The 144179-nt window shown below is 44.4% G+C and overlaps 2 protein-coding genes across 3 annotated transcripts; both read left to right on the top strand.

The window, feature by feature from the left end:
* Positions 1 to 40773: 40773 nt before the first annotated feature.
* ASNS (asparagine synthetase (glutamine-hydrolyzing)) lies at positions 40774 to 85768 on the top strand. Its single transcript, XM_077268142.1, has 13 exons — positions 40774 to 40935; positions 42747 to 42834; positions 46632 to 46896; positions 50707 to 50944; positions 51141 to 51326; positions 51768 to 51869; positions 56021 to 56148; positions 61072 to 61198; positions 68736 to 68842; positions 69136 to 69236; positions 69727 to 69808; positions 69895 to 70050; positions 85440 to 85768. Exons 3-13 carry the CDS (start codon positions 46648 to 46650, stop codon positions 85641 to 85643), a joined length of 1680 nt encoding a protein of 559 aa, XP_077124257.1. The 5' UTR covers positions 40774 to 40935; positions 42747 to 42834; positions 46632 to 46647; the 3' UTR covers positions 85644 to 85768.
* Positions 85769 to 106978: 21210 nt separating this feature from the next.
* Positions 106979 to 142269, top strand: LOC143781501 (tachykinin-like peptide). Of its 2 annotated transcripts, XM_077268139.1 has the most exons (6): positions 106979 to 107128; positions 107212 to 107400; positions 126843 to 126936; positions 129252 to 129275; positions 134004 to 134057; positions 141290 to 142269. In XM_077268139.1, exons 1-6 carry the CDS (start codon positions 107042 to 107044, stop codon positions 141337 to 141339), a joined length of 498 nt encoding a protein of 165 aa, XP_077124254.1. In that variant the 5' UTR covers positions 106979 to 107041; the 3' UTR covers positions 141340 to 142269. The 2 variants fall into 2 exon arrangements, with proteins under 2 accessions (XP_077124254.1, XP_077124255.1); XM_077268140.1 differs by lacking the exon at positions 134004 to 134057 and having other exon boundaries at positions 106981 to 107128.
* Positions 142270 to 144179: the final 1910 nt, after the last annotated feature.

Raw genomic sequence — 144179 nt, 5'->3', positions numbered from 1 at the left:
TAATATATCTGGATGATATTCTGATTTTTTCTGATGACTGGGACTCTCATGTCCAGCAGGTCAGGAGAGTTTTTCAGGTTCTGCGGTCTAATTCTTTATGTGTGAAGGGGTCTAAGTGCGTTTTTGGGGTCCAGAAAATTTCCTTTTTGGGGTATATTTTTTCTCCCTCTTCCATTGAGATGGATCCCGTCAAGGTGCAAGCTATTTGTGACTGGACTCAGCCCTCCTCTCTTAAGGGTCTTCAGAGATTTTTGGGCTTTGCCAACTTTTACCGCCGATTTATTGCTGGTTTTTCGGATGTCGTTAAACCACTGACTGATTTGACCAGACATGGCGCTGATGTTGCTAATTGGTCCCCTCATGCTGTAGAGGCCTTTCAGGAGCTTAAGCACCGTTTTGCCTCTGCCCCTGTGTTACGTCAGCCTGATGTGAATCTGCCTTTTCAGGTTGAGGTTGACGCTTCGGAGATCGGAGCTGGGGCAGTGTTGTCGCAGAAAGGTTCCGACTGCTCCGTCATTAGGCCTTGTGCCTTCTTTTCTCGCAAATTTTCGCCCGCAGAGCGGAATTATGATGTTGGGAATAGGGAGCTTTTGGCCATGAAGTGGGCGTTTGAGGAGTGGCGCCATTGGCTAGAGGGGGCTAAGCATCAGGTGGTGGTATTGACTGACCACAAAAATTTGATTTATCTTGAGACTGCCAGGCGCCTGAATCCTAGACAGGCGCGCTGGTCTTTATTTTTTTCTCGCTTTAATTTTGTGGTGTCATACCTACCGGGTTCTAAGAATGTTAAGGCAGATGCCCTTTCTAGGAGTTTTGACCCGGACTCTCCTGGTAATGCTGAACCCACAGGTATCCTTAGGGAGGGAGTAATTTTGTCGGCCGTTTCTCCTGATCTGCGGCGGTCCTTGCAAGAGTTTCAGGCGGATAGACCGGATCGTTGTCCGCCTGATAGACTGTTTGTTCCGGATGATTGGACCAGTAGAGTCATCTCTGAGGTACATTCTTCTGCATTGGCAGGTCATCCCGGAATTTTTGGTACCAGGGATTTGGTGGCAAGATCCTTCTGGTGGCCTTCCCTGTCACGAGATGTGCGAGTCTTTGTGCAGTCATGTGACATTTGTGCTCGGGCCAAGTCTTGTAGTTCTCGGGCTAGCGGACTGCTGTTGCCCTTGCCTATTCCTAAGAGACCTTGGACACACATCTCGATGGATTTTATTTCAGATCTACCTGTTTCCCAGAAGATGTCTGTCATCTGGGTGGTCTGTGACCGTTTCTCTAAAATGGTCCATTTGGTTCCTCTGCCCAAGTTGCCTTCTTCTTCTGAGTTGGTTCCTCTGTTTTTTCAGAATGTTGTCCGATTGCACGGTATTCCTGAGAATATTGTTTCTGACAGAGGTACCCAATTTGTGTCTAGATTTTGGCGGGCATTCTGTGCTAGGATGGGCATAGATTTGTCTTTTTCATCTGCTTTTCACCCTCAGACTAATGGCCAGACCGAGCGGACTAATCAGACCCTGGAGACATATCTGAGGTGTTTTGTCTCTGCTGACCAGGATGATTGGGTTGCTTTTTTGCCATTGGCAGAGTTCGCCCTCAATAATCGGGCCAGCTCTTCCACCTTGGTGTCCCCGTTTTTCTGTAATTCGGGGTTTCACCCTCGATTTTCCTCCGGTCAGGTGGAATCCTCGGATTGTCCTGGAGTGGATGCGGTGGTGGAGAGATTGCATCACATCTGGGGGCAGGTTATGGACAATTTGAAGTTGTCCCAGGAGAAGACTCAGCGTTTTGCCAACCGTCATCGTCGTGTTGGTTCTCGGCTTTGTGTTGGAGATTTGGTGTGGTTGTCTTCTCGTTTTGTCCCTATGAGGGTCTCTTCTCCTAAGTTTAAACCTCGGTTCATCGGCCCTTATAGAATATTGGAGATTCTTAATCCTGTTTCTTTCCGTTTGGACCTCCCTGCGTCCTTTTCCATTCATAACGTTTTTCATCGGTCGTTATTGCGCAGGTATGAGGTACCTGTTGTACCTTCAGTTGAGCCTCCTGCTCCGGTGTTGGTTGAGGGTGAGTTGGAGTACGTTGTGGAGAAAATTTTGGACTCTCGTGTTTCCAGACGGAGACTCCAGTATCTGGTCAACTGGAAGGGTTACGGCCAGGAGGATAATTCTTGGGTCAATGCATCTGATGTTCATGCTTCTGATCTTGTTCGTGCCTTCCATAGGGCTCATCCTGGTCGCCCTGGTGGATCTGGTGAGGGTTCGGTGCCCCCTCCTTGAGGGGGGGGTACTGTTGTGAATTTGGATTCTGGGCTCCCCCGGTGGCCGCTTGTGGAATTGGACTTGTCATCCTCTTTCCTGTTTCACCTGGTTCCATCAGTAGTGGGTGTCGCTATTTAAGCTCATTTCTCTGGTGGTTTCTTGCCGGTCAACAATGTTATCTGATGCCTCTCAGTGCTTGTTCCTGCTTCTGACAACTACTAGATAAGTTGGACTTTTGTCCATGTTTCGTTTTGCCTATTTGTTCCAGTTCACAGCTGAAGTTTTGTTACTGTGTCTGGAAAGCTCTCGTTGATCAGGGATTGCTACTCTGGCGTTATGAGTTAATGCCAGAGTTTAAGGTAATCTCTGGATGGTGTTTTGTTAGTGTTTTTCTGCTGACCATGAAAGTATACTATCTGTCTTCTGCTATCTAGTAAGCGGACCTCAAATTTGCTAAGACTATTTTCCTGCTGCGTTTGTTGTTTCATCTGAACTCACCGTCATTATATGTGGGGGGCTACTGTCTTCTTTGGAATATTTCTCTAGAGGTGAGCCAGGTCTTATATTTCCCTCTGCTAGCTTTTTAGGTCTTAGGCCAGAGCTGGGCATCTAGCAATAAATAGGAAATGCTACCTGGCTATTTCTAGTTGCGCGGCAGGCTTAGTTCATGGTCAGTATAGTTCCATCTTCCGAGAGCTTGTCCCTCTATAGGCTTGCTATGATCTCTGCCTGCAGAGATCATGACACATTTCATTGCCAACTTCTCCAGTGTGGTTAAACCCCTGACCGATTTGACGAAGAAAGGCGCTGATGTGACGAATTGGTGCTCTGCAGCTGTTTCTGCCTTTCAGGAGCTTAAACGCCGATTTACTTCTGCCCCTGTGTTGCGTCAGCCGGATGTTTCTCTTCCTTTTCAGGTTGAGGTTGACGCTTCTGAGATTGGGGCAGGGGCCGTTTTGTCTCAGAGGAATTCTGATGGTTCCTTGATGAAACCGTGTGCCTTCTTTTCTCGAAAGTTTTCGCCTGCGGAACGCAATTATGATGTCGGCAATCGTGAGTTGTTGGCTATGAAGTGGGCATTTGAGGAGTGGCGACATTGGCTTGAGGGGGCCAAGCACCGTATTGTGGTCTTGACCGATCATAAGAATCTGATTTACCTCGAGTCTGCCAAACGGCTGAATCCTAGACAGGCTCGATGGTCCCTGTTTTTCTCCCGTTTTGATTTTGTGGTCTCGTATCTTCCGGGTTCTAAGAATGGCTGATGCCCTCTCTAGGAGCTTTTTGCCTGATTCTCCTGGGGTCCTTGAGCCGGTCGGTATTCTGAAGGAAGGGGTGATTCTTTCTGCCATCTCCCCTGATTTACGATGGGTTCTTCAGAAATTTCAGGCTGATAAACCTGACCGCTGTCCAGTGGGGAAATTGTTTGTTCCTGAAAGATGGACTAGTAAAGTGATTTCGGAGGTTCATTGTTCTGTGTTAGCTGGTCATCCTGGGATTTTTGGTACCAGAGATTTGGTTGGTAGGTCCTTTTGGTGGCCTTCTTTGTCACGGGATGTGCGTTCTTTTGTGCAGTCCTGTGGGACTTGTACGCGGGCCAAGCCTTGCTGTTCCTACGCTAGTGGGTTGCTTTTGCCTGTCCCGGAGAGGCCTTGGACGCATATTTCTATGGATTTTATTTCGGATCTTCCGGTTTCCCAGAGGATGTCAGTTATCTGGGTGGTTTGTGACCGGTTTTCTAAGATGGTTCATTTGGTACCTTTGCCTAAGTTGCCTTCCTCTTCTGATTTGGTTCCGTTGTTTTTTCAGCATGTGGTTCGTTTGCATGGCATTCCGGAGAACATTGTGTCCGATAGAGGTTCCCAGTTTATTTCTAGGTTTTGGCGGGCCTTTTGTGTTAGGCTGGGCATTGATTTGTCTTTTTCTTCCGCATTTCATCCTCAGACAAATGGCCAAACCGAGCGAACTAATCAGACTTTGGAAACTTATTTGAGATGCTTTGTGTCTGCTGATCAGGATGATTGGGTAGCTTTCTTGCCATTGGCGAGTTTGCCCCTAATAATCGGGCTAGTTCTGCTACCTTGGTTTCACCCTTCTTTTGTAACTCAGGTTTTCATCCTCGTTTTTCTTCAGGGCAGGTTGAGCCTTCTGATTGTCCTGGGGTGGACTCTGTGGTTGACAGGTTGCAGCAAATTTGGGCTCATGTTGTTGACAATTTGGTGTTGTCTCAGGAGGGGGCTCAGCGTTTTGCTAACTGTCGTCGGTGTGTTGGTTCCCGGCTTCGGGTTGGGGATCTGGTTTGGTTGTCTTCCTGTCATGTCCCTATGAAGGTTTCTTCCCCTAAGTTTAAGCCTCGGTTTATTGGCCCTTATAGGATTTCTGAGATTATCAATCCGGTGTCTTTTCGTTTGGCCCTTCCAGCCTCTTTTTCCATCCATAATGTTTTTCATAGATCTTTGTTGCGGAAATATGTGGTGCCCGTTGTTCCCTCTGTTGATCCTCCTGCCCCGGTGTTGATTGATGGGGAGTTGGAGTATGTGGTTGAGAAGATTTTGGATTCTCGTTTTTCGAGGCGGAGGCTTCAGTATCTTGTCAAATGGAAGGGTTATGGCCAGGAGGATAATTCTTGGGTTGTTGCCTCCGATGTTCATGCTGATGATTTGGTTCGTGCTTTTCATTTGGCTTGTCCGGATTGGCCTGGGGGCTCTGGTGAGGGTTCGGTGACCCCTCCTCAAGGGGGGGGTACTGTTGTGAATTCTGCTCTTGGGCTCCCTCTGGTTGTTGTAAGTGGTAGCGCTGCTGTCTCTGAATCACAGCATTTATCAGGTGTGTTCACTTCTTGCAATTTTGACTGAGCTATTTAATCTTGCTTCACCCTTTAGTCAGTGCCAGTTGTCCATTGTTCCGGGAGGATTCACATCTCTGCCTGGTCTCTCCTGCTTTGCAGTTCTTTTCAACAAAGATAAGTTCTGGCCTTGATTTTTTGCTGTCCACATGCTGTGGCCTTATTGTTCAGTTTTTTTCCATGTTTTTGTCTTGTCCAGCTTGGTCTGTATAAGGATTTGTTTAGCCAAGCTGGTATCTCTGGAGATGCAGATATACCCTCCATATCTTTAGTTAGCTGTGGAGTTTTTGTATTTTCTGTGGTGGATATTTTCTAGTGTTTTAATACTGACCGGATAGTACTCTGTCCTATACTTTCTATTTAGCTAGAAGTGGCCTCCTTTGCTAAATTCTGATTTCCGTCTGTGTATGTTTTTTCCCTCTCCTCTCACAGTCAATATTTGTGGGGGGCTGCCTATCCTTTGGGAATTTTCTCTGAGGCAAGATAGTCTTCCCTTTTCTATCTCTAGGGGTAATTAGTCCTCCGGCTGTGTCGAGATGTCCAGGGAGTGCTAGGTACATTCCACGGCTTCTTCTAGTTGCGGTGTTAAGTTCAGGGTCTGCGGTCAGTACAGGTACCACCTTCTCCAGAGTACGTCTCATACTGCTCTTAGGCCACCAGATCATAACAGGTCCAGGTCAGTGAACAAGCTAGTGAAGTCCCCGATGGTCAAGGTCAATGAACATGTTAGTGAAGTTCCCATAGTCCAGGTCCATGAACATGTTAGTGAAGTTCCTGGTGGTCCAGGTCCGTGAACATGTTAGTGAAGTTCCAGGTGGTCCAGGTCAGAGAACATGTTAGTGAAGTTCCCGGTGGTCCAGGTCCGTGAACATGTTAGTGAAGTTTCCAGTGGTCCAGGTCAGTAAACATGTTAGTGAAGTTTCCAGTGGTCCAGGTCAGTAAACATGCTAGTGAAGTTCCTGGTGGTCCAGGTCAGTGAACATGTTAGTGAAGTCCACGGTGGTCCAGGTCAGTGAACATGTTAGTGAAGTTCCCAGTGGTTCAGGTCAGTGAACATGTTAGTGAAGTCTACGGTGGTCCAGGTCAGTGAACATGTTAGTGAAGTCCACGGTGGTCCAGGTCAGTGAACATGTTAATGAAGTTCCCAGCGGTCCAGGTTAGTGAACATGTTAGTGAAGTTCCCGGTGCTCCAGGTCCGTGAACATGTTAGTGAAGTTCCAGGTGGTCCAGGTCAGAGAATATGTTAGTAAAGTTCCTGGTGGTCCAGGTCAGTAAACATGCTAGTGAAGTCCCCGATGGTCAAGGTCAATGAACATGTTAGTGATGTTCCCGGCGGTCCAGGTTAGTGAACAAGTTAGTGAAGTTCCCGGTGCTCCAGGTCAGTGAACATGTTAGTGAAGTTCCCGGTGGTTCAGGTCAGTGAACATGTTAGTGAAGTCCACGGTGGTCCAGGTCAGTGAACATGTTAGTGAAGTTCCCGGTGGTTCAGGTCAGTGAACATGTTAGTGAAGTTCCCGGTGGTTCAGGTCAGTGAACATGTTAGTGAAGTCCACGGTGGTCCAGGTCAGTGAACATGTTCGTGAAGTCCACGGTGGTCCAGGTCAGTGAACATGTTAGTGAAGTTCCCAGTGCTCCAGGTCAGTGAACATGTTAGTGAAGTTCCTGGCGGTCCAGGTCAGTGAACATGTTAGTGAAGTTCCCGGTGGTCCAGGTCAGTGAACATGTTAGTGAAGTTTCCGGTGGTTCAGGTTAGTGAACATGTTAGTGAAGTTCCCGGTGCTCCAGGTCAGTGAACATGTTAGTGAAGTTCCCGGTGGTCCTGGTCAGTGAACATGTTAGTGAAGTTCCCGGTGGTCCAGGTTAGTGAATATGTTAGTGAAGTTCCCGGAGGTCCAGGTTAGCGAACATGTTAGTGAAGTTCTCGGTGGTCCAGGTTTGTGAACATCCTAGTGAAGTTCCTGGTGGTCCAGGTCAGTGAACATGTTAGTGAAGTTCCCTTTGGTCCAGGTTAGTGAACATGTTAGTGAAGTTCCCGGTGCTCCAGGTCAGTGAACATGTTAGTGAAGTTCCCGGTGGTCCAGGTCAGTGAACATGTTAGTGAAGTTCCCGGTGGTCCAGGTCAGTGAACATGTTAGTGAAGTTCCCGGTGGTCCAGGTTAGTGAATATGTTAGTGAAGTTCCTGGAGGTCCAGGTTAGTGAACATGTTAGTGAAGTTCTCGGTGGTCCAGGTTTGTGAACATCCTAGTGAAGTTCCTGGTGGTCCAGGTCAGTGAACATGTTAGTGAAGTTCCCGGTGGTCCAGGTTAGTGAACATGTTAGTGAAGTTCTCGGTGGTCCAGGTCAGTGAACATCCTAGTGAAGTTCCTGGTGGTCCAGGTCAGTGAACATGTTAGTGAAGTTCCCGGTGGTCCAGGTTAGTGAACATGTTAGTGAAGTTCCCGGTGCTCCAGGTCAGTGAACATGTTAGTGAAGTTCCCGGTGGTCCAGGTCAGTGAACATGTTAGTGAAGTTCCCGGTGGTCCAGGTCAGTGAACATGTTAGTGAAGTTCCCGGTGGTCCAGGTTAGTGAATATGTTAGTGAAGTTCCTGGAGGTCCAGGTTAGTGAACATGTTAGTGAAGTTCTCGGTGGTCCAGGTTTGTGAACATCCTAGTGAAGTTCCTGGTGGTCCAGGTCAGTGAACATGTTAGTGAAGTTCCCGGTGGTCCAGGTTAGTGAACATGTTAGTGAAGTTCTCGGTGGTCCAGGTCAGTGAACATCCTAGTGAAGTTCCTGGTGGTCCAGGTCAGTGAACATGTTAGTTAAGTCTCTGGTGGTCCAGGGCAGAGATTGTCTAGTTAGCATCCCTGGTGGTCTAGGGGAGTGAAAGATTACAAGGTCCCCTTTCAGATTGCTCTGACGGAGGGTTCTTGGGCAGCTGCTCTCTCTGTCAGCCCCTGATCCTGATTCTTGGATCTAATCCTATCATCTCTATAGCATTAGGAATCTGGGGCCATTACCAATTGCCTCTGGCTCCAGAAGGCTGGTGTCTTGGCTTTGAATAATACCAGAACTGGACATTGATGAGTGGAGGAGATACGGTACGTGAGATTATGAGAGTCTCCAGGATGTCACTTAATAAGGGAGGGCATTACGGCACAAAGATAATCCCTACGTACACATCATTCACTGTCTACAGTGCGGGTCATCCTCTGCTATCATCCGGGACACATTGCAATGAGTCGGATCCGCTCTGCCGCCCAGACACACACTGGTTACACCCAAACCCAGGGTTCCTGCACATGGCAGAACCTGGTCAGCTCTTTAAGTATGAAGATGCATCTCTATGGAGGTCCTAAGTGTGCAATATACAGGGAATATAAAAAGTCTACACACCCCTGTTACAGTGCCAGGTTTTGTCATGTATGAAGAATCCTACAAAGAAGAATCATTTCAGAACTTTTTCCACCTTTAATGTCACCAATAATCTGCACAAATCCATTGAGAAATAAACTGAAATCTTTTCTGGTGGAAAAAGGAAAACACAGACCTTAAAATATTGTGGTAGCATAAATCTGCACACCCTTATACTAATACTTTCTTGAAGTCCCCATTAAATTTATGACGGCATTCAGTCCTTTTAGGCCGGAGTTTATCAGCTCGGCACATCTAGAATTGGAGATCTTTGCCTACGGTTCCTCGCAGTAGCTCCGAATCTATCAGATTGCGGGGGAGGGGGGGAGATCTCCTGTGTACAGCGCCCTCTTCAGGTTACCCACAGATTTTCAGTATTATCCAGGTCTGAGCTTTGACTGGTCCACTCCAAGAGCTATCTTCTGGAGTTTCTTCTAGTGATTTGGAAGTTAGTGTCTTTATCGCACTGAAAGGTGAAATTCCTCTTCAGCTTTTTAGCAGAAACCTGAAGGTTTTGTTCAAAATTGACTGATATTTGACTGATATCCCTCCACTTTGAATGAACCCCCAGTTCTAGCTGTGAAAAAAAAGAGCCCCAAAGCACAATGCTACCTCCGCCATGCCTCACTGTGGGTATGGTGTTATTTTAGTGATGTGCAGTGTTGGGTTTGCACCTGTTGGAATAATGGCCAAAAAGTCCCACCTTGGTCTCATCAGACATAACACATTTTCCCACATGGCTTTTGGCAAACTTCATGAAGGTTTTGGCAAAATATACCCGGACTTGGATGTTTTATGTGCAAGAAAAGGCTTCCGTCTTGCCACCCTACTCTAAAGGCCGTATATATGAATAATACAGGAGATTGCTGTCACGTGCAGTACACAACCAGTACCTGCCTGAAATTACTGCAGCTCCTTTAATGTTGCTGTTGGCCTCTTGGCAGCTTCCAGGACCAGCTCTATTTACCCTCTAGGCATAATGATTTGGACCAATTTTAACAATAACACTGGTCAACAGCATTTTTGGTGCCAAAGATATTTCATCGAATTTAGGGTATTTTTGGGGTGCTGATTCTGAATATGCTATCAGTTTTGCCAGATTGGCTCAAGTTTTTGAGATTTTTGGTATCTTATTTATAGCACTTGTTGGTAAATGCGACGCATCATCTCATTAATTTCTTTGGATTAGTACTTGAACTGAGCAGTTCTCAATATAGTTTTGTGTTAATTAGTGTTCTAAAAGTTTGTTCATAGCTTGATTTTTGCACTAACTTTATGTTGTTGTCTGTTTTCCAGTGAAAAGCATGAACTCATCAAGAAGAAGTTGTCTTAACGATCCAGACTCATTCTGTTACATTTGTGGTGAATACACACTGCCAAAACATAGAAGAAACATAACAGACTTCGTAAAAAAAGTGTATTTTGCCTATTTTGGGGTTATGCTTGGGGACTATTTTGGGGTTATGCTTGGGGACCAAGACATGTTTTGGGCACCACACATAGTGTGCAAAGCATGTATCGAATTATTACGAAAATGGAGCAAAGGACAAAGAAAAAGCTTCAAATTTGGTGTTCCAATGGTGTGGAGAGAGCCAAAAAATCATCATGATGACTGTTATTTATGGTAAACACAGGTACAGGCACATCTTCACAATGAGGGACAGGCCTTCTTGCAGATTCCATGTTACTCCCATTTTCGTTTCTTATGCTTATTGAATCCTTGCACTTGCACTGCACAGAAATAACAGTCATCATGATGATTTTTTGGCTCTCTCCACACCATTGGAACACCAAATTTGAAGCTTTTTCTTTGTCCTTTGCTCCATTTTCGTAATAATTCGATACATGCTTTGCACACTATGTGTGGTGCCCAAAACTTGTCTTGGTCCCCAAGCATAAGCCCAAAATAGGCAAAATACACTTTTTTTACGAAGTCTGTTATGTTTCTTCTATGTTTTGGCAGTGTGTATTCACCACAAATGTAACAGCATGAGTCTGGATCGTTAAGACAACTTCTTCTTGATGAGTTCATGCTTTTCACTAGAAAACAGACAACAACATAAAGTTAGTGCAAAAATCAAGCTATGAACAAACTTTTAGAACACTAATTAACACAAAACTATATTGAGAACTGCTCAGTTCAAGTACTAATCCAAAGAAATTAATGAGATGATGCGTCGCATTTACCAACAAGTGCTATAAATAAGATACCAAAAATCTCAAAAACTTGAGCCAATCTGGCAAAACTGATGACATATTCAGAATCAGCACCCCAAAAATACCCCAAATTCATTAAAATATTTTGGACACCAGAAAAAAAAAATTTTGTTGTTGACCTGTGTAATTATTTGGTGACATGTTAACTTTGTAGTTCCTGCAGACAAATTAGTCTATTGTCCCTGGTGGGCTAGTGGTTTTTGTATCCCTAGCGGTTGAGTGTCTTTGGCTTTTCAGTGGCCTGCTTGGCATCCACTGATTTTGATTCAGCCCTATTAGTAATACTTGCTCCTACTGTAAATTGCTGCCCATCCACGAATGCACATTGTTTTCTGATCTGGTTAGACAGTTTCCCTGTGGATATACACTGTGTGCAGAATTATTAGGCAAGTTGTATTTTGATCACATGATACTTTTTATACATGTTGTCCTACTCCAAGCTGTTCAGGCTTGGGAGCCAACTACCAATTAAGTAAATCAGGTGATGTGCATCTCTGTAATGAGGAGGGGTGTTGTCTAATTACATAAAAATCCTATATAAGGTGTGTGTAATTATTAGGCAACTTCCTTTCCTTTGGCAAAATGGGTCAGAAGAGAGATGTGACGAGCTCTGAAAAGTCCAAAATTATGAGATGTCTTGCAGAGGGATGCAGCAGTCTTGAAATTGCCAAACTTTTGAAGCGCGATCACCGAACAATCAAGTGTTTCATGGCAAATAGCCAACAGGGGTGCAAGACGCATGTTGGGCAAAAAAGGCGCAAAATAACTGCCCATGAATTGAGGAAAATCAAGTGTGAAGCTGCCAAGATGCCACTTGCCACCAGTTTTGCCATATTTCAGAGCTGCAACGTTACTGGAGTATCAAAAAGCACAAGGTGTGCGATACTCAGGGACATGGCCAAGGTAAGGAAGGCTGAAAAACGACCACCTTTGTACAAGAAACATAAGATAAAACGTCAAGACTGGGCCAAGAAATATCTTAAGACTGACTCTTCAAAGGTTTTATGGACTGATGAAATGAAAGTGACTCGTGATGGGCCAGATGGATGGGCCAGAGGTTGGACCAGTAAAGGGCAGAGAGCTCCACTCAGACACCAGCAAGGTGGAGGTGGGGTACTGGTATGGGCTGGGATCATCAAAGATGAACTTGTGGGACCTTTTCAGGTTGAGAATGGAGTGAAGCTCAACTCCCAGACCTACTGCCAGTTTCTGGAAGACAACTTCTTCAAGCAGTGGTACAGGAAGAAGTTGGTATCGTTCAAGAAAAACATGATTTTCATGCAGGACAATGCTCCATCACATGCCTCCAACTATTCCACAGCGTGGCTGGCCAGTAAAGGTCTCAGAGAAGAAAAAATAATGACATGGCCCCCTTGTTCACCTGATCTGAACCCCATAGAGAACCCGTGGTCCCTCATAAAATGTGAGATCTACTGGGAGGGAAAACAGTACACCTCTCGGAACAGTGTCTGGAAGCTGTGGTGGCTGCTGCACGTAATGTTGGTCGTAAACAGATCAAGCAACTGACAGAATCTAGGGATGGAGGCTGCTGAGTGTCATCATAAAGAAAGGGGGCTATATTGTCACTCATTATTGGGGGGTTTTGTTTTTGCATGTCAGAAATGTTTATTTCCAATTTTTGTGCAGTTATATTGGTTTACCTGGTGAAAATAAACAAGTGAGATGGGAATATATTTGGTTTTATTAAGTTGCCTAATAATTCTGCACAGTAATAGTTACCTGCACAAACAGATATCCTCCTAAGATAGCCAAATCTAAAAAAAAAAACTTACTCCAACTTCCAAAAATATTAAGCTTTGATATTTATGAGTCTTTTGGGTTAATTGAGAACATAGTTGGGCTGTTGAGTGGTTTGTTTGGCATCCACCAGCCTTAATGTGACCCTGTGTATTTGCAATGGTCTTTACTTTGGGACTTATTATTTTCAGACCTTCCGGGACGGACCTGCACTCGGCACTGTTACCTTCCGGTGGCATTTGCTGTGCGGCCTCTTGTAGGTGACGTGTTAGTGAAGCACACGGTAGAGCGGCCAGGTGGACTTTGCTCATCCATATCAGCTCCAGATTGCAGTCACTAACATAAACCCTGGCAGTGACGGTTTATATACACGTCTGTCGGGGTATGGCCAGGATCTGGCTGCAGCCGACTTGTATCCTGCTCACTAATTATGTGTACAAAGTCATTGTTCTTTGTGTGTGAATGTGTGACTTGGTCATCATCCAGTATTTAATGGACGGCAATGAAATCTTTATACTGAACCTGGGTGGAGTACAGACTTCTGGTCCTCGTATTTCTACCATGGGGGTAGGTGCGGTGACCCCATTGCTGGACTTTCTCTCAACTCAGAGAGCTGGTGCAAGCCCCAAGTATTGTTTCAGTTTGCTAATGTCTTCAGATCAGTAAGGGCACAAGTCCCTAACACCCAATAAACCCACCCAACCTAACCATCGGGGGCAACACTTCATAAAGGTGGCCATGCAGTCTAAGGGCAGTTCTGGTCCAGGTAAAAACTGGAAAGAATTATGGAGGCAAACCTTCAATTGGTCATATTAAAGGGAACCTGTCACCCCGTTTTTTCCGTATGAGATAAAAATACTGTTAAATAGGGCCTGAGCTGTGCTTTACAACAGTGTATTTTGTGGACCCCGATTCCCCACCTATGCTGCCGAAATACGTTACCAAAGTAGCCGTTTTCGCCTGTCAATCAGGCTGGTCTGGTCAGATGGGCGTGGTGACATCGCTGTTTCTTCCCCCAGATCTTGCTTATTTTTCCGTTGGTGGTGTAGTGGTTTGCGCATGCCCAAGTGCCGAATCCACTGCATAGGTGAGGAAAAAGAGCGCGATCTGCGCTATTCCCCTGTTAATCGGTGGGGCGGCCATCTTCCTGTGGCCGCGCGTGCGCAGATGGAGCGCTCTGCTGCCCGGGGCTACAGGAAAATGGCCGCGGGATGCCGCGCGTGCGCAGATGGAGATCGCGGCGGACATTTTCCTGAAGCCGAGATGCGAACTCTGCTTCAGGAAAATGGCCGCCGCGATCTCCATCTGCGCACGCGCGGCATCCCGCGACTATTTTCCTGAAGCCCCGGGCAGCAGAGCGCTCCACCTGCGCACGCGCGGCCACAGGAAGATGGCCGCCTGTTGTGAATTCCGTTCTCGGGCCCCCTCCTGTGGTCGTGAATGGTACTTTGGTGAGTTCTGTCCTTGGACACCCTCTGGTGGCTTTGAGTGGAACTGCTGATCTTTAAGGTTGGCTTTCTCAGCTGCCCTCGCTTATTGCTTCTGCTGGCTTCCCTATTTAACTCTGCCGAGGTCGTTAGTTCATGCCAGCTGTCAATGTCTCAGTACTGGTTCAGATCTCTCTTGGATTTCTCAGATGACCTGTCTACTCCAGCAGAAGCTAAGTCCCTGCTAGTTCATTTGCTGTTCATTGGTTTTTGAATATATTTCTCAGTACATGCTATGTTTCTAGTCCAGCTTGCTATTATGATATTTCCTTGCTAGCTGGAAGCTCTGGGGGTGCAGAGCTGCACCTCCACACCGTGAGTAGGTGTGGAGGTCTTTTTGCACACTCTGCGTGGTTTTTGTAGTTTTTAATACTGACCGCACAGTTCCCTTTCCTATCCTCTGTCTATCTAGAGAAGATTCGGCCTCCTTTGCTAAAATCTGTTTCATTCCTGTGTTTGTTACTTCCCTCTTAACTCACAGTCAATATTTGTGGGGGGCTACCTTTACTTTGGGGAATTTCTCTGAGGCAAGGTAGGCTGCTATTTCTATCTTTAGGGGTAGTTAGCTCTTAGGCTGTGAAGAGGCGTCTAGGGAGAGTTAGGTATGCTCCACGGCTATTTCTAGTGTGTGTGATAGGATTAGGGATTGCGGTCAGTAGAGTTATCACCTCCTCAGAGCTTGTCCCAGGTTCTCTGTTTTAACCATCAGGTCATTTCGGGTGCTCCTAACCACCAGGTCCATAACAGTACAGCTGGCCAACAAAGTGTTAATGCATCTCAAAAGAGGGATAAGAGAAGTTCTGAGTCAATTTTTTTTTCTTTGCAGCTTGTTTTGTCTTTCTTTTCCCCTTAACATCTGGGTGGTTCAGGACTCAGGTGTAGATAATAATATAATAATAATAATTTTTATTTATATAGCGCCAACATATTCCGCAGCGCTTTACAACTTTTAGAGGGGACTTGTACAGACAATAGACATTACAGCATAACAGAAATCACAGTTCAAAATAGATACCAGGAGGAATGAGGGCCCTGCTCGCAAGCTTACAAACTATGAGGAAAAGGGGAGACACGAGAGGTGGATGGTAACAATTGCTTTAGTTATTTGGACTAGCCATAGTGTAAGGCTCGGGTGTTCATGTAAAGCTGCATGAACCAGTTAACTGCCTAAGTATGTAGCAGTACAGACACAGAGGGCTATTAACTGCATAAAGTGTATGAGAACACGATGCAAGGAACCTGATTATGTGTTTTGTTTTTGTTTTTTCTATTTTTAATAGGCCACACAGGGATAGTTAGGTTAATGCGTTGAGGCGGTAGGCCAGTCTGAACAAATGCGTTTTTAGGGCACGCTTAAAACTGTGGGGATTGGGGATTAATCGTATTAACCTAGGTAGTGCATTCCAAAGAATCGGCGCAGCACGTGTAAAGTCTTGGAGACGGGAGTGGGAGGTTCTGATTATTGAGGATGCTAACCTGAGGTCATTAGCGGAGCGGAGGGCACGGGTAGGGTGGTAGACTGAGACCAGAGAGGAGATGTAGGGTGGTGCTGAGCCATGGAGTGCTTTGTGGATGAGGGTAGTAGTTTTGTACTGGATTCTGGAGTGGATGGGTAGCCAGTGTAATGACTGGCACAAGGTAGAGGCATCGGTGTAACGGTTGGTGAGGAATATGATCCTGGCAGCAGCATTCAGGACAGATTGGAGCGGGGAGAGTTTGGTAAGAGGGAGGCCGATTAGTAGATATGGATATTCAAGGTTTGTCCTCTTGTGTGGATCAACTCACTGCAAGGGTACAAAGTATTCAAGATTATGTAGTTCAGAATCCGATGTTAGAGCCTAGAATTCCAATTCCTGATTTGTTTTCTGGGGATAGATCTAAATTTTTGAATTTCAAAAATAATTGCAGACTGTTTCTTGCTCTGAAACCCCGCTCCTCTGGTGACCCCATTCAGCAAGTAAAGATTATTATTTCTTTGTTGCGTGGCGACCCGCAAGACTGGGCATTCTCCCTTGAGCTAGGAAATCCTGCATTGCTTAATGTAGATGCATTTTTTCTAGCGCTTGGATTGCTTTATGACGAACCAAATTCTGTGGATCAGGCAGAAAAGATCTTGCTGACTCTATGTCAGGGTCAGGATGAAGCAGAAGTATATTGCCAGAAGTTTAGAAAGTGGTCTGTGCTTACACAATGGAATGAGCGTGCCCTGGCAGCAATTTTCAGAAAGGGTCTTTCTGAAGCCCTTAAAGATGTTATGGTGGGGTTCCCCACGCCTGCTGGTCTGAATGAATCAATGTCTTTGGCCATTCAGATTGATCGGCGTTTGCGCGAGCGCAAAGTTGTGCACCATTTGGCGGTGTCCTCTGAGCGGAGGCCTGAGCCTATGCAATGTAATAGGACTTTGACCAGAGCTGAACGGCAAGAACACAGACGTCAGAATAGGCTGTGTTTTTACTGTGGTGACTCCTCTCATGCTATCTCTGATTGTCCTAAGCGCACTAAGCGGTTCGCTAGGTCTGTCACCATTGGTACTATACAGCCTAAATTTCTTTTGTCCGTTACTCTGATTTGCTCATTGTCGTCCTACTCTGTTATGGCATTTGTGGATTCGGGCGCTGCCCTGAACTTGATGGACTTGGAGTTTGCCAGGCGCTGTGGTTTTTTCTTGGAGCCTTTGCAGAGTTCTATTCCCTTAAGGGGGATTGATGCTACGCCATTGGCCAAGAATAAACCTCAGTACTGGACTCAGCTGACCATGTACATGGCTCCCGCACATCAGGAAAATATTCGCTTTTTGGTGTTGCATAATTTGCATGATGTTGTCGTGTTGGGTTTGCCATGGTTACAGGTTCATAATCCAGTACTGGATTGGAAATCAATGTCTGTGTCTAGTTGGGGTTGTCAAGGGATACATGGTGATGTTCCTTTGATGTCAATTTCTTCTTCCACTCCTTCTGAAGTCCCTGAGTTTTTGTCGGATTACCAGGATGTATTTGATGAGCCCAAGTCCAGTGCCCTACCTCCTCATAGGGACTGTGATTGCGCTATTAATTTGATTCCTGGTAGTAAGTTCCCTAAGGGCCGACTGTTCAATTTATCTGTGCCAGAACATGCCGCTATGTGGAGTTCTGTAAAGGAGTCCTTGGAGAAAGGGCATATTCGCCCGTCTTCGTCACCGTTGGGAGCAGGGTTCTTTTTTGTGGCCAAGAAGGATGGCTCTCTGAGATCCTGTATAGATTACCGCCTTCTCAATAAAATCACGGTCAATTTCAGTACCCTTTGCCTCTGTTGTCTGATTTGTTTGCTCGGATTAAGGGGGCTAGTTGGTTTACCAAGATTGACCTTCGAGGGGCGTATAATCTTGTGCGTATAAAGGTACCTTCACACGAAGCGACGCTGCAGCGATAGCGACAACGATGTCGATCGCTGCAGCGTCGCTGTTTGGTCGCTGGAGAGCTGTCACACAGACCGCTCTCCAGCGATCAACTATGCCGAGGTCCCCTGGTAACCAGGGTAAACATCGGGTAACTAAGCGCAGGGCCGCGCTTAGTAACCCGATGTTTACCCTGGTTACCAGCGTAAAATCTAAAAAAAACAAACAGCACATACTTACATTCACGTCCCCCTGCGTCCACTTCCTGACTGACTGAGCGCCGTACAGTGAGAGCAGAGCGGTGACGTCACCGCTGTGCTGCTTTCACTTTCACTTTGCGGCGCTGAGTCAGAGGAGGAAGCAGACTGCAGGGGACGCAATGTGAGTATGTGCTGTTTGTTTTTTTTACATTTTACGCTAGTAACCAGGGTAAACATCGGGTAACTAAGCGCGGCCCTGCGCTTAGTAACCCGATGTTTACCCTGGTTACCAGTGTAAAATATCGCTGGTATCGTTGCTTTTGCTTTCAAACACAACGATACACAGCGATCGGACGACCAAATAAAGTTCTGGACTTTATTCAGCGACCAGCGACATCACAGCAGGATCCTGATCGCTGCTGCGTGTCAAACGAAACGATATCGCTAGCGAGGACGCTGCAACGTCACGGATTGCTAGCGATATCGTTATAATGTCGTTTCGTGTGAAGGTACCTTTAAACAGGGCGATGAATGGAAAACCGCATTTAATACGCCCGAGGGCCATTCTGAGTACCTGGTGATGCCATTCGGGCTTTCTAATGCTCCATCTGTGTTTCAGTCCTTTATGCACGACATCTTCCGGAAGTATCTGGATAGGTTCATGATTGTATATTTGGATGATATTTTGGTCTTTTCGGATGATTGGGAGTCTCATGTGAGGCAGGTCAGGATGGTGTTCCAGGTCCTTCGTGCTAATGCGTTGTTTGTGAAGGGGTCTAAATGCCTCTTTGGAGTTCAGAAGGTTTCCTTTTTGGGCTTCATTTTTTCCCCTTCTACTATCGAGATGGACCCTGTTAAAGTTCAGGCCATTTATGATTGGACTCAACCTACATCTGTGAAGAGTCTTCAGAAGTTCCTGGGCTTTGCTAATTTTTACCGTCGCTTCATCGCTAATTTTTCTAGTGTGGTTAAGCCTTTGACTGATTTGACGAAGAAAGGCGCTGATGTGGTGAATTGGTCCCCTGCAGCCGTTGAGGCTTTTCAGGAGCTTAAACGTCGTTTTACTTTGGCCCCTGTGTTGCGTCAGCCAGATGTTTTGCTCCCTTTTCAGGTCGAGGTTGATGCTTCTGAGATTGGGGCAGGGGCTGTTTTGTCTCAGAGAAGTTCTGATGGCTCTTTGATGAAGCCATGTGCTTTCTTTTCTAGAAAGTTTTCGCCTGCTGAGCGTAATTATGATGTCGGCAATCGGGAGTTGTTGGCTATGAAGTGGGCATTCGAGGAGTGGCGACATTGGCTTGAGGGAGCCAAACATCGCGTGGTGGTCCTGACTGATCACAAGAATCTGATTTACCTCGAGTCCACCAAGCGGTTGAATCCTAGACAGGCTCGATGGTCACTGTTTTTCTCCCGTTTCGATTTTGTGGTCTCATACCTTCCGGGATCTAAGAATGTGAAGGCTGATGCCCTTTCTAGGAGTTTTTTGCCTGATTTTCCGGGAGTCCCTGAGCCGGCTGGTATTCTCAAAGAGGGGGTGATTCTGTCTGCCATCTCCCCTGATTTGCGGCGGGTGCTGCAGGAGTTTCAGGCTGATAGACCTGACCGCTGTCCAGTGGAGAAACTGTTTGTCCCTGATAGATGGACTAGTAGGGTTATTTCTGAGATTCATTGTTCAGTATTGGCTGGTCATCCAGGGATTTTTGGTACCAGAGATTTGGTTGCTAGGTCCTTTTGGTGGCCTTCCTTGTCACGGGATGTGCGTTCTTTTGTGCAGTCCTGTGGGACTTGTGCTCGGGCCAAACCTTGCTGTTCTCGTGCCAGTGGGTTGCTTTTGCCTTTACCTGTCCCGAAGAGGCCCTGGACGCATATTTCCATGGATTTTATTTCTGATCTTCCTGTCTCTCAAAGGATGTCTGTCATCTGGGTGGTTTGTGATCGGTTTTCTAAGATGGTCCATTTGGTACCCTTGCCTAAATTGCCTTCCTCCTCTGATTTGGTTCCATTATTTTTTCAGCATGTGGTTCGTTTGCATGGCATTCCGGAGAACATTGTGTCGGATAGAGGTTCCCAGTTTGTTTCTAGGTTTTGGCGGTCCTTTTGTGCTAAGATGGGCATTGATTTGTCTTTTTCTTCAGCGTTCCATCCTCAGACAAATGGCCAAACCGAACGAACCAATCAGACCTTGGAAACCTATCTGAGATGCTTTGTTTCTGCTGATCAGGATGATTGGGTGACCTTCTTGCCATTGGCCGAGTTCGCCCTTAATAATCAGGCTAGTTCTGCTACTTTGGTTTCGCCTTTTTTTTGTAATTCTGGTTTTCATCCTCGTTTTTCTTCAGGGCAGGTTGAGCCTTCTGACTGTCCTGGTGTGGATTCTGTGGTGGACAGGTTGCAGCAAATTTGGACTCATGTGGTGGACAATTTGACGTTGTCTCAGGAGAAGGCGCAACGTTTTGCTAACCGCCGTCGCTGTGTTGGTCCCCGACTTCGTGTTGGGGATTTGGTTTGGTTGTCTTCTCGTTATGTTCCTATGAAGGTTTCTTCTCCTAAGTTCAAGCCTCGTTTCATTGGTCCTTATAAGATTTCTGAAATTATCAATCCTGTGTCGTTTCGTTTGGCCCTTCCAGCTTCTTTTGCCATCCATAATGTGTTCCATAGGTCGTTGTTGCGGAGATATGTGGCGCCTATGTTTCCTTCCGTTGATCCTCCTGCTCCGGTGTTGGTTGAGGGGGAGTTGGAGTATGTGGTGGAGAAGATTTTGGATTCTCGTATTTCGAGACGGAAGCTTCAGTACCTGGTTAAATGGAAGGGCTATGGTCAGGAGGATAATTCCTGGGTTGTTGCCTCCGATGTCCATGCTGCCGATTTGGTTTGTGCCTTTCATTTGGCTCGTCCTGATCGGCCTGGGGGCTCTGGTGAGGGTTCGGTGACCCCTCCTCAAGGGGGGGGTACTGTTGTGAATTGTGTTCTCGGGCTCCCTCCTGTGGTCGTGAATGGTACTTTGGTGAGTTCTGTCCTTGGACACCCTCTGGTGGCTTTAAGTGGAACTGCTGATCTTTGAGGTTGGCTTTCTCAGCTGCCCTCGCTTATTGCTTCTGCTGGCTTCCCTATTTAACTCTGCCCAGATCGTTAGTTCATGCCAGCTGTCAATGTCTCAGTACTGGTTCAGATCTCTCTTGGATTTCTCAGATGACCTGTCTACTCCAGCAGAAGCTAAGTCCCTGCTAGTTCATTTGCTGTTCATTGGTTTTTGAATATATTTCTCAGTACATGCTATGTTTCTAGTCCAGCTTGCTATTATGATATTTCCTTGCTAGCTGGAAGCTCTGGGGGTGCAGAGCTGCACCTCCACACCGTGAGTCGGTGTGGAGGTCTTTTTGCACACTCTGCGTGGTTTTTGTAGTTTTTAATACTGACCGCACAGTTCCCTTTCCTATCCTCTGTCTATCTAGAGAAGATTCGGCCTCCTTTGCTAAAATCTGTTTCATTCCTGTGTTTGTTACTTCCCTCTTAACTCACAGTCAATATTTGTGGGGGGCTACCTTTACTTTGGGGAATTTCTCTGAGGCAAGGTAGGCTGCTATTTCTATCTTTAGGGGTAGTTAGCTCTTAGGCTGTGAAGAGGCGTCTAGGGAGAGTTAGGTATGCTCCACGGCTATTTCTAGTGTGTGTGATAGGATTAGGGATTGCGGTCAGTAGAGTTATCACCTCCTCAGAGCTTGTCCCAGGTTCTCTGTTTTAACCATCAGGTCATTTCGGGTGCTCCTAACCACCAGGTCCATAACAGTACAGCTGGCCAACAAAGTGTTAATGCATCTCAAAAGAGGGATAAGAGAAGTTCTGAGTCAATTTTTTTTTCTTTGCAGCTTGTTTTGTCTTTCTTTTCCCCTTAACATCTGGGTGGTTCAGGACTCAGGTGTAGATAATAATATAATAATAATAATTTTTATTTATATAGCGCCAACATATTCCGCAGCGCTTTACAACTTTTAGAGGGGACTTGTACAGACAATAGACATTACAGCATAACAGAAATCACAGTTCAAAATAGATACCAGGAGGAATGAGGGCCCTGCTCGCAAGCTTACAAACTATGAGGAAAAGGGGAGACACGAGAGGTGGATGGTAACAATTGCTTTAGTTATTTGGACTAGCCATAGTGTAAGGCTCGGGTGTTCATGTAAAGCTGCATGAACCAGTTAACTGCCTAAGTATGTAGCAGTACAGACACAGAGGGCTATTAACTGCATAAAGTGTATGAGAACACGATGCAAGGAACCTGATTATGTGTTTTGTTTTTGTTTTTTCTATTTTTAATAGGCCACACAGGGATAGTTAGGTTAATGCGTTGAGGCGGTAGGCCAGTCTGAACAAATGCGTTTTTAGGGCACGCTTAAAACTGTGGGGATTGGGGATTAATCGTATTAACCTAGGTAGTGCATTCCAAAGAATCGGCGCAGCACGTGTAAAGTCTTGGAGACGGGAGTGGGAGGTTCTGATTATTGAGGATGCTAACCTGAGGTCATTAGCGGAGCGGAGGGCACGGGTAGGGTGGTAGACTGAGACCAGAGAGGAGATGTAGGGTGGTGCTGAGCCATGGAGTGCTTTGTGGATGAGGGTAGTAGTTTTGTACTGGATTCTGGAGTGGATGGGTAGCCAGTGTAATGACTGGCACAAGGTAGAGGCATCGGTGTAACGGTTGGTGAGGAATATGATCCTGGCAGCAGCATTCAGGACAGATTGGAGCGGGGAGAGTTTGGTAAGAGGGAGGCCGATTAGTAGATATGGATATTCAAGGTTTGTCCTCTTGTGTGGATCAACTCACTGCAAGGGTACAAAGTATTCAAGATTATGTAGTTCAGAATCCGATGTTAGAGCCTAGAATTCCAATTCCTGATTTGTTTTCTGGGGATAGATCTAAATTTTTGAATTTCAAAAATAATTGCAGACTGTTTCTTGCTCTGAAACCCCGCTCCTCTGGTGACCCCATTCAGCAAGTAAAGATTATTATTTCTTTGTTGCGTGGCGACCCGCAAGACTGGGCATTCTCCCTTGAGCTAGGAAATCCTGCATTGCTTAATGTAGATGCATTTTTTCTAGCGCTTGGATTGCTTTATGACGAACCAAATTCTGTGGATCAGGCAGAAAAGATCTTGCTGACTCTATGTCAGGGTCAGGATGAAGCAGAAGTATATTGCCAGAAGTTTAGAAAGTGGTCTGTGCTTACACAATGGAATGAGCGTGCCCTGGCAGCAATTTTCAGAAAGGGTCTTTCTGAAGCCCTTAAAGATGTTATGGTGGGGTTCCCCACGCCTGCTGGTCTGAATGAATCAATGTCTTTGGCCATTCAGATTGATCGGCGTTTGCGCGAGCGCAAAGTTGTGCACCATTTGGCGGTGTCCTCTGAGCGGAGGCCTGAGCCTATGCAATGTAATAGGACTTTGACCAGAGCTGAACGGCAAGAACACAGACGTCAGAATAGGCTGTGTTTTTACTGTGGTGACTCCTCTCATGCTATCTCTGATTGTCCTAAGCGCACTAAGCGGTTCGCTAGGTCTGTCACCATTGGTACTATACAGCCTAAATTTCTTTTGTCCGTTACTCTGATTTGCTCATTGTCGTCCTACTCTGTTATGGCATTTGTGGATTCGGGCGCTGCCCTGAACTTGATGGACTTGGAGTTTGCCAGGCGCTGTGGTTTTTTCTTGGAGCCTTTGCAGAGTTCTATTCCCTTAAGGGGGATTGATGCTACGCCATTGGCCAAGAATAAACCTCAGTACTGGACTCAGCTGACCATGTACATGGCTCCCGCACATCAGGAAAATATTCGCTTTTTGGTGTTGCATAATTTGCATGATGTTGTCGTGTTGGGTTTGCCATGGTTACAGGTTCATAATCCAGTACTGGATTGGAAATCAATGTCTGTGTCTAGTTGGGGTTGTCAAGGGATACATGGTGATGTTCCTTTGATGTCAATTTCTTCTTCCACTCCTTCTGAAGTCCCTGAGTTTTTGTCGGATTACCAGGATGTATTTGATGAGCCCAAGTCCAGTGCCCTACCTCCTCATAGGGACTGTGATTGCGCTATTAATTTGATTCCTGGTAGTAAGTTCCCTAAGGGCCGACTGTTCAATTTATCTGTGCCAGAACATGCCGCTATGTGGAGTTCTGTAAAGGAGTCCTTGGAGAAAGGGCATATTCGCCCGTCTTCGTCACCGTTGGGAGCAGGGTTCTTTTTTGTGGCCAAGAAGGATGGCTCTCTGAGATCCTGTATAGATTACCGCCTTCTCAATAAAATCACGGTCAATTTCAGTACCCTTTGCCTCTGTTGTCTGATTTGTTTGCTCGGATTAAGGGGGCTAGTTGGTTTACCAAGATTGACCTTCGAGGGGCGTATAATCTTGTGCGTATTAAACAGGGCGATGAATGGAAAACCGCATTTAATACGCCCGAGGGCCATTCTGAGTACCTGGTGATGCCATTCGGGCTTTCTAATGCTCCATCTGTGTTTCAGTCCTTTATGCACGACATCTTCCGGAAGTATCTGGATAGGTTCATGATTGTATATTTGGATGATATTTTGGTCTTTTCGGATGATTGGGAGTCTCATGTGAGGCAGGTCAGGATGGTGTTCCAGGTCCTTCGTGCTAATGCGTTGTTTGTGAAGGGGTCTAAATGCCTCTTTGGAGTTCAGAAGGTTTCCTTTTTGGGCTTCATTTTTTCCCCTTCTACTATCGAGATGGACCCTGTTAAAGTTCAGGCCATTTATGATTGGACTCAACCTACATCTGTGAAGAGTCTTCAGAAGTTCCTGGGCTTTGCTAATTTTTACCGTCGCTTCATCGCTAATTTTTCTAGTGTGGTTAAGCCTTTGACTGATTTGACGAAGAAAGGCGCTGATGTGGTGAATTGGTCCCCTGCAGCCGTTGAGGCTTTTCAGGAGCTTAAACGTCGTTTTACTTTGGCCCCTGTGTTGCGTCAGCCAGATGTTTTGCTCCCTTTTCAGGTCGAGGTTGATGCTTCTGAGATTGGGGCAGGGGCTGTTTTGTCTCAGAGAAGTTCTGATGGCTCTTTGATGAAGCCATGTGCTTTCTTTTCTAGAAAGTTTTCGCCTGCTGAGCGTAATTATGATGTCGGCAATCGGGAGTTGTTGGCTATGAAGTGGGCATTCGAGGAGTGGCGACATTGGCTTGAGGGAGCCAAACATCGCGTGGTGGTCCTGACTGATCACAAGAATCTGATTTACCTCGAGTCCACCAAGCGGTTGAATCCTAGACAGGCTCGATGGTCACTGTTTTTCTCCCGTTTCGATTTTGTGGTCTCATACCTTCCGGGATCTAAGAATGTGAAGGCTGATGCCCTTTCTAGGAGTTTTTTGCCTGATTTTCCGGGAGTCCCTGAGCCGGCTGGTATTCTCAAAGAGGGGGTGATTCTGTCTGCCATCTCCCCTGATTTGCGGCGGGTGCTGCAGGAGTTTCAGGCTGATAGACCTGACCGCTGTCCAGTGGAGAAACTGTTTGTCCCTGATAGATGGACTAGTAGGGTTATTTCTGAGATTCATTGTTCAGTATTGGCTGGTCATCCAGGGATTTTTGGTACCAGAGATTTGGTTGCTAGGTCCTTTTGGTGGCCTTCCTTGTCACGGGATGTGCGTTCTTTTGTGCAGTCCTGTGGGACTTGTGCTCGGGCCAAACCTTGCTGTTCTCGTGCCAGTGGGTTGCTTTTGCCTTTACCTGTCCCGAAGAGGCCCTGGACGCATATTTCCATGGATTTTATTTCTGATCTTCCTGTCTCTCAAAGGATGTCTGTCATCTGGGTGGTTTGTGATCGGTTTTCTAAGATGGTCCATTTGGTACCCTTGCCTAAATTGCCTTCCTCCTCTGATTTGGTTCCATTATTTTTTCAGCATGTGGTTCGTTTGCATGGCATTCCGGAGAACATTGTGTCGGATAGAGGTTCCCAGTTTGTTTCTAGGTTTTGGCGGTCCTTTTGTGCTAAGATGGGCATTGATTTGTCTTTTTCTTCAGCGTTCCATCCTCAGACAAATGGCCAAACCGAACGAACCAATCAGACCTTGGAAACCTATCTGAGATGCTTTGTTTCTGCTGATCAGGATGATTGGGTGACCTTCTTGCCATTGGCCGAGTTCGCCCTTAATAATCAGGCTAGTTCTGCTACTTTGGTTTCGCCTTTTTTTTGTAATTCTGGTTTTCATCCTCGTTTTTCTTCAGGGCAGGTTGAGCCTTCTGACTGTCCTGGTGTGGATTCTGTGGTGGACAGGTTGCAGCAAATTTGGACTCATGTGGTGGACAATTTGACGTTGTCTCAGGAGAAGGCGCAACGTTTTGCTAACCGCCGTCGCTGTGTTGGTCCCCGACTTCGTGTTGGGGATTTGGTTTGGTTGTCTTCTCGTTATGTTCCTATGAAGGTTTCTTCTCCTAAGTTCAAGCCTCGTTTCATTGGTCCTTATAAGATTTCTGAAATTATCAATCCTGTGTCGTTTCGTTTGGCCCTTCCAGCTTCTTTTGCCATCCATAATGTGTTCCATAGGTCGTTGTTGCGGAGATATGTGGCGCCTATGTTTCCTTCCGTTGATCCTCCTGCTCCGGTGTTGGTTGAGGGGGAGTTGGAGTATGTGGTGGAGAAGATTTTGGATTCTCGTATTTCGAGACGGAAGCTTCAGTACCTGGTTAAATGGAAGGGCTATGGTCAGGAGGATAATTCCTGGGTTGTTGCCTCCGATGTCCATGCTGCCGATTTGGTTTGTGCCTTTCATTTGGCTCGTCCTGATCGGCCTGGGGGCTCTGGTGAGGGTTCGGTGACCCCTCCTCAAGGGGGGGGTACTGTTGTGAATTGTGTTCTCGGGCTCCCTCCTGTGGTCGTGAATGGTACTTTGGTGAGTTCTGTCCTTGGACACCCTCTGGTGGCTTTAAGTGGAACTGCTGATCTTTGAGGTTGGCTTTCTCAGCTGCCCTCGCTTATTGCTTCTGCTGGCTTCCCTATTTAACTCTGCCCAGATCGTTAGTTCATGCCAGCTGTCAATGTCTCAGTACTGGTTCAGATCTCTCTTGGATTTCTCAGATGACCTGTCTACTCCAGCAGAAGCTAAGTCCCTGCTAGTTCATTTGCTGTTCATTGGTTTTTGAATATATTTCTCAGTACATGCTATGTTTCTAGTCCAGCTTGCTATTATGATATTTCCTTGCTAGCTGGAAGCTCTGGGGGTGCAGAGCTGCACCTCCACACCGTGAGTCGGTGTGGAGGTCTTTTTGCTTACTCTGCGTGGTTTTTGTAGTTTTTAATACTGACCGCACAGTTCCCTTTCCTATCCTCTGTCTATCTAGAGAAGATTCGGCCTCCTTTGCTAAAATCTGTTTCATTCCTGTGTTTGTTACTTCCCTCTTAACTCACAGTCAATATTTGTGGGGGGCTACCTTTACTTTGGGGAATTTCTCTGAGGCAAGGTAGACTGCTATTTCTATCTTTAGGGGTAGTTAGCTCTTAGGCTGTGAAGAGGCGTCTAGGGAGAGTTAGGCACGCTCCACGGCTATTTCTAGTGTGTGATAGGATTAGGGATTGCGGTCAGTAGAGTTACCACCTCCTCAGATCTTGTCCCAGGTTTTCTGTTTTAACCATCAGGTCATTTCGGGTGCTCCTAACCACCAGGTCCATAACAGCCGCCCCCAACGATCACCAGGGGAATAGCGCAGATCGCGCTCTTTTTCCTCACCTATGCAGTGGATTCGGCACTTGGGCATGCGCAAACCACTACGCCACCAACGGAAAAATAAGCAATATCTGGGGGAAGAAACAGCGATGTCACCACGCCCATCCGACCAGACCAGCGTGAGTGACAACCCAAAACAGCTACTTTGGTAACGTATTTAGGCAGCATAGGTGGGGAATCGGGGTCCACAAAATACACTATTGTAATGCACAGCTCAAGCCCTATTTAACGGTATTTTTATCTCATACGGAAAAAACGGGGTGACAGGTTCACTTTAACTTTAAAGTAGAGTCCCTGGTGGTCTAGGGTTTTGAAGGGGTTTGCAGTAAAGTCTAAGGCAGTGAAAAGTTGTATAGTAGAATCCCTGGTTGCCAGCGGCAGTGAAGATTTTTGTAGTTGAGTCCATGTTAAGGAGTTTGTATCCCCTGGTGGTCTAGGGTAGTGAAGGTTTATTCGTTTCACTCCCATCTTGATTCTGGGACTCCAATATTTTGGGTCCAATTAGAAATTTCTATAATGAAGGGGTTTATAGTAGAGTCAGTGAAGTGATTTGCAGTAGGGCAGTAAAGGGTTATATTCTTCTTTCCCAAGGTGCCAATCTTTCAAGGCCACCTAGGAAATTTGGTTCAGTTCCTCACTGTTCAAAAAAAGCCCAATCCTGAATGAGGTATTCCTATCTCAGACATTCATCATTTCATGTGCAGTGGCCAGAGGTGATAAGTAGAGGCCCTGGTGTTATAGGACAGACAAGAGGTTTTTGTAGTTGAGTCCCGGGTGGTTCAGGGCAGTGAAGGGGATTATAGTAGAGTCCCTGGTGGTCCAAGGCTGTATTGGTTTATATGCTGCACTCACAGGTTATTTCTTGGGTTACAATATTTTGGGGCCACTTAGGATTATTGGGCCAGTTTGTGACCACCTAAAATTAGCCCTGTTCTGAAAGGGGGCATGCTCATCGGAGCCATTCATGCCAGTCTATATGATTCCAAAACCAACTGATTGGACTATGTAGTGTTGTTTCTGCAACTCCTATAGGAGTAAATGGCGTTACAGCTGGTTTGCACATCTGTTTTTCGTAATCTCGGCCACCGCATATAGACAGATACTCCCCAGGGGAGAATATAGGTTTTCAATTCAAATTCTGAATTGTAAAGTGCTGTGAAATATGGTGGCACTATATAAAGGAAAACATATCATTACCAGAATACCATCAGTACATGATTACATCACCAGAACCATCACCAGTACATGAATACATCACCAGAAACATCATCAGTACATGAATACATCACCACAACCACCATCAGTACATCAATACATCACCACAACCTCCAATAGTACATGAATATTTCATCAGAACCAACATCACTAAATTGATATATCACCAGAACACCATCAGTACATGAATACATCACCAAAACTACCATCAGTACATGAATATATCACATTAACAGCATCAGTACTTAAATACATCACCAGAACCATCATTTATGCTTGAATACATCACCAGAACCACCATCAGTACATGAATATATCACATTATCAGCATCAGTACATGAATACATCACCAGAACCATCATCAGTACATGAATACATCACCACAACCACCATCAGTTAATTAATACATCACCACAACCTCCAATAGTGCATGAATATTTCACCAGAACCAACATCACTAAATTAATATATCACCAGAGCACCATCAGTACATGAATACATCATCAGAACACCATCAGTACATGAATATATCACATTAACAGCATCAGTAGTTAAGTACAATCACCAGAACCATTATTTTTGCTTGAATATATCACCGGAACCACCATCAGTACATGACTACAGCACCAAGTTTAGTTCAGCCATCAATTGCAGCATTAGGTCAGCCTCATATACAAATGTATCGCATGAACATACCACTCCAAGTATGTCCTTACCAATGGTAAGGAGATGCTGGGAGTTATTGTTACCAATAAGTAGTAGTAGTGAGTGCAGCTCTGAAGTATAATGCAGGGTGTAACTCAGGATCAGTAATGTAATGCATGTACACAGTGACTGCACCAGCAGAATAGTGAGTGCAGCTCTGAAGTGTAATACAGGGTGTAACTCAGGATCAGTAATGTAATGTATGTACACAGTGACTGCACCAGCAGAATAGTGAGTGCAGCTCTGGGTTATAATACAGAATGTAACTCAGGATCAGTAATGTAATGTATGTACACAGTGACTGCACCATAGTGAGTGCAGCTCTGGAGTATAATACAGGAGGTAACTCAGGATCAGTAATGTATGTACACAGTGATCGCACCAGCAGAATAGTGAGTGCAGCTCTGGAGTATAATATAGGCTGTAACTCGGGATCAGTAATGTAATGTATTTGCACAGTGACTGCAGCAGCAGAATAGGGAGTGCAGCTCTGGAGTATAATACAGGATGTAACTCAGGATCAGTAATAATAATCTTTATTTTTATATAGCGCTAACATATTACGCAGCGCTTTACAGTTTGCACATATTATCATCGCTGTCCCCGATGGGGCTCACAATCTAAATTCCTTATCATTATGTCTTTGGAATGTGGGAGGAAACCCACGCAAACACGGAGAGAACATACAAACTCTTTGCAGATGTTGTCCAAGGTGAGATTAGAACCCAGGACTCCAGCACTGCAAGGCTGCTGTGCTAACCACTGCGCCACCGTGCTGCCCATACACAGTGACTGCACCAGCAGAATAGTGAGTGCAGCTCTGGAGTATAATACAGGATGTAACTCAGGATCAGTAATGTAATGTATGTACACAGTGACTACACCAGCAGAATAGTGAGTGCAGCTCTGGAGTATAATACAGGATGTAACTCAGGATCAGTAATGTAATGTATGTACACAGTGACTGCACCAGCAGAATAGTGAGTGCAGCTCTGGAGTATAATACAGGATCTAACTCAGGATCAGTAATGTAATGTATGTACACAGTGACTGCAGCAGCAGAATAGTGAGTGCAGCTCTGGAGTATAATACAGGATCTAACTCAGGATCAGTAATGTAATGTATGTACACAGTGACTGCAGCAGCAGAATAGTGAGTGCAGCTCTGGAGTATAATACAGGATGTAACTCAGGATCAGTAATGTAATGTATGTACACAGTGACTGCACCAGCAGAATAGTGAGTGCAGCTCTGGAGTATAATACAGGATGTAACTCAGGATCAGTAATGTAATGTATGTACACAGTGACTGCACCAGCAGAATAGTGAGTGCAGCTCTGGAGTATAATACAGGATGTAACTCAGGATCAGTAATGTAATGTATGTACACAGTGACTGCAGCAGCAGAATAGTGAGTGCAGCTCTGGGGTATAATACAGGATGTAACTGAGGATCAGTAATGTAATGTATGTACATAGTGACTGCACCAGCAGAATAGTGAGTGCAGCTCTGGGGTGTAATACAGGATGTAACTCAGGATCAGTAATGTAATGTATGTACACAGTGACTGCACCAGCAGAATAGTGAGTGCAGCTCTGGAGTATAATACAGGATGTAACTCAGGATCAGTAATGTAATGTATGTACACAGTGACTGCAGCAGCAGAATAGTGAGTGCAGCTCTGGGGTATAATACAGGATGTAACTGAGGATCAGTAATGTAATGTATGTACATAGTGACTGCACCAGCAGAATAGTGAGTGCAGCTCTGGGGTATAATACAGGATGTAACTCAGGATCAGTAATGTAATGTATGTACTCAGTGACTGCACCAGCAGAATAGTGAGTGCAGCTCTGGGGTGTAATACAGGAGGTAACTCAGGACCAGTAATGTAATGTATGTACACAGTGACTGCACCAGCAGAATAGTGAGTGCAGCTCTGGGGTATAATACAGGATGTAACTCAGGATCAGTAATGTAATGTATGTACTCAGTGACTGCACCAACAGAATAGTGAGTGCAGCTCTGGAGTATAATACAGGATGTAACTCAGGATCAGTAATGTAATGTATGTACACAGTGAGTGCACCAGCAGAATAGTGAGTGCAGCTCTGGAGTATAATACAGGATGTAACTCAGGATCAGTAATGTAATGTATGTACACAGTGAGTGCACCAGCAGAATAGTGAGTGCAGCTCTGGAGTATAATACAGGATGTAACTCAGGATCAGTAATGTAATGTATGTACACAGTGAGTGCACCAGCAGAATAGTGAGTGCAGCTCTGGAGTATAATACAGGATGTAACTCAGGATCAGTAATGTAATGTATGTCACTTATACTCCCAGAAAATGTATATTACTGAGTGCGCGGAGAAAGCAGCCACACCCGGCCACAGGACTCATGAGAATAATGTACGGATTGTTTCAGACTTTGCATTAGGGCCTTGGGACATTAGGTATATACAGATATATACGCACTAAAATAAAAATAGATTAAAAGAAAAAAAAAATTGAGCTATGTACAAAAGAACAGCGTCATAGACTTCATACAGTGCAAAGATAAAAGGTGCCGCCATATAATGAGGTTACTGCAGTATAGTTCATTCATTCATTCATAGGGGAATAAGCGCCACCTGGTGTTTACTACATGAATAGCACAGAGATCACAAAGTATAAAGTGTTCCCTCCTGCAGGGTGCGTGTCCTCGGGGCGACTACACAGCGAAACCCACCTAACACGGAGAGAACATACAGACTCCTTGCAGATGTTGTCCTTGGTGGGATTTGAACCCAGGACTCCAGCGCTATCCACTGAGCCACCCTACAGTGCTAACCACTGAGCCACCATGCTGCCCAGTATGACTTTTCTTACAAGGATGGTCTGTAGCTGAGACCCCCTGTAAATGCCGCCATTAACTGCTTTTCCAAAGGTCATATATTCACTTTATTGTATGTTTCCCACCATTGGTCCATCGTCTGCTGTTACAGTCCCTTTCAAAAAATGGAAAATGACATAAGAAGGATTTATTTATGTGGGACAGGATAGCCCATGATGACTTTTGTAAAAAAAATGTTGGACGCGACAGACAATAATGGAGACAGGGAGCTGCAGTGGAGACGCAGCACTGAACCTGGGATGGGGGAGTAAAGCACTTGTTTCTTTAAAACAAACTGCAGCCAGGGGAATCCGGAACCCCCTTTATTTCTGGTGGGCTGTTCGGCAGATGAAGTATAGGGGGGTGCACTTCTCCCTGTTGGGCTATCTCATCAGTGACACATGCTTTGGTGCGGATATCTTTGCAATGGAGAGGAAGAATAAAAATAACTAATAAAAAAACCAACGCGTTTTATTCCACTCTCCAGTCACAATTACATGGAGTGTCCAGTCCAATACGGGCAGCTCAGTGGTTAGCACTGTATGATGGCTCAGTGGTTAGCACTGTAGGGGGGCTCAGTGGTTAGCACTGTGTGGGGGCTCAGTGGTTAGCACTGTGTGGGGGCTCAGTGGTTAGCACTGTAGGGGGCTCAGTGGTTAGCACTGTAGGGGGGCTCAGTGGTTAGCACTGTATGATGGCTCAGTGTTTAGCACACTAGGGGGCTCAGTGGTTAGCACTGCATGGTGGCTCAGTGGTTAGCACTGCATGGTGGCTCAGTGGTTAGCACTGCATGGTGGCTCAGTGGTTAGCACTGCACGATGGCTCAGTTGTTAGCACTGCATGGTGGCTCAGTTGTTAGCACTGCATGGTGGCTCAGTGGTTAGCACTGCATGGTGGCTCAGTGGTTAGCACTGTTGCTTTGCAGTGCTGATGTCCTGTAAGGAATTTCTATGTTCTTGCCTCTGGTTTCCTCCCACACTCCTAAGTCATACTGATAGGGAAAGTAGATTCTGAGCCCCACTGGAGACCGTGATGATGATGTCTGTAAAATGCTGTGGAATATGATGGTGCTAATTAAGTAACAAATAAATATTTGGTGAAAGTTTCCTTCATCCTATCTTCATGCTGCCTTGGTGGACTGTAGTAATCACACATACAGGGGTTGGACAAAATAATGGAAACACCTTGAAACATCAACAAAAGTTAGTTTAATCTGGTGTAGGTCCACCTTTTGCGGCGATTATAGCCTCAATTCTCCGAGGTATGGTTCATACAAGGTGTGAATTGTTTCCAAAGGAATTTTAGCCCATTCTGCAGTTAAAACCCCATCCAGTTCTTTGAGCGACGATGGTGGTGGAAATCGACGTCTAACGTGAATCTCTAAAATCGACCATAAATGCTCAATAATGTTGAGGTGTGGGGATTGTGGGGGCCAGATGAGATGCTCGACTTCATTAGAATGTTCCTTGTGCCATGCTTTAACAATTCTAGCTGTATGAATTGGTGCATTATCATCCTTAAAGATGGCGTTCCCCTCATATCCATGAAGGGATATCATTAGCCCGGCGGATCTCCATGAAATAGCACCCCAGATCATCACAGAACCTCTGCCATGATTTACGGTTGGGAGAAGGCAGTCTGGATGGAATGCTTCTTTCGGCTGTCTCCAAACGCACACGAGGTCGGAAATAGGGTAAACGATGATTCGTCTGAGAATATCACATGTTTCCACTGCTCGAGGGACCAATTCTGGAGGTTTCTACACCACTCTAAAAGCTTGGAAACATTTGTCATTGAGAGCATAGGTTTTCTAATTGCAGCTCTTCCGTGGAATCCAGATTTGTGCAGCTCCCGACTAACCGTTTTCGTGGAAACTGGGTTCTGTAGGTGTTCATTGAGCTCAGCAGTGATTTTCGGAGCCGTGGTCTTGCGATCCTCTCTCACAATTCGCTTTAGAGTCCGACGGTCTCTCTCAGTCAACTTTGACTTTCGGCCGGACCTGTACTTTGCTGCGGACGTTTTTCCTTCTCTTTCAAACGCAGTCATTACTTTGGAGACAGTACCTCTTGACACACCAAGCATTCAGGCACTTTCTGTTACACTAGCGCCGGTCATACGAGCACCAACAATTTGGCCTCTTTGAAAATCCAAGAGGTCTGCCATTGGTATCCGGTTCTCATCAATGTTCTTACAATTATGCAAAACAAACAGTTAATTTACATACACATAACACATATAATCAACTACAAAACATTACCATATGTCACGGTTTGCATATTTATCACGTGTTCGAAGATTATGATGCCAAAACGTTAGGTGTTTCCATTATTTTGTCCAACCCCTGTATGTCCCCCTTTAAAGACTATAATGCCTCACGTGCCCCATTATAAAGGAATAAAAATCCCCTTATAGAATAATACCCCAAATGCCCCCTTGTAAAGTACTAGTGCCCCCTTAGTAATAAAGCCCGAGTGCCCCCTTTATTTACCATTATTGTCCTGACTACCCTGTAAAAATGTTCTCTAAATGATCCCCGTTATAGTGACCCCTGCAATGATGAAGGCCAGCTGAGCCTCTTTACCATTACTGCCCCATGAGTACCCCCAAGAGTATAATATGTATGACCCCTATATATATATACAGCACAGACCAAAAGTTTGGACTCACCTTCTCATTTAAGGATTTTTCGTATTTTCATGACTATGAAAATTGTACATTCACACTGAAGGCATCAAATCTATGAATTAACACATGTGGAATTATATACTTAGCAAAAAAGTGTGAAACAACTGAAATTATGTCTTATATTCTAGGTTCTTCAAAGTAGCCACCTTTTGCTTTGATGACTGCTTTGCACACTCTTGGCATTCTCTTGATGAGCTTCAAGAGGTAGTCACCGGGAATGGTCTTCCAACAATCTTGAAGGAGTTCCCAGAGAAGCTTAGCACTTGTTGGCCCTTTTGCCTTCACTCTGCGGTCCAGCTCACCCCAAACCATCTCGATTGGGTTCAGGTCTGGTGACTGTGGAGGCCAGGTCATCTGGCGTAGCACCCCATCACTCTCCTTCTTGGTTAAATAGCCCTTACAGAGCCTGGAGGTGTGTTTGGGGTCATTGTCCTGTTGAAAAATAAATGATGGTCCAACTAAACGCAAACGGTTGGAATAGCATGCCGCTGCAAGATGCTGTGGTAGCCATGCTGGTTCAGTATGCCTTCAATTTTGAATAAATCCCCAACAGTGTCACCAGCAAAGCACCCCCACACCATCACACCTCCTCCTCCATGCTTCACGGTGGGAACCAGGCATGTAGAGTCCATCCGTTCACCTTTTCTGCGTCTCACAAAGACACGGTGGTTGGAACCAAAGATCTCAAATTTGGACTCATCAGACCAAAGCACAGATTTCCACCGGTCTAATGTCCATTCCTTGTGTTCTTTAGCCCAAGCAAGTCTCTTCTGCTTGTTGCCTGTCCTTAGCAGTGGTTTCCTAGCAGCTATTTTACCATGAAGGCCTGCTGCACAAAGTCTCCTCTTAACAGTTGTTGTAGAGATGTGTCTGCTGCTAGAACTCTGTGTAGCATTGACCTGGCCTCTAATCTGAGCTGCTGTTAACCTACGATTTCTGAGGCTGGTGACTTGGATAAACTTATCCTCAGAAGCAGAGGTGACTCTTGGTCTTCCTTTCCTGGGGCGGTCCTCATGTGAGCCAGTTTCTTTGTAGCGCTTGATGGTTTTTGTCACTACACTTGGGGACACTTTCAAAGTTTTCCCAATTTTTCAGACCGACTGACCTTCATTTCTTAAAGTAATGATGGCCACTCGTTTTTCTTTATTTAGCTGCTTTTTTCTTGCCATAATACAAATTCTAACAGTCTATTCAGTAGGACTATAAGCAGTGTATCCACCAGACTTCTGCTCAACACAACTGATGGTCCCAACCCCATTTATAAGGCAAGAAATCCCACTTATTAAACCTGACAGGGCACATCTGTGAAGTGAAAACCATTCCCTGTGACCACCTCTTGAAGCTCATCAATAGAATGCCAAGAGTGTGCAAAGCAGTCATCAAAGCAAAAGGTGGCTACTTTGAAGAACCTAGAATATAAGACATACCGGTAATTTCAGTTTTCACACTTTTTTGTTAAGTATATAATTCCACATGTGTTAATTCATAGTTTTGATGCCTTCAATGTGAATGTACAATTTTCATAGTCATGAAAATACAGAAAAATCTTTAAATGAGGTGTGTCCAAACTTTTGGTCTGTACTGTATATATATATATCACCGCAAGTCACAATCAAGTCCAATGACCGAGTGTTTTCCGTCTCCAGGCTGAGTGGTGCAGTGAGCGGATTACGGTGCAGCCTCAGGTGTGAATGGCCACATGGCAGCCACATACAGATGGCCCACCAGTGTTATAAATGGCACAGGGCAGGGGGCGTCTGCTGGACATTGGGGGCCCCGGAGCCTCAGGTTACAGCTCTGCCTCAAGAAGAAGATTCATGGGGGCTGATGACACTAACCCGGCTGTTGCATCATCTCCAGCCTTACAGAGGATTCCTGCGCCTATTAAAGGGGAAGATCTGGGTTGTTTTCACTTTAAAAGGTATCAGTGTAGGAAAGAGGGAGAGATATAGAGGAGAGAGAAAGAAATAAGAGGCAAGAAAGAATAGAGACAGAAAGAGACAAAAGAAAAGGACCCAAAGGCAGAAGACAGATAATAGAGATGAGCAATTCAATGCAAATAATGTTTGTCACATTTTTAGGAATAGTCTGGATCTGAAAAATCAGGATGGACTATCATAACCTGTATAAAAGCTGAGGCGGGAATGCAGCAGCCAATTTATAGTGAATCCTGGATAGTGAGAGAACGTCACAGCTCAGCCATCAAGAAAGTCATAAAACAGTGATCAAATCCTACAGTTAGTGTGCGTTGTGGTTTTTGATCGCATCTTGGATCACACTTTAACCACACAAGTCTATGGGTCGTCAGCTTCCTATTAACCCTTTTCTGACATTAGACGTACTATCCCCCGTATGACCACCGACGGGATAGTACGTCATATACGATCGGCCGCGCTCACGGGGGGAGCGCTGCCGATCGCGGCCAGGTGTCAGCTGACTATCGCAGCTGACATCCAGCACTATGTGCCAGGAGCTGTCACGGACCGCTCCTGGCACATTAACCCCCGGAACACTGCGATCAAACATGATCGCAGCGTTTCGGCGGCATAGGGAAGCATCGCGCAGGGAGGGGGCTCCCTGCATGCTTCCCTGAGACCCTCGGAGCAACGTTATGTGATCACGTTCCTCCGAGGGTCTCCTATCTCCTCCTCCCTGCAGGCCCTGGCTCCAAAATGGCCGCGGGACTGCTTCCGGGTCCTGCAGGGAGGTGGCTTACAAGCACCTGCTCAGAGCAGGCGCCAGAAAGCCTCCCTGCAGTGCCTGTCAGATCGTTGATCTGACACTATAGTATGATGTCCCACCCTGGGGTAATGTAAAAAAATAAATAAATATTTACATGTGTAAACAAAAAATAAAAAAAATAATTCCTAAATAAAGAAAAAACAAAACAAAAATATTGTTCCAATAAATACATTTCTTTATCTAAATAAAAAAAAATAAAAGTACACATTTATTATCGCCGCGTCCGTAACGACCCGACCTATAAAACCGTCCCACTAGTTAACCCCTTCAGTGAACACCGTCACAAAAAAAACGAGGCAAAAAACAACGCTTTATTATCATACCGCCGAACAAAAAGTGGAATAACACGCGATAAAAAAAAAGGGATATAAATAACCATGGTATCGCTGAAAACGACATCTTGTCCCGCAAAAAACGAGCTGCCATACAGCATCATGCGCGATAAAATTAAAAAGTTATAGTCCTCAGAATAAAGAGATGCAAAAATAATTATTTTTATATAAAATAGTTTTTATCGTATAAAAGCGCCAAAACATGAAAAAAATGATATAAATGAGATATCGCTGTAATCGTACTGACCCGAAGAATAAAACTGCTTTATCAATTTTACCAAACGTGGAACGGTATAAACGCCCCCCCCCCCAAAAAAAAAAAAAAAAAATTCATGAATAGCTGGTTTTTGGTCATTCTGTCTCACAAAAATCAGAATAAAAAGCGATCAAAAATTGTCACGTGCTCGACCTCACGTGACTCTATGGACCAAAATATGGAAAAATTATAGCTCTCAAAATGTGGAGACGCAAAAACTATTTTTTGCAATAAAAGGCGTCTTTTAGTGTGTGACGGCTGCCAAACATAAAAATCCGCTAAAAAAACGCTATAAAAGTAAATCAAACCTCCCTTCATCACCCCCTTAGTTAGGGAAAAATAATAAACTTTTAAAAATTGATTTATTTCCATTTTCCCATTAGGGCTAGGGTTAAAGTTAGGGCTAAGGTTAAAGTTAGGGTTGGGGCTAAAGTTAGGGTTTGGATTAGGGTTACCGTTGGGATTAGGGGTGTGGTTGGGGTTAGGGCGTACCGTTGGGATTAGGGTTATGGGTGTGTTTGGGTTAGGGTTTCAGTTATAATTGGGGGTTTCCACTGTTCAGGCACATCAGGGGCTCTCCAAACGCGACATGGCGTCCGATCTCCATTCCAGGCAACTCTGCGTTGAAAAAGTCAAACAGTGCTCCTTCCCTTCCGAGCTCTCCCGTGCGCCCAAACAGTAGTTTACCCCCACATATGGGGTATCAGCGTACTCAGGACAAATTGCACAACAACGTTTGAGGTCCAATTTCTTCTGTTACCCTTGGGAAAATAAAAAATTAGGGGGGAAAAGATCATTTTTGTGAAAAAATATGATTTTTTATTTTTACGGCTCTGCATTATAAACTTCTGTGAAGCACTTAATGGGTCAAAGTGCTCACCACACATCTAGATAAGTTCCTTAGGGGGTCTACTTTCCAAAATGATGTCACTTCTGGGGGGTTTCAATGTTTACGCACATCAGGGGCTCTCCAAACGTGACATGGCGTCCTATCTCAATTCCAGTCAATTTTGCATTGAAAAGTCAAACGGCGCTCCTTCCCTTCCGAGCTCTGCCATGCGCCCAAACAGTGGTTTACCCCCGCATATGGGGTATCGGCTTATTCAAGAGAAATTGTACAACAACTTTTGGGGTCCAATTTCTCCTGTTACCCTTGGGAAAATAAAACAAATTAAATTTTTTTGTGAAAAAAAATGAAATGTTCATTTCTTTTTTTAAACATTCCAAAAATTCCTGTGAAACACCTGAAGGGTTAATAAACTTCTTGAATGTGGTTTTGAGCACCTTGAGCGGTGCAGTTTTTAGAATGGTGTCACACTTGGTTATTTTCTATCATATAGTGACTTGAAATGTGATGTGGTCCCTAAAAAAAATGGTGTTGTAAAAATGAGAAATTGCTGGTCAACTTTTAACCCTTATAACTCCCTAACGAAAAAAAAAATGTTTGGTTCCAAAATTGTGCTGATGTAAAGTAGACATGTGGGAAATGTTATTTATTAAGTATTTTGTGTGACAGATCTCTCTGATTTCAGGGCATAAAAATTCAAAGTTGGAAAATTGCAAAATTTTCAAAATTTTCACCAAATTTCTGTTTTTTTCCACAAATAAACGCAGGTAATATCAAAGAAATTTTACCACTATCATGAAGTACAATATGTCACGAGAAAACAGTGTCAGAATCACCAGGATCCGTTGAAGCGTTCCACAGATATAACCTCATAAAGAGACAGTGGTCAGAATTGTAAAAATTGGCCTGGTCATTAATGTGCAAACCACCCTTGGGGGTTAAGGGGTTAAATACATGAAAATGTACAAAAAAAAAAGTTACTCAAAAATTATATATATATATATATATATATATATATATATATATATAAAAAGTTCAAATCACTCCCATTTCCCCTATTAAAAATAGAGAAAAAAGCGACACATATTTGCTATCACTGCGTCCAGAAAAGTCCAATCTATTAAAAGTAAATTAATCAAATAGGAAAAACGGCGTAATGAGAAAAAAAAATAAAAATAAACAGAATTAAGTTTTTTTTTTCGCAGCTGCAACACTGGAATAAGAGGATGAATAAAAAAAAAAAAGTTATGGCTCTGGGAAGAAAAAAAACAAAGATGAAAAAATTGGAATTTGGCCATGGTGGGAAGGAGTTAGGAATGTCTTTGGTGTTGGTGAGCCCTTGTGCGGCCATTACATGGGCTCTGGTTTGGTCTCAGGATCACCCGGAATAATTTGGGAACTGAAGCCTCCCGGATTTTCTAGAATTAGGTCTAGATTCTCGGCGACATGGTTTTTTTGCTCTGGTGTCAACATTCAGGAACATTGTGCGGCTTTCGCAGTGGTTTACATCAGCTCCTCAATAGGAATCTGCAGGTGTAAAACCGCAGGTGGAATCCGCACAAGATCCGCAGGAATTCCACGGTAAATCCACAGGTAAAATGCAGTGCGTTTTTACCTGCGGATTTTGCAAAAACGGTGCGGAAAAATCCACACACGAATCCGCAACATGTGCACCTAGCCTTATATGATCCAATAATCCGCAATCTCTGGTAATCCGGCACCTGTCTCCTTACTGGAGATTAAGGTAAAAGCAAATCTACGGCCACCAGCGGTAAAGGGGCAACAGCACCTGAAACGCGTGAGCGCCGGCGACGGAAACGCGATACAGCTGCGCTCGTTACGACGCTGATTGCTGCTGGACTCTGCATCAGTAAAGGGTTAACAGCAGACGTGAGGAAATAACCGCCGGAAGCGGCACAAGGAGGAGGCGGCGGGGACATCGCGCGTCCGTCATCAACACAGACACGTCCTGCCGCCCGGACTGATGATGAAACACCCGGCAGCGATGTCGTGAGACGGGGACTCCCATGTAAGGACGGCGGCCATTGGACTGTGTCATAGGAGACTGCTGGGAGGAGCCTTAGTGTCCTGCCCTCCATAGTTACTGTTACCATGGGCGGGAACGCACTGACTGTACCACACCTGACATACTGATACACCGGCTGAGCAGCACTGTACCACACCTGACAGGCTTAGATACACCAGCCTAGCCGCACTGTACCACACCTGACAGGCTTAGATACACCAGCCTAGCCGCACTGTACCACACCTGACAGGCTTAGATACACCAGCCCAGCAGCACTGTACCACACCTGACAGGCTTAGATACACCAGCCTAGCCGCACTGTACCACACCTGACAGGCTTAGATACACCAGCCCAGCAGCTCTGTACCACACCTGACAGACTTAGATACACCAGCCCAGCAGCTCTGTACCACACATGACATGCTTAGATACACCAGCCCAGCAGCTCTGTACCACACCTGACAGACTTAGATATACCAGCTGAACAGTACTGTACCACACCTGACAGACTTAGATACACCAGCCTAGCCGCACTGTACCACACCTGACATGCTTAGATACACCAGCCCAGCAGCTCTGTACCACACCTGACAGACTTAGATATACCAGCTGAACAGTACTGTACCACACCTGACAGACTTAGATACACCAGCCCAGCAGCACTGTACCACACCTGACAGACTTAGATACACCAGCTGAGCAGTACTGTACCACACCTGACAGGCTTAGATACACCGCCTCAGCAGCACTGTACCACACCTGACAGGCTTAGATACACCAGCTCAGCAGCACTGTACCACACCTGACAGGCTTAGATACACCAGCTCAGCAGCACTGTATCACACACTATGAGCTTAGATACTCCGGCTTAGCAGCACAGTACCACACACTCGATGAGCTTAGATACACCGGCTTCAATAGCACAGTATCACACACACGATGAGCTTAGATAACCGGCTCAGCAGCACAGTATCACACACGATGAGCTTAGATACACCGGCTCAGCAGCACAGTATTACACACACGATGAGCTTAGATACACCGGCTCAGCAGCACAGTATCACACACGATGAGCTTAGATACTCTGGCTCAGCAGCACAGTATCACACATGATGAGCTTAGATACACTGGCTCAGCAGAACAGTATCACACACACGATGAGCTTAGATACTCCGGCTCAGCAGAACAGTCTCACACACACTATGAGCTTAGATACTCCGGCTCAGCAGAACAGTATCACACACACACGATGAGCTTAGATACTCCGGCTCAGCAGAACAGTATCACACACACGATGAGCTTAGATACTCCGGCTCAGCAGAACAGTATCACACACACTATGAGCTTAGATACTCCGGCTCAGCAGAACAGTATCACACACACGATGAGCTTAGATACTCCGGCTCAGCAGCACAGTATCACACACGATAAGCTTAGATACTCCGGCTCAGCAGCACAGTATCTCACACACGATGAGCTTAGATACTCCGGCTCAGCAGCACAGTATCTCACACACGATGAGCTTAGATACTCCGGCTCAGCAGCACAGTATCTCACACACGATGAGCTTAGATACTCCGGCTCAGCAGCACAGTATCTCACACACGATGAGCTTAGATACCCCGGCTCAGCAGCACAGTATCACACACACGATGAGCTTAGATACCCCGGCTCAGCAGCACAGTATCACACAGTTGGAATGTATATAGGGTGTGAGGCTGCACCAATGAGGCCGGGAGGCTGCCTCCACCAATCAGAGCGCTCCGACCTGCAGGCATTGGCAGCCATTCTTACATTGTCATTTGCATTTCCAGCGTGAGCCGGTGTGGAGGACAGCGTGCAGCTGCCGGGGTCGCCCCTGATCTGCGAGTACAGCAATCCCACCGACTGTCCCCGGAGAAGGTGATGTTCATTATAAGCTTATAATCGTCCCCTGGTCCCGGTGATCTCAGGACTAGAGGCGCCGTATGTCACTGAATAGATAACACACATAGAAGACTCTTCTACACTTTATTATCTGTATCTCAGGATACATATATACGTATGTCTGTGCCAGACGGGATTATATTCACTTTTCCAACCACAGTGAGACTTGTAGTCCTACAGCTGTCAGTGGAATCTGCTGAATACAGCACCCAGAGGAGTCCTGTAGGATAGAGAGATAGCTGTGCTCTATGCAGCTGTCTCATTGCCTGTCTCTAATCCCAGCTGTGACTTTGACAGGTGACATAAGGCATACAGTGCCCAGAGAATGCCATACTGCACCCATATACTGCATACAGTGCCCAGAGAATGCCATACTGCACCCATATACTGCATACAGTGCCCAGAGAATGCCATACTGCACCCATATACTGCATACAGTGCCCAGAGAATGCCATACTGCACCCATATACTGCATACAGTGCCCAGAGAATGCCATACTGCACCCATATACTGCATACAGTGCCCAGAGAATGCCATACTGCACCCATATACTGCATACAGTGCCCAGAGAATGCCATGCTGCACCCATATACTGCATACAGTGCCCAGAGAATGCCATACTGCACCCATATACTGCATACAGTGCCCAGAGAATGCCATACTGCACCCATATACTGCATACAGTGCCCAGAGAATGCCATACTGCACCCATATACTGCATACAGTGCCCAGAGAATGCCATACTGCACCCATATACTGCATACAGTGCCCAGAGAGTGCCATACTGCACCCATATACTGCATACAGTGCCCAGAGAATGCCATACTGCACCCATATACTGCATACAGTGCCCAGAGCGTGCCATACTGCACCCATATACTGCATACAGTGCCCAGAGCGTGCCATACTGCACCCATATACTGCATACAGTGCCCAGAGAGTGCCATACTGCACCCATATACTGCATACAGTGCCCAGAGAATGCCATACTGCACCCATATAATGCATTCAGTGCCCAGAGAATGCCATACTGCACCCATATACTGCATACAGTGCCCAGAAAGTGCCATACTGCACCCATATACTGCATACAGTGCCCAGAGAATGCCATACTGCACCCATATACTGCATACAGTGCCCAGAGCGTGCCATACTGCACCCATATACTGCATACAGTGCCCAGAGAGTGCCATACTGCACCCATATACTGCATACAGTGCCCAGAGAGTGCCATACTGCACCCATATACTGCATACAGTGCCCAGAGAATGCCATACTGCACCCATATACTGCATACAGTGCCCAGAGGGTGTCATACTGCACCCATATACTGCATACAGTGCCCAGAGAGTGCCATACTGCACCCATATACTGCATACAGTGCCCAGAGAATGCCATACTGCACCTATATACTGCATACAGTGCCCAGAGGGTGCCATACTGTACCGTGCTTGTATATTGTTGTAAAGTGCCATATATAGTTATACTGTGTCAATTTACTACAGTGCAATACACTGTCGAACAGTGCCATATATAGTGTACTGTCCTACACAGGCCTATGTACATAGAGAGCCCATATAGTGCAAATAGTGGTCTCTTCTGATGATAAACATGGATGAGCAGCTGTGGGGTGAGTGATTTTCCCGCTTTGCTCTCCTCTCCAGCCTCATGCCATATCTTTACCTCTGACATAGATCCCTGTCCCCCGATCTAGGAAAGTTCCCGGAGATCCATTGATACAAAGTCCTGTCCGGAGGCCATCACAAAGCAAATATTTCAAAAGACTACACTACTGTTCAAAAACATACAGCACAATAGTGCCATACCTTACCCATCTACTGCACACACTGCACAGTTAGTGAGGGTCGGGTGACCCAGGACCAGGGGCTCAGTCCTGTCCCTAAAACTAGGGGGCACCCTAGCTAGCCCTGCTCCCCGGGATGCTTCTGAAGGTGAAGATGCCGGAGCCTCCACCCTTGCCTTATCTCCTGAGTTAGCCCTCCGTCTGTTCTCTTCCCCTACCCAGGGAGAGGGGCGCTACCATGCACCGTAGTACACCAACCCGATAAACAAGGCAACACAAACAAGGGTTTAAGAGGAGACTTCAGGCATACAAAATATTCACTCACATAACAGACGAATGTAGCGGAGCATAGAGGTAGGGGAATAAACCAAAATAGAGAAGGAAAGGGAATTACTACACATACAAACCAAGCAACAGTCACTGATAACTCCTCCAACTCTCCTTCTTATATGAACTCCTCTCCCTCCGTTAGCTATGCAGCAAATGCTAGCTCTGACAAGGATTTGTAACAGAGCTCAGATTATAAAGGGGAAAGGAGTGGCTAACCGAGCTCAGCTGTGAGCACAGGGATTTCCAACATGACCGATTAAGGAATAAACACATTTAAAATGGAGAAGTGCTTCTTGAGTGCCGGAGTAGGTGCAATCAGACGCTGCGGTCTTCTGGCTCCACACTATCGTGGGAACCCTGTCTGGCTACAAAAAGCGTTTAGAAAAGGGGGTGCTACTAGGTACTAACCATGCAAGTGCCCACATTTTTGCATAGGCCCATTTTCCTTTTTGTAATGTTTAAAACTTAAAAAATGACAATATATACAGTGCCTATAATTTTAAGGGTAGGTTAATTTTAACAATGAGAGATAGAATATCAAAAATAAAATCCAGAAAATCACATTGTGTAAATTATATAAATTTATTTGCATTTGTCAGTGAGAAATAAGTATCTGATCCCCTACCTAAGAGTTCTGGCTCCTACAGACCAGTTAGACGCTCCTAATCAACTCATTACCTGCATTATAGACAGCTGTCTTAGGCTACGTTCACACGATCCTTTTTTCACTGCGGATTTTTCAGGTCCTTTTTCGGGAAAATCCGCAGTGAAAAACGGCGGTGCTTCTCTCTGCGGTTTTGTGTCCTTTTTCTACTGCGGATTCCACTGCGGGTTTCCAACTGCAGTTTCCTATTGGTGCTGTTGGAAACCCGCAGCGGAATCCGCAGAAAGAATTGACATGGTACTTCTTTTTTCTGCAGGCAAATCCGCGCGGATTTGCCTGCGAAAAAAAGGATCGTCGGCACAGCGGTTTTTGTTTTCCATAGGGTAACATTGTACTGTACCCTGCATGGAAAACTGCTGCGGATCCGCAGCTGCAATTCCGCTGCGGATCCGCAGCAAAAACCGCATCGTGTGAACATAGCCTAACATAGTCACCTTTATAATAGACTCCTGTCCACAGACTCAATTAATCAGTCAGACTCTAACCTCTACAACATGGGCAAGACCAAAGAGCTTTATAAGGATGTCAGGGATCAAATAATTATTTCCTTATCTATCTATCTATCTATCTATCTATCTATCTATCTATCTATCTATCTATCTATCTATCTATCTATCTATCTATCTATCTATCTATCGTAGTTTTTTTTGCCTAAAATACAAAGGAAATGTGTCCTCTTTAACATTAGGCCTTTTAGAGATCATTCCATCTTCAACTTCCTTAACTGTTCACAATAACAATTATTTTGACCAGGGGTGCCCAAACTCAGACATGCCACTGTATTACCAAATAATGTCAAAACAGGCATCCAAAGCCCATTAAAGATGTTGACCAAAATTGGCCGATAACTTGCAGCGTTTGGACATTCCCTTATAGGATAGGTGATCAATATTAGAGTCCAGGACAACCCCTTTAAGGTGGAGGTAAATGATAATCTATAAATTAATGGCCTGTGTGTTTCCCTTTGATCTGCAGATTCTGAGCCCCCAGGATGTGTGGTATATGGGCACTGTTTGGCAGTGATGAATGCCTTTCGGTGCAGTGTCTCAGCGCCATGAAAATCGCACATCGGGGTCCTGACGCGTTTCGGTTCGAGAATGTGAACGGATTCACCAACTGCTGCTTTGGTTTCCACCGCCTGGCGATTGTGGACCAGTTATATGGCATGCAGCCTCTGCGGGTGAAGAAGTTCCCGTACCTATGGCTCTGTTACAACGGGGAGATTTACAATTACAAGCAGGTGAGAGCAAAGCTAAAGAGACAAATATCCGCTGCCGTGATGCTGCCAAACTGGGCCGACTGCCACTGCAGCAGAGACACATGATGGTGGCCTTCTGGATATCATCATTACTCTGACTGCCTGCACATACATAGCACAAAACATTAGCAAATAGATGCAGTGTAAAGCATGGGGGAGAAAGTGTGCAAAATCTGTTTAGCTACAGTCATGGCTGAAAGTGTTGGCAGCCTTGAAATCGTTCAAAAAAATGAAGTATTGATAACAAAATACAGTAAGGCTCTGTGCACACGTATTCTTGGCCACTGCGGATTTTTCTGCAGCAGATTTGATAAATCTGCAGGGCAAAAATGCTGCGTTTTTGCTGCAGATTTATTGCGGATTTACTGCGTTTTTTCTGCGGTTTTCACTGCGGGTTTACAACTGCGGTTTTCCATAGGGGCAGCTATAAAACTGCTGCGGAATCCGCAGAAAGAAGTGACATGCTGCGGAATGTAAACCGCTGCGTTTCCACGTGTTTTTTTCCGCAGCATGGGCACAGCGTTTTTGGTTTCCCATAGGTTTACATTGAACTGTAAACTCATGGGAAACTGCTGCGGACCTGCAGCAGATCCGCGGCATAATGCGCATCGTGTGCACATACCCTAATAAGTCAAGGGAAGTTAGGAACATTTGAGAAACATTGGCCTATCCTTCTTATGGAGGAGGATATAAAGGACAATGTCTCAGTGACACCTCATAGAACCTACAGGAAGGGAAAAGCCCCCCGGAAGAAGCAGGAGGCGAAACGCGCGTCGGGGTGAGGGGACGCCATCAGCACGAGGTAACACCATCTCTTTATTATCCTATGGATTCAGCGGTCTGTTAGTTTGCCCCCATATGTGCATCGTATGTATGTATCAGATAATGTAACCACTGTGTGCATTGTTACTGAGATTGTCCTTTGGGAGGTAGATTAGATTAATTGATACCGTTATTTACATTGGATATACTAAGCCACTGAGCTAATTATTTGGGGTTGTGTTCAGCCACTGTTGTTATCCTTATTTTCATGAGTATGATCTGTTTATTTATTGCCTTGTCTCTTGCTGTCCCCTATGGTATTTATGCTTTTTTATTCTGTTCATTTTTAAACAAATATCAATAAACATGTGGTTTTAATTATGGGATCTCTTCGTTTCTTCCCACTTTGATTGTGTGGGATTAGTTGAGTATAAAATTACCCACATTCAAGGGGCGGTGATCGGGACAAAAGTCTGTTACAAAAAGAGACCCAGTGGATATTTCGGTTAAAAACTGTTTATCCTACCGGTCTGAATGAACAACTTTCTCTTTCTCCTTTTCTCTGATAGGGGTGCATTAGGGAATCTAGTGGGGACAGCCTCCGTCGAGTGGGGGCGCCAGTGCACTGGATATGTAGGGTACCAATCTCCACGCTATGTAGGGATAAATATAGTCTAGGGTAAATGTAGGGATATAATACATCCCCGACCTTTTTCTTCGTGTGTGCCCAAAAGGGAGCAGCGTGGGAACAACTAAACACCCCCCTTATACCCTTATACCCGGTCAATTACTGTCTGGATTCCCATACTAGGTATAAGAGTGGTTGATATGAGGAGTGTAGCACATGAATGTGCGGCTGTTTCCTCATTGGTTTTTCACGTTGGAGATGCATAGTTGGCATTGAGCATTGAGTGTGTGAGCATCAAATATCGGCCTGTTAACTTCCATAGGGAAACCACTGGTAAATATATCAATCCATATGTGTATGTAGAGAGGTAAGATCACTGGAATGTATTCATTCAACAACAAGAATGTAACTCTACTGTAATTGGGTAAGTCGACCCTCACACTTTTTTGGAGAAGAAAGTTGCGTCCATTTACTTACACCAGTGGTCCCCAACCTTTCTGACCTTGAGAGCCACATTCAGCTCCTGTTCCCCCTCACAGTTGTGGCAACCACAGCCCCCATTACGGGTATAATAATAACCAAAGCTTTTCCATACAAATCACCCCGAAGCAATATACCAAGATCCAGGGGTTCCCACCACACCCCACCACATTCAGCATTCTCCCATCACGCACTTACAACAAAGTCACATCCAGCTTCAAGTACCTCCTCTGACCGGTAGTATCATCCTGTCTCCAGTGTACCATACATACAGGAAATTACCTCTAAACTCCCAAGACCAAAAGAAGTGTACCCAAATCTGCTCTTCTGTGCAGGGCTACTCACAATGTTCACCATTTTGAGACGTGCTCTTCATACCAGTTTACTAATCTGGAGCTAATGCACCTAGCTGGCAGACAGCCGCGAGCCACAATTCATGGTACCGCGAGCCACATGTGGCTCCCGAGCTACAGGTTGGGGACCCCTGACTTACACATTACTGGCACATGAGCACTTTTTATTAGTTTTACTGATAACCTTTTTCATCTGCATAACTAAATAAAAGTTATATTTGACCTCTTTGCTGTTCTTTGACTCTCACACCACCAAACTTCTTACACCTCTCAACTGGAATTTTGGATTCTTCTCTTGCAAACTGCTCCAGGTCTCTTATATTTGAAGGCGCCTTCTCCTGACAGCAATTCTTCAGAACTCTACATCACTTTCTTTCCATACATTTCTGGGTTCTTCTTGAAGTATGTTTGGGGTCATTGTCCTGCTGGAAGACCCATGACCTAGGACACAAACTCAGCTTTCTGATAATGGGCACTACATTGCGACCCCAAATCCTTTGGTAATCTTCATATTTCATGATGCCTTGCACACAGTTAAGGCACCCAGTGCCAGAAGCAGCAAAACACCCCCAAAACATCTCCAAACCTCCACCATATTTGACTGTAGGTACTGTGTTCTTTTCTTTTGTAGGCCTCATTCCATTTTTGGTAAACCGTAGAATTTTGTGTTAAACAAAAAGCTCTGTCTTGGTCTCATCTGCCCACAAGATGCTTTCCCAGAAGGATTTTGGCTTGTGTACATTTTGGCAAACTACAGCCTAGCTATTTTATGTCTCTGTGTCAGCAGCGGGGTCCTCCTGGGTCTCCTGCCATAGCGTTTCATTTCATGCAAATGTAGACGGATAATTCACGCTGACACTGATGTACCCTGAGCCTGCAGGACAGTTTGAAGTTCTTTGAAACTTGATTGGGACTGCTTATCCTCCATCCAGACTAGCCTGCATTGCAACTTTTCATAAATTTTTCTCTGCCGTCCATGTCCAGAGAGATTAGCTATAGTTCCATGGGTTGTAAACTTCTTGATTATATTGCGCACTGTGGACAAAGGAACATCAAGATGTCTGGAGATGGACTTGTAACCATGAGATTGTTGATATTGCTCAACAATTTTGGTTCTCAAGTCCTCAGACAGTTCTCTTCTCCTCTCTCTGTTCTCCATGCTTATTTTGGCACATACAGACCCACAATGCAAAGTTCAGTCAACTTCTCCCGTTTTTATCTGGTGTGATTTTCATATTTCTCACACCTGTTACTTGCCACAGGTGAGATTGAACGAGCATCACATGCTCGAAACAAAGTTGTTTAACCACAATTTTGGAAAGGTGCCAACAATTTTGTCTGGACCATGTTTGGGGTTTTGTGTGAAATTATGCACAATTTGCCTTTTTTTCTCATTTTTTTTTGTGTTGTTCCAATACAAACAAAGGAAATAACCATGTGTTTAACAAATCATGTGTAATTCCAATCATTTTCTGGGAGAAATACTCAATTTTCTGAAACAATTTCAAGAGTGCCAACACTTTTGGGTCATGAATCTGTCTATCTAATCTATCGCTTGGTTTCTCCCAGCTAGAGAAGCATCTGGGCTTCGAGTACCAGACGATGGTGGACGGTGAGGTGATTCTCCATCTCTACAGTAAATACGGCATTGAACAGACGGCGGCGCTACTGGACGGTGTTTTCGCTTTCATCCTTTTGGACACGGCCAATAAGAAAGTCTTTATCGGAAGAGACTCTTATGGAGTCCGGCCGCTGTTTAAGCTGCTCACCGACGATGGCTTTTTGGCAGTTTGCTCAGAAGCTAAAGGTATTGTATGAGCGACCCATGAAGCTTAAAGGGATTGTCCACTTTTTTTTTGTTTAAATTTGAAAGTGTTCAATTTCACTGCAGCACTCCCGCAGGAAAAATGATGCATTACACCTAATATTGCATTGTTTTTTTCCGGGAGTGCTCCTTTAATGGACTGATAATTGTTTATAATTATCACGTCGTTTTTCTACAGGCCTTATTGACCTAAAACATTCAATGACCTCAAGTCCGAAGATTGATCCGTTCCCTCCTGGTCACTGTGAAGTTTTCGATCTCAAACTGAGTGGAAAAGTGGCGTCGGTGGAATTGATAAAGTTCCGCAATTTCAAGGATGAACCTCAGCACGCGGAGTACGACTCTCTAGGAAAACTGCAAGCAGGTAACGCGAGTGCACGATCAGACTACGCAGAGATTGTTTGTAGTCTGTTACCATGGAGACACATAGTTGTGCACAGGAGCTGTGTACATAACCGTAGGAGTTTGTCCAATCAAAACAATTTGTAAAGTTTCTTCATTTGTGATGCAGAATTGGTTGCAACAGTTTACATACCCTTAAAGTGCTTATGTAATAAAAATCTGTCCGCTTTCTTCCAGAATCAGCGCCACTCCTGACAACAGGTTGTATCTGGTATTGCAGCTCGACTTCATTGAAGTGAATGAGACTGACCTGCACCTGTGGACAACTGTGGCACTCTTTTTGAAAGAATGTATGGTAGTCATATTTTTCTACATTTGGACAACACCTTTAAGGATAATTTTGCATCCAGGTCACCGAAAGACAAAGTGAATCTGATTTCATTTTTTCCCCTTTTTCTCTCAGGCATGGATCGTGAAACGATTAAAAGAAACATCTGCCTCCTGTTTGAGAACGCGGTCAGGAAGCGGTTAATGGCGCATAGGAGGATCGGCTGCCTGCTGTCAGGTATGGGGGTCTAGGGCAATATATTTTCAGCTGCCCCCTTCTTCTGATGTGTGGGGAGGAGATCTCAGGTCCTCATACACATTTATCTCATGTACTCAACGGTTCTGGATCAGGCAGGAGATCGTTCATTATATGTCTCCTAATTCTTTGTGCCGGCGACTGACACATGGTGACCAGGAAAGGACGGGCGCAATTTTGTCCTAGGATAGTAACAGACAGATGTGAAATACTATGTGCCCCCTTCTACAGCTGACGTTTATCTGAGCAATTTCAAGAGAATGTGACAAAAATAGAACGTTTTCTGATTGGTCGTAGGCTAGATACTTCCTGTAAGGCAGTCTTATAATCATCATAGACAGTGTGTAAATGGGTTATAACACCTCTATATACAGTAGAGAACACAGGATCCCCCATTCACAAAAGGTGATGTCAAAGCTCACCTCCTCCTCCTGTACAATGACTGATAACACCCTCTATATACAGTAGATAACACAGGATCCACCATTCACAAGAGGTGATATCACAGCTCACCTCCTCCCCCTGTACAATGTCTGATAACACCTCTATATACAGTAGATAACACAGGATCCACCATTCACAATAGGCGATGTCACAGCTCACCTCCTCCTCCTGTACAATGACTGATAACACCTCTATATACAGTAGATAACACAGGATCCACCATTCACAATAGGTGACATCACAGCTCACCTCCTCCTCCTGTACAATGACTGATAACACCTCTATATACAGTAGATAACACAGGATCCACCATTCACAATAGGTGACATCACAGCTCACCTCCTCCTCCTGTACAATGACTGATAACACCTCTATATACAGTAGATAACACAGGATCCACCATTCACAATAGGCGATGTCACAGCTCACCTCCTCCTCCTGTACAATGACTGATAACACCTCTATATACAGTAGATAACACAGGATCCACCATTCACAATAGGTGATGTCACAGCTCACCTCCTCCTCCTGTACAATGACTGATAACACCTCTATATACAGTAGATAGCACAGGATCCACCATTCACAATAGGTGACATCACAGCTCACCTCCTCCTCCTGTACAATGACTGATAACACCTCTATATACAGTAGATAACACAGGATCCACCATTCACAATAGGCGATGTCACAGCTCACCTCCTCCTCCTGTACAATGACTGATAACACCTCTATATACAGTAGATAACACAGAATCCACCATTCACAATAGGCGATGTCACAGCTCACCTCCTCCTCCTGTACAATGACTGATAACACCTATATATTCCGTAGATAACACAGGTTATGACTTGATGCTGTGGCCAGTAGCTCCCAGTTCTGCAATCAGTGTAAAGTATTATGGAAGGTAATTGCTGGTCTGCGATGTGTAATGGTGCCCGGGGCGGTAACCATGGGTGAGGGCTTCGGTTTCTGCTCCCAACACGCTATTGTTGTTACCGTGGACGACACTTCCCAGCTCCTCTGGTCCATTGCACTTAGCGTGACCATGATTCCCTGCTAACCCTCATATGGGAAACCACAACAGTCCATAAAAAACCCTCACCTTTACTAGTAGTTGTAAAAACACACAGCAAATAGCAACAATTGTTGACATCGTTCTTTAGCTGACAAAACAGTGACATGTCTCCAGCCCTCGTCTTCAGTGACACAGTTGGTGAATTTTGAAAAACAGAGTTAAGGAATTACAATTTTCCTAGCTAAAATGACACGTTAGCCGAGCCTTTCTGTGATCACTCTCTTCAGCCAACTTTTCAGGACCCAAGAGAATGTAGTTCCCGTGACTACCTCCTTTACTGTCTGTGCCCCCAGCCTCGCTGACTCGTCTCTTCTCGGACGTGCAGCTCTCAAGACTTGGTCAGCACTTTCCCGCTCCCGGTGGCCCTTAAGGACTTCAACAAAGTTGCTGCCCATATGTTTTCTTTCCCAACTCGCCTTCTAAGAGTTTTCCGCTGGCACAAATGGAGTTCTTAGGTGTTCCCTTTCCTGCTTTCACTGCTGTCTTCTCCACATGCACGCACGCACTCCGTTAAAGTTCGCCAGTTCTGATGAACCCGAGTGTCCTAACTTCCTTGCCAAAACTAGATTTTCAACTGAACTTCCTATTCCTGTCACTAACCAGAGATTTCCAATCCTCCTCCCCAATATGGGCCAGCCCTACAGTCAACCCTGTCTTCCCAAGTAACAGGAACTGCAACCACAGAAAGATAACTTTTGAATACTTTACAGTAAAATACATGTGTAAATACATTTAAACCACAGGAATGTTAGAGGAGTGGAACACCATCTTCACCTCCCTCACAGATGCACTGAGTAATTGAAATATCAAGTTGATCTGAAGGTAAAATAAAAGTTTCAGAAACTTTTTTCACTGTATATCAGTGACAGGACAAATATGTAAATCTATAAATCTGTAAAGGAGTGGCGCAATTTTTGCAAGATGGTGATTTTTGCAAGATAGGTGACCTACAGTTCTGGCAAAAATTAAGAGACCACTACAAAATTTTCAGTTTGTCTGATTTTTCTCTTTATAGATATATTTTTGAGTAAAATGTAAATTGTTCTTTTATTTTATAAACTTCTGACATGTCTCCGAAGTTCCAAGCAATACATTTTGTATTTATTTTCAGAAAATGAGAAATGGTCAAAATAACAAAAAATGCTGTGCTTGCAGACCTTAAATAATGCAAAGAAAACCAGTTCATAATCATTTAGAAACATCAATACTAATGTTTAATCTCAGGAAGAGTTCAGAAATCAATATTTTGTGGAATAACCATGATTTTTAATCCCAGCTTTCATGCATCTTGGCATGCTTTCCACCAGTCTTTCACACTGATTTTGAGTGACCTTATGCCACTCCTGGTACAATAATGTAAGCAGTTCTTCTTTGTTTGATGGCTTGTGACTATCCATCATCCTCTTGATAACATTCCAGAGGTTTTCAAAGGGGTTCAGGACTGGAGATTGGGCTGGCTATGACAGGGATTTGATGTGGTGGTCCTTCATCCACACCTTGATTGACCTGGCTGTGTGGCATGGTGCATTGTCCTGCTGGAAAATCCAGTCCTCAGAGTTGGGGAACATTGCTTGAGCAGAAGGAATCAACTGTTTTTCCAGGATAACCTTGTATGCGGCTTGATTCATACGTCCTTCGCAAAGATTAACCTGCCCAATTCCAGCCTTGCTGAAGCATCTCCAAATCATCACCGATCCTCCACCAAATTTCACAGTGGGTACAAGACACTGTGGCTTGTCCGCCTCTTCAGGTCTCCGTCTAACCATTAGACGACCAGGTGTTGGGCAAAGCTGAAAATTAGACTCCTCAGAGAAGATTACCTTACTCCAGTCCTCTATGGTCCAAACCTTATGGTCTTTGGCAAACTTCAGCCTGGTTCTCCTTTGCTTCTCGGATGAAAGGCTTTTTTATAGCTTTCCATGACTTGAGTCCTGCCTCTAGGAGCCTCTTACCAATTGTTCTTGCCGTGCACTTCCCCCCAGCTGCCATTTGCCATTCCTTTTGTAGGTCACTTGATGTCATCCTGCAGTTGCTGAGTTACATTTGAATACGATGACGGTCATCCCGGTCAGTGAAGAGTCGTTTTCGCCTTCTGCCGCTCTGTAGCTTTGTTGTCCCCAATGTCTGCTGCTTGACCTTGTTGTAATGAACTGCCGTCTTAGTAATTTTAAGGATGGAGGCAACATGACGCTCATTGTGTCCCTCTGCTAGTAAAGCCTGAATTGAGCCCTTCTTTTCCTCACTCAAGACTTTTCTTTTCAATTCATTTCAAAAGTTATTTTTTCATTCCTATTACTTGTGGGATATTCCTAGCACTTGTTTTGCCATCCAGCTTGTCCTATTGCAAGAGGATTGTGAACACCACAGCAGGGTTTTTTATACTTTCCTGTGTTAAATAGGATTTGGTTCAGGTGATCACTTAATCAGAAGCACATTAAGTAGAATGACGTGTCCTCTGGGTGGAATTCAACTGACACTGGAATGGAAAGGCTGTCAGACATGTAGAGAAGCTGGTTTGTATAAAACTGTGCAGTGGTCTCTTAATTTTTGCCAGTACGACAAAGTTGGCACCACAAGTCAGCATGGTACTGATCATTTATTGTGTTCCCAGGTGGCCTGGACTCCAGTTTGGTCGCTGCCACTCTACTCAAACTGATGAGAGAATGTAACTTACCGTACCCCCTGCAGACATTTGCAATTGGAATGGACGATAGCCCTGATTTACTGGCTGCAAGAAAGGTAACAACTATACTACCAGGATACTATTATCATAAACGCCATAAATAATACCGTCATTTGGTTAATAGGTAACACTGCAATTAATTTCCTAAATAATATTGCCATATGGTGGACAGGTAATACTGCAATTAATTTCCATGATTATACCTCCACATGATGCACAAGTAAAACAGCAATTAATTTCCTAATCAATAACGTTGCCATATGGTGCACAAGTAATGCTGCAATTAATTTAATAAATAATAATACGGCTATATGGTGCACAAGGCTGCGGTCACAAGTTCAGCATTTTTCAATGGAATCTGCACCTGTTCACATGTTGCAGAATAAAATGAAAAAGAAAGCACGCTCATTCTTGGACGGACTTTCGTTGTTGATTTCACTCCGTACAATGCTCTGTATTGGAGTAGGGTGAAATCTGCAGTAAAATCCATAGCGAAAACTGCAAGTAACACGTGGATTCTGCACGCAGATTCATTGTGGATTTGTAACCAGCTCTGCAGCCGAACTGTCCTGCAACGTGTGAACATGGCATTATTCTCAAATTATATGCCTAAACAACACCACCCTTCATTGCTGGGTGGTTTTATTTTGCTTCTCAGTGGCCCTAGGCAGATGCCTGGTTCACCGACCCCCTAAAACCTAACCCTTTTTGGGTTCCAATGACGCATGTGGTCACTAGACAGCTACAGTAATACTGTATACTTACCTGGAAAACATCACTAAGAGAGGACTACACAGAAGGGCTGTCATTTACTTGGTACTGTGTGGCAGCACAGTAGCTGGCGCTGTGTGCGAACACAATGTGGCACTTTATGAGGGTATATTGAGTGGCACTGTGTGAGGACACACTGTGGACACACTAGTTAGTGCTATATGGGGGCACATGGTTGTTTGCACTGTATAAGGGTACTTGGCTAGAACTATGTGGGAGATATAATGGTTGACACTTTATGGTGAATCCTACTGGCTGATATACTGTAAGGACACACTGATAGTATTTTATAATATATTGTGGGCACTCTATGGGGGTCCTTTAGCTGATACTATATGGGGTTACATTAGCTGATACTGTATGGGGGTACATTAGCAGACACTGTATGTGGGTACATTAGCTGATACTGTATGGGGGTACATTAGCAGACACTGTATGGAGGTACATTAGTGAGCACTGTATGGGGGTACATTAGCTGATACTTTATGGGAGTACATTAGCTGATACTATATGGGGGTACATTAGCTGATACTTTATGGGGGTGCATAAATGGGCACTGTATGGGGGTACATTAGCTGATACTGTATGGGGGTACATTAGCTGATACTGTATGGGGATACATTAGCTGATACTGTATGGGGGTACATTAGTGGGCACTGTTTGGGGGTACATTAGCTGATACTGTATAGGGGTACATTAGCTGATACTGTATTGGGGTACATTAGCTGATACTTTATGGGGGTACATTAGCTGATATTTTATGGGGGTACATTAGTGGGCACTGTTTGGGGATACATTAGCTGATACTGTATGGGGGTACATTAGCTGATACTGTATTGGGGTACTTTAGCTGATACTTTATGGGGGTACATTAGAGGGCACTGTTTGGGGGTACATTAGCTGATACTTTATGGGGGTGCATAATTGGGCACTGTATGGGGGTACATTAGCTGATACTGTATAGGGGTACATTAGCTGATACTGTATAGGGGTACATTAGCTGATACTGTATTGGGGTACATTAGCTGATACTTTATGGGGGTACATTAGCTGATATTTTATGGGGGTACATTAGTGGGCACTGTTTGGGGATACATTAGCTGATACTGTATGGGGGTACATTAGCTGATACTGTATTGGGGTACTTTAGCTGATACTTTATGGGGGTACATTAGAGGGCACTGTTTGGGGGTACATTAGCTGATACTTTATGGGGGTGCATAATTGGGCACTGTATGGGGGTACATTAGCTGATACTGTATGGGGGTACATTAGCTGATACTGTATGGGGATACATTAGCTGATACTGTATGGGGGTACATTAGTGGGCACTGTTTGGGGGTACATTAGCTGATACTGTATAGGGGTACATTAGCTGATACTGTATTGGGGTACATTAGCTGATACTTTATGGGGGTACATTAGCTGATATTTTATGGGGGTACATTAGTGGGCACTGTTTGGGGGTACATTAGCTGATACTTTATGGGAGTACATTAGCTGATACTATATGGGGGTACATTAGCCGATACTTTATGGGGGTGCATAAATGGGCACTGTTTGGGGGTACATTAGCTGATACTGTATTGGGGTACGTTAGCTGATACTTTATGGGGGTACATTAGTGGGCACTGTTTGGGGGTACATTAGCTGATACTGTATGGGGGTACTTGAGTGGGCACTGTTTGGGGGTACATTAGCTGATACTGTATGGGGGTACATTAGCTGATACTTTGTGAGGCTACATTAGTGGGCACTGTTTGGGGATACATTAGCTGATACTTTATGGGGGTACATTAGTGGGCACTATTTGGGGGTACATTAGCTGATACTTTATGGGGGTACCTTAGCTGATACTGTATGGAGATACATTAGTGGGCACTGTTTAGGGATACATTAGCGGACACTGTATGGGGGTACACTAGCTGATACTATGTAGGGGTACATTAGCTGATATTTTATGAGGGTACATTAGCGGACATTGTATCGGGTACATTGGTGGACACTGTATGGGGGTACATTAGCTGATATTGTTTCGTGGTACGTTACTGGACATTCTATGGGGATTTATTAGCGGACACTGTATGAGGGTACATTAGCGGATACTGTGTTTTTATACCATAAGCGGACACTGTATGGGGATATGTAAAGGATACATAGCCGGGGATCACACAGATCCCACCACTACCACCAGTTGTCAGGGGAACGCAACTCCGCTCCCTCCAATCACCAGGGCAATTACGCAATGAACTGATGAGGGATGGACGCGGCCGTGGCTGCTTCCACTACTATGACGGTTATTGGGGAACTCACAACGAACCATGTCTTTCCAACTGAACAAAGACAGACACCCAAACTTTTATTTTTATTAACTCAAGGCTACACCCACACACTTCCCCTTGATGAGCTCACATGGGGCTGGATGTGAGATGTGCTTTTAGAATTCCACGAGATCCCCAGCTTACAGTATATCTTTGTCTCTGGAGGTTCTAGTTGATAAATATTGTCATCATGTTTCTTATCACGATTTTATCTATCTATAGAGATGAAATATGGCATGGATAGCACTATCTATCGGAACGTTATTAAGTTAGAGAGTTTAGAATGGCCTTGTAGGGATGTGAGTCAATGTGTTATGTACGTCCCTTCGCTATGATGCCACAAATATATCTCCTGTAAATATGGGATCAATGCAAACCCCAATATTCATCACTAACCACTAGTTCCAAAACGTCTGAGAAGATTCTTTGATCAGAGGAAGCCCTAACCCTGGGAAAGGTACTTTTCAACCTCTATGTAAATAGATCTCAGACTTGTTGTCTTCTTCCCAGCAAATCTTCCTGCTGTAATTATCTTGTTACTGCAGGAGGGCCCTGCTTCAATGGAGATGGAAGTGTCAGCTCTCTTTCTCTTACCTGGTTATAATTAGTTTTATCTCATCACAGCTATAATTAATCCCATATGTTCAATATGGAGTTCTACTTCAATGGAGGTTGAAGTGTTAGTTCTGTCACTTCCCATATGTTCAATGTGAGGGGGACATGTCCGCCCCATGGAGAGGTCTGTATTGACGTTCATTTTTGTCTACATCAGGGTACATTAGTGGACACGTGAGCTTAGTGCTGACATAGGTGAAATTATACCGAGATTATGTTCAGTGGGTGCATACAGAGACCCCGCACACGGAAGCAGTGCCTTGTGTTGACAGCATTAATAAACCAAGAACATAGTGAACGTTTCTGTGAGTTACATACACAATTGGGATCTGACGCCCCTCAGGGGTACACCTCCTGTGAGGAACAGATCTCAGGTGGATACATGAACACCGTGCTTAGAAAAACAAGACACCTGTGCAGATAGAGAGAAGACATACGGTCCTACATCTCAGCATCACCTGCAGGGTATCCGGAGGGGCTCTGATTCAGAAAATTGGGGTGCTGACACTAGAAGGGCATTGTGGCTGGCAGTGTATAGGATCTGGTACATGGCAGTGTATAGTGCACACTGTGTCTGGTACATGGCAGTGTATAGTGCGCACTGTGTCTGGTATATAGCAGTGTATAGTGCACACTGTGTCTGGTACATGGCAGTGTATAGTGCACACTGTGTCTGGTATATGGCAGTGTATAGTGCACGCTGTGTCTGGTATATGGCAGTGTATAGTGCACACTGTGTCTGGTATATGGCAGTGTATAGTGCACACTGTGTCTGGTATATAGCAGTGTATAGTGCACGCTGTGTCTGGTACGTGGCAGTGTATAGTGCACGCTGTGTCTGGGACATGGCAGTGTATAGTGCACGCTGTGTCTGGTATATGGCAGTGTATAGTGCATGCTGTGTCTGGTACATGGCAGTGTATAGGGCACACTGTGTCTGGTACATGGCACACTGTGACTGACGCTGTGTGTGTGCACCCACTGCCATACATAAACAATACAATACTGATATCTCCCAGGTTGGAAAGTTCTTGGGGCACGTGCCATAATCATTAACACTAACCACATATTGACGTCACCCAATACCATGCGTCTGTGCCAACGAGAGTCTTAATTCCCGAAATGGAAGATCACTCCCATCATTAGAAATGTTTGCGGTTGTATGCGATGTTGGATTGGTGATTAGTTATGGCGATCGATGCAGATCTATCAAATTCATATCTATGAGATAAACGTCATACGATACTGATCCCATCTCTATCGTCCTCCCAGGTCGCCAATCATATTGGTAGTGAACATCATGAAATAATTTTTAGTGCTGAGGAGGGAATACAGGCGGTGGATGAGGTCATCTTCACTCTGGAGACCTATGACATCACAACTGTGAGAGCGTCTGTAGGTAAGACATAGTCTCCATTGTTTATGGTCAGCCATACACGCACCATGTCTGTTATGGACCTGGTGGTTCGGAGCACCCGAAATGACCTGATGGTTAAAATGGAAAAACCTGGGACAAGCTCTGAGGAAGTGGTAACTCTACTGACCGCAATCCCTAATCCTATCACACACACTAGAAATAGCCGTGGAGCGTACCTAACTCTCCCTAGATGCCTCTTCACAGCCTAAGAGCTAACTACCCCTAAAGATAGAAATAGCAGCCTACCTTGCCTCAGAGAAATTCCCCAAAGTAAGGTAGCCCCCTACAAATATTGACTGTGAGTTAAGAGGAAGTAACAAACACAGGAATGAAACAGATTTTAGCAAAGGAGGCCGAATCTTCTCTAGACAGACAGAGGATAGGAAAAGGAACTATGCAGTCAGTAATAAAAACTACAAAAACCACGCAGAGTGTGCAAAAAGACCTCCACACCGACTAACGGTGTGGAGGTGCAGCTCTGCACCCCCAGAGCTTCCAGCTAGCAAGGAAATATCATAATAGCAGGCTGGACTGAAACATAGCATGTACTGAGAAATATATTCAAAAACCAATGAACAGCAAATGAACTAGCGAGGACTTAGCTTCTGCTGGAGTAGACAGGTCATCGGAGAAATCCAAGAGAGATCTGAACCAGTACTGAGACATTGACAGCTGGCATGGACTAACGACCTGGGCAGAGTTAAATAGGGAAGCCAGCAGAAGCAATAAACGAGAGCAGCTGAGAAAGCCAACCTCAAAGATCAGCAGTTCCACTCAAAGCCACCAGAGGGTGTCCAAGGACAGAACTCACCAAAGTACCATTCACGACCACAGGAGGGAGCCCAAGAACAGAATTCACAACAGTACCCCCCCCTTGAGGAGGGGTCACCGAACCCTCACCAGAGCCCCCAGGCCGATCAGGACGAGCCAAATGAAAGGCACGAACCAAATCGGCAGCATGGACATCGGAGGCAACAACCCAGGAATTATCCTCCTGACCATAGCCCTTCCATTTAACCAGGTACTGAAGCTTCCGTCTCGAAATACGAGAATCTAAAATCTTCTCCACCACATACTCCAACTCCCCCTCAACCAACACCGGAGCAGGAGGATCAACGGAAGGAACCATAGGCGCCACATATCTCCGCAACAACGACCTATGGAACACATTATGGATGGCAAAAGAAGCTGGAAGGGCCAAACGAAACGACACAGGATTGATAATTTCAGAAATCTTATAAGGACCAATGAAACGAGGCTTGAACTTAGGAGAAGAAACCTTCATAGGAACAAAACGAGAAGACAACCAAACCAAATCCCCAACACGAAGTCGGGGACCAACACAGCGACGGCGGTTAGCAAAACGTTGCGCCTTCTCCTGAGACAACGTCAAATTGTCCACCACGTGAGTCCAAATTTGCTGCAACCTGTCCACTACAAAATCCACACCAGGACAGTCAGAAGGCTCAACCTGCCCTGAAGAAAAACGAGGATGAAAACCAGAATTACAAAAAAAAGGCGAAACCAAAGTAGCAGAACTAGCCCGATTATTAAGGGCGAACTCGGCCAATGGCAAGAAGGTCACCCAATCATCCTGATCAGCAGAGACAAAGCATCTCAGATAGGTCTCCAAAGTCTGATTAGTTCGTTCGGTTTGGCCATTTGTCTGAGGATGGAACGCTGAAGAAAAAGACAAATCAATGCCCATCTTAGCACAAAAGGACCGCCAAAACCTAGAAACAAACTGGGAACCTCTGTCCGACACAATGTTCCCCGGAATGCCATGCAAACGAACCACATGCTGAAAAAATTATGGAACCAAATCAGAGGAGGAAAGCAATTTAGGCAAGGGTACCAAATGGACCATCTTAGATCACAAACCACCCAGATGACAGACATCCTTTGAGAGACAGGAAGATCAGAAATGAAATCCATGGAAATATGCGTCCAGGGCCTCTTCGGGACAGGCAAAGGCAAAAGCAACCCACTGGCACGAGAACAGCAAGGTTTGGCCCGAGCACAAGTCCCACAGGACTGCACAAAAGAACGCACATCCCGTGACAAGGAAGGCCACCAAAAGGACCTAGCAACCAAATCTCTGGTACCAAAAATCCCAGGATGACCAGCCAATACTGAACAATGAACCTCAGAAATAACCCTACTAGTCCATCTATCAGGGACAAACAGTTTCTCCACTGGACAGCGGTCAGGTCTATCAGCCTGAAACTCCTGCAGCACCCGCCGCAAATCAGGGGAGATGGCAGACAAAATCACCCCCTCTTTGAGAATACCAGCCGGCTCAGAGACTCCCGGAGAATCAGGCAAAAAACTCCTAGAAAGGGCATCAGCCTTCACATTCTTAGATCCCGGAAGGTATGAGACCACAAAATCGAAACGGGAGAAAAACAGTGACCATCGAGCCTGTCTAGGATTCAACCTCTTGGCGGACTCGAGGTAAGTCACATTCTTGTGATCAGTCAAGACCACCACGCGATGTTTGGCTCCCTCAAGCCAATGTCGCCACTCCTCGAATGCCCATTTCATAGCCAACAACTCCCGATTGCCGACATCATAATTACGCTCAGCAGGCGAAAACTTTCTAGAAAAGAAAGCACACGGCTTCATCAAAGAGCCATCAGAACTTCTCTGAGACAAAACAGCCCCTGCCCCAATCTCAGAAGCATCAACCTCGACCTGAAAAGGGAGCAAAACATCTGGCTGACGCAACACAGGGGCCGAAGTAAAACGACGTTTAAGCTCCTGAAAAGCCTCAACGGCCGCAGGGGACCAATTCACCACATCAGCACCTTTCTTCGTCAAATCAGTCAAAGGCTTAACCACACTAGAAAAATTAGCGATGATGCGACGGTAAAAATTAGCAAAGCCCAGGAACTTCTGAAGACTCTTCACAGATGTAGGTTGAGTCCAATCATAAATGGCCTGAACTTTAACAGGGTCCATCTCGATAGTAGAATGGGAAAAAATGAAGCCCAAAAAGGAAACCTTCTGAACTCCAAAGAGGCATTTAGACCCCTTCACAAACAACGCATTAGCACGAAGGACCTGGAACACCATCCTGACCTGCCTTACATGAGACTCCCAGTCATCCGAAAAGACCAAAATATCATCCAAATATACAATCATGAACCTATCCAGATACTTCCGGAAGATGTCGTGCATAAAGGACTGAAACACAGATGGGGCATTAGAAAGCCCGAATGGCATCACCAGGTACTCAAAATGGCCCTCGGGCGTATTAAATGCTGTTTTCCATTCATCGCCCTGTTTAATACGCACAAGATTATACACCCCTCGAAGGTCAATCTTGGTAAACCAACTAGCCCCCTTAATCCGAGCAAACAAATCAGACAACAGAGGCAAAGGGTACTGAAATTTGACCGTGATTTTATTGAGAAGGCGATAATCTATACAGGGTCTCAGAGAGCCATCCTTCTTGGCCACAAAAAAGAACCCTGCTCCCAACGGCGACGAAGACGGGCGAATATGTCCTTTCTCCAAGGACTCCTTTACATAACTCCGTATAGCGGCATGTTCTGGCACAGATAAATTAAACAGTCGGCCCTTAGGGAACTTACTACCAGGAATCAAATTAATAGCGCAATCACAGTCCCTATGAGGAGGTAGGGCATTGGACTTGGGCTCATCAAATACATCCTGGTAATCCGACAAAAACTCAGGAATTTCAGAAGGAGTGGAAGAAGAAATTGATATCAAAGGAACATCAGTATGTATCCCTTGACAACCCCAACTAGACACAGACATTGATTTCCAATCCAGTACTGGTTTATGAACCTGTAACCATGGCAAACCCAACACGACAACATCATGCAAATTATGCAACACCAAAAAGTGAATACTTTCCTGATGTGCGGGAGCCATGCACATGGTCAGCTGAGTCCAGTACTGGGGTTTATTCTTGGCCAATGGCGTAGCATCAATCCCCCTTAAGGGAATAGGAATCTGCAAAGGCTCCAAGAAAAAACCACAGCGCCTGGCAAACTCCAAGCCCATCAAGTTCAGGGCAGCGCCTGAATCCACAAATGCCATAACAGAGTAGGACGACAGTGAGCAAATCAGAGTAACAGATAAGAGAAATTTAGGCTGCACAGTACTAATGGTGACAGACCTAGCGAACCTCTTAGTGCGCTTAGGACAATCAGAGATAGCATGAGAAGAGTCACCACAGTAAAAACACAGCCCATTCTGACGTCTGTGTTCTTGCCGTTCAGCTCTGGTCAAAGTCCTATCACATTGCATAGGCTCAGGCCTTTGCTCAGAGGACACCGCCAAATGGTGCACAACTTTGCGCTCACGCAAACGCCGATCAATCTGAATGGCCAAAGACATTGATTCATTCAGACCAGCAGGCGTGGGGAACCCCACCATAACATCCTTAAGGGCTTCAGAAAGACCCTTTCTGAAAATTGCTGCCAGGGCACACTCATTCCATTGTGTAAGCACAGACCACTTTCTAAACTTCTGGCAATATACCTCCGCTTCATCCTGACCCTGACATAGAGTCAGCAAGATCTTTTCTGCCTGATCCACAGAATTAGGTTCATCATAAAGCAATCCAAGCGCTAGAAAAAGTGCATCCACATTAAGCAATGCAGGATTTCCTGGCTCAAGGGAGAATGCCCAGTCTTGCGGGTCACCACGCAACAAAGAAATAACAATCTTTACTTGCTGAATGGGGTCACCAGAAGAGCGGGGTTTCAGAGCAAGAAACAGTCTGCAATTATTTTTGAAATTCAAAAATTTAGATCTATCCCCAGAAAACAAATCAGGAATTGGAATTCTAGGCTCTAACATCGGATTCTGAACTACATAATCTTGAATACTCTATACCCTAACAGCGAGTTGATCCACACAAGAGGACAAACCCTGAATATCCATATCTACACCTGAGTCCTGAACCACCCAGAGGTTAAGGGGAAAAGAAAGACAAAACAAGCAGCAAAGAAAAAAAAATGGACTCAATGCATCTCAAAAGAGGGAAAAGAGAAGTTCTAACACTTTGTGGCCAGCTGTACTGTTATGGACCTGGTGGTTAGGAGCACCCGAAATGACCTGATGGTTAAAATGGAAAAACCTGGGACAAGCTCTGAGGAAGTGGTAACTCTACTGACCGCAATCCCTAATCCTATCACACACACTAGAAATAGCCGTGGAGCGTACCTAACTCTCCCTAGATGCCTCTTCACAGCCTAAGAGCTAACTACCCCTAAAGATAGAAATAGCAGCCTACCTTGCCTCAAAGAAATTTCCCAAAGTAAAGGTAGCCCCCCCACAAATATTGACTGTGAGTTAAGAGGAAGTAACAAACACAGGAATGAAACAGATTTTAGCAAAGGAGGCCGAATCTTCTCTAGACAGACAGAGGATAGGAAAGGGAACTATGCGGTCAGTAATAAAAACTACAAAAACCACGCAGAGTGTGCAAAAAGACCTCCACACCGACTAACGGTGTGGAGGTGCAGCTCTGCACCCCCAGAGCTTCCAGCTAGCAAGGAAATATCATAATAGCAGGCTGGACTGAAACATAGCATGTACTGAGAAATATATTAAAAAACCAATGAACAGCAAATGAACTAGCGAGGACTTAGCTTCTGCTGGAGTAGACAGGTCATCCGAGAAATCCAAGAGAGATCTGAACCAGTACTGAGACATTGACAGCTGGCATGGACTAACGACCTGGGCAGAGTTAAATAGGGAAGCCAGCAGAATCAATAAACGAGAGCAGCTGAGAAAGCCAACCTCAAAGATCAGCAGTTCCACTCAAAGCCACCAGAGGGTGTCCAAGGACAGAACTCACCAAAGTACCATTCACGACCACAGGAGGGAGCCCAAGAACAGAATTCACAACACATGTCTACCTGCAACCACCACTAGAGGGAGCTCACAAGATTACTGTATACAGTTTTATCATTGAGTTCAATAGGAGCTCCCTCTAGTGGTGGCTGAAGGCAGCAAAGGTTGTGTCAACAAAACTATGTCCATACAAAGGGTTTCATTACAATTTTAATTGGAAAAAAAGGACATTGTCCAGCACTAAAACTTTGGTAAAGACAGATCTTTTTCCTGCTACAAAAAAAGCCGTTTCCCTTTCACCCTCCATTAAAAACCGACCTCTTACCCTTAGGTTCATGCCCGTCATCTGCTTTCTTTGATCTATAAATATAAACATTTTTTTCTTCTATTGAGCAAAACCAAATTTTGTAACCTTTCGCTACCAAACACTTTTTTTTATTTCAAGCTTAAAAAATAAAAATATAGTTTTTCATTTTATTCTGTATGACATTCCTATCAGAGTGACGTGGTTCATAAAAACCTCCCTTCTTAATTTTTAATAAGCAGACAAAGGACCAAGGACCACAGATCTTTACATTTCTCCTAGTTCTTTTCTCGGTCGTAAATCTACATCTTCACATCCCTGGTGCAGAGCCTCACATCTGTTAGCCATTAGGAATTTCCTTAAGTTATCTGTTGTGGAGACAATTTGAAAATTGCAAGCTCTGTTTGCTCATCTCTCCAAGGATTTTAATTCTCTGTATGACAAACTACCGTACATGAAATAAAAAGGAAAAACAAAAAAGAAAACTACTGAACCTGGTTACAGAAATGGCTCAGAGCTTAGTGAAGAGGAAGCACTCCGATTAGGAAAATGGACCACTCACACAGCAAACTATATTCAGTCTGCCTTTTATTAGCTTTAAGTTACGCCCACACACCTCCCCTTGATGACGTCCTGTGAGGGCTGTTTGTGGGATGTGCTCGGCCTTTCAGAATTTTAGGTGGTAGATATCGTCATCATATTTCTTAACGTGATTTTACCTTTACATTCTGATCAAACATGACATGGATAGCGTCATCTATCAGTCCGTTATTAAGTTGAAGGGATTCTAGTGAACGTACAGTGATGTGAATAAATGCGTTCTGTTCGTCCCACTGCTATGATGCCAAAAATCTATATCCCATAAATATTGGATCAATACAAACCCCAATATTCATATCTAGCCACTAGCGGTGAACCATCTAACTGCAGATTCTATCATGAGAGGAAGCCCCCTCGTTGGAACAAAGGAGGCCTCTGAGATTTGTTTACTCGTAGGCGGAGAAGTGCAATCTGGCTGTCTTTTTTTCCTAGCAAATATCCTGTTTTAATCACCTGTCCACAGCAGGAGGTCTCTGCATCAAGTGAGATGACATGCCAGATCTTTTCCCTCTTTTTAATTTAGTTTTCGACCTTCCCGTGCTACAATTAATCCCAGATGTTCATTGTAAGGGGGGGCAATATGTCCCCTTTCTGGAGATGTCTGTAGGGATTTTAGTTCTTCTCTATGACAGGCCATTGCACAAATTGGGGTGTAACCAGAATTATACCATTCAGCAAGCTGAAGAACCACAACTGTCGGCATGCAACAATAGCTCATTTGCACAAAAATATTACCGAGCGTATATATATTATTAATATAATTTTTTTAAATATAATTTTTAGGAATGTATTTGATTTCCAAGTACATAAGAAAAAAGACGAACAGCGTGGTGATATTTTCGGGGGAAGGCTCCGACGAGCTCACCCAGGGCTACATCTACTTCCATAAGGTTAGTAATCCACCTATTTGGGTGGGAATAATGTTGTTACATCTAGAGAATTTTTTTAGAATTTTTCATCACAACAATTTTTTTTTTGCATATTGCCGTCAGAGATAAGAGTTGAGCCCGCATGGCGAAACATTGATTAGCTTGGGGCAGAGAATTGCTGGCGGGTACATAGGGCGACGCACTGGGGGTATTGAGAGATATCCAGCACAATCCATGTCGAGACCCGCAGACACTTCATATCTCCAGGCCCGGACTTCGCTGCTGATTGTGCTTTGTGTGGAATCTTTTCACAGGCCCCTTCTGAGGAAGAGGCGGCAGAAGACAGCGAGCGCTTACTGCGAGAGCTGTACATGTTCGACGCGCTTCGCGCTGACAGGACGACGGCCGCACATGGGTGAGCAGCACATTTTTGGAAGCTATTTTTTTTTCTTTTGCTTAAAAGCATGTATTTTGGGTCAGAAATTATTTTTTGTATTTGGGCTTCATTTACATGTTGCATTGTTGGGTTTTTGCATGAGTTACCTGAAAATCCATCATTGAGCTTATTTTAATAGAGAGTTTTTAATTCTGATCTCGTCTCAACTGATTACACAAAGCGAATTGCAAATAGCTTAATCACTAGTAAGGAAACTTCTGTGTCCGCAGCACAATGTTATTATGCAGCACATTGCTATTATGCAGCACATTGCTATTATGCAGCACATTGCTATCATGCAGCACATTGCTATCATGCAGCACATTGCTATCATGCAGCACATTGCTATTATGCAGCACATTGCTATTATGCAGCACATTGCTATTATGCAGCACGTTGCTATTATGCAGCACATTACTATTATGCAGCACATTTTGCATGCACATTATTTGTAATTTTCTCATGACAGCCTTGAACTTCGCGTGCCTTTCCTGGATCACCGCCTCACTGCATACTACCTGTCTCTGCCCCCCGAGCTGCGGGTACCTAAGGTGCGCTATTGTGCTTTATTCTGCACCTTGTGCTCGTCTCTCTCGGATAGCGCCACACTCTGACTCTAGTTTACTATTCTGCACAGAATGGCGTCGAAAAATACCTCCTGAGAGAAGCCTTCGAGAGCTCCGACCTCATCCCCAAAGACATTCTGTGGAGACCCAAGGAAGCGTTCAGCGATGGACTGAGCTCCACGAAGAAGTCCTGGTTTTCCATTTTGCAGGACCATATAGAACAGCAGGTACAGGGGTCTGAGATAAATTAGGAAGTTAGGAAGCTGCGGGGGGAGCATGCATATATGTGAGTCTGCCGGACCTCCCCTGTGTATATGTAGGAAGGGGGAGGCCAAGACAGGCAGCAGTGTTACTGGGAAGGGGGAGGCCAAGACAGGCAGCAGTGTTACTGGGAAGGGGGAGGCCAAGACAGGCAGCAGTGTTACTGGGAAGGGGGAGGCCAAGACAGGCAGCAGTGTTACTGGGAAGGGGGAGACCAAGACAGGCAGCAGTGTTACTGGGAAGGGGGAGGCCAAGACAGGCAGCAGTGTTACTAGGAAAGGGGGAGGCCAAGACAGGCAGCAGTGTTACTAGGAAAGGGGGAGGCCAAGACAGGCAGCAGTGTTACTAGGAAAGGGGGAGGCCAAGACAGGCAGCAGTGTTACTAGGAAAGGGGGAGGCCAAGACAGGCAGCAGAGTTACTACATCTAGGTTATACCTGCTGTTTCTTCAGTGCTGGCTGGTTTGATGAGTGACTCCAGCTGAGGTGCGGGCTGCTGCACTTTCCTGCCATGTGACTTTAATATTTATGGTCTATCCCTAATCTATGCCATCAGTATTCAATCAGAGGGGGTCTGACTCCTGGCGCCTCTCACACCAACTGTCATAGCGCAGTGTATAGTCTCTGAAGTTGAATGTATGAGGTTTTGAGGCGCATGTCTCCATTCATCCACCAGGGGGAGGTGTTGCACTGTTTCTTCACTAGTTTTCTTAGGTTTGTGTTTAATATTATAACCACTATTATTTCTGCATCATTTATACAGTGACTCAGATGTGACTGTCCCTTCTGACAAAAGCACCTGAAATAATCTCTCTCTAAAAAAAATCTTTGGTTAAATGTGCAATAAAAAATGATATTGTGTCATTGTGTCAGCAAGAAAAATCGATGTAAATACTTTTATGCTAAAAATTTGAAAAGTATTCTAGGAGTGATACCTTTATAGCATAATTGCAAGCTTTTAGAGCACATAGGCGTCTTTTTCAAACTTGAAAAAAAGCCTCTGTGCTCTGACATCTTTCAAATATAATTTTTCTGGTTAACTAATAAAGGTATCACTCCTAAAATACTTTTATAATTTTTGCTATAAAATTATGTTACATTGTTACATGGAAAAACACTTTGGGAAGCTTTGGGGTAATAATGTTCTTTATTGTTCCATATCACACGATAAGTCTTACCAATACTTCTCTCCACCAGTAAGTTTTTTTTGTAGGAACAGAGAATTTTAATAATTGGTTGTATAATAAGATACTACATGATCTCTGCAATATAAAGATACCTTCGTCATAGATATCTTTATGTGAGATTAAACAGTGTACTCTAAGTTACACATAACTTCTATAATACTGCCCATATATACACTACAAGAATATAACTACTATAATACTCCCCCTATGTACAAGAATATAACTACTATAATACTGCCCCTATGTACAAGAATATAACTACTATAATACTGCCCCTATGTACAAGAATATAACTACTATAATACTCCCCCTATGTACAATAATATAACTACTATAATACTGCTCCTATGTACAAGAATATAACTACTATAATACTGCTCCCTATGTACAAGAATATAACTGCTATAATACTGCTCCTATTTACAAGAATATAACTACTATAATACTGCTCCTATTTACAAGAATATAACTACTATAATACTGCTCCTATATACAAGAATATAACTACTATAATACTGCCCCTATGTACAAGAATATAACTACTATAATACTGCTCCTATATACAAGAATATAACTACTATAATACTGCTCCTATTTACAAGAATATAACTACTATAATACTGCTCCTATATACAAGAATATAACTACTATAATACTGCTCCTATGTACAAGAATGTAACTACTATAATACTGCCCGCTATGTACAAGAATATAACTACTATAATACTGCTCCTATGTACAAGAATATAACTACTATAATACTGCCCCTATGTACAAGAATATAACTACGATAATACTGCCCCCTATATACAAGAATATAACTACTATAATACTGCTCCTATATACAAGATTATAACTACTATAATACCGCTCCTATGTACAAGAATATAACTACTGTAATACTGCTCCTATGTACAAGAATATAACTACTATAATACCGCTCCTATGTACAAGAATATAACTACTGTAATACTGCTCCTATGTACAAGAATATAACTACTATAATACTGCCCCCTATGTACAAGAATATAACTACTATAATACTGCCTCCTATGTACAAGAATATAACTACTATAATACTGCTCCTATGTACAAGAATATAACTACTATAATACTGCTCCTATGTACAAGAATATAACTACTATAATACTGCTCCTATGTACAAGAATATAACTACTATAATACTGCTCCTATGTACAAGAATATAACTACTATAATACTGCTCCTATGTACAAGAATATAACTACTATAATACTGCTCCTATGTACAAGAATATAACTACGATAATACTGCCCCTATGTACAAAAATATAACTACTATAATACTGCTCCTATGTACAAGAATATAACTACTATAATACTGCTCCTATGTACAAGAATATAACTACTATAATACTGCTCCTATGTACAAGAATATAACTACTATAATACTGCTCCTATGTACAAGAATATAACTACGATAATACTGCTCCTATGTACAAGAATATAACTACTATAATACTGCTCCTATGTACAAGAATATAACTACTATAATACTGCTCCTATGTACAAGAATATAACTACTATAATACTGCTCCTATGTACAAGAATATAACTACGATAATACTGCCCCTATATACAAGAATATAACTACTATAATACTGCCCCTATGTACAAGAATATAACTACTATAATACTGCTCCTATGTACAAGAATATAACTACTATAATACTGCCCCTATGTACAAAAATATAACTACTATAATACTGCTCCTATGCACAATAATATAATTACTATAATACTGCTCCTATATACAATATAACTACTATAATACTGCTCCTATGTATATGAATTTAACTACAATAATACTGCTCCTATGTGCAAGAATATAACTACTATAATACTGAAAATTCCTAAAAAAAAAAAAAAAAAAACCCCACATATGCACATACAGCACACATACTCACCAAACAACTAATCCCCGACGCCCTCAATCGCCTGCAAAAAAAAGTAAAATAATAAACCAACCCAATACTCCCTGTTCCGATGTAATCTATTTAATAACGAGTGTCTCACGACGATGTCTCACGGTGATACAGTGACAGGAGGTATCCTCCCACAGTGGATCACTCCGCCTCCTAGAGGTGTTAATACTGTCACTTGCTGCACCACTGCATGAGAAAATTCTCACGCAGCTGTAGTGCCGTAAAGTGAGAGCACGAACTCCGATGAACTACACTGTGGGAATATTATCTCCGGCCAGTGTGTTATCGGCGGCCTATGTAGAGTGGTCACATCTCCCGATGTGACAGCTCTACAAGGGAGATCATCATGGGACACTCGTTATTAAATGAACTACATCGGAACAGGGAGTATACTGTTGGTTTATTTTTTATTTTTTTTCAGGAGATCGAGGACGTTGCAGGAATTAGGCGTATAATAAATATAGGAAACTGTGTGGTGTTTTATTTCATTAAAATACTTTATTCTGTCTTTATTTAACATGTAACAACTATAGGATTAGTAATGGATAGGTGTCTTATTTACACCTCTCCATTACTAAGCAGTCGGCTTGATGTCACCTTACAATGCAAAGGTGACATCAACCCCACAACTATTACCCCACTTGCCACCGATACAGGGCAAGTGGAAAGATAGAGACTAAGTGCAGGAATTGGCTCATGTTACAGATGCGCCATTTCTGGGGTGGCTGAGAGCTGGTGTTTGTAGCCAGGGGGAGGGCAATATCCATCGCCCTTTCCTAGGCTATGAATATCAGCCCGCAGCTGTCTGCATAGCCTTTTCTGGTTATTAATTATAGGGGGACCCCATGTCATTTTTTTTTTTGGGGGGGGGGTCCTCTATTTTAATAGCCAGTAAAGGCTAAATATACAACTGTGAGCTGATATTAATAGCCTGGGAAGCTCCATGGGTATTACCCCTTCCCAGGTTATAAACATCTTCCCTCAGTCACTGGTATTTCCTACTCTGGTTTTGAGAATTGCGCAGGAGCCCACGCCATTTTTTTCCCCTTTTAAAAAAAAAAATAAAAATTAAACAGCTATTGCATTTAAGGCCGGGGTCAAACTTGCGGGAAACTCGCATGAGTCTCGCACCTCAATACCTGACACTGCCGCTGGCACTCGGGACCGGAGTTTGCGGTTGCATGTATTGTTATGCATCTCAATGCTATGGTCCGAGTGTCGGCGGCAGTTCTGGGTACTGAGGTGCAAGACTCGTGTGAGTTTCTCACAAGTGTGACCCCGGCCTAACGCAGATTGTGTGTGTGTGTGTGTGTGTGTGTGTGTGTGTGTGTCTTTATTTAACTCTTTATGTACCATTTTATTATGTTCATTACTAAACCTCGGGCTTGGTATTATCTATCTATCTATCTATCTATCTATAGATAGATTGATCTATAGATAGTTATTCACTTATTTGTTTTGTGTGTGTAAACATTATATTTGAACATGGTATGTGATGATATTATGGTATTCAATGGAGTATGTAAAAGGGGTTGGACAAAGAAATGACATCACAATTCTTTTTTTTTGGTAAATAATATATCATTATTTAGCTTCCAAAAACGCACTGAAAAAAATGCACGAAAATCCGCATCAAGTCTGCACAAAAACACGTGGATTTTCAACTGTGTTTTCTATGTACAAGAATATAACTACTATAATACTGCTCCTACAGTTGTGCTCAAAAGTTTACATACCCTGGCAGAATTTTTGCTTTCTTGGCCTTTTTTCAGAGAATATGAATGATAACATCAAAACTTTTTCTCCACTCATGGTTAGTGGTTGGGTGAAGCCGTTTATTGTCAGACTACTGTGTTTTCTCTTTTTAAATCATAATGACAACCCAAAACATCCAAATGACCCCGATCAAAAGTTCACATACCTTGGTGATTTTGGCCTGGGGTTGTGTGAGCTACAAAGGCACAGGAAACTTGGTCAAAGTTGAAGGAAAGATGAATGCAGCACATTATCAGCAAATACTGGAGGCAAATTTGATCTCATCGGCCCGGAAGCTGCACATGGGACGTACTTGGATGTTCCAACATGACAACGAAAACACAAGGCCAAGTAGACCTGTTATTGGCTACAGCAGAACAAAGTGAAGATCCTGGAGTGGCCACCTCAGTCTCCTGACCTCGATATCATTGAGCCACTCTGGGGGGATCTCAAGCGCGCAATTCATGCTAGACAACCCAGGAATTTACAGGAACTGGAGGCTTTTTGCCAAGAAGAATCGGCAGCTTTACCATCTGAGATAATAAAGAACCACATCCACAACTACCACAAAAGACTTCAAGCTGTCATTGATGTTAGAGGGGGCAATACACGGTATTAAGAAATGGGGTGTGTGAACTTTTAAAATTTGCAGCAAAAGCAAAAAATACATTTTTACCACTAGAAGATCATATTTCCACATCTCAATGTTATAAAATACTGGGAGGCACCTGTGGGTTAAAAACACTCGCTAGACCCCTTGTTAAATTCCTTAAGGGGTCTAGTTTCCAAAATGGTCAAATGGGTTTCTGCTGTTTTCGCATGTTAGGAGCTCTTCAAATGCGACAAGACATTCACAATCTATCCCAGCTAAATAGTGCTCTTTCCTTTTCTAGTCCTGCCATGTGCCCAAGCAGAAGATATGGGGTATAGTCATGTTCAGGACAAATTGCTCAAAAATTATGGGATCCATTTTCTTCTATTATCCATTGTGAAAATTATAAATTTGGGGCTAAAACAACATTTTCATGAAAAATATGAAAATATTCAATATGACGACCTAATGTTATCAAATTCTGTGCCGTACCTGTGGGTTCAAAATGCTAACTATACCCCTGGATAAAATCCTTGAGGGGTGTAGTTTCCAAAATGGGGTAACTGTGGGGGGGTTTCACTGTTTAGGCACATCAGGGCTTCTCCAAACGTGACACGATGCCTGCAGACCATTCCATTAAAGTCAGCATTTCAAATAGTCACTCCTTCCATTCTGAGCCTCGCCGTGCACCCAAACAGTAGTTTTCCTCCACATATGAGGTATCGGCATACTCAGAAGAAAATGGACCCCAAAAATTTGTTGTCCAATTTTTCTTGGTACCCTTGGGGGTCACTTGTGGGGGGTTTCTACTGTTTAGTCACATTATGGAGCTCTCCAAACGCGATATAGCATCCACTCTCGATTGCAGCCCTTTTTGCCTTCAAAAAGTCAAACAGTGTGTCATGCAGCGCTCGCCCCCGGCTTCTGCAGCTCGCCGGGTGCGCGTGCGCGGCGCATTCAGCTCTGCGCGTGCGCACATCTGATTTCTCTGTTGGCACTCCTTCCTGTCCTCTCCGTCATCCTGGAGGACTGTAACCCGGAAGTAGCTCTCACGCTGGTATATAAGCTGCTTCCTGCTGCTCCTCTGTGCCTGATGATCATTTGTGTTTACAAGTGCTTCTGGTCACCTGTGGTCTCTGTGCGTTCCTAGCTTTCTGACCTTGGGACTCCTCCTTCCTCTGCAAGTACCTGCCTGATTTTCCTGTGTTCCTGATTTGTTCCTTCAGTTCCTGTTTCTCTGCGGTACCTGCCCGGCTCCTTTACCACACCTTGCTCCCGTCAGCCTCTGTGTCTCCATATTGTCTCGTCAGCCTCCGTGTCTCTGTAGTATTCCCATCTTCTCCCTCGTCTCAGTAGTTCCTTGCCATTCCCTCTGTTTCCTCCGCTGTTTCCTTCAGTCCCTGTGTTCCTGCAGTGTACCCTTCTTATCTCAGTCGACCCTCCAGCTTCCGTGGCGATAGTCCCTCACGGGCCTGCCCCTAACGCTCCCTGTATAGGGGGCGGTCCACCTGGTCAGCTCGTCCGAGAGGGGTTCGTCGTCACGGTCCAGTGGGTCCACTCTCCGTTGCCCCTGTTTGAATCTACTCTCTCAAATGGGACTGCACTCGGATGACATCTGAGTGCAGCCTGATTCTTACAGCATCACAGTATCATCAGGCCATGGACCCCGCTGGAGCTTCCGCTACTCAAAAAGACTTACTCTTTTTGCGTGAAAACCAGACTAGGATCATGTCGTTTTTAAAAAACATGGAGTCTCGCCTAGCGGCTTTACAGCCTTCTGATCCTGGTATTGCTCCGCAGTTGGTTGCCCTTCAGCTGGAGCTAGGTCTACAATGGGACACTCAGTCCCATATTTCGAATTTTTTGGCCTCTATTAATGATCGGCTTCTCGCCCTCCAGAATGTGGCCTCTGTCTCCGCTCCTGTCTCTGCGCCACAACCCTCGCCCCGACTTGCTAGACCTCCTCGGTATGGTGGGGATCCTAAAGCGTGCCGCGGCTTTCTTAATCAATGCCAGTTGCATTTTGAATTGTCTCCGCTACTTTATCCCACCGATCGAGCTAAGGTTGTTTTTATAGTATCCCATTTGGAGGGTGAGGCTTTGGCGTGGGTTAATCCCCTCTGGGAGCGTAATGATCCTTTGGTCTCCCAACTCAATCCGTTCCTGGATACCTTCCGCAAGGTTTTTGATGAACCTGGACGTCTGGTCTCTACCACAGAGTCCCTCTTTAACCTTAGCCAGGCTACTCTCTCCGTAGCTCAGTACGCCATCCGTTTCCGGACTCTGTCTTCAGACCTTGGGTGGAATAATGAGGCTTTGGTTGGAGCGTTTTGGCGTGGTTTGTCTTCACGGATTAAGGATGAGCTGGCAGGACGGGACACTCCCACCTCTTTGGATGATCTTATCTCCTTGGCCATACGCATTGATCTGCGATTTCAGGAGCGCACTCGCGAGCTTGCCAGAGAAAAGAGACCTCTTCGCCAGACCACTATTGCTCGAGGGACTTCTTTTTCTCAAACAGCCCCGGTGGTTTCTTCATCTTCTCCTGAACCCATGCAGGTCGATCGCTTTGAGTCTTCCGAGCAGCGCCGCAAGGAGAGACTCGCACAAGGTCTCTGTTTTTACTGCGGTAGTGCCTCTCATCTCTTACGCGCCTGTCCTCAGAGGTCGGGAAACGCCTCCGCCTAGGACAGGTAAGAGAGGCCTTCCTAGGTGGTTATGACTCCTCTCCACCTCTGGTTTTGTCTGTTATTCTACATTTAGGTTCCCGTCACTTTTCTCTGGAGGCTTATGTTGATTCAGGAGCGGCTGGGAACTTTGTTCAGCTCGAGGTTGTTAACAGGCTTGGGATACCTGTTAGACCCTTGGAGACTCCTAGACAAATAGCTTCCGTCGATGGTCAGCCTTTGCGGGAGACCGTCAACTTAGTTACGGAGGAAGTTGAACTTCAGATTGGAGCTCTTCATCGTGAGAAACTGGCCTTTTATGTTTTACCTTCATTGTCTCATTCTTTCCTTTTGGGTCTTCCTTGGCTGAGAGATCACGAACCCACTCTGGACTGGCGCTCTGGAGATGTTCTACGGTGGGGACAGTCTTGTCTGAACAGGTGCCTGCTTCCTGTCAAGCCTGCGTCCTCCTTTCGGTCTGCTTTGGAATCCACGGGAATTCCTCCAGCCTATTGCGCCTTCTCGGATGTCTTTAACAAGAAGGAGGCGGAGATCTTGCCGCCGCACCGCTCTTATGACTGCCCGATAGACCTTGTTCCTGGTTCTACTCCACCTCGAGGACGTATTTACCCATTGTCTCCTACCGAAACTCAAGCCATGTCCGAATATATCCAAGAGAATCTGGCCAGAGGCTTCATTCGAAAGTCTTCCTCACCTGCAGGAGCTGGGTTCTTCTTCGTCAAGAAGAAGGACGGTTCTCTTCGCCCATGTATAGACTATCGGGGTCTCAACACTATCACGATCAAGAACAAGTACCCACTTCCTCTCATACCAGAACTCTTTGATCGTCTACGTGGAGCACGAATCTTTACCAAATTGGATCTCAGAGGAGCTTATAATTTGGTCCGTATCCGTTCCGGTGACGAGTGGAAGACTGCGTTTAATACCAGAGATGGTCATTATGAATATTTGGTTATGCCATTCGGTTTATGCAACGCACCCGCAGTCTTCCAGGAGTTTGTAAATGATGTTTTTCGGGATCTACTTTACACCTGTGTTGTAGTGTACTTGGACGATATCCTTGTGTTCTCTCCAGATCTGTCTACTCACAGAAGAGATGTACGGCAAGTACTTCAGCGTTTGAGAGAGAATCGGCTGTACGCAAAACTGGAAAAATGTGTCTTCGAACAGTCATCTCTTCCCTTCTTGGGTTTCATCATTTCCGACGCTGGTTTGTGTATGGATCCAGGAAAAGTTTCTGCCGTGCTCAACTGGCCACGTCCTCTTGGAGTGAAAGCAATTCAGCGATTTCTTGGATTTGCTAACTACTATCGTCAGTTTATCCCTCACTTTTCCTCTCTTTCTGCTCCAATTTCCTCCATGATTCGGAAGGGTGCCAATCCTCATCTATGGTCGTCTGAGGCCGAAGAGGCTTTCCGGTCCATCAAGCAGGCCTTCGCCTCCGCTCCTATTCTTCATCGTCCTGTGGCCAATAAACCCTTCATCCTTGAAGTAGATGCTTCTGCAATTGGAGCTGGAGCTGTGCTCTCGCAGAAATCCTCTTCTGGTCGTCTTGTGCCCTGTGGTTTTTTCTCTAAGATCTTCTCCTCCTCTGAAAAGAATTATTCTATCGGTGATAAAGAACTTTTGGCAATCAGGTTGGCATTGGAGGAGTGGCGGTACCTCTTGGAGGGGGCTTTACATCGTTTTGTAATTTACACAGATCACAAGAATCTGGCATATATCCGCTCTGCGCAAAGACTAAATCCTCGGCAGGCCAGGTGGGCCTTGTTTTTCGCCAGGTTTGACTTCGAACTTCGTTTCCTGCCAGGAGATAAAAACTCCAGAGCTGACGCTCTGTCTAGGTCATTCCAGGCGGTGGATATGGAGGAAGAACCTGCGCACATCATCGATCCTGCAAGAGTCATCACAGTTGCTCCTCTCTCTCTTTCCTCGTTGCCTCCGGGTAAGACCTTAGTTGCTGAAGAGAACAGAGAACGCGTCTTACTTTGGGGTCATGCCTCCAAATTAGCTGGACATGTTGGTCTCAAAAAAACCCTCCGTCTGATCTCTCGCTATTACTGGTGGCCTACGTTGTCCAAGGACGTCCAAAGTTTTGTCGCCTCTTGTCCCTCCTGTGCCAAGAATAAAATTCCCAGGCAACTACCTTCCGGGCTTTTGCATCCTTTACCGGTACCCTCCACTCCGTGGCAACATTTATCGATGGACTTCATCACTGACCTGCCTTCTTCATCTGGTTGTACCGTCATCTTCGTGGTCATGGATCGTTTCTCCAAGATGGCTCATTTCATTGCACTACCTGGTTTGCCTTCTGCTCCCGAATTGGCAAAGATTTTTGTTCACCATATTTTTCGTCTTCATGGTCTTCCTTTACATATTGTTTCTGACCGAGGTGTTCAATTCACCGCCCGCTTCTGGAAATCCCTCTGCAAATCTATGAACATTTCGCTTGACTTTTCTTCGGCCTACCATCCGCAGTCCAATGGCCAGGTGGAACGTACTAATCAGACCTTGGTAACTTATCTCCGTCATTTTTCCAATTCCCATCAGAATGATTGGTCTGACTTGCTGCCATGGGCTGAGTTTTCTTACAATAACCATTCCAGCGAAGCTACTAACAAATCTCCATTTTTTATCGTCTACGGTCAACATCCTGGCCTTCCTCTTCCGGTTCCTCCTGTCTCTACTGTACCAGCGGCTGATCTTCTGTCTAGAGAGTTCTCCAGGGTCTGGCAGGAGACCAAGTCTGCCCTTGAGTTGGCTCAAGTCAGGATGAAGAGACATGCGGACAAAAGACGCCTCGATTCTCCTATATTCCATCCTGGGGACAAGGTTTGGGTTTCTTCTAAATTTATCCGTCTCAAAATTCCTTCACATAAGCTGGGTCCTCGCTATATCGGTCCATTCGAAGTTTTGTCTCGTATTAATGACGTTTCTTACAAACTTAAGTTGCCTGCCTCTCTGCGTATTTCTAATTCCTTTCATGTGTCTCTCCTTAAACCCGTAGTTTTTAATCAGTTTCATTCTTCTAACCTTTGTTCTCCTTCGCCTGTTTCCGAGGATGATGTCTTTGAAGTTAGGGACATTTTAGCCATGAAAAAACTTAGAGGGAGAACTTTGTTTTTGGTTGACTGGAAAGGTTTTGGTCCTGAGGAGAGGTCCTGGGAGCCTCGTGAGAACATTCAGGCCCCTCGCATTTTGTCCCGGTTTCTTTCAAGTCTTAAAAAGGAGGGGCGTAAAGACGGGGGTACTGTCATGCAGCGCTCGCCCCCGGCTTCTGCAGCTCGCCGGGTGCGCGTGCGCGGCGCATTCAGCTCTGCGCGTGCGCACATCTGATTTCTCTGTTGGCACTCCTTCCTGTCCTCTCCGTCATCCTGGAGGACTGTAACCCGGAAGTAGCTCTCACGCTGGTATATAAGCTGCTTCCTGCTGCTCCTCTGTGCCTGATGATCATTTGTGTTTACAAGTGCTTCTGGTCACCTGTGGTCTCTGTGCGTTCCTAGCTTTCTGACCTTGGGACTCCTCCTTCCTCTGCAAGTACCTGCCTGATTTTCCTGTGTTCCTGATTTGTTCCTTCAGTTCCTGTTTCTCTGCGGTACCTGCCCGGCTCCTTTACCACACCTTGCTCCCGTCAGCCTCTGTGTCTCCATATTGTCTCGTCAGCCTCCGTGTCTCTGTAGTATTCCCATCTTCTCCCTCGTCTCAGTAGTTCCTTGCCATTCCCTCTGTTTCCTCCGCTGTTTCCTTCAGTCCCTGTGTTCCTGCAGTGTACCCTTCTTATCTCAGTCGACCCTCCAGCTTCCGTGGCGATAGTCCCTCACGGGCCTGCCCCTAACGCTCCCTGTATAGGGGGCGGTCCACCTGGTCAGCTCGTCCGAGAGGGGTTCGTCGTCACGGTCCAGTGGGTCCACTCTCCGTTGCCCCTGTTTGAATCTACTCTCTCAAATGGGACTGCACTCGGATGACATCTGAGTGCAGCCTGATTCTTACAGCATCACACAGTGCCTTCCCATAATATTATTCCCCACATATGGGGTATGAGCGTACTCAATAGAAATTGCACAACACGTTTTAGTGTCCATTTTCTCCTGTTACCCTTGTGAAAATAGCAAATTTGGAATTAAAGCTAATTTTTTGTAAAAAAAAGTTAAATGTTCATTTTTTCCATCCACATTTCTTTAGTTCCTGTGAAGCACCAGAAGGGTTAATAAACTTCTTGAATGTGGTTTTGAGCACCTTGAGGGGTGCAGTTTTTAGAATGGTGTCACTTTTGGGTATTTTCTGTCATATAGGTCCCCCAAATGTGAAGTCACTTCAAATGTGAGGTGGTCCCTAAAAATGGTTTTGAAAATTTTGTTAGAAAATTCTATGAGAAATTGCTGATCAAATTTTAACCCTTATAACTTCCTAACCGAAAAAAATGTGGAAAATGGCATTTGTTAACTATTTTGTGTAACATTACTTTCTGAAAAAAGGGCATAAGAATTAACAGTTTGAAAATTGCTAAATTTTCTCCAAATTTCCGATATTTTCACAAATAAATGCAAGTCATATTAAAGAAATGTTACCACTATTATGACGTACAATATGTCACGAAAAAACAATGTCAGAATCAGTGGGATCCGTTGAAACGTTCCAGAGTTATAACCTCATAAAGGGACAGTGGTCAGAATGGTAAAATTTGGCCTGGTCATGAAGGTCGAAAATGGCTCGGTCAATATGGGGTTAAAAAGAGGGATAGAAAAAACCCAAACAAAGGCAGATTCCAATTTTGCTTGCACCACATCTAGTATAGTCTAGAGTTACATACCTGAAGCGACTTAAATTATTTTCCTTTTTCTACTATCGTACTCTTTAACCCTTTAGTGACCGAGCCAATTTTGACCTTAATGACCTGGCCAATTTTTCCAGTTCTGTCACTGTCACTTTAAGAGGGTATAACTCTGGAACTCTTCAACGGATCCCACTAATTCTGAGATTTTTCGTGACATATTGTACTTCATGATAGTGGAAAAAATTATTCGATAAGACTTGTGTTTATTTATGAAAAAAACGGAAATTTGTCAAAAATGTTGAAAATTTTTCACACAAATATGTCACACAAAATAGTTAATAAATAGCATTTCCCATATCTCAACTTTACTTCAGCACATGTTTGGAAACAACATTTTTTTGTTAGGATGTTATAAGGGTTAAAAGTTAACCAGCGATTTCTCATTGTTCCAACAAAATTTACAAAACCATTTTTTAGGGACCACCTCACATTGGAAATGACTTTGATGGGTCTATATGACAGAAAATACCAAGTGACGCCATTGTAAAAACTGCACCCCTCAAAGTGCTCGAAACCGCATTCAAGAAGTTTATTAACCCTTCAGGTGTTTCATGAGAACTTACGCAATGTGCAACGAAAAAAATAACATTTCACTTTTTCACAAAAAATTTATTTTAGACCCAAACTTTTTATTTTCTCAAGGGTATCGGGAGAAAATTTGTTGTGTAATTTCTCCTGAGTACGCCGATACCCCGTATGTGGGGGAAAGCCACTGTTCATGGCAGGGCTCAGAAGTGAGGGAGCACCTCTTGACTTTTTCAACGCAAAATTGTCTGGAATCGATGGTGGGCACCATGTCGCGTTTGGAGACCCCTGATGTGCCTAAACAGTCGAAACCCCCAATTCTAACTCCAACCCTAACACAGCCCTAACCCCAACACACCCCTAACCCCAACACCACACCCCTAACCCCAACCCTAACCCTAGCACCAACCCTAACCCTAACTGCATAGGATGGAAAAAAATTATCAACATTTTATTTTATTTTTATCTAACTAAGGTGGTGACAAATGGGGGTTTGATTTACAATTTTTTTATTTTGTTGCTGGGTACCTGCCAGCAGATCTCAGTGGGCGCACTGCTCATGTGCCAGCCATTTTCTTCTAGGAAGATGATGTGGAGGGCCGGAGGACGGAGCAGGAGGGTCTGGGGATGGCGGAGGTACCAGGTGGACTCAGGGGACCCCGTTTCTCTCTCCTCTGATATGCTAGATCATATCATAGGAGAGAGAAATGAATGGAAAATCTGACTTTTTTTTGTGATCGTTGTTGTTCGGTGAATAACGGCAATCACGTGACTGGGGATGGTAAAAACCGACCCAAATCATATTCTCCTGGGTCTCCGCTACCCCCTGTAGCCGAGACCCCGGAGATTTTCCAACGCTGAGGGGCGCTATACACTTATTTCTCTGCTCTGTTAAAAAGTGGCACTGAGGAATAAGGCCTCTTAACTGCCGCCATTAAATGTCGTATTGGCGGTCGTTAAGAGGTTAAAGGACAAGCTCGGCTCTGCTACATCTCTATCTGGGCTTTCATGCTGTCCATGGTCCTGAAATAATATTGTAGAAGAATATGAAAATGTTTGGCTTCAAAACCCTAGATATCCCTTTGAACTAACACACAGATGAAGCAGAACTGAATGTTAGCCATCATTTTTTTTTCTTTTTCAGGTTTTTGCTGCCTCATCTGACAGCAGCATGATGTAGGGGCAGAGAACCTAATTCCAGTGATGTGTCACTTAGTTTACTGAGTGCAGCAGTTGTGATTAGTGATGAGCGAGTATGCTCGTTACTCGGGTTTCTCCAAGCACGCTCGGGTGGTCTCCGAATATTTTGGCGTGCTCGGAGATTTAGTTTTTGTCGATGCAGCTGCATGATTTGTGGCTGCTAGACGGCTTGAATACATGTGGGGGTTGCCTGGTTGTTAGACTGAAGATTTGCATTTTGAGTCCCAGGAAGACCTGATCACAGGAGAAGATCTGTGAATAATATAATTTAACTTATGCACTGAACAGAGAGGTGCGGACCACCTCCCCACCAAGAAGGAGGAGAGATGGAGACGTCCAAGAGAGAGGTGAGTATTAGAAGCCGGGACAAAATCCCTGACGTGGGGGGACAGTCACACTGAATCCGGGATGGTTGGGAGCTATGCTCCTTGCATTACAATAAGTCTCATTCCTTTATAACACGTTTAGCTCTGCTATGTCCCAGCCCACCAAAGCTGTGGTCACAAGTTATTTACTGGGTCACGCTGCGCCGTCCTTACTTTCGTGGGAGCTGATGGAACCTCGGCTCTATACATTATTGCGGAACTGAATGGCCATTGTTTCTTTATCTCCAGGTCGATGACACAATGCTGGAGAAATCTGCCAAAAAGTTTCCCTTTAATTCTCCCAAGACCAAGGAAGGTTACTTCTACCGTCAGATCTTTGAGAAGTATTACCCGGGGCGAGCTGACTGGCTGACTCACTACTGGATGCCTCGATGGATCCACGCCACTGACCCGTCTGCCCGAACACTCACACACTATAAATCTGATGCCTAAAAGTTCATCCAACCTTGAGGAAGAAACAATTATTTCCCACTTTACATTAATTCTCTTTCTTTTTTTTTTTTTATGACGACAGTTTACAATAAAAACCAAGTGGAGGAGGATTCCACGTAAATGTTCCCGAGAATGATGGCTAATTTTACGCTGACACTTCATCCTCTGGAGGACGTAATGCATTCACCTCCACCTCCTGATTGACGGATCCTGTTATTAGAGGGAATTTTACAGGTTGTTGTCTGGGGGTCCCCACATTGTGACACACACAGACCTGTCAGCCGGCTGGAGATGCGGAAATATTAATGCACATCATTCTATAAATGTAGTGCATACAGATCGCCCCTACGGACCAGTAGATGGGGGGGAACTTTGCCAAGATGTCCACCTTACTGATAGATAAGTAGCGGTGCAGCCTTACAAGGTTGGATGGGACAAGCAAGTGTGGGCCAAACCAATAATATAATAATATAACAGAAAGCCAGTCCTCGAGGGCGCTATGGATCAGTGGAATGAGGAACCCTAGTCATGTGCCAAACTTCCCCATATGTGTAGCCAGGGCTTCACAGTCTTGCAAGTATTGGAAGGCTGATGGAACACGTGAGTGGGGGCCAAAGTTACACATACTTTATGGGCCAACACTTTGGATGCAATTGGCCAGTAGAGAGAAGAGAAACCATAGCTCCTCCATGAGTGATGTAGATAGGTTAGGGCTCCTGTCTAAGACATACCTCAACAAAGAGAGCCCAGAAGATCGAAGCGTCTGGTCACACAAAAATCCTGCACTGATTAGAACCGTTTCCATTCTGAATTGCCTCAGCTGTTCTGTGTTGGCCGCTCCCCTCTGGTATATATGCTCGCCGCTGGCACTTGGGAGTTGCTAGTGATAGTTTTAATTCCTGGCTAAGTGTTGGAGGAGTTGTTCAGTGTTTGGAGTAGGTGGTTGGAGAGTTTTTCAGGGGATTTAGGAGTGGAGTTGGTTTGCATGTTTATCCTCATCCTTTCCTATTTGGTTTCTCCTACCTATCCCTCCCCTGTGTTCCACTCTGTTATTTTGTGAGTATATTTGTTTGATTTAACAACACTTCCAGAGATTTTTTTGAACCTCCTGTACATGAAGACACAGTAGTCAGCTATTATTTTAATTGTCAAAGTTTATTACTTAATTACTGGAAGAAGCTAAGGCGAAACGGCGTCGTCAGGGTGGCAGCCCAGGCATACACGAGTCACTCGTTATTGCAGTAAGTCATTCTGAATATCAACTGTATTCCAGATTGTTTCCCATCTTTATACTTGCGTTATAGCCATATACTATCTATATGAAAGACTGATCCTTAGATTGGGTTCCTTGGACTTAAAGATACTTACCTGCCACTATAAAACACAGGACCCAATCCTGACCCACATTCACTAAATTGCACCAAGCACTTTCATTTACTATAAACCAATACATGCTAAGATCTGAAAAAGTCTCAGCACTACCTGCACTTTACTATATGAAATAATCATGGGGATATCAAATCCTAATTACTGCCTTATTTATGCTTTTGAACTACTAAGTACGATTTATACTTGCTGACTCCGTATTCTCTGCTTGTAGAGATACCTATTTTGCTTGTTTTTTTTTAACCATTTTTTTATATTGTTATAAGTAATACATTTTGACTATTTTAAAATAGCAAACTACCGTTCCTTTCATGTACAGAGATTCAAAAAAAAAAAAAATCGAAGTGTTGTTATATCTTGATTTGGAGGTGTCAATCACCTATTTATGACAGAGTGCATTAATATACAGTATTTGTTTGTAGTTTTCTTTCATTCCTGTCTGTCTTGTCTGTCTGGTTAGTGTAATCCTGTACTCTTCACATTCACACCTCCCTGGTTGGGGAAGGGATCAGAGAAGGTTTAAGATAGGAACATAGCGAGGTGCGCGACACCAGCGTGTCCAGCTTCTGTGCTAATCTGGGGGACAGGGATAGAATAGGGCTCCCCTTATTTCAGGGATCAGGTAGGTGCCTACATGGTAGCTCTATAACCCTATATGTGTTTAGTAGCTCATGGGGTAAGCAAGACTGTGTCAAAGCCATACATACTATTGAGGAAGCCCGTATGGATGGAATGGACCAGTGGAGATGATGGCCACTTTTCCCCTGGGTAATATGGACCAGCCACGGATCCCAATGTAGCCTCATTGTGTTGTTCGTTGGAAAAACCATACATAATAAAAAGGCAGCCCCTGTAAAGGATGGATCAGTGTAGAAGGGGGACCACAGCTTAGATGGCCATCTTTTCCTTGGGTGAAGAGGTCTAGCCAAGACTCCACTCTCCATAACATGGATCCAACCCTGTATAGGTTGGGTAGACCCAATGGGAAAAAAAAGTGGCCAAAGCTATGTATGCAATTTCTAGGCTCACTAGGTGAGGTGGATCCTCAAAGCTCAAGGTCTGGATGGACACATGGGCCATGGGTGTCAGTGTAGCAGGCAGTTGAGGCACGGGGGAAACAGGTTAGCAGAGGTCCTGCAGGTCCAGACAGGTAGCAGAGTCCCTGGAGGCCACAGACAGACTGGAGACATCTGGGAGACTGCTGACAGATAGCAGAGATCATGGAAGACTGAGAACATGTAGCAGAGGTCCTGGAAGCCGCAGATAGATAGCAGAGGTCCTGAAAGACTGGGAACATGTAGCAGAGGTTCTGGAAGCTGCAGATAGATAGCAGAGGTCCTGGAAGACCAAGAACAGGTAGCGGAGGTCCTGGAAGCTGCAGATAGATAGCAGAGGTCCTGGAAGACTGGGAACATGTAGCGGAGGTCCTGGAAGCTGCAGATAGATAGCAGAGGTCCTGAAAGACCAGAAACAGGTAGCAGAGGTCCTGGAAGTCGCAGACAGAGAGCTGAGGTCCTGGAAGACCGGGAACAAGTATCAGAGGTCCTGGAAGACCAGGAACAGGTTTTGGTGAGCCAACAAACTGAGTCTTAATACAAAGACATGGGTGTGTGTTTTGGTGGGACTTATGCATGCCTAGGTAGATGATCACATTGAAGCATGCTGGCTATTTGCAAAGACAGATGTGGAGAACAGGAGAGATAAGAGGGTGAAGGGAGCTGAGCCCAGATACGGGACAGGGGTGTAATAGCAATGTTCCAGGAAACAAACAGTAACCCAGCTTACATGTCCTCTTTCACCATGGGTGATGTGGTCTTGCCATGCCTCTTCTCAGGAGATGATGACAACCCAAGCTGATGGGTCATGATGGCCTGCTTTCCTGGATGGGTTGGTTCAGATGGAGCAAGAAAAATGCAGATTAAGACCGTAAATACCATATGAGCTCCAAGAGGGTAATAAGGAGTTCACTTCTTGACAGTCTTGGACAGGTGAAAAATATTCGGAGTCTCAACCCGCCTTTATCTCAAAAGTGTATGTGTTGAAGAAGCAGGGGAAAAGGACAACAAGATCCAAACCCTCCTTGTCCCTGAATGTCCAGTCTACCCTAGGAGCACTGTCCCGTTCTCCTATATACATGGATCCTCCATGCCTCCTACTTCTCAGGTTATTGGTCACCAGGCTCTTGAACTCACAGGTGACATCACTGGTGGTGACCATGACATCATGCCTTAGTTTTATCGGATTGCATTGTACTTCCTGTCGTTATGACCTTGGGTTGACGTGTCCTTTAGCAATTTACTTTTGCTTCAACCTTCCATGTCCTTGGAGACTAGGACAATCTTATTATTTGCTCTGTCTGGGCTTTTATTTTCCTGTTTGTAGTTTGCAGCAGGAGTCGGTAATCCAGATGGTGTGCGACACTTTTGTCTCATTTTCTTTCTGCAAATTTGACCAACAAAGCAGAAATGTTCCTAAACATTTTGCTTAGATTTTAGAAAGTACATGTGAGACTAAAGAACTTTAAAAAAAAAAAAAGTAGAATCAGTAACCATGTATCGTTCCCTTAGTATATGGCATTCCGTACTCTAATTATCTCTGTACGTTCTGACGTTTTAGTTATCTTGTGCTTCAGTGTAAAGTATTAGGGATGGATCAGCATCGCAAATGTGATGGATACATATGCAGAAAGTGTAGGAAGTTTTCTTGCACCCAAGTTCATTTTTTTTTCTTCATCAAACTGATATTCTGCCAGTGTCACTCTATTCCTATTGGTCACGCACCACAATTTCCAAGGAATGTAGTGACTTTTACTCGATAATCCTCAATGTCAACTTTGCAATTGCAAAGCCCTTGGTGCCACCTTACCACCCGTAAGAAAACATTGCCCTTGAATACTCATGGATAGTAGCCTGAGATTTTACCGAAGTCAACACGGAACTCGAAAATGGTCCTAAGGAAAGAAGGTCCAGGCAGGACACTATCTAAATGTTTCTTACTACAGCATGCAGATCTCACTGTCCACATAGATACAATTTATAAAAAAAAAGAGAACATTAATAAAATAGAAAAACTGCAAGTAGCTGAAATCCTTCCATCTCTAATTCTATTTATTAGAATACCTTATATCTCTGACTATGACCTATAGAACTGCTCATCCTGAGCCTTCCTGTTCAGAAAAACAATACTAAATCATAAAAGAAAAACTTTAAGGGTGGTATTACACATTTTGACATATGGAGTCTGTCAACGGGTTTTTACTAGCTAATCTGACAGCAGCACGATATAGGGACAGAGACCCTGATTCCAGCGATATATATCACTTAGTTAACTGGATGCAGCAGTTTTGAAATAATCACAGTTTTCGCTGCTGGGGATCTAGCAGAGCTCAAATGCTGAGCTATGTATAACCCCGCCCACACCTCTGATTGGCCACTTTATGTATACCCGGTATATTGACAGAAAGCTGCTAATCAGTAATGGTGGCCGGAACAAGGTATTTTGGTGCCCTAGGCAGATGAAGCCAGTAGAGCCCCCCATTACTCCCCCGATGAACCCTCATACCCCAAGTAAAGGAATGAGTTAGCGACTAAGGTAAAAGGCCCCCTAACACATCTCTCTGCCCCCGATGGGTCACGTAACAAGCTTAGACGGCCACTTCCACTACAATTGTTACCTGTCATGGTCAGCTGCAGCCACCGATGTGGCCCAGCCCATAAACGCCCCCACACCGACCACGACGGCGTGGGGCGTGCGTCCCCTGGGATGCAATACGGACCCTTTATACCGCAGAGGGGGACCCGGGACTACCCGAACTAGGGGAGGGCAGAGACCGGGGTTCTGTGTCAGCTGAGCATGTGGACAAGGAAAGAGACACGCAGGACTGATTACACCGCACAACTTCAGGAATAGATAAAGTTTACTAAAGTAAAGTCACACAGTACATAAACCAAACATGACTATGCCAGGCTCCCGATTCCACACCTCCCAGAAGGCTACCACCCAGTGGACCCCAAGGCACCAACAGATCACCGAGGCACACATAGGCGGGACATCAGGGTACACGAGGTCATCAGGAAATCAGGGTACACGAGGTCATCAGGAAATCAGGGTACACGAGGTCATCAGGAAATCAGGGTACACGAGGTCATCAGGAAATCAGGGTACTCGAGGTCATCAGGGTACACGAGGTCATCAGGGTACAGACAGGACATCTGGACACAGGGTCACCAGCAGACATCAGACAGGAGTCGTTCGGTTCCGGACATCCGATACAACCAGACAGCGGTCGTCAGGTTCCTAGCTACGGCCGTCAGGCTCCGGGCATCGGACCTAGGAAGGAACTCAAGCGGGATGGTGCTAGAACTGCAGGATTGCTGGGCCTGCCAGGAGCTAGCACCGCATGGTATCCAGAGCACAGAGTAGATACTCAGCAGAAACACCGGTTACAAGAGACTCAAAGTCACCGGGTGCAAGGCTTCAGACGCAGAAGGATTCCAGGAACATAACACAGCAGACACAGTTCAGACAGGGTCAGGTACAGGATCAATAATTCGGGCCTGGATATATCACCTCCAGGACAGGCACAAGAACAGGACAAAACGGCAATCAAGGCAAGGACTTTGGTACCAAAACATAGACAGGAGAGGTGCAGGAACACAAACGCACAAAGCAAAGTTCAGGAGCTTTGTGAGTAGCTCAGGCCTCACCCATAGGGCAGGGGAACTTTATATAGGAGCTGCCCCTCAGCAATTGGCTGGGGACAGCATTTCGAGTACACACACAAACCCTGATAAAAGCAGGGGAGGTGTGGCCGCGCACGCCCTTAGCACAAACAGAAACCATTACAGCACAATTAGTGCCTGAACCCATGTGGTAAGTCATGCACCAGCTGCAAATGACCTCACAACCCGCGGACAGCTTCCACAGCGGCAGCCAGGGACCGCACATGTGGATAGTCATGCAGCAGAGCAAAGACCTAACCACCCATGTACAGCTATGCAACAGAGCAGGGAACTGAGAAGGCTCCATACAGGTAACAGCCAACAGTATCCCAGCTCAATTAGGGGGAAAGGAGCAAAGGGTTAAAGCAAAGACATGCCTTGTCACGCCGAAAACCAGATACAGACAGAACGGCGTGACATTACCTTTTTTACCAAGACAAACTAGCATAAGTAAAAAAAAAAGTAATACAGTTTATGAGTGAGGCTGAGCGTGTTTCCAAAGTTAGATATTGTATCATTCAATGTGCGCTGACCCTGTAGACAATACCAGGGACAAATGGTGATATTCGTCCCTGAGCTGTTATATTTTACATGTCAGACAAAAGGACAATTATGAAAACTAATATAACTTAACTGTAATTGAGGCCAATTGGTTTTAATAAAGGTGTTCAGCATTTCCCGGATACCCTAATGGAAACTAATCAGACCCCATTACAAATAAAGGAATAGGTATGATTGTTTTTACATCCTTCATGTGACAAATACAGCTTGCAAGGTGGATCTGGTACCATATTCCTGCACTGATGGTGGTTCTGGTGATGGTTTGCTATGCTGATGTTGGTTCTGGTGCTATATTCATGTACTACTTATGGTTGTTGTGATGTAGTCATGTAGTGATGATGGTTCTGATGCTGTATTCATCACCAGAACCAAAAGTATTATTAGTACATAAATAGAACACATCACCAGAACCATGGTACGTAAATATATAGGTCATTAGAACCACCATCAGTACATGAATACATCACCAGAAGCAGCATCAGTGTATTAATGAGTCACCAGAACTTCAAACAGTACATGATTACATCATGAGAACCACTGTCCGTAAATAATTAAACCAGTGCCATCATCAGTACATGTATACATCACCAGAACCACCATCAGTACATGAGAACACCACCAAGCTTAGTACAGCAATCAATTGTAATGTCAAGTCAACCCCATATACATTGTTATCTCATGAAACTACACCTGCCAGTATGTCCTTAAAAATGGTAAGGAGATGCTGGGAGTTATCAGTCTTTATCAGACAGCGGACCATACAGGAACCAAAGTTCTGATAACACGTAGTCCATAGCAAAAACATTTTTTTGCATTGACTTTGGCCAGGGGGAACACTTAAGCCCTCAACCCTGGATCCTCTGATGAACCATTGCACTTTCTAAATGGGAAAAGCGTTGGGATTAAAAGGAGCCTGTCACCCCGAAAATCGAAGGTGAGCTAAGCCCACCAGCATCAGGGGCTTATCTACAGCATTCTGGAATGCTGTAGATAAGCCCCCAATGTATACTAAAAGATGAGAAAAAGAGGTTAGATTATACTCACCCAGGGGCGGGCCCGGTACGATGGGCGTCGCGGGCCAGTCCGGGGCCTCCCATCTTATGATTACGTCCTCTTCTTGTCTTCACACTGCGGCTCCGGCGCAGGTGTACTTTGCCTGTTGAGGGCAGAACAAAGTACTGCAGTGCGCAGGCATCGGGAAAGGTCAGAGAGGCCCAGCACCTGCGCACTGCAGTACTTTGCTCTGCCCTCAGCAGGGGAGACAAAGTACGCCTGCGCCGGAGCCTGAAGACAAGAAGAGAACGTCATCTGATGAAGAAAGGAGGCGCCGGACTGGACCACGACATCCATCAGACCGGAACGGGACCGGGACCGCCCCTGGGTGAGTATAATATAACCTCTTTTTCTCATCTTTTAGGATACATTGGGTGCTTATCTACAGCGTTACAGAATGCTGTAGATAAGTCCCTGATGCTGGTTGGCTTAGCTCACCCTCGATTTTGGGGGTGACAGGTTCCCTTTAAGAGGGAGCTAAAGGGCTGATAAGTACCACAATTGTGTGGACCTTTTTTCATGGCTATTGATATTTCATTTTGATATTTGATTTTGTACCCACTTACTTGCTGGTTCCTGAGAGTAGGAGGTTAAGAGAGTGGATTGTTGATTAGTATCACAACTGTGTGGGATTTTTGTGTGGCCATCTGACATCTAACTTCATCTCACCACACGGGACACATCCTCTATATACTGCACCACACGGGAGACATCCTCTATATACTACACCACACGAGACACATCCTCTATATACTACACCACACGGGACACATCCTCTATATACTACACCACACGGGACACATCCTCTATATACTACACCACACGGGACACATCCTCTATATACTACACCACACGGGACACATCCTCTATATACTACACCACACGGGACACATCCTCTATATACTACACCACACGGGACACATCCTCTATATACTACACCACACGGGACACATCCTCTATATACTACACCACACGGGACACATCCTCTATATACTACACCACACGGGACACATCCTCTATATACTACACCACACGGGACACATCCTCTATATACTACACCACACGGGACACATCCTCTATATACTACACCACACGGGACACCTCCTCTATATACTACACCACACGGGACACATCCTCTATATACTACACCACAGGGGACACATCCTCTATATACTACACCACACGGGACACATCCTCTATATACTACACCACACGGGACACATCCTCTATATACTACACGACACGGGACACATCCTCTATATACTACACCACACGGGACACCTCCTCTATATACTACACCACACGGGACACATCCTCAATATACTACACCACACATCCTCTATATACTACACCACACGGGACACATCCTCTATATACTGCACCACACGGGACACATCCTCTATATACTGCACCACACGGGACACATCCTCTATATACTGCACCACACGGGACACATCCTCTATATACTACACCATACGGGACACATCCTCTATATACTACACTACACATCCTCTATATACTGCACCACACGGGACACATCCTCTATATACTGCACCACACGGGACACATCCTCTATATACTGCACCACACGGGACACATCCTCTATATACTACACCACACGGGACACACCCTCTATATACTACACCACACGGGACACATCCTCTATATACTGCACCACACGGGACACATCCTCTATATACACCACACGGGGCACATCCTCTATATACTGCACCACACGGGACACATCCTCTATATACTACACCACACGGGACACATCCTCTATATACTACACTACACATCCTCTATATACTGCACCACACGGGACACATCCTCTATATACTACACCACACGGGACACATCCTCTATATACTACACCATACATCCCCTATATACTACACCACACGGGACACATCCTCTATATACTGCACCACACGGGACACATCCTCTATATACTACACCACATGGGACACATCCTCTATATACTACACCACACGGGACACATCCTCTATATACTACACCACACGGGACACATCCTCTATATACTACACCACACGAGACACATCCTCTATATACTACACCACACGGGACACATCCTCTATATACTACACCACACGAGACACATCCTCTATATACTACACCACACTGGACACATCCTCTATATACTACACCACACGGGACACATCCTCTATATACTACACCACACGGGACACATCCTCTATATACTGCACCACACGGGAGACATCCTCTATATACTACACCACACGAGACACATCCTCTATATACTACACCACACGGGACACATCCTCTATATACTACACCACACGGGACACATCCTCTATATACTACACCACACGGGACACATCCTCTATATACTGCACCACACGGGACACATCCTCTATATACTACACCACACGGGACACATCCTCTATATACTACACCACAGAGGACATATCCTCTATATACTACACCACACGGGACACATCCTCTATATACTACACCACACGGGACACATCCTCTATATACTGCACCACACGGGACACATCCTCTATATACTGCACCACACGGGACACATCCTCTATATACTGCACCACACGGGACACATCCTCTATATACTGCACCACACGGGACACATCCTCTATATACTGCACCACACGGGACACATCCTCTATATACTACACCACACGGGACACATCCTCTATATACTACACCACACGGGACACATCCTCTATATACTACACCACACGGGACACATCCTCTATATACTACACCACACGGGACACATCCTCTATATACTACACCACACGGGACACATCCTCTATATACTACACCACACGGGACACATCCTCTATATACTACACCACACGGGACACATCCTCTATATACTACACCACACGGGACACATCCTCTATATACTACACCACACGGGACACATCCTCTATATACTACACCACACGGGACACATCCTCTATATACTACACCACACGGGACACATCCTCTATATACTACACCACACGGGACACATCCTCTATATACTACACCACACATCCTCTATATACTACACCACACGGGACACATCCTCTATATACTGCACCACACGGGACACATCCTCTATATACTACACCACATGGGACACATCCTCTATATACTACACCACACGGGACACATCCTCTATATACTACACCACACGGGACACATCCTCTATATACTACACCACACGAGACACATCCTCTATATACTACACCACACGGGACACATCCTCTATATACTACACCACACGAGACACATCCTCTATATACTACACCACACTGGACACATCCTCTATATACTACACCACACGGGACACATCCTCTATATACTACACCACACGGGACACATCCTCTATATACTGCACCACACGGGAGACATCCTCTATATACTACACCACACGAGACACCTCCTCTATATACTACACCACACGGGACACATCCTCTATATACTACACCACACGAGACACATCCTCTATATACTACACCACACTGGACACATCCTCTATATACTACACCACACGGGACACATCCTCTATATACTACACCACACGGGACACATCCTCTATATACTGCACCACACGGGAGACATCCTCTATATACTACACCACACGAGACACCTCCTCTATATACTACACCACACGGGACACATCCTCTATATACTACACCACACGGGACACCCCTCCTCTATATACTACACCACACGGGACACATCCTCTATATACTACACCACACGGGACACATCCTCTATATACTACACCACACGGGACACATCCTCTATATACTGCACCACACGGGACACATCCTCTATATACTACACCACACGGGACACATCCTCTATATACTACACCACAGAGGACATATCCTCTATATACTACACCACACGGGACACATCCTCTATATACTACACCACACGGGACACATCCTCTATATACTGCACCACACGGGACACATCCTCTATATACTGCACCACACGGGACACATCCTCTATATACTGCACCACACGGGACACATCCTCTATATACTGCACCACACGGGACACATCCTCTATATACTGCACCACACGGGACACATCCTCTATATACTACACCACACGGGACACATCCTCTATATACTACACCACACGGGACACATCCTCTATATACTACACCACACGGGACACATCCTCTATATACTACACCACACGGGACACATCCTCTATATACTACACCACACGGGACACATCCTCTATATACTACACCACACGGGACACATCCTCTATATACTACACCACACGGGACACATCCTCTATATACTACACCACACGGGACACATCCTCTATATACTACACCACACGGGACACATCCTCTATATACTACACCACACGGGACACATCCTCTATATACTACACCACACATCCTCTATATACTACACCACACGGGACACATCCTCTATATACTACACCACACGGGACACATCCTCTATATACTGCACCACACGGGACACATCCTCTATATACTACACCACACGGGGCACATCCTCTATATACTACACTACACATCCTCTATATACTACACCACACGGGACACATCCTCTATATACTACACCACACGGAACATATCCTCTATATACTACACCACACGGGACATATCCTCTATATACTGCACCACACGGGGCACATCCTCTATATACTACACCACACTGGACACATCCTCTATATACTACACCACACGGGACACATCCTCTATATACTACACCACACGGGACACATCCTCTATATACTACACCACACGGGACACATCCTCTATATACTACACCACACGGGACACATCCTCTATATACTACACCACACGGGACACCACCTCTATATACTACACCACACGGGACACATCCTCTATATACTACACCACACGGGACACATCCTCTATATACTACACCACACGGGACACATCCTCTATATACTGCACCACACGGGACACATCCTCTATATACTGCACCACACGGGACACATCCTCTATATACTGCACCACACGGGACACATCCTCTATATACTGCACCACACGGGACACATCCTCTATATACTACACCACACTGGACACATCCTCTATATACTACACCACACGGGACACATCCTCTATATACTACACCACACGGGACACATCCTCTATATACTACACCACACGGGACACATCCTCTATATACTACACCACACGGGACACATCCTCTATATACTACACCACACTGGACACATCCTCTATATACTACACCACACGGGACACATCCTCTATATACTACACCACACGGGACACATCCTCTATATACTACACCACACGGGACACATCCTCTATATACTACACCACACGGGACACATCCTCTATATACTACACCACACGGGACACCACCTCTATATACTACACCACACGGGACACATCCTCTATATACTACACCACACGGGACACATCCTCTATATACTACACCACACGGGACACATCCTCTATATACTGCACCACACGGGACACATCCTCTATATACTGCACCACACGGGACACATCCTCTATATACTGCACCACACGGGACACATCCTCTATATACTGCACCACACGGGACACATCCTCTATATACTACACCACACGGGACACATCCTCTATATACTACACCACACGGGACACATCCTCTATATACTACACCACACGGAACATATCCTCTATATACTACACCACACGGGACATATCCTCTATATACTACACCACACGGGACACATCCTCTATATACTACACCACACTGGACACATCCTCTATATACTACACCACACGGGACACATCCTCTATATACTACACCACACGGGACACATCCTCTATATACTGCACCACACGGGACACATCCTCTATATACTACACCACACGGGACACATCCTCTATATACTACACCACACGGGACACATCCTCTATATACTACACCACACGGGACACATCCTCTATATACTACACCACACGGGACACATCCTCTATATACTACACCACACGGGACACCACCTCTATATACTACACCACACGGGACACATCCTCTATATACTACACCACACGGGACACATCCTCTATATACTACACCACACGGGACACCTCCTCTATATACTACACCACACGGAACATATCCTCTATATACTACACCACACGGGACATATCCTCTATATACTACACCACACGGGACACCTCCTCTATATACTACACCACACGGGACACATCCTCTATATACTACACCACACGGGGCACATCCTCTATATACTACACCACACGGGACACATCCTCTATATACTACACCACACGGGACACATCCTCTATATACTACACCACACGGAACATATCCTCTATATACTACACCACACGGGACATATCCTCTATATACTACACCACACGGGACACATCCTCTATATACTACACCACACTGGACACATCCTCTATATACTACACCACACGGGACACATCCTCTATATACTGCACCACACGGGACACATCCTCTATATACTACACCACCCGGGACACATCCTCTATATACTACACCACACGGGACACATCCTCTATATACTACACCACACGGAACATATCCTCTATATACTACACCACACGGGACATATCCTCTATATACTACACCACACGGGACACCACCTCTATATACTACACCACACGGGACACATCCTCTATATACTACACCACACGGGACACATCCTCTATATACTACACCACACGGGACACATCCTCTATATACTGCACCACACGGGACACATCCTCTATATACTACACCACACGGGACACATCCTCTATATACTACACCACACGGAACACATCCTCTATATACTACACCACACGGGACACATCCTGTATATACTACACCACACGGGACACATCCTCTATATACTACACCACACATCCTCTATATACTACACCACACGGGACACATCCTCTATATACTACACCACACGGGACACATCCTCTATATACTACACCACACGGGACACATCCTCTATATACTACACCACACGGGACACATCCTCTATATACTACACCACACGGGACACATCCTCTATATACTGCACCACACGGGACATATCCTCTATATACTACACCACACGGGACACCTCCTCTATATACTACACCACACGGGACACATCCTCTATATACTACACCACACGGGACACATCCTCTATATACTACACCACACGGGACACATCCTCTATATACTACACCACACGGGACACATCCTCTATATACTACACCACACGGGACACATCCTCTATATACTGCACCACACGGGACATATCCTCTATATACTACACCACACGGGACACCTCCTCTATATACTACACCACACGGGACACCTCCTCTATATACTACACCACACGGGACACATCCTCTATATACTACACCACACGGGACACATCCTCTATATACTACACCACACGGGACACATCCTCTATATACTACACCACACGGGACATATCCTCTATATACTACACCACACAGAGCTGACAGATCCTCCATATACATCCTGCACCATATGTACTGGTTTTGCATGTTTTCTATATGGATTGAGATGCACCCATTACACTTTGCCAGTTTTCATATCTTGGTGATATAATTATTTACTTATCTTCTGTCTCCTTTCAGTTACTTCACTATATCGATTCGCCACCTTTGATTTAATGCAATCTAATAGAGTCAGAACAATAGATAATAGATTAAAATATCTAACAGAACTATGTAAAATGGAAGGATTCATTTACCTTCACATTGCTACAGAAGAAACCTTTGCAGGAACAAAGTGACATAGTAACAATGCCAGCTGACAACGCCGCCAATCAGATCTTAATGACTACTACTTATCTAACACGGCGGCAATTTAATGGCAAATTGTACTATATGTACTTGGTTAATGAGGCAAGAGACAGGTGTAAGGAGGAGACGCTGGATGGGGCGGACTGGTAATAAGTCTTAAATGCAATAGATTAAGGATTAATGAAGGGAGCAGCTCTCGGTCTGTGTGGTCTATTACAGTAGCAGTAATGGACTCATGTATACAGATGTAGCAGAGCTAAGTCTGTCACTACTTCATGGGAGTTGTAAGATCCCAATTAGATCATGTAGAAGGGTCCGCCCACTCTCATATCAAGCTCCTCTTAGTCTGTGGCAGGCACTGACATTTTCTGCTGCTACGGCCACTGCACTTTCATCTTCCCCCAGTATCTATCTATTATCTATCTATCTATCTATCTATCTATCTATCTATCTATCTATCTATCTATCTATCTATCTATCTATCTATCTATCTTTATTATATATCTTTATATCTATTAATCTATTATCTGTCTATCTATCTATTATCTATCTATTATCTATCAATAATCTATTATCTATCTATCATCAATTCTTTCAATTAATGATGTATTTCCAACTTTCATTATAATTTATTTATTTTTCTTTCTTTAAATATCTATTATCTATTACCTATCTCTCTATTATCTATCAATGTATATATATATATATATATAATCTATCTTCTATTATCTACCTATCTTCTATTATCTATCTATCTATCTATCTATCTATCTATTCCTTCATTTTGTCTTTGTCTTTCTTTTTTCCTTCCTTTCTTCATAGAATTAAAGGATAAGTTAACTTTTTTTATTTAATCATAGCTCGGTATTTACAAAGTTCTGTATCTTTGTAATATATGGCATTACTTTATCTTGCTTCCCTTTCTCTCAACCTTCATGCTGAAAGGGCTGTAAGAAGAGCCTCGTCCATGCACGGAGTGTAGCTCTTTTGAAATGCTGCTCTCTCAAATATTCATGCACCAGTGTGATCCTCTCTGATCCCCTCGCCATGCTCAGGCACAAGCTGATAGATCTTTCTGTTCAGTGGAAGCTGCTGTGAGTAAAGCCATTGTTTGGAAAGGAGTTGTGCACTTGGTCCAGCCTTGAATGACTTCCCAGAGCTGCTGAGCTCTTGTCGGCTGCTTTGCCTTCAGTCTGCATCCAACTCATCCCAAACCACCTCCATTGGGCTGGGGTCGGAGATTGTAGAGGTTGCAGAGGTCGTGTCATCTGATGCAGCCTCCATCCCTCTCCTTGGTCACATAGCACTTATATGGCCTGGAGGTGTTTCGGGTCATTGTCCTGCTGTAACACAAATGATGGTTCCACTGAGGGCAAACCAGAGGGCAATGCTGTGGTCACCATGCTGGAAAAGGGTGCCATGAATTTGGAATAAATCACCAACAGTATCACCAGCCAAGCATCCTCACAACTCCCCCTCCATGCTTCACAGTGGGCACCACACATGTAGGAAACTTCTGCTCACCTTTTCTATGTCTCAAAAATGGTTTTTGATACCAAAAAAATCTCAAATTTGTACTCCTCAGACAGCATTACAGATTTCCACTGATCTAATGACATGTCATTGTGTTGCTCAGCCTAAACTAGTCTCTTCTTCTTGTGTGCGGTCTTCTATTGTGGCTACTTTGCAGCAGTTCCACCATAAAGGCAGCTTCACGCAATTTCCTCTGGACAGTTGATGTTGAAATGTGCATGTGCATCCTTTATAAGCACTGTTATCTGAGGGGCTCTGTCAGTTTGCAGTTTCTGAGGCTGGTAACTCTGATGTACTTATCCTCTGCAGCAGAGGTAATATTTTTTTCTCCCTTTCTTCGTGAGGTCTTCCCGAGAGCCAGTTTAATCATAGCGACTGGTGGTTTTCATGACTGCTCTTGAAGATTCCTTCAAGGTTCTAGCAATTTTCAGTGGCTTGACCTTCACGTCTTACAGTGATGATGGACTAACTAACGTTTCTGTTTACTTAGATGAGTGGTTAGAGCCACAGTTGTGGAATAAGCTTCAGCTTTGTATGGATCTGTAGTCCATCACTGCCTCTGAAAAAATGCATCTGGTGGTCACAAACATTTTCTGGAGAACGATGATTGCACAAATAAACACTTGTCTTGACAAGGCGGTCTGTTCATTGGAAAACATGACAGGTGATGACCTGAAAGGGGGGTACTGTCGGGAATGTAAGGTTTACAGCGCATGCTGATAAAGTTTAGCATTAAAAAAAGTCCTATTCCAAAGAATGAGGTTTAGGCACAAAAAAAGCTGCAAAAAATTATATCTGCTTTTTTGGTGCTTTTTTTAGTATTTTGTCACCACCCATTCAAGTCAATGGGTGAAAAACACTGAAAGAAGTGTGCTTGCTCTATGCCCCCCAAAAATACAATGCACAAAATACTGATAACAAAAAAAAACCAATGTGTGTATGAGATTTCTGAAATCCCATAGGCTTTGTTGGTAACACCCAGTGTGAACTTAGCCTAAAGGCTCATTCAGATGTCAGTTTTTCACGCATAGAACATGTACTCATTATATTCTATGGGACTGTTCACATGTCCTTATATTTTTGCGGTCCCCAAATCATAGAGACACGCCTGATTTTTATCCGCGTCATGCATCAAATTCGCCAATGCAAGTCAATGGACCCGTGAAAAAATCTGTGTGTGGTCTGTTTTTCACAGACTGTTTGATAGGAAAGGCCTGAGAAGTCTCCATCAGTTTTTTATTTATTTTTTTAATATGAGAAAAAACTGATGAAAATTTGATCCAAAACACTGATGACACTCGGTAATCTTTATTTTTTTCAGGTTGAGATTTCTACACAGATGAAGAATCGTTGATGAATCCGCATGCTATCATCTCTACTTTACGGGTGATGAAAAATGAATGTGAAATTTAGGTAAGAGACCTACATTTCAACCCGTTTATTTTCTCCTGAAATGGCACAAACACCAATGTCAACTTCCCTGGCGTTAAGGCTTTTGTGGTTTCTGCAGAAACTCCCACATCTAGAGAAGTTTGGATGATATATACCGTATACTTGCCCCCCCCACTTCTCCGCAGTATCTATGGGACTGATGGAGATTCAGCCATTTTTGGTTTTCTAATCACTTCTCCAGGCAATATTTCTGCCGCAGTGTCACCAATGAGAATGGAGCAAGGCAAATTTCAACGAAGCCGTCCAACGCGTTTCACAGTAAAATCAGACAGAATACAACTTTATCGCATCAACGATCCTTGGAGCGGGGTCCACGTCATCCGGAATCATCTTCGTCACGCTTCCGGTGTCGATGTATTCATCCTGTGATGTAGCTATCAGTCTTGTTGAGACCAGTAGTTCGACAAAGCGATCAACACCAACAATACTATCACGAGCTTCCCTTAGACGTAGAGCAGCACTGCCCGACAATTAGCTATAATTGGAGTCATTTTATATTATACTCACAAGAATAAATAAGTTAAAGACATATAAAAAAAAATGTAAAACACACGACGCACCATCTTCTACCCGACTCTGAGTTTCGCCTGTTGGCTCCTTCTTGGGGCAAGCTTGGCAAGAACTGGAAAACATCTATACTTTTTTGACATATAAGCTCAAGCCCTGTTATTTCCGGTACTATCTCTGGAACCCTAAACTCAACTACTCGCCTCTTTAGTTCTGGTACTGTCCACACGTTTGACTCTGCTGCTTCTAGTGCTTCCAGCTCCGCTGATCCACCGCCTTCCTGCACATCCAGCTATTCTGGTCTTCCTTGCTCCGTGTGCCAGCTCTGCTCTTGTCTAAAGTGGCTTAAAGGAACAGTACACCTGACAATAACATTGCGTAGGAGATAAGCTCCCCCCTCTGCTGTCAGCAGGATTTTCTGCTTGTTCTTGCAGATAACAAAGGAGTTAATCTTTCGCTGATCTGATTTATTTAGCTGAATTTCTGATGGGGTGGAGCTTTGTAAAAGGGGTGGAGCTTATCAATATTTTTGTTACTACTGCAGACATGTCAGAGGGGAGAGGCTCCTGCTGCAGACAGTTGTCTCACAGTCACAGGTCTGTGAGGAAGAAGAGGGACATTGCTGATATCCATCAAGAAGAACTATTCATGTATTTTCCAGTTTCATTTGTAATATCAGACGAAATAAAATCAAAACGAGTGAGATTAAAGGAATTGTCCAAATTCAGGGGATGATGATTTTTTTTAAAAATGTAAATGCATGTATAAGGTGAGGGGTTAAAAAATGTTTTCAAGTGGGTTTGAATAAAAAGTTTGCATAAAAAAAAGGTTTTTTTTTTATAGGAGTTTTGTTTTAAACTTTGATGATGTGATTTTTGATAATAAATCAGCTGAGAGGAGCTCAGAAAACCACAGATAAAAGAGTTCCAAATTCTTTCAGAAGGAGCTCACTGAAGGATTCCCAGTTCACTCACTCTGCAGCCAGCAGAGGCTGAAGAAAGGACATTTTTTTTTCTGGAAAGCAATTGCAAAAAATGATTTTTTTTAGCCCTAAATACATGAATTTATGGAAAAAGTCCCTCAAAGGTGGACAACCCCTATGAAAGGAGGAAGCGCTGGGATATACATTTTTTTTTTTCTTCTTGCAATTTCTGTTTAGTTTTGTTAGGTTGGGAGTTATCTCATTAGTTTCCTGAATTAAGCTGGATTAATGGGAAAAGAGAGTCCCGTGTCCCTGTACCCCTGTGACTAAGGGTCCATGTTCCCCAGAGGGAGGTGCTGTGATCCTACACTACGGTGAGTTAGCCCAGAGCCAGCAATGCAACTTGCTATCATCATTCCCATTCATTTCTATAGCGGTATCAAGGCATGCTGGGAGTAGTAGTGTCCCCATATCTGGAGAGTCACCGGTTGGAGATCACTGCCTTACACTCCCATTCTCTCTCTCTTTTTATGGGTTTTTGAATGATTCCGATCTTGCTTAGTTGTTTAACCAATAACAGCGCCACCCTGGCCATGTCTGGTATTGCAGCTTAGACCCTTTCAATTAACACTGCAGTACCAGAAATGGCCTGTGAGTAAAGGTGGCGCTGTTTCCTCCCAATTTTATTTTTATTTTTTTACTAATTCAAGGCTATTCTATTTAATGTTGGGCATAAATTCCGTTTCCAGATCACAATTAATACAGTCTAAAGCTTATTATGGATTCTACTACTGCTGGGATCATCCCTTTTTGAATACCAATACAGAGAGTACCGGTATCTATATTGAACAACCCTCTCCTGGAAAGCGGGGGCCCCAGCCAGCCCCTTTTCTACTGATTTGCTATCCATTATGAACACCGCTAACTTCTGTATGCCCTAGCAAGGCAAATTAAAGGGATTATCCATACCAGACTTCCCCTTTAAGCAGAAGTGAGCTCTAAATTCCTTTTTTTGATCCCTAAACTCCCAACTTTTTTTTCCACTTGTGCCCGAATTTGTGATGATTAATCCGTATCGGTAACCCTCGTGAAGAAGAAGAACGTTCCTGGAGCTCGATGAATCACCCTCCCCATCATCATTATAACAATAACCCCCATTTAGCATCCCGCGGTCGTGACTCCCATCATCTCGGAGACGCGGTCGCCCCTTTTCTCCGCACTCATTGGTTCGGTGCCACGCGTAGATTTGGCCACCTTGACGTCACTCGGGCCAACCGGTAAGTTCTTCCAAGGCGTCACCAGGGTGCGGATGATGGGGGTCGTGTCATCTACGTGAGCCCTATGGAGAAAGTCAGGGGAAAGCCTCGGAGACTCATTGAATATTGATATTTGGACGTCACCAGGGCCCCCATATGGCGAGTGGAGTAATTAGATGGCGCTCCCTGGTCCTGCCCCTCTCCTCCTATATAAAGTGGAGAACACTTGGGAGAGGACTGTTCCACCAGTGGAGAGCAGTGCAGTAAGTCTTCACGCCCTGCCAGGGAAGAACCTTCGCCTCCCTGCTGTTCCTCCAGAGCTGACAGCGCTTGTCTTCTTTTGCAGATTCCACCCCTGGGCGGCTGTTCAGCTTCTCTCTCCGTTTTTGAGTCTCAGCCTTCGTCCTCCTGTCAGCGAGGGAGAAGCATGAAGATCCTCGTAGCCTTCGCTGTGGCCATGCTGGTGTCGGCGCAGGTCTTCGCCGCAGACATCGGACTGGATGAAATCGACTGGCCGTACAGTGACCAAATCCAGGTAGGTGACATTTCACTTCCAATTTTGTACAATTTTTTTATTTTTTTTTATTTTTACATTTATTTTTTTCTCTTTAAATACTTGGATTCCAAAAAGTTTTCTTTTCGGAACTTTCAAAGATAGAAATCTACATTTTCTGGTCATTTGGGATCACTAGGGCAATGAAAAAGAGGGCATTGTTACATGATACCGATATATTAATGTAGCAGAGTCCAACCTGTTGTTTGTGCCACATTGTAACTCAATACAGCGCCTAGACCTGCAGTCCTATGTAAAAACATGGGTAGCTAATCAGAACATCGCCAAATGGCAAACCCGGCTCTGCTACATTTATTTAATCAATTCCGCTTTATTACATTCATAAACTTAAATCGGTTGCAAAAGTATTTTCAGCACTGCTACACTTACAATACATTATTACATTCGGCTCTGCTATATCTCTAAATGCAAACCTGTTGCACTTAATAAACTTGTGATATTGCAGGCAGCTGTGCCAAATGACAAACTCCATTTTAAGGCATGAATACATTCGGCTCTGCTACATTCATGAACTCAAAACTAATACGTTTGTTATCACTGCTCTGCTGCTCTAATAATCTCAGCTCTGCTACACTAACAACAGCAGATATAATATGATAGAACAGGTGTCTTTGCCAAGTGACAAACTCAACTTTAAGACATTAATACATTCACCTCTGCTACATTCATGAATTCACAACTATTACGTTAGTAAATTCAGCTCTGCTATGCTAATAAACACAACTCTGCTACATTAATGAACACAACACTATTACATTAATAAACTCAGCTCTGCTACATTAATAAACTCAGCTCTGCTACATTAATGAACGTGACACTATTACATTAATAAACTCAGCTCTGCTACGCTAATAAACCCAGCTCTGCTATATTAATGAACATGACACTATTACATTAATAAACTCAGCCCTGCTACGCTAATAAGCTGCTACATTAATGAACGTGACATTATTACATTAATAAACACAGCTCTGCTACATTAATGAACGTGACACTATTACATTAATAAACACAGCTCTGCTGCGCTAATAAATTCCGCTCTGCTTGGAATGCCAAATGACAAACTCATCTCTTCTACACATACACATTCAGTTCTGTACCTTCATCAGTCAGCAATGCTACATTTGTAAAATCAAACCTGTTGCAATAACAAAACTCGGCTCTGCTCGCAATATCACAGCGAGAGATGGCAGATAACAAACTCTGCCCTGCTACATTAATAAACGCATATCTACCATAGTAATCAGCTGAACTCAAATTCAGCTCTGCTATACTGACATTGAAACCTGTTGCACCAATAAACTCAGCTCTGCTCATGTTACCACAATATGCTGTGCCAAATGACAAACTCAGCTCTGCTACACTAATAACTCTAGTTCTGCTACCTCAATAATGTCAGTAATGATATATTAATAAAGGAAACTCTTTCACGTCATTAAACTCCGCTCTGCTTGTTACATCACAACGAGCTGTGCCAAATGACAAACTCCTTAATCGTTTCAAGAATGCTACAGTATTACCCCCAGCTCTGCTGAACTATTACATTCAGCTCTGCTATATTACTACATGCAAACCCGTTACACTGATAAACTTGTGATATCGCGGTGAGCTGTGCCTGATGACAAACTCAGCTCTCCTACATTACTAACCTTAGCCCTGCTGCCTCAGCCCAACAATTCCACATAAACAAACTCAGCTCTGCTTCTGAGATATGAAGGATGACGAACTCAGCTTTTCTACTTTTATATATTTCTCTCTGCTACGTTAACAAAATGCAATCTGCTACATAAGTGAAGTCAGCTCTGCTACACTAATAAACTCTGTGCTGCCTCTAATATCGCAGCGAGGTGTGCCAAATGACAAACTCGGCTCATTCTACTATTAATCCTGCCTTATCCTTTCTGCATTAATAAACTAAAATCTGCTACAGTAAGAAACTCAGCTCTGCTATACGGGAAAAGTCAAAACTGCAAGAAGATGCTCATCTTATGTTCCTTATGTTTGATAATTGTCATTTATAATTTATTATTACCCTTCTATGCGCCAAGATACAGTTACACGGTATTAACACTAGAAAGGAATAATGTCCACAAAAACTTATGTTTAAGAAAATGAAATAAAAAAATTGAATTTAAAATTCATCACCAGAAGCTGAGATAACGGTCAGTATAATAAATGTCCGACTGCTGAGCGCAGTGCTGGTAGGGGATCCAGTGTCTCCTCCAGATCAGACAAATCTGCGCCTACAATGGGAATGTAGCAGAGCGGAAACTGTAACTGCAACATAATAATCATAGGATCAACTGCAGAAAGCGCAATCACCATAATGGCCTCATTACACGTGACGGCTGCATCACTAATGACCTAATGCACAGAGCTGTCTATTATCTATCTATCTATCTATCTATCTATCTATCTATCTATCTATCTATCTATCTATCTATCTATCTATCTATCTATCTATCTATCTATTATCTATTATCTATCTATCTATTATCTATCTATCTATCTATCTATCTATCTATCTATCTATCTATCTATCTATCTATCTATCTATCTATCTATCTATCTATCTATCATCTATTTATTTATCTATCTATTATCTATTATCTATCTATCTATTTATCTATCTATCTATCTATCTATCTATCTATCTATCTATCAATCATCTATTTATCTATCTATTATCTATCTATTATCTATTTATCTATTGTCTATCATCTATCTATTATCTATCTATCTATCTATCTATCTATCTATCTATCTATCTATCTATCTATCTATCTATCTATCTATCTATCTATCTATCCTGACCCTTCTTCCATTTCTCCAGTAGATTTGTCTTATTGCTGGCCTATATTTTATATATCGGTGTAGTTTGGCACATGTAGCAGAGCTGGATTTGTCTCTACAGCTCTTTCTTACAACCACTTTTATGAGGTGAGTTCATGTTCAGTCCTAGTTTTGCAATAGTAAAATATTCAGCCCCCCGCTGTGTACTCAGGCCCCGATCCGTTCTGTTTGGACTGTTCGGGAATGGTTAGCGCTGTCTTTCCTCCCAGATGTAGCAGAGCTGAACTTGCTATTTCTTTCATAGTAATCACCAGTTGAATTATGATAAGTTATGTCCCTTTATTTCTACGTAAAATTATTGAGAAGACATTGTGCCAACGTACAAACTCATCTACATCGCATGGCCAAAAAACCTCAGATGTGCCGGTAATGCCTGTCCCCACAAGTCGTAGGGCCACCGGAGATTATAATCCCAGCTCAAAGTGGATTATATTAAGTAAAGGGCAATTTATTCCAGACGTTTCACAGGAAAGAGTCCACGTCTGTGCTCATCACTGCTCCACTGTGTAATGGGGGGTCTCACATCATAAAGACGCCCGTGTTCCTGCTGTACTAATATGGGGGGAACCAACTGGTCCCAGCAAAAATCAATATTTGACTTGGAAACCGGAGTCGAAACTTGAAGCTTGTGGACCCCAATGCAAAGCGGCCCCCTACCAGCACGGTTCTATAGTAGTATCGGTCTTCTCATAGGGACCAAAGGGGCCTTTTGGGTCCCCTTAGCCCCAGGTCCCAGTTTCACCTGCAGCCCCTGCACCCACTGTACTTCCACCCCTGATATTAACCCTACACGACTGGGTCTGATTGGCCAATCAGAATTGCCCACCAGAACCTCTGCCTACTGGACCCCTGTCGCTGTTACTTGCAGAAAAGGCAGATGGAGGGTGAGATTAGGGGTAATCCCATAAAATATACATATTCAGGTTTTATAGGAACTGGCTTTGAAATCTTAAAAATAAATGCTTGGGCTAAAATTGAAAAAAAAAAAACATCCAAAAAGGTAAATTAAATAACAGCAGATAAAAAAACAGCAATAAAAAAAAGCAAAAGCACAATGTAAAACAGTGAAAAATGTCCAAAATACAAAAAAATATGAAAAATAAGAACAATAGGAAATAAACAAAAATCTAGAAAAAAACAGTAAAAATGGGGGAAAAAAACCTTCTTCCTAAAAGTAACCTCTGAAACATAAATGATAAACTCAAATAAATAATAAACTAAAATAAATAGATTTTAAACAAATAAATGCTAAATGAAATAAACAAAATATATGTAAATACTAAAATAAAATAAACAGAATTTAGAATTTTTAGAAAACAGGAAAAAAATTACAATTTAAAATATGCCAAAAAAAGCAACTCATCGCCCCCAAAAAGTCCAAAGCAAGGTAGTATTTTTTCCTAGGCTGTTCCTGTCTCTGATGACCTTGTTTGCAGCCGCTCCTGTAGACAGTAGGGTTGATTTCCCACTCGGCCCTTTCCTCTTTGGGACTTATTAATTAAATCCATCACTTTCCGGGACGTCACAAGTGATAGTGATGGGTCAGCGTCTTCTACCGTCCACAGCACAGCGCTGACCCTCCTGTGCCCTGTGAAATATTCATGATCACACTAAGGTCACATCCCAAGTGGATCCCTAATCTGAGTTTAATGACCTGTGGGAGGAAAGTGTGGGTTGGGGGTTGGGGGGTCGTTTACTTTTGAAAATGAGCCCTTTCCTAATATAATCCGTGTGAATGAGATTCCTGAAGACACAATGTCAGAAAGCCTCAATGTCAGGAATTGGAAGGTCTCAGGACCACGGACAGCAGCAGTGTCCCAGATGTAGCAGAGCTGAGTTTGTCAATGTAATGTTTCATTTCTTTACTAGCTGATTGCAGGTAATCCTGAGTGAATGGATGGAACTCAGCTCTGCTACACTTGTGGTAGTGCTACAGCTCTGCTGCATCCGTGCATTATACAGAGTACAGACTATCAGAACGCGGAGTGCGGAGCAGCTTTCTGTGAAGCCTCTAATGACACATGATGGTTATGGCAGCACTATGAGCAGTGCGCGGTGATTTACTGAGCGCGGTCTGTATATTGTCCATTAGTGCATCGTTCTATCATACCCATCATGTGTCATTAACAGCTTCATTCACTTTACACATTATCCAGAGCTGTAATCCCTGGAGGGAAACTTAATGTTCTGAGATGGTTTTGTACATTCTTAATTTCCAGCCCGGAGTAAAATGGTTCCTTATGAAATGTGATGTTTGGTTGTAAAGTCATATTGGATGTAGCTTCTTGTGTGAGCAGTGATAAGGTGATGATATCACACAACCGGGGCAGCAGATAGTAATCAGGTGACATTATCAGAGACACTGGACTGGGGGTTGCTCCATTCTTGGGTCTTCATGTTTCTCAATGTTCATGAACTTCCTGATTGTAGCTATACATTCTTCCTTTCTTTTCTCCTTCCTCACTTTGGACCATCCATCCAGCTACCTTACTCTCAAGTCTTCCTTCCTTCCTTATTTCCTTCCTTCCTTCCTTCCTTCCTTCCTTCCTTCCTTCCTTCCCTCCTTCCTTCCTTCCTCCCTCCCTCCCTCCCTCCCTTCCTTCCTTCCTTTCTTCCTTCCTTCCTTCCTTTCCTTACTCCCTCCCTCCCTTCCTTTCTTCCTTCCTTCCTTTCCTTACTCCCTCCCTCCTTTCCTTCCTTCCTTCCTTCCTTCCTTCCTCCCTCCCTCCCTCCCTCCCTTCCTTCCTCCCTCTCTCCCTTCCTTCCTTCCTTCCTTCCTCCCTCCCTCCCTCCCTCCCTCCCTCCCTCCCTCCCTTCCTTCCTTCCTTCCTCCCTCCCTCCCTCCCTTCCTCCCTCCCTTCCTTCCTTCCTTCCTCCCTCCCTCCCTCCCTCCCTTCCTTCCTCCCTCTCTCCCTTCCTTCCTTCCTTCCTTCCTTCCTCCCTCCCTCCCTCCCTCCCTCCCTCCCTCCCTCCCTCCCTCCCTTCCTTCCTTCCTTCCTCCCTCCCTCCCTTCCTCCCTCCCTTCCTTCCTTCCTTCCTCCCTCCCTCCCTTCCTTCCTCCCTCTCTCCCTTCCTTCCTTCCTCCCTCCCTTCCTCCCTTCCTTCTTTTTTCTATCCAAACATCCTTCACACCTCTCTATCTCTCTCTTATATCCTTCATTCTTTCCATTCATCTTCCCTAATTTATTTCTTTTTAACGATATACTCGTATAATATATGCTGTATGTCCTCTCTCTCTCTCTCTCTCCCATCCTCACCTCTTTCAATCCCTTCATCTCTCCCTTTCTTCCTACCACATTTCCTTCTTTTGTTTCTTTCCTTTCTCCTTACATATCCTTCCTTTCCTTACTTTCCATCATCTATCTATCCAACCATTCTCCCCCTTCCTTTGCCTCTACCCCTTATTCCTTCCTTCTTCCCTCCCTACCTCTTGCTGTTGGCTGTCTTCTTCGTTTCACTTTTACTCCTCTATGCTTCTCGACAATCATGATCTCCTTCCAACCTTTCTACCTATCTAATTTTATTCATTTCTTCCTTTACTATGGACCAACCATCTATTCATCTATCCTTGGACCCCCACTGTTTTCTTCCTACCATTCATCCTTACCTCTCTTGATCCTTCCTTTTAACCATCCATTAGTTTATCCCTTCATTCCTCCCTCATCCTTTCCATTCCTTTTGTGTCCCTTCTTTCCTGTTACTGGCTGTCCTTTTCTTTTTCCTTTAACTCTCTCTCCCTTGCTTCCCAACATTCATGATCGCCCTCATCCTTCCACCTCTCCTTCCTTCCCTGCATTCATCTGTCTATCCATCCATCCATCATTTCCCCATTCTCTACCTTCATCCTTTTTCCTTTCTTCTTACAAAGCATCTATTCATCTAACCAATCATTTCTTTTGCTTTCTTCATTCCCGCCATCATTATCTTTCACCATCTGTCAATTTCTCTGATCCCTCCTCCATTTTCTCTTTCCTTCCAGTTACTAGCTGTCCTCTTCTTTTTCCTTTAACTCTGCCATGCTTCCTAATAGTAATGGTATCCTTCCTTCACTGCATCTATCCAGCCATGCATCACTGCCTCATTAGCTATCTTCCCAATTTCTTCTTCCAATTAAGCATCCATTCATCTAACCATTCCTTCCTTCTTTCCTTTCATCCTTCCTTCCTTCCATCCTTCCTTCCTTTTTTCCCTTCCTTCTTTCTTTCCTTCCTTCTTTCCTCCCTTCTTTCATTTCTTCCTTTCCTCTTTCCCCCTTCCTTCCTTTTTCCCTTCATTCCATCCTTCTTTCCTCCTTCCTGCCGTCTTTCCTTCCTTTCTTTCTTCCCTCCTTCTTTCTTCCGTTCCTTCTTTCCTTCCTTCTTCTCTTCCTTTCTTCTTTCCTTCGCTCTTTCTTTCTTTCTTTCTTTCTTTCTTTCTTTCTTTCTTTCCTTCTTTCCTCCTTTCCTCTCTTCCTTCCTTCTTTCTTTCCTTCCTCCCTCCCTTCTTTCTTTTCTCCCTTCTTTCCTTTCTTCCTTTCTTTTTCCCTTCCTCCCTTCCTTCTTTCCTTTCTCCTTTATTTCCTTTCTTCATTCTTTCCTTCCATCCTTCCTTTCTCCCTTCTTTCTTTTCTTCTCTGTTTATTTCCATTCTTCCTTCATTCCTTCCATCTTTCTTCTTACTTTCCTTCCTTCCTTCCTCCCTTCCTTCCTTCCAGTCTTCCTTCCTTCCATCTTACTTTCCTTCCTTCCTCACTTCTTTCCTTCCTTCCTTCCTTCCTTCCTTCCTTCCTTCCTTCCTTCCTTCCTTCCTTCCTTCCTTCCTTCCTCACTTCTTTCCTTTCTTCCTTCTTTCCTTCTATCCTTCCTTCCTTCCTTCTTACTTTCCTTCTTTCCTCACTTCTTTCCTTTCTTCCTTCTTTCCTTCTATCCTTCCTTCCTTCCTCCGTTCTTTCCTTCCAGTCTTCCTTCCTTCCATCTTACTTTCCTTCCTTCCTCACTTCTTTCCTTTCTTCCTTCTTTCCTTCCATCTTTCCTTCCTTCCATCTTTCCTTCCTTCTTCCCTGCTGAAACACGCCTGGTAGATCCTTTGTAATATCTCCTTTCTGGGGGAAGCATTTGCTGGACTTCCCTTGGTTGATATTCGGAGGCAGCATTGCTCCACTACTTTCCACATAATTACCCTTGACGACTTGTCATTTTGTAGCAGAGAAGTTCTTTCATCCATGATAACTCACAGAGTACAAACACTGCACCAGGTGTAGCCATGTCCTGTGGAGAACCACAGATAACAGCAGTGTGACATTATTCTGACAAATGACAAACTCATCTCTGCTAGCTCAATGAATGTGCTAACCCCCCGATTTCAGGACTGTGGGATGTCACAGACCTCCAGTGTCGCCCTCTTCTGGCAGATCCTGGTGCTGTGACCGATACTGTGAAGGTAGATTTCCCCTTTAATGACTGAATTAAAGTTTATAATCTACAAGAGCTCCCTCATTACAGTACCGGATCCTCCGCTCATTATAGCAGGCTATCTGTCCGTAAAGTCCCTTGTACGATGCCGCTGCCATATTCGCCTGGATGCTCGGAGTCGTCTGGATGAATGCAATCTCGCTGATGTATTGAATACATTTTGGATATTAGGGGGAGGGGGGAGAATTGGGGGATTGATGTATACGGCACATTATAGCCGGGAGCCGCGGGCCAGAGCCACAACGTATCACTATGACTTCATCTCCATAATTAGATCAAACATCGGATTTCTTTATGAATAAGTTCTGTCTGTGATGAAATCCGGGGGAATTAGTTTTCTGCTGAGAGATCAGCCGCCGGCTTCTGGTTCTGTAACCATCTTGCTGCCATTATATTGCTCGTATAACATGGGATGAGAGTGCGGCGCGGTCTGTACAGCTCTGTGGGGTGAAGACTTCCAGCACCCACAAGTTTCCATTCAGAGCAAACAGTACACTGAGAAAAGTATTGGGGCGTCTTATCACTGAATTCTGGCTTCTCATTTAGTCCCATCCCCCCAGTGTATAACACCCAGCCCTGTGCCCCCCCAGTGTATAACACCCAGCCCTGTGCCCCCCAGTGTATAACACCCAGCCCTGTGCCCCCCCAGTGTATAACATCCAGCCCCGTCCCCCAGTGTAAAACACCCAGCCCTGTGCCCCCCAGTGTGTAACACCCAGCCCTGTGTCCCCTCAGTGTATAACACCCAGCCCTGTGTCCCCCAGTGTGTAACACCCAGCCCTGTCCCCCACAGTGTATAACACCCAGCCCTGTCCCCCACAGTGTATAACACCCAGCCCTGTGCCCCCTCAGTGTATAACACCCAGCCCTGTGCCCCTCAGTGTATAACACCCAGCCCTGTGCCTCTCAGTGTATAACACCCAGCCCTGTGCCCCTCAGTGTATAACACCCAGCCCTGTGCCCCCTCAGTGTATAACACCCAGCCCTGTCCCCCACAGTGTATAACACCCAGCCCTGTGCCCCCCAGTGTGTAACACCCAGCCCTGTCCCCCACAGTGTATAACACCCAGCCCTGTCCCCCACAGTGTATAACACCCAGCCCTGTGCCCCCTCAGTGTATAACACCCAGCCCTGTGCCCCTCAGTGTATAACACCCAGCCCTGTCCCCCACAGTGTATAACACCCAGCCCTGTGCCCCCCAGTGTGTAACACCCAGCCCTGTGTCCCCTCAGTGTATAACACCCAGCCCTGTGCCCCCCAGTGTGTAACACCCAGCCCTGTCCCCCACAGTGTATAACACCCAGCCCTGTCCCCCACAGTGTATAACACCCAGCCCTGTGCCCCCTCAGTGTATAACACCCAGCCCTGTGCCCCTCAGTGTATAACACCCAGCCCTGTCCCCCACAGTGTATAACACCCAGCCCTGTGCCCCCTCAGTGTATAACACCCAGCCCTGTCCCCCAGTGTATAACACCCAGCCCTGTGCCCCTCAGTGTATAACACCCAGCCCTGTCCCCCCAGTGTATAACACCCAGCCCTGTGCCCCCTCAGTGTACAACACCCAGCCCTGTGCCCCCCAGTGTATAACATCCAGCCCCGTCCCCCAGTGTAAAACACCCAGCCCTGTGCCCCTCAGTGTATAACATCCAGCCCTGTCCCCCCAGTGTATAACATCCAGCCCTGTGCCCCCTCAGTGTACAACACCCAGCACCATCGTCCCCTCAGTGTATAACACCCAGCCCTGTGCCCCTCAGTGTATAACACCCAGCCCTGTGCCCCCCAGTGTATAACACCCAGCCCTGTGCCCCTCAGTGTAGAACACCCAGCCCTGTGCCCCTCAGTGTAGAACACTCAGCCCTGTGCCCCCCAGTGTATAACACCCAGCCATGTGCCCCCTCAGTGTATAACATCCAGCCCTGTGCCCCTCAGTGTATAACACCCAGCCCTGTGCCCCCTCAGTGTATAACATCCAGCCCTGTCGCCCCCCAGTGTATAACACCCAGCCCTGTGCCCCCTCAGTGTATAACATCCAGCCCCATCACCCCCCCAGTGTATAACCCCCATGCCCCTTACCATGCCATCTGCTTTTACTACCATGTGACAGCGGCCGGTGGGTCAGAGCTCACTGATCCCAGCGCGATCTTGTGATAGGAGCCCCCGGGGTTACAAATCCGGTCATGACATTTCTTCCTCCTGAATCTTTCCCATCACCTGTGAGTGATATTATTGAGAAGTGGAAGGAACCGCAGCAACTCAGGAACAAAGTGGAGACCCCGTAACATTACAGAGTGGGGGGCCGAGTGCTGAGGAGCAGAGGGCAGAAAAGTCACCAGCACTCTGCTGACCCCATAACTGTGGAGTCCAGACCTCCTCTCCATCAGCACAAACACTGCGCCCCCACCAGGAGCTTCATGGCCGAGGAGCTGCATGCAGCCGTACGTCACCAAGCACAATGCCGAGCGTCGAATGGAGTGGTGTAAAGCCGCCAGCACTGGACTCTGGAGGAGACGTGTTCTGTGCAGTGACGGATCACACTTCTCTATCTGATGGAGGAGTCTGGGTTTGTTGATTCCAGGAGGACGTTACCCCCTGACTGCATTGTGCCCCCGGTACAGATAGTGGAGGAGGATAATGTCATGGGAATGTTATCAGGGGGCGGCCTCAGACCCTTAGCTCCACTTTATTCTCCAGCACAAGACATTGTGGACAATTGTAGCTTCAGCTTTGTGGGAACAGTTTGGGAAGGTTCAGCATGACTGCAGTGGAGGAGATCCTAAGCCTTCAAGCTCTTCAGGTCTCTTCACCACCATCTTCAGTCAATGGGGTTGAGCTGCAATACCTGACAGCAACGATGCGCACAAGGGGCGCTGTTTTTAGAAATAAAAAAACATTTGTCTCATCTTAACTGACCCCTTTAATTTAATTTAATTCCCCTTAGACCCCATGTCCAGAGCCTCTCACCTAGCCAAATCAGTTCTCATGCTTCGCACTGACGAGGGCCAACAGCCCGAAACACCGTGTCTGCGAATTGAGATACTGATTTGGCTTTTATCCTAAGTCATATTGCACGACTCGTTAAAGGGTTGATTGTGACTTGTAGGATCGCTACTTCCAATAGGTGGCGCTGTAGAGTTTAAGTCCTCTTTCTCTCAGAAGAGGCAATTTGCATATTTAAATTTCTAGAGGAGCATTGTACGGCAAATAAGCCTCCTTACCTTGACAAGCCAGAGATGGTATGTCACTCTCCATAAGGAGAAACGATACCCCTTAGACCCCATGTCCAGAGCCTCTCACCTAGCCAAATCAGTTCTCATGCTTCGCACTGACGAGGGCCAACAGCCCGAAACACCGTGTCTGCGAATTGAGATACTGATTTGGCTTTTATCCTAAGTCATATTGCACGACTCGTTAAAGGGTTGATTGTGACTTGTAGGATCGCTACTTCCAATAGGTGGCGCTGTAGAGTTTAAGTCCTCTTTCTCTCAGAAGAGGCAATTTGCATATTTAAATTTCTAGAGGAGCATTGTACGGCAAATAAGCCTCCTTACCTTGACAAGCCAGAGATGGTATGTCACTCTCCATAAGGAGAAACGATACCCCTTAGACCCCTTTAATTTAGTTAACAACCTCTAAGTAAACATCTGTCGTCCTCTTATGTCTCCTATGATTAATGCAATATATCAGTTACAAGGTTGGCGCTGGCATTCAGCCCGCGGGACTCCGATGACAATGCTAGGCACGCTTCACGGAGCCGGCCAGGGTATACTGCTGCCCGCCTGCAGCCCACCAGACTGCGAGGAGGTCTTTTCTAATTACTTTAAATAATCAATGTGAATCAATTGCTTCTCTTCCTGGTAAATGGTCGGAGCGGGTGATATATGGCATAATGCGGAGGATGAAATACATCTCCCCATGCCAGAAAGTCACCTTGGAGGAGACTCGGCAATTATCCAAATGTGCAGTCTTGTCCGTACTTCAAGAACTGCAGAAACCTGACAAAATATATGCGGAGCAGATGGCGTCGATTCAATGTACTGGCGAGCAAAAATCCAAATAATCCAAAAGAAAATCCAATAAATAAATTGTTATTTTTGAAAAGTATTTTATTTACAATTAAAACTGAGATAATTCCTCAAAACATCTTTTCCAAAATGATAAAATAGCAATACAAATGAGCGAATTTACTATGTCTGAGACGTTTTTGAGCCTCCTTTAAGGAGAATCTCTCACTTGTCTTAAATACTTATTTTTCAGATTGTTCTAAAAGCCGCTGTTCTCCTGAATCCAGCGTTGTTACTCTCTGATTTCTACTCCTCTCCAATTCTGAGATATGGTCCCTCTTTCTTGTTTGTAATTCTAGCATTGTTAGCCAAGTGGGCGTGGCGCCCAACTCTCCTTATTGGTAATATTCTAGAGGAACACACCCACTTGGCTAAAAAAAAAGACTAGATTTTTATGCAGGGAAGAGGGGACGGTATCTCAGGAACGGAGAGGCGTAGAAAAAAAAGAAAAACAGCGTCAGATTCAGGAGAAGAGCGCCATTTACACCATTACATGTTTATGGGAAGTGACAGGTCCTCTTTACTAAATAATAGGCAAATCTTCAATGGGCGTGAACAGTTCGTTACTGTGGTAAAACACAAAATGAACAGTCACTCACATTTATTTATCTATATTTAATGAGTTTTTTCTTTTTTTACTATTTGGCTTTTATTTTTAGTTTAATCTTTATGATTTTTTTTGCCTTCTATTTTTAGGTACTTTATTACATTCTATATATTATGATTAGTAGTCGTTATTCTAGTAGTGGGAGGAGAAAAAGTAGAAGTCTTATTGTATTATTATCAAAGTGATAATATTGGAGGGACATTGCTTTATTTCTTTTTATTGATATTAGTAAAATATTATTTCTTTAATTTCCTATTTTATTATGATTAGTGTTACTTTTCTGTGACTCTAATTACACATATTACTTGGCTGCGATTAATTATTGAATATTTTTATGTATATATAATTATTCTTTTCAATGATACATTATTCATATTGCTACTTTATTACATTGTATTACATATACTATTTTGCACCTTTGCTTAAAAAATATCACAAAACACTAATAAAAAATATGTGCATATAAAACCACAACTTTTATTTTTGCTGTGTAATATTAAGAGTCCATAAATCTTTGCCAAGTTTCTGATTTTAGTTTGGGTCATTAGAGCTTTAGTTTGGCTAGGACTTGTGACTGCGATATTAGGGCAGAAATGCCCCCTTATTGCACCCTGGTGGAAATGGTCTTGTTTTTCTCCTCGTATTCTGAAAAGATTTTTACATAATCGGAATAGTATTATAAAAATTAGTGAACATGTATCCCTTATAAAATTTATTTTATTTTATTTCAAAAATATTTAAAATACACCACCCAGTGTTTATGGCAGAATACACTGCCTAGATATAGTCTTTGTAATATTTATTCTACAGTATGGGTGCTAGTCAAAAAAAAGGGGCTCATTGCCTAAATTGAACATTGATGTGGCATATCTGGTGACATACCCATTACACGATAGCATCTGCCAACAATTAGATGGCTATAATATTCCTTTTATGGAAATGATATCCTGTGTCCACTAATTGCCCTTTAAACTCCCTCTCTCTTTTTTTGCTTAGTTTGTTATATTTGGTTTTTTTATTGAGTTGACCAAATTTTTTTTTTTTTCTTTCTTCATCTCTGTTCTTATGTTATTGTTTTCCCACCTGCATTGCAGGGTGAGTGAGGGCAGAGAGGGTCAGCCTACGCTGAGTGGGGGCGCCAAAAAATCGTTATTAGGGTGCCAACCTCCACAGTTAGGCAGGGGCAAATAAGGACTACTGTAGGGTATGTGCTAGACCTTGGTCTTTTTTTGTATCTAGGCAGTGTATTCTGCCATAAACACTGGGTGGTGTATTTTAAATATTTTTGAAATAAAATAAAATAAATTTTATAAGGGATACATGTTCACTAACTTGTTTTTCTCCTCGCAATAGTTTTATGGTATGTACATAAGTGGTCTCCACTCGTATGTCTGACCTGTTTTAGGCTGTGTTCACATGCGGGGCTGTGTTCACATGCGGGGCTGTGTTCACATGCGGGGCTGTGTTCACATGCGGGGCTGTGTTCACGTGCGGGGCTGTGTTCACATGTTGGGTTGTGTTCACATGTTGGGTTGTGTTCACATGTTGGGTTGTGTTCACATGTTGGGTTGTGTTCACATGTTGGGTTGTGTTCACATGTTGGGTTGTGTTCACATGTTAGGCTGTGTTCACATATTAGGCTGTGTTCACATGCTTTTCTGTGTTCACATGCTAGGATATTCACATGTTGGGCTGTGTTCACATGCTGGGCTGTGTTCACATGTTAGACTGTGTTCACATGTTATGCTGTGTTCACATATTAGGCTGTGTTCACATGCTGGGCTGTGTTCCTATGTTGGGCTGTGTTCCTATGTTGGGCTGTGTTCCCATGTTGGGCTGTGTTCACATGCTGGGCTGTGCTCACATGTTGGGCTGTGCTCACATGTTGGGCTGTGCTCACATGTTGGGCTGTACTCACATGTTGGGCTGTGTTCACATGCTAGGCTGTGTTCACATGCTAGGCTGTGTTCACATGCTAGGCTGTGTTCACATGCTAGGCTGTGTTCACATGCTGGGTTGTGTCCACATGTTGGGCTGTGTTCACATATTAGGCTGTGTTCACCTGCTAGGCTGTGTTCACATGCTAGGATGTTCACATGCTGGGCGATGTTCACATGCTGGGCTGTGCTCACATGTTGGGCTGTGCTCACATGTTGGGCTGTGTTCACATGCTAGGATGTTCACATGTTGGGCTGTGTCCACATGTTGGGCTGTGTCCACATGTTGGGCTGTGTCCACATGTTGGGCTGTGTCCACGTGTGGTTCATGTGTTAGGCTGTGTTCACGTGTTAAGCTGTGTTCACGTGTTAAGCTGTGTTCACATGTTATGCTGTGTTCACATGTTATGCTGTGTTCACATGTTATGCTGTGTTCACATGTTATGCTGTGTTCACATGTTATGCTGTGTTCACCTGCTAGGTTGTGTTCACATGCTAGGATGTTCACATGCTGGGCTGTGTTCACATGTTGGGCTGTGTTCACATGTTGGGCTGTGTTCACGTGTTAGGCTATGTTCACGTGTTAGGCTGTGTTCACGTGTTAGGCTGTGTTCACATGTTATGCTGTGTTCACATGTTATGCTGTGTTCACCTGCTAGGTTGTGTTCACATGCTGGGCTGTGTCCACATGTTGGGCTGTGTCCACATGTTGGGCTGTGTCCACATGTTGGGCTGTGTCCACATGTTGGGCTGTGTCCACATGTTGGGCTGTGTTCACGTGTTAGGCTGTGTTCACGTGTTAGGCTGTGTTCACTTGTTATGCTGTGTTCACCTGCTAGGTTGTGTTCACATGCTAGGATGTTCACATGCTGGGCTGTGTTCACATGTTGGGCTGTGTTCACGTGTTAGGCTGTGTTCACGTGTTAGGCTGTGTTCACTTGTTAGGCTGTGTTCACATGTTATGCTGTGTTCACATGTTATGCTGTGTTCACCTGCTAGGCTGTGTTCACCTGCTAGGCTGTGTTCACATGCTAGGATGTTCACATGCTGGGCTGTGTTCACGTGTTGGGCTGTGTTCACGTGTTAGGCTATGTTCACGTGTTAGGCTGTGTTCACGTGTTAGGCTGTGTTCACGTGTTAGGCTGTGTTCACGTGTTAGGCTGTGTTCACGTGTTAGGCTGTGTTCACATGTTATGCTGTGTTCACATGTTATGCTGTGTTCACCTGCTAGGCTGTGTTCACCTGCTAGGCTGTGTTCACATGCTACGATGTTCACATGCTGGGCTGTGTCCACATGCTGGGCTGTGTCCACATGCTGGGCTGTGTCCACATGCTGGGCTGTGTCCACATGTTGGGCTGTGTCCACATGTTGGGCTGTGTCCACATGTTGGGCTGTGTCCACATGTTGGGCTGTGTTCACGTGTTAGGCTGTGTTCACGTGTTAGGCTGTGTTCACTTGTTATGCTGTGTTCACCTGCTAGGTTGTGTTCACATGCTAGGATGTTCACATGCTGGGCTGTGTTCACATGTTGGGCTGTGTTCACGTGTTAGGCTGTGTTCACGTGTTAGGCTGTGTTCACGTGTTAGGCTGTGTTCACGTGTTAGGCTGTGTTCACATGTTATGCTGTGTTCACATGTTATGCTGTGTTCACCTGCTAGGCTGTGTTCACCTGCTAGGCTGTGTTCACATGCTAGGATGTTCACATGCTGGGCTGTGTTCACATGTTGGGCTGTGTTCACGTGTTAGGCTTTGTTCACGTTAGGCTGTGTTCACGTGTTAGGCTGTGTTCACATATTAGGCTGCTAGGTTGTGTTCACATGCTAGGATGTTCACATGCTGGGCTGTGTTCACATGCTGGGCTGTGTTCACGTGTTGGGCTGTGTTCACGTGTTGGGCTGTGTTCACGTGTTAGGCTGTGTTCACGTGTTAGGCTGTGTTCACGTGTTAGGCTGTGTTCACATGTTATGCTGTGTTCACATGTTATGCTGTGTTCACATGTTATGCTGTGTTCACCTGCTAGGCTGTGTTCACCTGCTAGGTTGTGTTCACATGCTAGGATGTTCACATGCTGGGCTGTGTTCACATGTTGGGCTGTGTTCACGTGTTAGGCTGTGTTCACGTTAGGCTGTGTTCATGTGTTAGGCTGTGTTCACATATTAGGCTGTGTTCATGGGAATTTATTTTTTCCTCCTGGACTCATTTCTGTTCTGAATTTAATTTGACTCCTACGCTGATGAAGCAGTGAAGGGTGATTTGTATGAATGTTCTTCCAATAAAAAGGCCGAGTTCAGTAATTAGCTGGACGCAACCGAATGAGCAAATTTGTACAAATGAAAGGGATTAATTGAAGAAAAGAAAACACGATAGTTTCAACTTTTTTTCACATGAATTAAACAAGGTTTGACATGAAACGGACCACTGGTTGCAAGACAGCTCGGAGAATTTACTGCAGAAGTAACTTGCTTGTTCTGAAAATTAATTATCTTACGTCAAGTCAATGGTCGTCTCTCAGGGCCTCGCTTTACAATCGGCTTCACATTTAGTAAAGATCATATAAAAATCTAAATAACTTTATTTTTTCTATTAAATTGGTCACTAGGGGGCCATCTTCATCACTTGGATTGTTGGATTTTATATTTTTTAAAGGACCCAGTGGGAAAGTTGTGTTCAGAAATCCAATCAGCAGAGTAGATGCTATTGAAAAGTCAGTGGTTCAACTGAAAGCCTCAGATGAATGTTTGGCACTTAAGTCGGGAACTAAACATTGAAGTGTAGGACTGGGTGCTATAAATCCATTGATCAACCATTTCTTAGATAATGTTCTTTATAGTTAATATTTTATGGTACAATTGAGAAGTTAAAGGGGTTGTACATACTTGCCCATGACATCATAGAAGAGAATTGTCCTCTTTGGATGAAATATTCCTTTTGGTGGTTTCTGATGCCAGACCCTTATTGATCAGTTGATCGTTGAGATGACTTCAATCTAAAAAAAAAAGGGTTTGTCTTGATCGGAACCCCTTTAATAGAGGCTCTTTGTCAACTCAAAAAGGTGATACATTCCTTTTGTTTGTACTTTTTGAGCTTTGCTTGCCTTTAATTTTTCAGTTTCGGCCGCTTGTCTGGTTTTTAGTTTTACAATATTGTGACTCCATCTTAGCTACAGAGTCTGTTGGAGTCTACAGTGGTCAAAAATTCAGATCATGCCTTATTTTTATTACTATGATTGATGTCGGAGATGCTGCTTCTCTTCCTCCCCCATGCTTTACACCACAAATGTTGCTATTCATCTACCAAGTACTTGACATTTTATCCTTTATTCCCCATTACTGAGGTTTTAGGCCTTTCCTGAGGATCTTTACATAATGCTTTCAATGTAGATAATGTGATTTACTGTAAATGTGATTTCAAGGCAATTATGGACACTTTGTGATCACCCTGTGTTATATTGATACTGTAAAAATGTGTAAACCCTGGAAATGGGAAGATCATTGACTAAGAGCGTAGATTTCTTCTTGGCGCATTAACTCTTTATGTGGCAGATCCAGGGATTCTGTAGGCTTTCAGACATTTGTCTTCTGGACTGATTGCCTCTGAATCTCAAGGATGAGTAGTTGGCTCCTTCCTTCTTCATGGATTAGGGTGAAGGTCCTTGGCTGGATGGTGGCAATTTACTAAAACATTTAGATTCATCATGATACCAGATCATGTTTCACACTTCTCATAGATGGTAACACTAACCTGGGGGCAAAGATTCAATTTCCTCACTGAGCCATGTATCTACATATTCTTGATGAGGCAGAGTGGCTTTTTGGCAATCCCTATGGCATCCTGGACACTTGACTTGTCAGTCCACCGATCATTACCGGGTACAAAGGCAAAAATCAGTTCTGCAAAAAATAGTTATAGACATTTTGAGCTATTACATTTTTTATGCAAATTAGATGCTGATTAATTAGCATATTTTTCCCATGGAGCATTGCCATCACGTGAGTCTCTTCAATCAGCAGTATGGAAGATGTAAATTTCCTTTTGAAAAGTTCTTAAATTTTTGGCATCTGGAAAATGAAAATTTCCTTTTGGCCAGTTCTTAAATTTTTGCTGTTGCCCCGACGTGACCCTCTAGAGTCCTGTATTCTCTTGTCTGTAGAATAGAAGTTTTCTCCCTTCTCTTGGCTGTAGAACCAGTCCCACCACTCTATTTTCTAATTCTGTGTTTTCTCAGGATGGAAAAGGGAGTAGAACACAGGTTGTTATCGTCCATAATTACTAATGCTGCCTGGGGCCCCTTTCTTCAAGGCCCCATAGGAAACGCATCGTCTACTACCATGGTCTCTACATCCCCTCACATGTGGTTTGTCCTTGGGCACAGAATCGGGACTGTAGTAAGATCGGGAGCTTTGGGAGGGGGGCACATACTTTTGTCTGTAAGTTGGTTGGTGGAGAATTGAGCGCCCCTGGATACTTTACGTTTTTTTGTATTTTTCTTTTTAGGAGGAATTACCGGTGTTCGAAAATTTTCTACAGAGGATTGCAAGGAAACCAAGACCTGATCAATTTTATGGTTTAATGGGAAAAAGGAACAATGGTAGGTCATATGATGAGTGATCTGTCCATCGATACGTTAGAAGATGTCATGTCCTATCACCATTGATGCTTGTATGTATGATGGTGATGATGTATGCATGATTATAACAATGATCTAAGTAAGCATTATGGTGATGTAAGTATGTATAAATAATGATGATGTATACATGATGATTGTTTATGTGTATATGATGATGTAAGGATGATGTATGCATGACTAAAACAATGAAGGATGATAATGATTTTCGCATGATGATGTATACAGTATATAGTAATGTAAGCATGTATCTATGTAAGTATGGATGATGATGTATGCATGATTAAGATCGTGATGTATGATGATGATCATGTTTGATGACGATTGATGTAAATGTATATCTATGATGTCAGTATGCATGTATGATGATCACATGTGCATGATTAAAATGGAGGCCATTCTGTTATCTGTACTTCTTAATTGGTCATTGATGTTTCTGGCTCCTAGCGATTAATTTAAAGAATGTGTTCACATTTGTGACAATTTTTTATTGTTAAAGCAGCATCTAAAACAAAAAATGAAGAAACTTAGCAAAATAATAAAATCTACTACCGTTTTATGTCTGCAGATCCGTGTGGATATATGTGTCTCCACGGTTACACACTACATACAGTCCCTGTAGTCTGATCTTACTCTTACGCTCTCCGCCGTCTCTTCTTTCCCACTTTTTGTTAAATTAGACTGATAGAAGGAAATATGACTGTAGGATCAGACTACAGAGCTCGTTTGTAGTCTGTTACCATGGAGACATATAGATCTATATAGGTTCCAAGTATACACAAAATGGGAACACATTATTTGCATTTATTTACAATTTTAAATTTATGACTGCTTTCAAAAAAATTCTTGCTAATGGTGGACATAGTCTTTAAATCAAACCATGCCTGCTTCTTGCCTGTAATATGGATTTGCCCAATGTAGACAAGCCGATACAATTCCTTGGTTTCTGTAAACTCTGGCCAAATGTGAGTGATCTCAGGTGGGTTCAAGAAAATCTTGAGAGGGCCAGAGGTGTACCCAGACAGGACATTGAGGTGGTATGAAATCCTAGGCAGGACTTTGAGGTGGGATGAAATCCTAGGCAGGACTTTGAGGTGGGATGAAATCCTAGGCAGGATGTTGAGGTGGGATGAAATCCTAGGCAGGACTTTGAGGTGGGATGAAATCCTAGGCAGGACTGAGGTGGGATGAAATCCTAGGCAGGATGTTGAGGTGGGATGAAATCCTAGGCCGGACTTTGAGGTGGGATGAAATCCTAGGCAGGATGTTGAGGTGGGATGAAATCCTAGGCCTGACTTTGAGGTGGGATGAAATCCTAGGCAGGATGTTGAGGTGGGATGAAATCCTAGGCAGGATGTTGAGGTGGGATGAAATCCTAGGCAGGACTTTGAGGTGGGATGAAATCCTAGGCAGGACTGAGGTGGGATGAAATCCTAGGCAGGACTTTGAGGTGGGATGAAATCCTAGGCATGACTGAGGTGGGATGAAATCCTAGGCAGGATGTTGAGGTGGGATGAAATCCTAGGCAGGACTTTGAGGTGGGATGAAATCCTAGGCAGGATGTTGAGGTGGGATGAAATCCTAGGCCAGACTTTGAGGTGGGATGAAATCCTAGGCAGGATGTTGAGGTGGGATGAAATCCTAGGCCGGACTTTGAGGTGGGATGAAATCCTAGGCAGGATGTTGAGGTGGGTTTAAATCCTAGGCAGGATGTTGAGGTGGGATGAAATCCTAGGCAGGACGTTGAGGTGGGATGAAATCCTAGGCAGGACTTTGAGGTGGGATGAAATCCTAGGCAGGATGTTGAGGTGGGATGAAATCCTAAGCTGGACTTTGAGGTGGGATGAAATCCTAGGCAGGACTTTGAGGTTGGATGAAATCCTAGGCAGGACTTTGAGGTGGGATGAAATCCTAGGCAGGACTTTGAGGTGGGATCAAATCCTAAGGTGGGATCAAATTGCCCTATTCTCCTAACACTAATGTTGGTAAGAACTGACTGAACTGTGGGTATGCCATTAATGTCTATGGAGGGAAAACCCATTAAAGACACCCCCTTTAAGCCATTTTCAGTGAGGATATCACTTGGCCGTGAATGGGTAGACATAGCGTTGACATCATTGCTCACTAGTCACCCATTAGGTCTGATGTCACCGATTATTAATCATTAACTGTGTAAAAAATGTTAGTGATGTCACCCATAAGCAGAGAAGGTGACCTTATCAATCTTTTATAGTTCAAAATGGCCGCCCTCTATAACAGTGTTTTTTTCTATGTTTTAGGATACGGCCAGATGTCCCGCAAAAGTAAGTTTACTTTCCATTTTACTGTGTTGCTCTCCGCCATTCTCAGTGCATCCTAATGAACCCTTTCTTGTCCTGCAGCATTTCTTGCCCTGATATTAAAAATTGTTTCTAATATTCCGACTTCATTCCTCAATCCTTATTGAGTACGTGTAATTAAATCTGCTATAAGAAAAACGCGAGAGGCGCAGCAGATGTCCAATTAGAACAGTCTGGCTGCCGCAGGATGGAATCATTATTTATGTTGTGTTTTAATTAGCCCTTAATAAGTGTAAATCTGTAATAATCGGTGAGGTTTTATTTAAAGCCAGAGCACAGAGAAAAGCAGCCGCATCACAGCCAAGATGGCGGATAAGGGCTTTCTATAAAGCACCATGATGAAATTAGGTTGGTTGCTAGGGGAGGAAACGGAGCAACCCATAGCAACCGATCAGGATATAGAAAGTGAAATAAGTGATCTGATTGGTTGATTTGGTTAACTGCCTTGTTACTGTTTTTTTTTTGTTTGTTAAAACTTTATTGAAATGGTTTTTAAAAATACAAACAAAAATTGGAGGGTACAATGGTGGAACAATAAAAGAAGTGACCAAGGAAGGAAATACAGATGATGTTCAGGATGAACTCATATACTATGGTATGCTTAGCCCAGGGCCCAAAGGCCTTCTCAGGCCCTGCACTTGGCGTTACACCCTGGGCCTCATTATTAAAAGTGTCTAAAATAGATTCTGGTAATTAGTTTAAAGAGGTTCACAGTCATGAAGGATCAGAACCGCTCTTAAAGGGGTTGTTTACCAGGAAGGTGAAAAATAAGAGGATATGTCCTGCAATGGCGCCACTCCCCCGTACCCAGCACTGCATCATCCCACTAGTCTGCAGGTATCAACCTCTGGCGAAAGCATAAGTTGAGCGCTGCAGCCAATTAGCAACAACTGATCTGCTGCAGCGTTCACATTTTCTCTAAGTGTTCAAACAAAATGTTAACGCAGCAGATTGTGAGTGGCATTTGATTGTCTGCAGTACTCATGTGATTGTTGCACCGGACGTTGATGCCAAAACACTCACAAGTAATGCAGTACTGAATATGGAGGAGTGACGCCAATGCGTGAGATGAGTATATATATATATTTTTTTTCCTCCTTTTGTCAAGTAGTAAACAACCCCTTTAAGAATGTGACCTTTTTCTTTAATTTTTACATTTCTGCATTTTGAAAGACAAAACTTTTTTTGGCCAGTAAATCATTTACTTTAGCTCCTTTTTGTCTAGTTTTGTGTCTTTTTTAGCGTCATATTCATAATTTTATTTGCACCTTTGTTAAAGTCACTTTATGTGATCGTCTGTTTTTTTTTTTTGTTTAATTTTTTGCCATTGTGGCCGGAGTTTAGGCTTTCCAGATTTTTTTTTTTTTTTGGGTTGACTCATCAATTTTGAGTTTTGAAAAAAAAGCTATTTTGTTATGCAAATCTACTCAAGTCCCCTCCCCAATAGTGATTTTATATATGGCAGGGAATATTCGGCAACATTTCGCGAAATGCGTGTCTTTTTTGTGCCAAAAAGTTGCAAAAATAAAGATTTTTACATTTTTACTTTGGGCAAGATTAATGAGCCTCCTGTGTCATTTTGAAAAAAATTGGCGCAAAAACAGCAACAAACACTAAAAGACAAGAAAAGTGACTTAAAAAAGCATGCATGATGAATTAGAAGCCTTTTTTTCCTTTGACATATCCATTTTAGGGCTTTTTTTGGGAGGGATAGTGGGGGCAAGTTGTGTTTTTCAATGCCATTTTAGGATATATTGTATAAAGTTTTATTATTTAACTTTTTTTGTGGCGGTGGAAACAAATCCCCACTCACTTTCTGAGCCAATGTTCTAATTATAAGTATAATACCAATATACCAATTTTGTAGATAGACACATAAATATATATATATATATATATATATATATATATATATATATATATATATATATATATATATATATATATATATCCATTTTATACTATTCTTTTAATCATTTAGCTTTTTTCAAACTTTTTTTTACAACTTTATGAAAGTTTTCAAACTTTTTCTTCTCCATTATTTATTATTAGCTGTATTCTATAGTCTTTTCAAACTATTTTCTATTAAATATTGTACAAGTATTTTACATTCCTATTCTTTTTTCTTATGTAGGATTTGGTCAAATATCTCGAAAAAGTTAGTATGCGCCGGCTTTAGACCACAAATCAAATATTAAGTGATTTTCTTTTTTTGTGATCTTTCACCTACATAATCGTGATTGCTACAATTATAGAAAATGTATTAATTTTTACTTTTCTTCTGTGGTCAAATCAATAATTTATCAATTAACTTATGAATATGACCTTTATGAGAATCCTACTTTTTGTAAAATTCTTTGCTTTATGTACTTGGCTTTCTTCCCCGCTCACATGTAAAGCTCTATTCACGGTTTTTCTACTCTTTCCCAGTTATTTTGCATTGTGAGACCCCAAATTTGTTAGGGCGCCTGTCTGACTGAGAAGGGACGGGGGGGATGAGGGAAACAATTGTCTGTTTCCAAGGGAGAACAGAATTTAGAAAGAATTTATGTATTTCAAAGGAAATAAATCAAGATTGGCAGATATCAGAAATGCCTAAAAGCGTTTTCCTATCTGTAAATGACGACCTGCTGGTGATCAGATGATCTGTACGGGTGCAGCGGCAAGAAACCGTAGTGATCGCCCTAGGAAATCAGCATCAAGCAACACATTTCTCTTGCAGTGGCCACTACAGGACAAATGCGGTACTACATTAAGCAAATTGGAAACCATGTAAAACATAGTCATACTGAGTCCTCCAAAATGGGCGCTACTCTTTCTACTCTGGCTTAAAGGGACTTTGTCAGCACAGAATGACTGTTCAAATCAAGTACAGGCGTCCGATGCACCCTTGACCTGGCCAAATATTTAAGTGCACCTTTCCACCTAATGTATCTACCCTCTTCTCTGACTCTATAAAGCCTGAGCTGTCAATCAAAGAAGAGGGTGTGTAGATAGAGGGATTACAAGTAGGTGGGAGGGTGCACTTAAATATTTGGCTATGCTAAGGGTGCAACTAACGCCTGTTCTCAATTTGAACAGTCATTCTGTGCTGACAGAGTTCCTTCAATAGGGGGGGTGGGGGGGTGCGGACCCTCCTTTCTGTGATATTATTGTGCCCTCAGGGGCATAAGGACCAGTCTTGTGTTCCACTTATTGGTGCTGTGTTGCATATTTTGCTTTAAAAACAAATCATCCTATTTCAATTTATCATGATTATTACTCAAAATAGCTTAAAGGGGACCTTTATCTGGATTTTTCATCATTTAGAATGAGCCCCTCTTCCAATTCCTGCCGTTTAGTTGATTCTGGAACAGTTTTTCTTTTTCTTCTGTGTTTTTCTGTTCCAAAGTAATAAAACGACTAAATGTTGCCGTCAAGCAACTGTGTGTATACCACAGGACCTCTTAGTGGGCGTGGTCATATTTTGATTGGCCACCATAGAGGAGAAAAGGTAAACGCCCACAGAGAAGTTCTTCTTATACATCTAGTGGGTTGAAGGGAACATTTGCATATTTATTTATGGGGGGCATAACTTTGGAATGTATGGGCCCGGAAGAGAAAGAAAAACTGTTCCAGAATCAGCACCAATTGGAGATGGAGATAAAAATAACAGTGAAAGGTCCTATTTAAAGGGATTTTCCATTGCTGGTGATAGTTAGTCCCTTGGTCACATAAAGTACTGTATAAAGGTCAGTGAGTTGAAGACTGGGGATGTGTAAGTTGAGGTTGGCATTCACCCTTTGCTTTTGGATCTCATCGTATCTGGTCCACCTGTTACAATTTTAGTATATATTTGATACATTTCTAAACCGGCAAAAGTGTAAAATATTTGGCTGACTCTTCAAGAAGCTGTCTGCTTTTTACAATCCTTTTCCTTAGAAAAGATTGTAAAAATGAAGCTGATTAGAGGGTGTATATGTGGTGCAATTTCAAGTGATCAGTAGCATCTGTAGTATCACAGCAAGCATTTAATCTCCCTGCAGCGCCCCCGCAGGGTGAATAAGGCATTACCAGTCTGCTATTTTTTAGAGGGTTTTTCCGCTATGTTGACCTTGATGACACATAGGTCATCAATATCAGATAGATGTGGGGTACTTTAATTCTTTATTGTGCCTGTTCCCCCTGACAGATTCTCTTAGTAATTGATAAGGATCTTGACATAAAACCTTTCCCCATTAAATAACTCAATTTTTTTGGAAGGAGACATTGAAAATAATCTGGTCACAGGGTGTCACCATATCGGTTTGCTGTTATCTACAGGAGACCCTTGCAAGTGTTCAGTTTACCTGCAGCACCTCCAGTGGTAGATCAGAGCATTGCAATGCTATATACCTCCTATTTATCCGCCTGTCTTCCTTCCTATCTGTCGCTTTATAGATTGATTAATAAAGGGATCCATACATTGGGACCAATGATTAATGCAAATCCATTAATAAGAAGTAAATAAACAAACGCTATCCCTCCCCTCGTTTTTTTTTTCATCCTATCAATCAATTTTCTCAGATCAAGAAATTTGAGAGCTTCTATTGATCATTGCATTTATTCATATTGATGTTGACCCAGAGAATCCATATAATGAATGTTTATTTGATCACGAAAATTAAAAAAAAATGTATAAAACCCACAACCCTCAAAATGTATATTTTCCAGGGTATAAATCAGATACATTTTATGGACTTATGGGCAAAAGATCTTTATTACCCGGTATGTATTCATCATATGTATCATTGATAAGAGCGCTGCTTTATTAATGATGCGCCATATTGCATACTCCTCAATGTATCCATTTCTTCTTTTTGTGATCTGTCCAATGAGACTATATCTATTGTTCCTCTATAAAAAAAAATGCATGTCTGCTTTCTTTCATGGTCCTACAACCTTCAAAGAGGTGGTGTATCTTTTAGCTTCCCAGTTGGGCTGTCATGTGGTTCTCCCTACTTCCATATAGGAGTGCGGTGCCCAAATTGGGGGTTACTTTAAGAAAATGGCCAACTGCAGTGACATAGCTATTGAAAATAGAGGCTGTGTGTGCACAATAGAGCCCTGGTGCCCAAGGGGGAAAAAATGGCCCTTTTGCTATAGAACAGCTAAAGAACAGCAGCATATGGAATATGGTTTTCTTGTATCACTGCTCGAAAGCGTCAAGGTTGACCGTTGAGAAGTCAAAGAGGAAACATCAAGGTTTAACTACGTCACAGCTCCACAGCCCTGGAAATGATTGACAATGTATACAGCTATATTTCCCCATAAGGCCTGATGGAAATGGCCGTATATCGCATAGGCCACTGTGGACCCCATGGGCCACTCGCAGATTTTCTGATGTGGGACATTAGCTTGGTATCTCGAAAATTGAATGTCTTAATAGTGTATGGTGGCACAATGAGTGACCACTGGGCTTTAATCTAAATATACTGCCTTGCAGGCTCTATGAGCGCAGCTCTGGAGCACAATCTGCTCCTGCAGCCAGAGAAATACTGAAGAAGGACCCGAGAGTAGGCACACAAGAAACAAAAGGAACTTTTAGAAAGTCGATAGGTTCCATGGTGAACTGAATTTTTTAGCTCCTTTTCTTCCTCCTTTAGTAAACACGGCACACACATTCTATATCAGGCGCTGCTTAATTAATTACCCCACGGGAACGAGATTTTTTTTTTTTTAAAGCTTCAATGCAAATTATGACAACTTGCTAAGCAGCTGTAGGGGAGGGCCCCTTCTAGCTAGATCAGCAGAATTTCGCGGCTTAGAAGCTCAATACTTAAGGCCATGTCAACTAAGCAATCAACTGATGATAGACCCCCCCGCACATTGCGAGGACACGCTTCCGAGGGTTTTTCACCCCTATGGAATGATTGGCAGGAAGTTGTGTTGTATTTTAGATTTTGTGTTTTCTTCTTCTTATTTTTTTATATCTATATCTATAATATAACGCTGGGAGCGTCACTCTGTCCGAAGCCTTTATAGACTGCGCAAGCGCAAGCGCCGGCGCAGTCTGGACCCCACAGAGCGACGCTCCCAGGAGATCGCGGTATGCGTAAGCGCTGAACGCACACCGCGATCTCAAACAGAGAAACAGGGACGAGCCAGGAGGCGGAGGGTGAGTATACTTACCTGTCCCGTTCCACCGACGCCATTCCGGGCCATGAATATCCCCCTGCTCCCGGAATCGGCGCCTGCGCAGTCCGCGCTTTCCGGCGCCATTTTCTTGAAGACACATTGCAGTGTGTCTTCAAGAAAATGGCGCCGGAAAGCGCAGACTGCGCAGGCGCCTTTTCCGGCACCAGGAGGACACAGAAAATCTGTCCTCCTGGTGCCGGAAAAGGGGCCTGCGCAGTCCGCGCTTTCCGGCGCCATTTTCTTGAAGACACACTGCAATGTGTCTTCAAGAAAATGGCGCCGGAAAGCGCGGACTGCGCAGGCGCCGATTCCGGGAGCAGGGGGATATTCATGGCCCGGAATGGCGTCGGTGGAACGGGACAGGTAAGTATATTCACCCTCCGCAAGTAACAAATTGCTGTGCCATGAGGCTGTGGCACTTCATGCCACAGCTATTTGTTACTTACGCCACTTACGTCCACAGCCACCGCACCCACCACAGCCACCGCACCCAGCACAGCCACGCACAGCCGCCGCACCCAGCACAGCCACGCACAGCCGCCGCACCCAGCACAGCCACGCACAGCCGCCGCACCCAGCACAGCCGCCCACAGCCGCCGCACCCAGTACAGCCGCCGCACCCAGCACAGCCACCCACAGCCGCCGCACCCACCACAGCCGCCGCACCCACCACAGCCACCGCACCCAGCACAGCCACGCACAGCCGCCGCACCCAGCACAGCCGCCTACAGCCACGCACAGCCGCTGCACCCAGCACAGCCACGCACAGGCGCCTACAGCCACGCACAGCCACCGCACCCAGCACAGCCACGCACAGCCGCCGCACCCAGCACAGCCACGCACAGCCGCCGCACCCAGCACAGCCGCCGCACCCAGCACAGCCACCCACAGCCACGCACAGCCGCCCACAGCCGCCGCACCCAGCACAGCCGCCGCACCCAGCACAGCCGCCGCACCCAGCACAGCCACCGCACCCAGCACAGCCACGCACAGCCACCCACGGCCGCCGCACCCAGCACAGCCGCCACACCCAGCACAGCCACGCACAGCCGCCCACAGCCACGCACAGCCGCCTAGAGCCACGCACAGCCGCCGCACCCAGCACAGCCGCCCACAGCCACGCACAGCCGCCCACTGCCACGCACAGCCGCCGCACCCAGCACAGCCACCGCACCCAGCACAGCTGCCGCACCCAGCACAGCCGCCTACAGCCACGCACAGCCGCCGCACCCAGCACAGCCGCCGCACCCAGCACAGCCACGCACAGCCGCCCACAGCCACGCACAGCCGCCTACAGCCACGCACAGCCGCTGCACCCAGCACAGCCACCGCACCCAGCACAGCCGTCCACAGCCGCCGCACCCAGCACAGCCACGCACAGCCGCCACACCAACCACAGCCACCGCACCCAGCACAGCGACGCACAGCCGCCGCACCCAGCACAGCCGCCCACAGCCACGCACAGCCGCTGCACCTAGCACAGCCACCCACAGCCGCCCGCACCCAGCACAGCCACGCACAGCCGCGCCACATACAGCCACCCGCACTCAGCACAGCCACCGCACACAGCACAGCCGCCCACAGCCACGCACAGCCGCCTACAGCCACGCACAGCCGCCGCACCCAGCACAGCCGCCGCACCCAGCACAGCCGCCGCACCCAGCACAGCCGCCGCACCCAGCACAGCCACGCACAGCCGCCGCACCCAGCACAGCCACCGCACCCAGCACAGCCGTCCACAGCCGCCGCACCCAGCACAGCCACGCACAGCCGCCCACAGCCACGCACAGCTGCCTAGAGCCACACACAGCCGCTGCACCCAGCACAGCGACCCACAGCCACCGCACCCAGCACAGCCACCACACCCAGCACAGCCGCGCACAGCCGCCGCACCCAGCACAGCCGCCGCCCACAGCCACACACAGCCGCTGCACCCAGCACAGCCACCGCACCCAGCACAGCCACCCACAGCCGCCCGCACCCAGCAGCGCCACGCACAGCCGCCCACACTCAGCACAGCCGCCCGCACTCAGCACAGCCGCCCGCACTCAGCACAGCCGCCCGCACTCAGCACAGCCGCCCGCATTCAGCACAGCCGCCCGCACTCAGCACAGCCGCCCGCACTCAGCACAGCCGCCCGCACTCAGCACAGCCGCCCGCACTCCGCACAGCCGCCCGCACTCCGCACAGCCGCCCGCACTCAGCACAGCCGCCCGCACTCAGCACAGCCGCCCGCACTCCGCACAGCCGCCCGCACTCCGCACAGCCGCCCGCACTCAGCACAGCCGCCCGCACTCCGCACAGCCGCCCGCACTCCGCACAGCCGCCCGCACTCCGCACAGCCGCCCGCACTCAGCACAGCCGCCCGCACTCAGCACAGCCGCCCGCACTCAGCACAGCCGCCCGCACTCCGCACAGCCGCCCGCACTCCGCACAGCCGCCCGCACTCCGCACAGCCGCCCGCAATGATGGGGGCGCAGGATGGAGCAGCACGTGATAGGATGGGGGCGCAGGATGGGAGCACATGACAGGATGGGGATGCAGGATGGAGCAGCACATGACATGGTGGAGCAGCACATGACAGGATGGGGCGCAAGATGGAGCAGCACATGGCACGGTGGAGCAGCACATGACAGGATGGGGCGCAGGATGGAGCAGCACATGGCACGGTGGAGCAGCACATGACAGGATGGGGATGCAGGATGGAGCAGCACATGACAGGATGGGAGAGCAAGATGGGAGCAGCACATACCAGGATGGAGACCATATACCAATATAAATGCTCGCCACCCGGGCGTAGAACGGGTTCAATAGCTAGTAGATTTATATGTATTTTAGAATTTTTGCTTTATGGATTCAAAAAATTACATTAAAAAAATTACAACTAGGCGTTATTGTATTTTTGGGCTTGTAGCGGAGGGTCTTTTCTTTTAATTTATTAGCTATATTTTTGTATAGCACTTTATTTTATTTAAAGTTCTGGAAGCAAACGATCATTACTAATCAGATGGGTATAAGGCAGCCTTAGACTACAGTGATGCTGTTTCTGAGAAGGCAGAGCATTTTATTGATCTCATGCCTTCCGCTTAAGTACAATGGATTTCAACATGTATTTAGCTCAATATGGTAAAATAAAGCTGAATTATATGAGCTAAATATCCCGGGCATTTGAGATAGTTACTTACTGGGGATACGCTGATTAGCAAAAACTATCTTTTCACAGTTTATGCACCATGAACAGTGGGGAAAATAAGTATTTGATACACGGCTGATTTTGCAAAGTTTCCTCTCCAACAAAGAATGGAGAGGTCTGTAATTTTTATCGTAGGTACACTTCACCTGTAAGACACAGAATCTAAAATAAAAACCAGAAAATCACATTGTAGGATTTTTAAATGATTAAACTGCGTTTTATTGCGTGAAATAAGTATTTGATCACCGAACAACCAGCAAGAATTCTGGCTCTTTCATACCTGTTAGTTTTTCTGTAAGAAGCCTCCTACTCTGCACTTATTACCTGTATTAATTGCACCTGTTTGAACTCATTACCTGTATAAAAGACACCTGTCCACACATTCAATCACACTTCAACCTCTCCACCATGGCCAAGACCAAAGAGCTGTCTAAGGACACCAGGGACAACATTGTAGACCTTCACAAGGCTGGGATGGGCTACAGGACAATACGAAAGCAGCTTGGTGAGAAGGCAACAACTGTTGGCACAATTAAGAAGAAACACAAGATGGCTGTCAATCTTTCTCATTCTGGAGCTCCATGCTAGACCTCGCCTCATATTTGGGAATCGGCCCAGAACTACATGTCAGGACCTGGTCAATGACCTGAAGAGATCTGGGACCACAATCTCAAACATCACTGTTAGTAATGCACTACGCTGTCATGGATTAAAAACCTGCAGGACATGCAAGGTCCCCCTGCTCACCCAGCACATGTCCAGGTCCGTTTGAAGTCTGCCAATGACCATCTGGATGATTTAGAGGAGCCAATGGAGAAGGTCATGTCGTCAGATGAGACCAAAATAGGACTTTTTGGTATCAACTCCACTTGCCGTATTTGGAGGAAGAAGGATGAGTACAATACCAAGAACACCGCCCCAACCGTGAAGCATGGTGGGGGACACATCATACTTTTGGGGTGCTTTTCTGCAAAGGGGAAAGGACAACTGAACCATATTGAAGTGAGGATGGATGAGGTCAGGTATCACAACCTCCTTCCCTAAGTAAGAGCTTTGAAGATGGGTTGTGACTGGGTCTTCCAACATGACAATGGCCCAAAACACACACCCAGGACAACTAAGCAGTTGCTCTGTAAGAAACATTTCAAGGTCCCAGAGTGTCATAGCCAGTCTACGGACCTGAACCTAATAGAAAATCTCTGGATGCAGCTGAAACTCAATGTTGCCCAGCGACAGCCCCGAAACCTGAAAGATCTGGAGAAGATCTGTATGGAGGAGGGGGCCAAAATCCCTGCTGCAGTGTGTGCAAACTTGGTCATGAACTACAGGAAAGGTCTGATCTCTGTAACTGCAAACAAAGGTTTCTGGACCAAATGTTAAGTTCTGTTTTTCTATTGTATCAAATACTTATTTCATGCAATAAAATGCAAATTATGTAAAAATCATACAATGTGATTTTCTGTATTTTTCTAAACATTCCGTCTCTCACAGTTGAAATTATAAAAATGACAGATCTCTCCATTCTTTGTAGGTGGGAAAACTTGCAAAATCGACTGTGAATCAAATACTTATTTACCCATTTATATATCACAGCTTTCACTTAATATATTATCTATCTATCTATCTATCTATCTATCATCTATCTATCTATCATCTATCTATCTATCTATCCATCTATCTATCTATCTATCTATCTATCTATCTATCTATCTATCTATCCATCTATCTATCATCTATCTATCTATCTATCTATCTATCTATCTATCTATCTATCTATCTATCTGTCTATCTATCTAACTATCATCTATCTATTATCTATCTATCATCTATCTATTATATATCTATTATGTATCTATCTATCTATCTATCTATTATCTATCTATCTATCTATCTATCATCTATCTATCTATCTATCCATCTATCTATCTATCTATCTATCTATCTATCCATCTATCTATCATCTATCTATCTATCTATCTATCTATCTATCTATCTATCTATCTATCTGTCTATCTATCTAACTATCATCTATCTATTATCTATCTATCATCTATCTATTATATATCTATTATCTATCTATCTATCTATCTATCTATTATCTATATATCTACTTATCTATCTATTATCTATCTATCTATCTATCTATCTATCTATCTATCTATCCATCTATTATCTATCTATCCATCTATTATCTATCTATTATCTATTTATCTATTATCTATATATTATCTATTATCTATCTATCTATCTATCTATCTATCTATCTATCTATCTATCTATTATCTATCTATCATCTATCTATTATATATCTATTATCTATCTATCTATCTATCTATCTATCTATCTATCTACCTATCTATCTATTATCTATATATCTACTTATCTATCTATTACCTATCATCTATCTATTTATCTCATATATATCATATTTATTAATGATCTTCTGTTTATCTGCAGTATCTTATATGTACAGTATATATATATATATATCTGTGTATTGATCTACTATCTAATTATCTATCTCTCTAATATCTATGTTTCTATCTAATACACCTATTTATCCATTCATGTTCATCATTTTGTGTAGATATTTTTATTGATAAAAGCATTATATTTTTGTTTCCTCCAGGATCATCAGAAAGGAACATGATACATAATTATGAAAGAAGACGCAAATGAGACCCCCTGACACCCCCTCAACCGAACCGCTCCACTGATTAAACTTCATTCATTGAACTAGAAGATGAAGTGTAATATATTATATCCAGTGTAAAATGAATACTTATTTATTTTAAGATTGGTTTAGCTACGCTTGTATATTCAATAAAGTTATTATTTTTAATAGTGTGGCCTAATACGTGTCCTATAAGTGTGCCGTAATTCTCCAATTATCACTCTCATCGGGATAATATAATAGGTAAATGATTGGAGTAGTGGCTTACTGATTGAGGAGGATCTGGTATGGTGAGAAACCTCATGTCATGGTGGATTACGTCTTGGGAGCATCTCTTCAGACCTCTGGACACTTAATTGTTTGGAATCTTCATCTTTAAAGGGATGGTCCAGAATAAGAAATGGCTGTGTTCTTTAACCTTAACATTGTTGTTTTTAATCCAAAAACAGTGCCTCACCGGTTCTCAGGTTGTGTCTGGTATGGCAGCTCAGCTCCTTTTGATGTGAGTTGCAATACCATAGACAACCTGTGGGGTAAATGTGGCGCTGTGTCTGTAAGAAAGGCGCCAAGTTGATGTTCTTCACCGTAGCAGGTTCTCCTACAGGTTAAGATGGCCTATCTATTCAGTAAGGGGTAGACACATCCAGAACTGGCAGAGCATGCCGGTAGTTGTAGTCCTTTATTAGGTGGATCACTACCCCTAATGTTTTGATACACCATTTTACCTGGACATCAGTTGAAGGCAGAAGATCAATGTTTATTGATAATGATGATCTCTTGTACCTTTTGTTATCGCCCAGACGTTGGTATCATTGCAGCATGTTTATTTTCTTTCCTGAATGTGAATCTGAAATTTTCATTTCATAGTTTAGATTTTTTTTTTTTCTGACAGTGTCACTTTGAATAAAAAAAAAAAACCTTACGATTTTGCAACATTTTCTTGCGTTTCATGCTTGTTTATTTGTCAAAATGTATATTTTATAAATATATAAATTAAGTGGAATTATTCTGATCGTTAACTACAACATTGGTCCATAACCTGTGGCTGTCCAGCTGACGTAAAACTACAACTACCAGAATGCCCAGGCTGCTAGGGAATTCTGGGAGTTGTACTTTGGCTTCATCCAGAGGCCACTGGGTTAAGGACTATTGGTCAAGAGTGCGTTTACCATGAGGCGGCTGTGGACCCATCCCAGGTTGGTTATGTCCCCATTTCAATGGGCGGGTGGTGAGGACCTGCACAAGCATGTGACCTCCAGGTGATGGAGACTGTACGTTACTCATCAAAATAGGATGAGGGGCACAAGTACCTTACGGCCAGAGCAAGGTATTGGTGTTAAGGGGCTTTCTGTATACTATGGCTAGCCGACTTATTTGCCAACCTTTTAGGGCTGGTGTCCAGAAGGTTATAGATCACAGGGCACAATGTTTTTTTTCTCCATGTAGTTGTCCACGCTTTCTTACTTACATCCTTTCCACACCTTCTCCATGCCCCCCAGAATGTCCATTTGGGCACCACCAAAGCCACCTGAAACCTGCTTTCTGGGATATTTCTTCAAGAGTCATTTGCCAACTTTGCCAAGTCTGAGAGGTTTTCTCTTTTTTCAAAGCGCAACCTGGACAGTCCAAGATAGTTGGCAAGTATTGGTGTTTTGATGGCACTGCATATATTTGTCAACCCCTCCGGGAGCATGAGAGCTCTTCACTTCCCCAGGGAGCCACCTGAACCGTCCAAGAAAGTTGGCAAGTATTCGAGTTTTGATGGCACTGGAGGCATTTGCCAACTTTCTTAGGAGTCTGGAAGAGCTTCCCTTCTTCAGGGAGCCATCTGGACAATATAAGACAGTTGATAACTACTGGTGGCACCTGAGACATCTGTCAAGTCTTCCGGGTGTCTGGAAGGTCTTCACTTCTTCCTGGAGCCACCTGCAACCTGCTTTCTGAGACATTTTTACCAAAGGCTTTTGCCAACTCTCTTGACAGTCAGAGAGGTCTTCCCTTCTTTAGGAAGCCACCTTAACAGTCCAAAAAAGTTGTCAAGTACAGTATGCTTATACCATAGTGTATGCCACCTTAACAACCGAAATCCTAATATTGTTTAAAATACTTATTACTGGAGCAATAAAAATCAAAACCTGGTGGTATTGCTCTTCAATAATGTTAAAAGCGTTTGTAGAATTGCACAGAAGATAATTGTCAGGCCTCGCTGATATGATCCCTTTGGGCTAGTATGTGAGTAGTACAGATGGAGCAGAGCTAAATTTGTTATTACTTTTTATTTGTTTTACATCCTTTTATGAGATTTCAGAGCTGCGCACTAAAGGGAAACTGTCAAGTCAAACAGGCCTCCGAAACTGCCCACACAATGATTTAAAGCATACCTTCGAACCATCCCAGATCCAACGGCTCAGTGCCAAATTTAGGGAGCCATCCTGGGAGGTTGGGGGCATCTGCCGTATTCAACTGTATCTGTGTTCTCAGGATTCAGATGCAGTTTAATGCAATGGTGGAGCAGGAAGACGTCAGATCTCTGCTCCACCATTCCGTCTAGGCAGAAACGGAAGGACCTGTACGAGTATAGAGAGCCTAAGGGTCAATGGATCTGGTCCTACAGCCCTATTCTGTTTGACAAGTTCTCCAAAAATTAACTGGCTTGAGTCGACCTTTCTATATTATCCTCCTATTGATATCCAGGCTGCTTACATTAGATTGTGGGAGACGATCTCTTCTGACAGCCTTCCTTTGTCTTTAAAATACATCTGTAGCTGCATTTTCCTTTCATAATCTTTATTTTTTTGAGAGTTCAAAGTATATCACAACATTTTTTTTAAGGTTTTAAAACTAA

Source organism: Ranitomeya variabilis, chromosome 6, assembly GCF_051348905.1.
Source record: "Ranitomeya variabilis isolate aRanVar5 chromosome 6, aRanVar5.hap1, whole genome shotgun sequence".
NCBI lineage: Eukaryota > Metazoa > Chordata > Amphibia > Anura > Dendrobatidae > Ranitomeya > Ranitomeya variabilis.
This window is presented reverse-complemented; position numbering and strand designations above follow the sequence as displayed.

What these genes read in the sequence shown, in the direction of transcription:
- ASNS (XM_077268142.1), top strand. Translation starts at nt 46,648, where the DNA reads ATGTGTGGTATATGGGCACTGTTTGGCAGTGATGAATGCCTTTCGGTG. An exon ending in ATTTACTGGCTGCAAGAAAG is followed by an intron (nt 56,149 to 61,071) that starts GTAACAACTATA and finishes TCGTCCTCCCAG; the next exon opens with GTCGCCAATCATATTGGTAG. An exon ending in AGGACCATATAGAACAGCAG is followed by an intron (nt 70,051 to 85,439) that starts GTACAGGGGTCT and finishes CTTTATCTCCAG; the next exon opens with GTCGATGACACAATGCTGGA.
- LOC143781501 (XM_077268139.1), top strand. Translation starts at nt 107,042, where the DNA reads ATGGCGCTCCCTGGTCCTGCCCCTCTCCTCCTATATAAAGTGGAGAAC. An exon ending in CACCAGTGGAGAGCAGTGCA is followed by an intron (nt 107,129 to 107,211) that starts GTAAGTCTTCAC and finishes CTTCTTTTGCAG; the next exon opens with ATTCCACCCCTGGGCGGCTG. An exon ending in CGTACAGTGACCAAATCCAG is followed by an intron (nt 107,401 to 126,842) that starts GTAGGTGACATT and finishes TTTTCTTTTTAG; the next exon opens with GAGGAATTACCGGTGTTCGA.